A 138,378-nucleotide genomic window follows, 5' to 3' on the forward strand; every position below is an offset into this window, starting at 1 on the left:
TCACTATTAAATTCTGAAGGAATTGGGAAATTGCTCAGCTAAATCCTCATCAAATTCTATTTTGTGCCGTCATGTACAGTGGGGTAAAACTGTTGAAGATTGGCTCTGCATGCTAAATGTTGGGGCCTCGAACAAGGGATGAACACTCACTTTCTCTGATGAGAGGGGTGGGAATTGTGGGAGATGACAGTGCTTTGTGGTTTATTTAAATGGTGAATTAATTAAAAAAAAAAAATTACATGACTTGAAACCACTGTGTTCTGCACATCATTCTACAATCATCTTATCGTGTAACCCCCTTTTCCTTCCTGCCCCCCGTCTACTCACTTATTGCATCTTGTCTTTACATTTAAATTGTTCAGGGCAGTGACAGTCCAATGAGGCCCCATGCTTCATCTGCGGACTTTGGGCAGTACCATGATGATTCTGCACAAGCGCCGTTCAGAACAGCAAGGCTGGTGTGTAGACTGAACCCAGATCCTTCTGCTTCAAATCTCGAGCTGTGGGCAAACCTGTTAGCATGATGGGGTCTATGACACAAGTGCGCTGCTCTGAATCTATTCAGCAGAATATAGTGAAGCACATAGAAATTAACCAGTTAAGTGATGTGATAACTTGCAGGAATCAGAGGCCTCCTCGGGTGGTCCAACCACATCAGCCATTAACAGTCATCAAACATTTTAATCAGACTATTAGTTTGAAAATTCTCTGAGCAATTGTTTGTGTTTTGGTTTGATTTTTGTCTCCATTCGAGTCCATCAGTAGTTGGCCATTTAGCTGGGGCTGCCTTGAGTCTGCATTCATCTTCTCAGACTTATCTCCGTGTAGACCTCAGTTAAATGGTGGACACTTAAATAATTCCCTGATATTGAGTGAAAGGGGTGAGCAGTGACAACCTTCTCTACTGTGGGTTTTAATTTAAGTCCTCTGAGCTAGATCACATTTTTAAAAGACCTATCAAAATGCAAACAAATTTTGTCGTTCAATATTTAACTAAATATTTTTGGGAAACCAATTTTCCTATTTTAGACAATAACATATATTCTTAATTATCTAAAGTTTGGGTTCATTTTAAGGCTACTACTACAGCATAGTCATTATCTGATAAATGCTGACCTAGTCTTCTCATGAGTCAGACTAATCTGCCCCATCTTGTGAATATCTCTTTGCTTATTCACTTTCATCACAACCAAGAAACTGAACACTTACTTATGCATTTGGGAATCTATACATCTACTGTGCACCATGTAGTGTTGTGTCACTTCCAGACCTGCGACTCTTCTTTGCTCCAAAACACATGAGCCACTGATTCCAGTGTGGGTGTCCCCAGTCTGATGAGGGAAATTATTACAATTCAGAATACTGTTTGGGGGTTACCCAGCTGTGAAATATGCTAAATGTAGTCCAATCCTGTAGTTCTCGTGTAGACAGACCTCCAAATGGTAGTAGAGGGAAGTCCATCTGTGTAAGGACAACAAGGGTCTATGTTAGTTTCCAAACTTGGCCAACCGAGAGCTCTGTGGTAGAGTTGATCAACAGTGTTGTAAGGATTCATTAAAATCCAATTTTGCTTTCTATCACTCACACAATTCTGCTTTGCTGTTCATTGAGACCACTTGGCCATTAGCTCCCGATAGGCCATGTAGCGATAGCCCAGTGGTTTGAGCATTGGCCTATTAAAACCAGGGTTGTGAGCTCAATCCTTGAGGGGGCCATTTAGGGATCGGGGGCAAAAATTGGGGATTGGTCCTGCTTTGAGCAGGGGGTTGGACTAGATGATCTCCTGAGGTCCCTTCCAACCCTGATATTCTATGATTCTATGAATGTAGTAGTGACTGCATGATATACAAGTTGAAATCAGTATTAAAACTTCCACCCTTCACACCAAATTGTAGGGCATGAAAGACAGGTCTCAACATTTGCACAGTTAAAGCTGATTTTTTGGGATCGTAGACAAGCAAGATGGAGGTAAAATAAAACCGACTATTTCAGGTTCTTCCAATAGTGGGTTAAGTGTCTACATCTGATTGCTGTTAAAGATGGACAAACACTAGAACCCCCCCTCCCCCAACGTGGCAGAGAAGTTAATTGTGTATGGTCCTGCAGTAGAGAGATCATCCCTTATTTAGTCTTATTGCAAATTTAAAAGGTTCAAGGGAAACACTGAGGGATTCAGCAGGACACACTCAAAATTGGACGCGGCTGGCAAGACATTTGTGTTTTCTCAACACACCATTTTAAAGGCTTCACTTGGCCAGCAAAGGATGCAGTTAGAGTGGTAAGAAGTATTATAATCAGTGTCCTCAGAAAACTGCAGAGTTGTGCTCCTTTCCTGGAAACCTTGATATTTTTCTAGTTGATGGTCATGTTGTTATATTAGCAGGTCCGTACTCACAAAGCAGGGTGTGAAACGAACACTGTGGCACCACTAAAACACACAATGATGCATCCTTGGAATTAGGAGGGGTACAAGTTGTGTAGGTCCGCATATAATATTTCCCTGTATGTAAAATCGGCATACGTTGTAATACATTTTCCAATGAATGTTTTCCTTTCTCATCATTTTACCCTTAATCCACAGACTTCTGTTCAAAAACCAGCCTATTTCATTAGTATCCAAAAGTCATTAGCATCTGGGTCTGCCTCCTGTAAGAAGTTCCAGGGAAGTTAGATTCCTGGAGTACGTAAGCCCTAGCAGGCTTTGAAATGAGTTGATAGCTTGTGGTTTGCACACCTCTAGAGAGGGAACTAGATTGAGCCCCCCATCAGTTGGCACAAATTGGCTGCTATGATGAGTCTGGAGTTCGAGTGCTTGACCCCGTCCTGCCAAGTCCGCCATTTTTCCTGGCACCCTGCTGGCTTAGGGTCCTTTGGTCAGGCTGTTGCAATGCTTCCGGTCCTGAACATTGAAGTAGCATGAGTTGCCCCCCACCTCCCCAACCAGATCATGAACCTGGCTTAAAATTAACATTCTACAATGTATTTGTGGTTTTTTTTTTTATTGGCCATCTGGTGTGAGAGTTTAGGGTTCACTTTTTCAAACTTTTCTCCACACGAAATCATGAGGGGCTAGAAACTTTTTAAACAAAGGTAAGTTGAGAAAAGATGGTCCAGTGGTTGGGGGAAGGAGCCTACTACCAGGGAGACAGAAGTTCTAATCCCTGCTGTGCCTGAGGGACATTGGACATGCCACGCAGTCTCTCTGTCTCCCTTCTGTATCACTGCAATGGGGACAATAGCATGCCCCCTATTGAGGACAAATTCATTAAAGACAGAGGCACTCGGATACTACAGCAAGGGGCTCAAACAAGTAATTTATTAATCTAATCTGAGGCCAGAAGGAACCGTCAGATCACTTAGTCTGATCCCCTATGTCACAGGTCACTAAATACCACCAAACCCAACCACCAGAATTAGACCCAAGTATTACAGCCCTCAGGGGACTGTGTGACAGGCAGAGAACAGGAAGGACTAACATGCATCAATGCCTCAGGCTCTGGCAGTAGCAGGAAATTGATTTAGTTGGATACCCAGACGATTCTAACAAGTGACCCATGCCCCACGCAGCAGTGGAAGGCAAAAAAAATCCCCAAGGCCCCTGCAAATCTGAGCTGGAGAAAGATTCCTTCCTGATCCCAAATGCGGTGATCAGTTAGAGCCTGAGCATGTGAGCAAGGCCTACCAAGCCAGCAGAACAAATTATCAGTTACCACCTCACAGCACTAGCCCACCCTATACATAGTCCCACCTCCAGCTGTAGCTGTCTTTGAAGCATCAGAGGACAAACCCATGAATACATTGGATTGAGGGCAGAGGAGGAGTGTCCTTCCTGACCCTTATAGATGACTGACTGAAGCCCTGAAGGATGAGATTTTAGGAACATAAGGTGAACTAGGAGGGACACCTTGGCTGCTGAGTCCTGCCCATCACCACATGACTCCAGGAGGGGGGGCTTTGAGAAGGATACCAAATAGGAGACTCATACAACTGAATATTAATGTTAGTCACATTCCAGAGGTTACTTAACAGATTTTAGGACTAGAAGAGACCATTAGATCTAGTCTGACCTTCTGAACCCCACAGGCCATTAAGTTTCACCCATTTATCCCCGTACAGAGTCAATAACTTATGTGGCTAAAGCATTCCTTCCAGGAAGGCATCCAGTCTGAACTTGAAGACATCAGGAGGGGGAGAATCCACCACTTCCCTTGGCAGTATGTTCCAATGGTTCATCATCCTCACTGCTACTTTTTTTGCCTTATTTCTCATTTGAATGTGTTTGGCTTCAGCTCCCAGCCATTGGTGGTGCTTACATTTCTCCACGAGATTCTCAAGCTCTTTATTACCCAGTATTCTCTCCTCATGAAGGGACCTACCAAGTCACCTCTCAATTCATACAGTGTACCAGATAAACAGAGGGAGCTCTTTAAATCTCTTTGCAAGGTGTTTTCTCCCACCCTCCAATTATTTTTGTGGCTCGTTTCTGCACCCTCTGATTTTTTTTTCAACCTCTTTCTAAAACATGGCACCCAAACTGGCTGCGTCATTCCAATGTCTGTCACCAGTGCCGCGTACAGAGGTGAAATCACCTTCCCACTCACCAGTCCCCTGATTCGACATCCATGGATCACATCAGCTTTCTGCTACAGCATTACATGGGGAGCTCACGTTGAGTTGCTTGTCCACGTTGACCCCTAGGACCTTTTTGGAGTCACCATGTTCTAATGTACAGTCTCTCGTTCTTTAGGTATGCCCTGCCCTCATTGTTCCTAGATGCATAACTTTTACATTTGGCTATATTTATATGCACTTTGTTTGAATAGGCCCAAGTCACTAAGCAAGCCAGATCACTTTATATGATCACCCTCATTGTTATATATTATGCCACCAGTCTGCCATCCCCAAGTTTTATCAGCAGTATCTAGCAGAATCCTGCTAGAAACACAAGCAGTCAATGATGATTCCCCACAACCTGTGAGAGAGGCCAGTTAGCCATTTATTAATCCATTGAATGTGTGTTTCACTGATTCTACATAGTGCAAATTGTAATGTCTGAGTCTGACTATAAGCTCTTCAGGACAGGAGATGTCTGTCAGCATTTTGCTTGGTACTGTAAAATACAGAAAAGTAGACAAGCTATTTATTGTAGGGTTATAAAATACTTACGCATGTGGAGGCACTATTACATAAAACCAATACAATTATTTGGTGTAAACACAGGGGTGAAACATTACAAAGACTATCTCAATATCTTATGTAAGGGAAGTAATTTGGGTTTTCTTCCATTATGCAATGTTTTCCTCTACTGTTTAGCTGATTCTAAAATCAGCAAAATACATATTAATTCCTTCTGCTGATTTGTATCAACAATATTGCAAATTCAGCAATTTGTCTCAGGGGAATGTCTGGGTAGCAGCCCGTGAAGAGCGATGATGCCATTTCTCGGCTTTGCTTTCTAAAAATAGAATCCTGCTGATCTTGCCACAGTGTGAACCTCCCAAATAAATAGGAACCGTTTCTCCACCAAGAGCCTCAGACAAACGTTGAGATTGAACTTGCTGTTGAGAGGTCAACTCACAACTCTAGCCAGAATGAGATCCCACCCTGCTATTCTGCTGGTCTCTCTGCTGGTGATCTGTCACTCTGTTTACGCAGGTAAGTACTTTCGTTTCTTGATGGGGCAGGAGGGGTTATGCTCACTCTTCTTGAGAGAGTAAGGTAATCATTAAAAATGGTTTTCTCTCATCAGATTTGCAATGTGTGGTCGAGCGGACCGGTCACTGCTCTAGGAGTCTGGAGACCTGGGTCCTGTTCCCAGCTCTGATACCTATTGTGTGACTTTGGGCAAGTCACTTCACCTCCCTGTGCGTCTCTGCCTCAAAAAACTTACAATCCACATAAACGATAAGAGAGGGGGAAGAGACTCTTTTATGTGTAGGTACAGCGCCTAGCGCAATGGGAACCTGCTCCCTGTTGAGGCCTTTAGGCACTACTGTAACGCTAATTAAAAGATGCACCTAAAGATGCAGAAAGAGGCACCTTGTGGATTTTTCAAAAGCACCAAACTCCCATTGAAATCAATATTATCGTTAAATACCTTTAAAAATCTGGCCCTTACTCATGCTTCATAGTATCTTACTCCTCCAATTACCTCATTTGTTTTAATAAGGCTACTTGTGGAGTAAACGCAACAGACGCTGACCCTCTGTGTCTCAATTCCCCATGGGTACAATAGGGATGATACCACCTACTTTACAGGAGTACTGCAAGGACTAATGCATTAGTCAGTACAGTGCATTGAGATCCTCCGATGGAAGGGGCTTTAGAAATACAAGGTATAATAATTATTTCCGTTAGTTGTGGCTAAAACTCCATTAATAACGTACTAGAAAGCAAGGATTTCTCTGTCTCACTAGGTAAGTGTAAGATACTTACTCTATTGCTATCCCTGAATTATACCAAATTTGATGAATTTTTGCTCCACAGCTATCCTAGAAACCAACGGTTCCTATAAGAGCTGCAGATGCACAAAGCAGACTTCAGACTTTATATCGCCAAGGAGATACGAAAGTATTGAGATCATTCCTTTTGGGGGTGCCTGCCGAACCACAGAAATTATGTAAGTGGCAGAAATTGCTTTTAACTAGCCTCGCTGCACCAAGCCTCTAATTGTAAATGTAATTGGTGCTCTCTTCATAACTAAAGTAGACACACTGACGCAGTGTATACCTTTACATTTCAGCTTCCATATAACAACATAGCTAGATACTGGGTCACTTTTTGTATTTATATAAATAAAGTACAAAGAGTAGGTTTTAATGCTCAAAGTCACAGGATTGACTTAGCACTCAGAGGAAAATCAAGTATAAAATCTTGTTGGCTTAACTACAGCCTTGAACCATCTTTTTTTTTTTTTTTTTTTTTTCCAGCTGTGCGAACTGGTTCCAGCGTAGTAAGAACAGATTCAAATCAAACACGTGTTAAATGCAGAAATTTTTTAATTTTGTTGTTTTTAACTTCATGTGCTTCTGCACTTCCTGTTCTTTGGACCAGACTGGAAGTGGAAGAACCAAAATACCACAAGGAATTACTCTTGTGCTATTCTCAGCCTGTATGGATCCAGGAAGTACTGGAAATCTTCCCAAACAGCTTGAGGTCACTGGATTTCTAGCCCAGTTCTGAGACCATAGAATTAGGGATACACTTTAGAGTGGAGATGAAATGAGTGAGTAGGATTTGGTTTGGAAAAAACTTCTCAATCAGGTGTTGGTTTTGTCAGACTAATAACAGGGACCCAGGTCCCATTTTATCTGAGACAAAGTTTGAGACTGAGAACTAGAGAAAGTATTTCAGTTTGGTCTCTTCTGTTTTCTAGAGAAACACCTACAGTTTTCAGAGGGGTAGCCGTGTTAGTCTGGATCTGTAAAAAGTGACAGTCCTGTGGCACCTTATAGACTAACAGATGTATTGGAGCATAAGCTTCTGTGTGCTGCTAGTGTGTGACCAAAGCATTTAACACGTTTAAAATATGCTCCTTGCTAGTTATTTCAAAGGAGTGGGATTTATTTGATTTGTAGAAATACATGTGCTAGAACTTGCATCAATCCAGCGATCTCCCTCCTTCAATCACACACATGATCTTGATTGCCCAGTTATGTGTAACTGCAAGTTGTCTCATTGACTTTGCAGAGTGGGGGCTTTAAAAGAGGTGTCTACTGATCACATGTGGTACGAATTAAATCTGAAATTTTGTTGTGCTTTGAATAATTGAAAACTTGTACTCGTCCTCATGTCATGCAGAAATTACTTCTATTTGCCCATTCCTCTACATTCTCAGTACTGCTCCATAAGTTGCCTGTTTGAAGGATGGCTATTGCTGCTAATAAATTATTTGAAAAAGAACAGTATTTAATGAAAACTTAAACTCCGCTTGTTTTTCAGACTCAAACTAAAAACAGGGCAGAAATTGTGTGTGAATCCCAAGGCCCCCTGGATGCAGAAATTGCTGACTAAGATCCGTAACCAGTAAGTCTCATTTAAATTATTTGCCTGTAATTGGATCCAGTTCTGCAACCATTCTTCATGAGTAGTCTGACATCAATGGTACTATGTGCATGAGTAAGAATTACTCATGCAATTAAAGTTTGCAGAACTGCCCCCTGAGTTGTAGCAGTTCAGACTAAAGAGACCTAATCTTAAATGAGGCAGCTTCATACAGTTAGGCTTCAAGTTAATGCTTTGTTATACAGCAGCCTGAGTGCACAAGTTGTAGTTACGGTTATATTTGAATTTTTATTCTAACCCTCTGTTTTATCAAGTTCGCACTTCTCTAAAAAATGCCCCTTCCTGCCTGCAGTCCACTGCTTGGTCTCAGCCAGGAAAGAAATTATCCTGGGAAGGTTGAGCAAGATTCATCTGGTCATTTTTAATTAATAGAAAAGCAAAAATAATATCCCCACTTAAACTTCAAGAAACTTATTTGATCAGCTCCACAAATCAAGCTTTCTGGTTGGCTATTCTCTCTGGCTATTTCCATGTCCTTAACAGTGTGATATCTGAGTGCTCAGGAACATCAAATTAATTTAACTTTACTACATCCGTGTAAAGTAAGGAAGTACTAGTTTCACAATTGTAAAGAGATTAGAACACTGACTCATGAAAGCCTTTTATCTCCTTGTGTGACCTTTGTCAAATTGCATAAGCAAGTATACTGTAGAACCAGGATCTCAAGTCCCAAGTGAGTGCTCTAACCACAAGACCATCTCTGTGCTAAGGACTAGACTCATTCTTTTATTATTAGAAAAATTAATTAAATGGTAACTTTGGGGAAGTCAGAACAACCGCTTGTAAACTACGTACTAATACTTGATTGGCTTTGCAACCAGTTAGGTTTTAAGCTCAAAGCTAAGCACTGTAAATTTTTCCTTTTAAAAAACCGACTTATGAACTTTTTTCCAGTGGGAGCAGATTTAAGCCAATGCTGAAGGCTTTTGAAAACCCAACCCTTCATGATCTAACATTTAACAGGGATATTTCCCTTCCTGATTTTTGAACATTTACTTTTGGATCTTTAAAATTTTTGTTCGATATAAAATCTAGAAGATGTACAACATGGTTAAGATAAAGGATATTGTGAGAATAATTCTCAATTCCTGACTCTTGAGTAATAAAATACAAAGCATTACACCAATAACGTAAACTCTCATTTAATGGCGAAAATTGACAGCTAAGTCCGCTGAGACAATGTTATCTAATCAATTAGGCCATTTTAGGACAAAGTTGATCGTTAGTGATAAAGCTGAACAAAGTCCAGTCAGGAAAGTTTTACATGTGCGTGTCTATTTTCAAATGAGAGATGTTACTCTTTTTTCTTAACCCTCTGTACAATCATCTAGTTCAAACATCAGGCCTGTCCCATTTCTTGCTTATATAAAATCAATGGATGGCTATGAATGAAAAGCTCTGTGTGCATGATAATTATCACAATTGCTTGGTTTGTTTTTTCATATAATTAAGACGGGTCCTAAATAAAGTTTGAGACCATCTTTATCCCCCATCTTACAGATGGGAAAACAAGGCACAGAGATTCAGTGATTTTTTTTCACAAGGTCAAGAAGTACAGCTGTCACAGCACACCCACTTTCTCTGCATTTACTTTTCTTATTTTCCCCTTACAGAAAGGAACAAACGCCTTCCTCACAAAATGAATAGAAGCCTAAACAACTTGAGAAGGAAAAAGGATGGAGGGCACAAATCTGATTGTTTCCTAGTTTTGCTTTTGCTGCTTCTTATCTTTGTCTTGCTCAGCCCACAGAATTATTCTTTCTAAACAAGCAGCAACTTTTGTTAGCTACAGCTTCCCTCTCACGTCTTTCAGAAAATTTACATTAGTCAGATTTCTTGTTCAGTGTTTCAATGTGCTACCTCATGCATCATGAGTCATGGAAGAGTAATATCAAATCAAACCAACTAGAACAATACCACTTTGGTTTCTTGGAATAAATGGACTAATGTTTACCAAGTATTATGGCATCTGCTATAAGAAGAATTTGTAGAGTGAGCTATTACGTAATGATCCTGCATTTGATTCCTCAGTGTCCTTTTTCCGTGATGCATATTCAAAACTTCCCAAATATTAATCCCTACCTTGTTCTTTGCCAGTAAATTTTAAATCACAGTATGTCTTAAAGGGCCCTTTCCACGCTTGTTGGAATAAATGTGAAGCACTTTCAGTGCAAAGTATTCTTTGAACAGATTGTAATCTTTTAACTTTTTATAATGTACTCTTCGTGTGTGTGCTATGAAGCAAGTGCAATTCAATTAAAGCTCACAGTTTACAATAATTGCGTCCTCCTTTTAATCTAGTGCTGATGACTCTCTGGAGTTTTGGCAAAAGCCATCTGCAATTCGTACAGCGCCTAGCACAATGATGTCCTGGTCCATAACTGGGGGTGCTATTCCAGTACAAATAATAAATAACCAGTCCCTGCCCCTGACCTGCCTCTTCTCTGCCTCCTCCCCCTCCCGGAAAGTCCTAAGCGCCGCCAAACAGCTGTTATGTGGTGGGGGAGGAGCGGGGATGCGGCACACTGGGGGGGAGGGGGCAGATCCAGACCGCGGGATTGCCAGTCTCGCGCCGCTCCCGGAAGTGGCCGGCACCATGTCCCTGTGGCCCCTGGTGGGGCAGAGGGCTCCGCGTGCAACCCTTGCCCCACACTCCCATTGGCTGGGAACGGGGACCCGTGGCCAATGGGAGCTTCAGGGGAGGTACCCGGAGGTGAGGGCAGCGCGTGGAGTGCTCTGCGCCCCCCTCCCCAAGGGCCACAGGGGCGTGGTAGCGGCTGCTTCCGGGAGGGGAGCGGTGCAGGGCCAGGGCAGGGAGCCTGTCTTAGCTTCGCTGCGTACCACTGCCACCCCAGAGCCACTCCAGGTAAGCAAAGAGCCCCCTGCTGCACCCCAACCCTCTGCCCTGAGCTCCCTCCCACACCCCGCACTCCCTCCCGCACCCCAAACCCCTGCCCCAGCTCTACATTCATGGCCCTACTTGCAATTTCCCCACCCAGATGTGGCCCTCAGCCCAAAAAGTTGGCCCACCCCCGTTCTAAGCTTTTTGCTATATTTTGGATAAGACACAAGAGCCTGAAAAAGCTAATTTGCTGAAACTGATGTACAAACCTGTATTGCACTAATCCAATTCTATGAGGTTTTTCTTTCTTGACATGACTTTTCTGGGCAGCATTGCTCTGTTAAAGGCCTGAGCGTACAGTACAAAAAGCCTTGTTCATCTAATTTATGTAGGCACCAAGCCTAATAATGGAAATGTCAAATGCCGGTATTTCAGTGCCGATATTTTGGCCGAAATCGGCAATAGCTTATGAGTTAATAGTCACCTACCCTGGGACATTGATTAGCATTGGGGGAGGGACAGGGCCATATACTATTTCCACCCATGATCCTAATCTAATCCATCGCTTAACTCCCACTCCACTTTCCACTGTCTCTTCGTTAGTGAATTGATAGCATGAAGCACGTTAGCCAATGTGTGCATTATAAAAATAGGGGCATCCTTTCCATTTGAGAACTGATGGATTAAAACGGAATCGCTGTATGGCTTTTCTATCTCAGTCAGACACTGCCACCCACTGGTCAGTTTTCACCTTAGCAGGGAACCAGAATAAGGAAAAGTGCCAGCAGGTGACTCCCAGGGCTTGTGGGAACTGCCAGCTCAGCAAAACACAGGAACTGCAGACTGAAATCATAGCTGGAGTTTGGGGGGGCGGGAAGAGGAGGGCATTGCCCCCCCCCCCCAAACTGCAAACCTCAGGCAGAGGAGAACAGACACTGCTCCCAGTTTGCGCCCCTGAGGCAGGGAGACAGAATTTTGTTTATAAACAGAGTGATTAGTAGCGATTAAGAGAAGAAAGGGCTTTAGGATGTTCCTAAAAGTTAAATGATCTGTTCCAAGCTTGGTGAGCTGCAAAAAGTAAGTAGCCCAAAATAGTAGTTACTAATATCTCCCTTTGAGAAGATCACTGATTTTTTTTAGACAAAGGAAATGCAGTAGCTCTCATCGACCTGGATGTATTGTGTGCAATTCCGGTCTCCCATGTTTAAGAAAGATGAATTCAAACTGGAACAGGTGCAGAGACAAGCTACTAGGATGATCTGAGGAATGGAAAACCTATCTTCTGAGAAGAGACTCAAAGATCGTGGCTTGTTTAGTCTACTTACTAGATGGCTGAAAGGAGATACGATTGCTGTCTATAAATACACCAGAGGCATAAATACCAGGGAGGGAGAGGAGTTACTTAAGTTAAGCATCAGTGTGGGTCCCAGAAGGAATATATATAAACTGGCCATCAACAAGTTTAGGCTTGAAATTAGGTAAAGATTTCTAACCATCAGAGGAATGAAGTTCTGGAACAGCCTCCCAAGGGAAGTAGTGGGGGCAAAAAACCTAACTGGCTTCAAAACTCAGCTTGATATGTTTATGGAGGGTGCAGTATGACAGGACTGCCTGTAGCAAAAATCTTGAATGGCTGGAGATGGGATGCTAGAAGGAGTGGGCCCTGAGTTACTAAAGGGAATTCTTTCCCAAGTATCAAGTATCAGAGGGGTAGCCGTGTTAGTCTGAATCTGTAAAAAGCAACAGCGGGTCCTGTGGCACCTTTAAGACTAACAGAAGCTGTTAGTCTTCTGTTAGTCTTAAAGGTGCCACAGGACCCTCTGTTGCTTTTCCCAGGTATCTACCTGATGGGTCTAACTGATCATCATATTTTGGGTCAGGAAGGAATTTCAACCTGGGTCAGATTGGCAGAGACTATGGGGGTTTTAAACTAGTGTAAATGGTGAATTCTCTGTAACTTGAAGTCTTTAAACTATGATTTGAGGACTTCAGTAACTCAGCCAGAGGTTAGGGGTCTATTACAGGAGTGGTTGGGTGAGGTTCTGTGGCCTGCAAGGTGCAGGCAGTCAGACTAGATGATCGTGATGGTCCCTTCTGACTTCAGTAAGCGTATCTGAGTAAGAATAGACATTACAATTTTAAACCTAACCAGTATCCCATAAGTGACTTGCCACAAGATGTCAGAACATGTTAGTATTAGACCTGAGTGGGTCTAATATTTATTTAATTTTCTTTTCTTGAGATTGGAATTAGATACAATCCTCCCATCAGATATTTCTAAGTTATCTGCAAAAACACTAGAGTTTTCAGTTGCCTAAGTAGCCCCTGGAATCACGGTGAAAGTCATGCCCGCCCCCATGTGAAATGGTACCCCTGTGGGCAGGCACAGAATTGTCTCCCCCAGCCATGCACAGTCCCATAGGCCTGACTGGGGCAGCCCCACCCAAATATAGAAGTCAAACTACGCCTATGACTAAAATCCCCCTCAGACAAGCACCAGTGGGCACTTCATCGGTCCCTTCGGGGAGGCAGAAAGATAGTTACGGAAGGGCAGTGGCAAACAGAAGCAGTCCGTGGCTCTGACGGGTATGCATGAGATGCATGTTCCTGCCATAAAGAGCAGGGAAATGAATGGTTACTGAAGTGGATCAGTAAAAATGCCATATGCACACACAAGACTTTTGTGAGAATACAACAGCGGTTTTTCTCTGCACATCACTCCTAATGGTGCAGCAGAGGGATGAGGTCGATGACACACAAATTAGTTTCATACCAGGGAGCACACAGAGTGCTAACGGGCAGTGCAGTGACATGTTTAATTGGTGCCATTATTACAGTGACAGGGCTTCTGTTTTTCAGGGTATCGTTTAAGCAACTTGTGAGTTTTATGTAGCTGTCCAAAAATCAGGATTTTTCTCTTTGTATATACTGTACTGAGTAAGCTCTATTACATACGTTACAGTAGATAGCACTGTCATGAGTAATCTCCGTAGTGTTCCCTATTGAACTATGACAGCACTATGTTAAACCACCCTAGGGAATCTCTAGTGCGCACCAGCAGGGTCTATACCAATTAATTATATTAGTGCATGTTACACACCACAGACACTCCCCGTAGTCCACATTACTGCTCTGTGGAGACAAGCCCTTAGCTACAAGTCACCATTTCTGGAGTTTATTGAACAAACACTGATTTCATTTTTTTTAATTGGAGGTATTTTATCAGCTAAAACTAAAACTCCAAAGCCCAACGTACTGATACTTCTGGAAAAGGCCCATAGGCTTTAATTGGGAAGAAATCAACAGGGTTCTACAGAGCCTGTTAAATTGGGTGGTTGTATACGTTCTCGTTAGCTGACACCACTACCCCGGGGCGGGGAGAGGAGCTGCTCCAGAGGATGACCGGAGCGGATGATTTCTCAAAGCCGCCTGTGCCCTGCATGCTGTTTGGCTGCTGCTACCAAAGCTGACCCATGTCCCCACTCACACCCAGATAGTCACTGGCTTGCCCCAGGCTGCACTGAGCTCGGTGCCCGGCCCTGCTAGCAGTTGCCATAAGTCCGCTCTCTTTTCATACTCCCCCTAGGTATCACCCAAGGATGTGGACAAGTAGCCTGAACCACTATAGCCCTTTCTCTGTTGCCAACAGCAGCAGCATCCACATCCTAACGACAGTGCTCAGACAGACATTCTGAACGTCTTGCATCCCATCTGAAACCCTGCCTTGCAGAGAGGTTACAGGGCCAGTAATCAGCCTGTTATACCGCCTCTTCTTGGCCACTGGCAGGCCCTCCTCTCAGCCAGCAAGGCCTACCCCATGGCCACCTCAGCCACTCTCATTGGGCCCTTAACAGTAACAAACGCATCATCCTCAGAGAGATCTTCCCTTCCCTTCTGCATCAGCATCGCTCACATGCATCTGTCCCCTTGTATCTTTCTAGCCTGCTTCCTGTTGGGTAGCTGCAGGGCCCACAAAGCGGCGTGATACGGCAAACAGCCTGCTCCCAAAGCCTCCAGCGTAGCCCAGACAGTTGGTGAAATGGGATTTTTTAATAAACATTGATTGTTCCCCCATTATAACTGTTACATGCCCCCCCCCATTATCATCTCTCATGCATCATCAAAAGGTCAACTCCCACCTCTGGTCTATTATATCAGCTTCCATCACCCACCTATTCAATTATACAACAAGCACCATTGTGCTTTCTCTTGTGCTGCCCCTCATGGTTGGAAGAAGCTCCCTGTAAATTTCTGCGAAGCTACCTCATTACCCTCCTTCAAATCCCCTCCCTTAAAACTCTCCTTTGATGGGGTGCCTACAAAAAGCCACTGGGGTGCTGAGACCACACAGTCGGTAATGCTGGCCAATATTGTCTCATGGTTTCCCTGTTCTACCTCATCCGTCTTTATCCATTTATGGTGTCTTGTTTATACTTCTATAGTCAACTCTTTGGGGCAGGAACTGGCTTTTTGTTCTGTGTTTGTACAGTGCCTGGCACAATGAAGTCCTTGTCACTATGGTAATACAAATAATTAATAATAATAATAATAATAATCTAACATTAATAGAAAACCCCCAAAGATATTAGTATATGTGTCAAGAAGAACAGAGGAAGGATAAGCATCCAAAGACATTTTAAAAAGACACAGGATGGGTTCCCTCATCTTCAGAGTCAATTGGAGACACTAAAGAATGTTTTTTTTTTAAATAAATGAAGATATCCTATCTCCTAGAGCTGGAAGGGACCTTGAAAAGTCATCGAGTCCAGCCCCCTGCCTTCACTAGCAGGACCAAGTACTGATTTTGCCCCAGATCCCTAAGTGGCCCACTCAAGAATTGAACTCACAACCCTGGGTTTAGCAGGCCAATGCGCAAACCACTGAGCTATCCCTCCCCCCAAATGTTTCTTACAACTAGTTTGAAAACTCCTAAGCTATTGAGGAAGATCATTTCTCCTCCAACCTATGCAGAAGAGAAGCAGGGTGGGAAGTCTAGATACAACTAATTGCTCTAGAACAGACCAAGACACTGAGTTTGCTTTCCCTGTATACTCTAGGGCACAATGTATCCATTCTGCAGTGTCTATTCTGGAGTATTCACTCAAAATCCATTGTTTTCGCACTTTCATAATTGCAAGTTTTCCCATGGGAATAGCTGAACCCCAGAATTATATTAATCAAATCAGGGAACAGAAACGCAACCTGTGGCTCATCTGTCTGATAATCACTCGTGAAATCTGAGCTGTTTTGATCAACAGCTGAAGCTGTGCTCACAGTGAAATAACTAATGTCCTTGGCAAACTCGTCTCAGCTCCTCAGCCAAATATCTTCAGCAACAAGCAGTAGGGGACTTGTTCGCAGGCAATACGCAAACAGAAAACAAGGGCTACGTCAAGTGAATAAAACGTTCACGGCAAATAATTTGCCCAATTCTGAGTCTGTGCACTTAGTAGCAAACATTTGTATGGAAGTACGAGCATTCCAGTCCCACACCCATTCAACTGTTAGCAGCACTTCGGTGCGGCCTCGTCTTTAGGGAAAGCGATGGGAGTGTGAGCACTTTGGACTACCTCCAGAGAATGTAAACGCTGTTAAATAATGCAGTGCCTCAATCCAGAGTAGAGAACTGAAGCCACTTCTAAATATGATTTGGATCAGTTACATATATATCTGTCTAGATAGTGAAATACTGTGGTTAAGCAGCATCATTGCAAAGTCAGCTGAAGGCAGTTGCCTGCTGCTCCAGACCATTGTCTGGCTGGGAACTTTACGCTCACACTGAGAAGGAGCACCTCGCTGCAGTGCTGGGGTGTGTGAAAAAATTGTGAAGTCGTGTATGGATTAGAATCTTGTAAACCTTTCTCTGACCATTAAAAAATAGCAAGGCCTTAGTGCACTGAAGGACACCTTTACCATCTCACAGGCACATGATTAATGACGTTTTACCTGAAGACAGTCCACATATCTGACAAGGCCTTTGTAGTTGCCGATATCTTGTCTAGACGCCCTTTGAATGGGACTGATGTGGGAGCAATGCCAATTTTAAGGCTTGGGGAATTCTTGCATCAGCCTAAGGCTACGTCTACACTACCCGCCTGAATCGGCTGGTAGAAATCGATCTCTCGGGGATCGAATTATCACGTCTCGTCGGGATGCGACATTCGATCCCCGAATCGACACTTGTACTCCACCAGCAGAGGTAGGAGTAAGCGCCATCGACAGGGGAGCCGCGGAGGTCGATTTGCCGCCGTCCTCACAGTGGAGTAAGTCGGCTCCGATACGTCGAATTCAGCTATTCGCGTAGCTGAATTTGCGTATCTTAAATCGACATCCTCCCCCCTCCCCGTAGTGAGGACGTAGCCTAAGTGACTAATGCTGTTACAACAAATTAGGCCCCTACCAAAAACTGGAATTCCAGACAACATTCTTGGTCATTAGTGGCGTGGCAAAAGTGTTATGCAAGCGCACTTAGTAGCATCTGAGCATTTCTACCTGACCAGGACGGCGATAGTGATGATGAAATGCTAAGGGAAATTAGAGAAAAAAGAAGAGGAGTACTTGGGGCACCTTAGAGACTAACAAATTTATTAGAGCATAAGCTTTTGTGGGCTACTGCCCACTTCTTCAGATGCAGTAGCCCACGAAAGCTTATGCTCTAATAAATTTCTTAGTCTCTAAGGTGCCACAAGTACTCCTGTTCCTTTTGCGGATACAGACTAACACGGCTGCTACTCTGAAACCGGAAATTAGAGAGGCTATCAAAATTAAGAACTCAATAATAGTGGGGGATTTCAGTTATTCCCATATTGACTGGGAACATTTCACTTCAGGACGAAATGCAGAGATAAAATTTCTCGATACTTTAAATGACTGCTTCATGGAGCAGCTGGTACGGGAACCCACAAGGGAAGAGGCAACTCTAGATTTAGTCCTGAGTGGAGCGCAGGAGCTGGTCCAAGAGGTAACTATAGCAGTACCGCTTGGAAATAGTGACCATAATACAATAGCATTCAACAGCCTTGTGGTGGGAAGAACATCTCAACAGCCCAACACTGTGGCATTTAATTTCAAAAGGGGGAACTATGCAAAAATGAGGGGGTTAGTTAAACAGAAGTTAAAAGGTACAGTGACTAAAGTGAAATCCCTGCAAGCTGCATGGGCGCTTTTTAAAGACACCATAATAGAGGCCCAACTTCAATGTATACCCCAAATTAAGAAACACAGTAAAAGAACTAAAAAAGAGCCACCATGGCTTAACAACCATGTAAAAGAAGCAGTGAGAGATAAAAAGACTTCCTTTAAAAAGTGGAAGTCGAATCCTAGTGAGGCAAATAGAAAGGAGCATAAACGCTGCCAAATTAAGTGCAAGAATGTAATAAGAAAAGCCAAAGAGGAGTTTGAAGAACGGCTAGCCAAAAACTCCAAAGGTAATAACAAAATGTTTTTTAAGTACATCAGAAGCAGGAAGCCTGCTAAACAACCAGTGGGGCCCCTTGATGATCGAGATACAAAAGGAGCGCTTAAAGACGATAAAGTCATTGCGGAGAAACTAAATGGATTCTTTGCTTCAGTCTTCACGGCTGAGGATGTTAGGGAGATTCCCAAACCTGAGCTGGCTTTTGTAGGTGACAAATCTGAGGAACTGTCACGGATTGAAGTGTCACGAGAGGAGGTTTTGGAATTAATTGATAAACTTAACATTAACAAGTCACCGGGACTAGATGGCATTCACCCAAGAGTTCTGAAAGAACTCAAATGTGAAGTTGCAGAACTTTTAACTAAGGTTTGTAACCTGTCCTTTAAATCGGCTTCTGTACCCAATGACTGGAAGTTAGCTAATGTAACGCCAATATTTAAAAAGGGCTCTAGAGGTGATCCTGGCAATTACAGACCGGTAAGTCTAACGTCTGTACCGGGCAAATTAGTCGAAACAATAGTTAAGAATAAAATTGAAAAACATCAACTGTTGAGCAATAGTCAACATGGTTTCTGTAAAGGGAAATCGTGTCTTACTAATCTATTAGAATTCTTTGAAGGGGTCAACAAACATGTGGACAAGGGGGATCCAGTGGACATAGTGTACTTAGATTTCCAGAAAGCCTTTGACAAGGTCCCTCACCAAAGGCTCTTATGTAAATTAAGCTGCCATGGGATAAAAGGGAAGGTCCTTTCATGGATTGAGAACTGGTTAAAAGACAGGGAACAAAGGGTAGGAATTAATGGTAAATTCTCAGAATGGAGAGGGGTAACTAGTGGTGTTCCCCAAGGGTCAGTCCTCGGACCGATCCTATACAACTTATTCATAAATGATCTGGAGAAAGGGATAAACAGTGAGGTAGCAAAGTTTGCAGATGATACTAAACTGCTAAAGGTAGTTAAGTCCAAAGCAGACTGTGAAGAACTTCAAAAAGATCTCACAAAACTAAGTGATTGGGCAACAAAATGGCAAATGAAATTTAATGTGGATAAATGTAAAGTAATGCACATTGGAAAAAATAACCCCATCTATACATACAATATGATGGGGGCTAATTTAGCTACAACAAGTCAGGAAAAAGATCTTGGAGTCATCGTGGATAGTTCTCTGAAAATGTCCACGCAGTGTGCAGAGGCGGTCAAAAAAGCAAACAGGATGTTAGGAATCATTAAAAAGGGGATAGAGAATAAGACTGAGAATATATTATTGCCCTTATATAAATCGATGGTACGCTCTCATCTCGAATACTGCGTACAGATGTGGTCTCCTCATCTCAAAAAAGATATACTGGCACTAGAAAAGGTTCAGAAAAGGGCAACTGAAATGATTAAGGGTTTGGAACGAGTCCCATATGAGGAGAGATTAAAGAGGCTAGGACTCTTCAGCTTGGAAAAGAGGAGACTAAGGGGGGATATGATAGAGGTATATAAAATCATGAATGATGTGGTGAAAGTGGATAAGGAAAAGTTATTTACTTATTCCCATAATACAAGAACTAGGGGTCATCAAATGAAATTAATAGGCAGTAGGTTTAAAACAAATAAAAGGAAGTTCTTCTTCACGCAGCACACAGTCAACTTGTGGAACTCCTTACCTGAGGAGGTTGTGAAGGCTAGGACTATAACAGAGTTTAAAAGAGAACTGGATAAATTCATGGTGGTTAAGTCCATTAATGGCTATTAGCCAGGACGGGTAAGGAATGGTGTCCCTAGCCTCTGTCTGTCAGAGGGTGGAGATGGATGGCAGGAGAGAGATCACTTCATCATTGCCTGTTAGGTTCACTCCCTCTGGGGCACCTGGCATTGGCCACTGTCGGTAGACAGGATACTGGGCTAGATGGACCTTTGGTCTGACCCGGTATGGCCTTTCTTATGCTCTTAAGAGAACCAACAGTAGCCAGCAGAAATTTGGCGAAATACCCATCAGATTGACTAGTTGTTCTATTCTCCAGAAGTGATATGCCATTAAAATCTCATAGGGCTATTTTCTTGTTGATTAAAATATAGTAATGACTAAAGACTTCAGCACTGTCCCCTACTGCCAGCACATGCGAACTTGTTGCCATCTGTTGTTTTTGTCAAGAAAACGAGCTTACTCAGCATGAAGTTAGCTGTATGCTGAAAGAAACAGTTCACAGAAATCAAACTATTCACTCATTATATTTCCCTTTTTTGATGTGTGAGGGGTCATGCTAGAGGAAACGTATGGGAACACTACCTCAGGACGTGAGAGACTTGGGTTTGAGCCCTGATTCCAACGACTACACAAAGTGGAACACTCCAAGAGAGGAGATTGAGAATACCCCATAGCTCAATTCAGTCACCTCGGGAGGTGGGAGATCTGGAGCCACATTAGGCCGCGGGGAAGATTTGAACCCACATCCTGGGTTAAAGGTTAGACATGTGGGCAGTGGCACCCCTACTGGCTGCTTTGGGTAATGCCCAAGCTGGTGGGCCTCACAGGTGGGGGAATACGAGGGAGTTTGGTGCTGAAATACATTTAGAAATTTGGCCCTAAGGGTCAGGACTTAAGCGGCTTTGCACATGCCCATTGGAAGAAACGTAGGCACCTAGGGAATTTTACTGGGGGAAATGTAGGTACCGAGGTGGGGTGGTGGCAGCTGAGCAGGAAATTTGATGAGCTACATTTAGGGTTTGGGCACCAAATGTGGCAGGTTGAGCCAGAGCCACAAAGTGATTTAGGCGCCTGACAGGTTAGTCTGGGATGTCAGAAAATTGAACCCAGCCCTTCGATTCCCTTTCAATTGATCCCCTCACCCTCAGGCTGTCCTGCAGCCTTAGAGCTTCAGCCACCCCACTACACACAGTGAAAGAGCCTAGCAAGCAGTGCCCTGACATAACTATATTTCCACTGCAAACAGGGCCCCCCGTTTCCCATAGGCTTCCCTCTCCAAATGCCCTTCCTGTCCTCAGGGCCCTGCATTGCCTGGCTCGCTGCCATTAACCATTGCAGTTTCCTGAAGGTTTCTGTCTCCGTGTGGTCCAGCAGAGGTATTTATCTCATAGCCACCCCCTCCCTGTGTTATCCCTGCCAAATGAGGTCACTGCTTTCCCATAGTTGCCAGGCCTACATTTTGCCCTTAGTACTCCACTGACCTTTGTCTGTAACACGCATCACCGTGCACTTCTCCTGCCTTCCCAGCACAAGCCTATTTGCTAGCTGGATCATCTGCCATTACCACCAACTGCAATGAACTCCCTAGAAGTTACAGATACAATTGCTTCCTTTGTTCAGACTTTGGCTGGCAAGCGGTTGTGCTTCCTCCTGTTTCCATTCTAAAGAGAAGTTTTATGTGGGGCATCACGAAGCACAGCTGTTTTGGCTTCTCCCCTCCCCCACAGCACAGAGATTTCCGTTTTGAGAAAAACCAAGGTACATTCCACTGCTTCGCCAAAGGGGTTTGTCCAGCTCCCAGGCACAGGGGAGAGAACAAAGTCCCAGCGAGTCATAATGCCTGAAAAAGCCAGGCTGCTTTTGCTGCAACAGCAGGTCATAGAACTGACTTCACAGAGATGGCCCTGATCTGAGACCAGATGGCGCACGTTGGATGACAAAGTAAATCAGCATTCCAGCATGGGCTTTGGCACGTGGGCATCAAACGCCAAACCAGACTTAGCCAATACAATGTCAGGCATAGTACACAACACATGAATAGTTATGTGCATGGTATTTATGGAATATTGATATTCTATGGGTGTTGGGAATTTATGTTAACTGAATGTATTCGACTCTTCCCACTAGTCTGTTCATCCATGTCAGGTATCCCACAACACTTTGCAAAGCTGAAGTCAACTCTGGCATTAGAAAATAGGAAACTATGTCAAAGCAAGGCTGTATGAATACTTTGCACCAAGTATAGTCCGGGGAGTATTTTTATGGCTCATCAACACTTGGAATGTAGTATTCAAAACAAGATATGGGAAAGTATAGGGAAGTACCATCACCGCCCAGAACCGGGAATGCTAGTATCCCAAACTAAGATAAGGAAGGTTCAGAGCAACAAGTTAAGGAACTGGTATAAACTGGTGGGTTGGATTTTAGTGACGTATAAAAAGTTTCCAAACTTGTAAAATCATACTATATGTACTGCTAGTTGAAATGGGTCGCTTTGAATCACACCTTCTGTGTAAGGTGAATACACTGCGTGAATTTGCTTCCCAAAGGGAGGGTGTGTATGTGTCCTTCTCATATCGTACTGCTTTGTCTTTAGACAATCACTTTGGCTGAGTTCAGTTATTTGGTCTCTTGAACGTTGTTAAAAATGAACTGGGAACATTCAAACAATTAGCTACACCTTTGAGTCAATTTCCGGGAGTTGCCAAAAGGGATCTGTTTACTCTTTATCTTTCCAACACTCTATGAAGCATTCTCGTCAAGCTGGGTTTAATGACCTGAAGATTTGTACTATAGAGAGACCCATTGTATGGTATAACATGGGAAATTTTCCTCAGGCACATGATGGTGATAGGGCTGCTATTGTTAAGCTGAGAGAGGATGGGGGGGAAAAAACCCTTCTGGTCACTGATTTAAGAAGCAGGAAACAAAAGAGTGAAAGAATGTCACCATAAGGCCATGTAATATGCTGCAGCGAAAACTACTTCCTTGAAGCCCCATGTGGGTTTCACACAGTTTGATGGAGATGGGAGGTCTGGAAAGCTCATTCTCATACCTCCCGTGTGGAGGAGATGGCACATTTAACTTTACCACAAGGGTGAAGTATGTTATCATAGAATAGAATAATAGAAAATTAGGGTTGGAAGAGACCTCAGGAGGTCATCTAGTCCAACCCCCTGCTCAAAGCAGGACCAACACCAACTAAATCATCCCAGCCAGGGCGTTGGCAAGCCGGACCTTAAAAACCTCTAAGGTAGGAGATTCCACCACCTCCCTAGGTAACCCATTCCAGTGCTTCAGCACCGTCCTAGTAAAATAGTGTTTCCTAATATCCAACCTAAACCTCCCCCACTGCAACTTGAGACCATTACTCCTTGTTCTGTCATATCTGCCACCTCTGAGAACAGCCGAGCTCCATCCTCTTTGGAACCCCCCTTCAGGTAGTTGAAGGCTGCTATCAAATCCCCCCTCACTCTTCTCTTCTGCAGACTAAATAACTCCAGTTCTCTCAGCCTCTCCTCATAAATCACGTGCCCCATCCCCCTAATCATTTCGTTGCCCTCCACTGGATTCTCTCAATTTGTCCACATCCTTTCTGTAGTGGGGGGACCAAAACTGGACACAATACTCCAGGTGAGGCCTAACCAGTGCCAAATAGAGGGGACTAATCACTTCCCTCGATCTGCTGGCAATGCTCCTACTAATACAGCCCAATGTGCCGTTCGTCTTCTTGGCAACAAGGGCACACTGCTGACTCATATCCAGCTTCTCGTCCACTGTAATCCCCAGGTCCTTTTCTGCTAGGGTGACCAGACAGCAAGTTTGAAAAATCGGGACGGGGGTGGGGGGTAATAGGAGCCTATATAAGAAAAAGACCCAAAAATTGGGACTGTCCCTATAAAATTGGGACATCTGGTCAGAACTGCTACTTAACCAGTCGGGTCCCGAGCCTGTAATGGTGCATGGGATTCTTCCTTCCTAAGTGCAGGACTCTGCACTTGTCCTTGTTGAACCTCATCAGATTTCTTTTGGCCCAATCCTCTAATTTGTCTAGGTCTCTCTGGACCCTATCCCTACCCTCTAGCGTATCGACCTCTCCCCCCACACACACACAGTTTAGTGTCATCTGCAAACTTGCTGAGGGTGCAATCCATCCCCTCATCCAGATGATTAATAAAGATGTTGAACAAAACTGGCCCCAGGACTGACCCCTGGGGCACTCCTCTTGATACCAGCTGCTAACTAGACATCGAACCGTTGATCACTAGCTGTTGAGCCCGACAATCTAGCCAGCTTTCTATCCACCTTATAATCCATTCATCCAATCCATACTTCTTTAAGTTGCTGGCAAGAATACTGTGGGAGACCGTATCAAAAGCTTTGCTAAAGTCAAGATATATCATATCCACTGCTTTCCCCATATCCACAGAGCCAGTTCTCATCATAGAAGGCAATCAGGTTGGTCAGGCATGACTTGCCCTTGGTGAATCCACGTTGACTGTTCCTGATCACCTTCCTCTCCTCCAAGTGCTTCAGAATGGATTTCTTGAGGACCTGCTCCATGATTTTGCTGGGGACTGAGGTGAGGCTGACCAGTCTGTAGTTCCCCCAGTTCTCTTTCTTCCCTTTTTTAAAAATGGGCACTATATTTGCCTTTTTCCAATCGTCCTGGACCTCCCCTGATCACCACGAATTTTCAAAGATAATGGCCAATGGCTCTGCAATCACATCAGCCAACTCCCTCAGCACCCTTGGTTGCATTAGATCTAGACCCATGGACTTGTGCATGTCCAACTTTTCTAAATAGTCCTTAACCTGTTCTTTCACCACTGAGGGCTGCTCGCCTCCTCCCCATACTGTATTGCCCAGTGCAGCAGTCTGGGCGCTGACCTTGTCTGTGAAGACCGAGACAAAAAAACCATTGAGTACTTCAGCTTTTTCCACATCATCTGGCACTATGTTGCCTCCCCCATTCAGTAAGGGTCCCACACTTTCCCTGACCACCTTCTTGTTGCTAGCATACCTGTAGAAACCCTTCTTGTTACCCTTCACATTCCTTGATAGCTGCAATTCCAATCGTGCCTTGGCCTTCCTGATTACACCCCTACATACTCGAGCAATATTTTTATACTCCTCTCTAGTCATCTGTCCAAATTTCCACTTCTTGTAAGCTTCCTTTCTGAGTTTAAGCTCACTGAAGATTTCACTGTTAAGCCAAACTGGTTGCCTGCCATATTTGCTATTCTTTCTGCACATCGGGATGGTTTGTTCCTGTGCCCTCAATAAGGCTTCTTTAAAATACAGCCAGCTCTAAAAAAAATTTTAATTTAATTAATGGAGATATCCCATCTCCTAGAACTGGAAGGGACCTTGAAAGGTCATCGAGTCCAGCACCCTGCCTTCACTAGCAGGACCAAGTACTGATTTTGCCCCAGATCCCCAAGTGGCCCCCTCAAGGATTGAACTCACAACACTGGGTTTAGCAGGCCAATGCTCAAACCACTGAGCTATCCCTCCCATATTAGCTTCCCAGGGGATCCTGTCCATCAGTTCCCTAAGGGAGTCAGTCTGCTTTTCTGAAGTCCAGGGTCCATATTTTGCTTCTCTCCTTTCTTCCTTTTGTAAGGATCCTGAACTCAATCATCTCATGGTCACTGCTGTCGAGGTTGCCACCCACTTCTACTTCCCCTACCAATTCTTCCGTTTGTGAACAGCAGGTCAAGGGGAGTATGACCCCTAGTTGGTTCCTCCAGCACTTGTACCAGGAAGTTGTCCCCAACACTCTCCAAAAACTTCCTGGATTGTCTGTGCACTGCTGTATTGCTCTCCCAGCACATGTCAGGGTGATTGAAGTCCCCCATTAGAACCAGGGGCTGTGATCTGGAAATTTCAGTTAGTTGTCCAAAGAAAGCCTCGTCTACCTCATCCTCCTGGTCCGGTGGTCTATAGCACACGCCCACCAGGACATCACTCTTGTTGGTCTCCCCTCTAAACTTAACCCAAAGACTGTCAACAGGCTTTTCTCCAGTTTCATACTGGAACTCTGAGCAATCATACTGCTCTCTTACATACAGTGCAACTCCTCCACCTTTCCTCCCGTACCTGTCCTTCCTGAACAATTTATACCCATCCATGACTGTGCTCCTGTCATGTGAACTGCCCCACCAAGTTTCTGTTATTCCAATCATATCATAGTTCCTTGACTGTGCCAGGACTTCCAGTTCTTCCTGCTTGTTTCCCAGGCTTCTTGCGTTCGTGTACAGGTACCTAAGATAAATAGTTACGGCAGGTGACGTTGTTGCAGGTCCTCTTCAGGCTCCTTTTCTTAATGTAGGAGAAAGCTCAGACTCTTGGGAAGACCCGCTGTGTGTTGTTAGGTTTGGGAGATGCAAGGTTCTATGCAGAGCTGAGTGGAGAGCTTCCGCTCTGCCTTAGTCTCCGTTTAGGCCTCTCTTGAGGCAGGGTGGGTTTTCGACAACCAGGCATTGGTATTGGGTTGCGTTTCCTAGGGGAAGGGATTGATCTGGCTGCTGTTTGACCCTCTCATTTCAGGACTGATGTACGTGTGTAAATAAAGCAAGCTATGCCTAGAAAGCAGCCAGCCTCCACGTCCCAATTCCTCCGGACTGGGAAGCCAACCTGCAAGGCCCAGGACACCTGCCACTTCTTGGCAGAGGGACGACACTGGTGTCAAAGGAAGGGGCAACTGTATCTTCTCTGCACTTTGCTTGCAATGAGTATGACATGCTGACCGAAACGCTTTTCCCCGAAGAGAGCTAGACAGACATTTCCCACCTTCGGGGGCTTGCTGCGCTTCACTTTTTTGCATGTCTCTGTGTTTCCTGGCTTCCGCTGAACTCAGAAGCAGAAGTAACAGAATACCCTGACACAATCTGTTCTGGGTGGAAGTGTGGGGGTGTGTATGTGTCAGCAGCAATCAGCCATTGCTGGAAATCTCAGAAAGAAATCTTGATCCCTGGCCGAATGACGGGAATAAGCCTCCAGATTTGTAGATGTTAATCCCAACCTGGACTCCAAAGCTCTTGAGACTCACTGGCTGTGGCTAGCAAGCTGCCAGCAACTATCAAGATTGCCAAGTCAGGTGCCACAGTACAGTTGTTACAGGTATGGGAAGGAAGAGGCAAGGGAAGTGGGGAAAATGACATCCCTGAATGAAGACACCCGACTCCTGCCAGAACCAGCCCTGATCATGACATTTGTAAAGAGGGAGATGGAAATTACTAATTAGATGGTTGGGGCAGCCACATACGGGGAACCCCAAAACATCACAAACCCAACTTTTTTTTAAGGGACACTTGAGGCCTTCAGCCTATAAAATTCAAAGGCAAAAGTCCAGCAAACATTGGTGTCAGATGTATCCCTTCCTGGCTGTTTACTGTAGCCCACAGAATCCTGAGCTGTGCAAAGTCCTTGTTCTGTAGCTAAATGGAGGAATATTCCAACTCAAGAGAAAGAATTGCATGTGAATTGACTGCTTGAGGCAACATCAAGACAGAACCTCGCCCACCTCTCACTTCTCTAGGACTGGTAGGTATAATTTGGTGGGTACAAATTAGAGGCCTCATATGACCGTCTTAAAAAACGTTGAGATCTGTTGTTGCCGCATTAACATCTGCAAATGCATCTCGCAGAAGAAAGGATGGGGTGAATGTCCAAGAAAGGAGCAGGGAAGATATGCTGCAGATATTCCCCTCTCCAAAGAGTTTTGAAGACTTGGGAAAGCTGCCTTTACGTAGCCTGAGAGGCTACGTAAAGGCAGCACTCACAGAACAGCTTTGCATAGTCCAAGGGTAATGGGACATATGACCAGGTCATGTTTTCACCTGGCTGATTAGCACCAGTGCAGACAGAGGTTCTCTTGCCTTAGGCTATTTTGGGAAAACTGAGGGAACTTTTCCCAGCATTAGCATAGGATGAATGGAAGTACTTAATTTTTTAAAAATTAGCGCTTTTCCTCGTAACAGAAAAATGATCATAAACTTTAGGGTTTCTTCCAAACATTTTGCTCCCCCCCCCCTTCCCAACTAACACCCCTTTTGAAAACTTCTTTTTAAAGCAATGGTGCCTTTCAAAAAATACTATTTCTGATTTCAGCACCCAGCAACTTGCTCCCTTCTGCTCACCCCGACTCTCAACCTATTCCCCTGTCAAAGGCAGATGTGCTCCAAGGTAGAGCCACGAGAGCCTCCGGATTCTGATTGCTGTTTGCGTCAAACACGTAGGACAGCCGCACAGAGCCAGTCCATGGACAGTGGCACCCCTTTGCCCAGTCGTGTGAAGTTCAGAAGGCTGCAGCACCGGGAAGCAGCTAGCAGGGCTTGGCAGTTCAACTTCTGTGTGAACTCGAGGGAGTTGCCAGCCCAAATGTCTTGCCTGGAAGAGGGGCTGGCAACAATGGTGAGATTCATGTAGGGTGGAGAGCCACACATTCCCCTCTGGCTTTTCTGATCACAAGGAAACCTTAAAGGAAGGGAGTAGAGATGATTGACAGCTGGTACACCTCTAGCGGCTTACCACGTTGCTCGCACTGGTACTGCTGCAACAGGCAAGTGTGGACTCACACAACTTGGTTACACCTGTCATAGGTCATGGTTATCCTTCCACCAGGCATCTTTCTCAGCAATGCTAACACTTGACAGCTATTAGGGGACACTAAGTAGTAAACAAAGACATGTGCCTTGAGCCCCCACTGAAATAAACTTAAGTAAAACAGCCCTGAGCTCCCATTAGCTTCTTTAGTTATTGATCTGTACCCACAGCAGTTCCATGCTATCTTTCCAAGTGGTGTTTCAGGGTGTGGTATAACTAAACACGATACAGGGATCAGGAATTACATTTATAATACTTAAAGAACGAGGAGTACTTGTGGCACCTTGACTAACAAATGTATTTGAGCATAAGCTTTCATGGGCTAAAACCTACTTCATAGGATGAATACAGTAGGAAGATATATATATACACAGAGAACATGAAACAATAGATGTTACCATACGCACTATAAGGATAGTGATCAGTTAAGGTGGGCTATAATCAGCAGGAGGGAAAAAAACTTTTGTAGTGATAATCAGGATAGCCCATTTCCAACAGTTGACAGGAAGGTGTGAGTAACGGGGGGGAATTAGCATGGGGAAATAGGTTTTACTTTGTGTAATGACCCATCCACTCCCAGTCTTTATTCAAGCCTAATTTAATGGTGTCCAGTTTGCAAATTAATTCCAGTTCTGCAGTTTCTCGTTGGGGTCTGTTTCTGAAGTTATTTGTTTGAGTATTGTGACTTTGAGCTCTGTAATCAAGTGACCAGAGAGGTTGAAGTGTTCTCTGACTGGTTTTTGAATGTTATAATTCTTGACGTCTGATTTGTGTCCATTTAGTCTTTTGCATAGAGACTGTCCGGTTTGGCCAATGTACACGGCAGAGGGACACTGATGGCACATATCACATTGGTAGATGTGCAGGTGAATGAGCCTCTGATAGTGTGGCTGATGTGATTAGACTGGGAGTGGATGGGTCATTACACAAAGTAAAACCTATTTCCCCATGCTAATTCCCTCCCCCGTTACTCACACCTTCTTGTCAACTGTTGGAAATGGGCCATCCTGATTATCACTATAAAAGTTTTTTTTTCTCCTGCTGATTATAGCCCACCTTAATTGATTAGTCTCGTTAGAGTTAGTATGGCAACACCCATTTTTTCATGTCCTCTGTGTATATATATCTTCCCACTGTATTTTCCACTACATGCATCCGATGAAGTGGGTTCTAGCCCACGAAAGCTTATGCTCAAATAAATTTGTTAGTCTCTAAGGTGCCACAAGTACTCCTCGTTCTTTTTGCTGATACAGACTAACACGGCTACCACTCTGAAACCATTTACAATACTTGTAGTTGTTCCAATTCCTTCAGCCTCGCCTTAAATGAGAAGGTAAACTAGCCCCCCTCAAATTGTACTCACTAGGTCTTTTCATATGATTTTAAAATCTCTATTTCCCAATGGCACAAGATTATAACTAGTAATAAGCCAAAGACCTTTGGATTCTGATTATAAAGAGCAGCTGGGAACATAAATAATGATAGTAACATCAATGAGATAGAGTGGAGCCATTTAACTCCTTAAGGGACAGACTTTCAAAGCAAAGCACATGTAATTGTATACATCAATTAGGAATGCAGTACTTATAAGTATTTCATGTGTATTTGGCCAAATTGAGTATATAACGAGCTGTGTAAATACCTTGATCAAAATTGGCACTCATGCTTAACCATGTATTTGCAACTGTTGGGTCAGCTTCACTTTGAAAATCTGGTGCTAAAACGTAAGTAGACCGAACAAGTAAGCAGACAGGGTTCAAAAAAGAACTAGATAAATTCCTGGAGGATAGCTCCATCAATGGCTATTAGCCAGGATGGGCAGGGATGGTGTCTCTAGCCTCTGTTTGCCAGACGCTGGAAATGGGCAACAGGGGATGGATCACTTGATGCTTGCCTGTTCTGTTCATTCCCTCTTGGGCACCTGGCATTGGTCACTGTTGGAAGACAGGATACTGGGCTAGATGGACCTTTGGTCTGACCCAGTTTGACTGTTCTTATGTTCTTGTTTTCTCTTACCGTTTAAATTCCTCTTTCCCCACTGATTTTATTATATATACTTAAAATAGACATTGCTCATTTGCGTAATTGTGCTACTTTCCCCCTTCATCTGCTCTTTAGTGCAACCTTTAAAAAGATGGGAAAGTAAAAGGGATTTGTAAATAGGTTATTGTATTATAGAATTTAAAAAATTCCCATTACTTCTCCTGTGTATCATTAAGCAAGCAAGCATGTGTTTAGCATCCAGAAGGTGGAACTCCCCTCGTGTTGCAATACAAACAGGTCACTTTCTGTAGTACAGTATTTAGCCTGGAATGAAAGGGGCAGCTTGTTGCCAAAAAAGAAAAGGATCAGTTCTAACAAATCCCAACATATTCTTTACATGGAGTCATAAGGCTGTCTCTCCCACTCAAAGTGCATGAAGTACCTTAAAAATATCGACTGGTTGAGCTTCACAGCCCAGCTGTAAGTAAAAATTGTCCCTATTTTACAGTATAAGTGACTAGGGATTAGGAAATCCCATAGGTTCTAACTCCCATAGGGCTGCGTGTTAACTGTTAGACAATATTTTTTCTCTCCTCCTACGGCTAAGGAGATTCCATGAGTAGTCAATACATTGGTCATTCACCTCTGGGGTCCTGGATTCAAATCCTGCCTTTGGTCAAAAATGAAGATGAGTTTGCTGCACACATTCTCGTCCTTATGGATTTGTCTACATCATCTAACCATGGAGAGTCTCGTGGCAACCAAGGACCCCAATTCTATTCCCATTGAATTTAATACAAGCTTTGCCACTGAACTCAAAAGGGGGCGGAGTTGGACAGTGCTGCAGCCAGGATCAGGTGTGGGTAGCTCACAGAGCACCTGACTCTAGCCCATTTGTTCCATCAAAATTAATACAAACAGCACTGCCTGGAAAATCTGAAGCAGCTTCACATAAGATTAAATAATAAAAATCAGTAAAATAGGGGCTACTGCACTGGTGGTATGGTTTATATTGAATGCAATGAACCGCTCTCCATTTTTAGCTGCCTCTTCATTTTCAATCTGCCAATAAATTTTGCACTGACAGCACAGAACTGCACCATAAAAATGTTCATGGAGGAAAGCTGGAGATGTAACAGCCGTGTAGGACACAACTGGGACTTTTACAACCGGAGAAGTTGTTGGAGGCAGTTTGAGATAAGCACATTAACTAGACGTTTCTGCCCAAATCCGGCCAAGAGTCAGTAGAAAAACCAAAACTTCTGCCTCAGAAGTAAGTTTCCACTGAGAAACCACACAAGCAAATAATGATAGAGAAATATGGAGTATAAAATAAAGTATTGAATTTGAGTTTACGTAATAAGTCGGGCTTCCTGCTGAGCCACGGCCTGGCTTGCTAGTGATCAGCAGAAGATCATCTGCCCTTGTTCGGGGTTTGCTGATTAAAATGGAGTCTAGTTTCCAAAAAAAGGAAGGGATGGGTCAAAGGAAGCCACAGCTTTCTGAGATTTATTCAGAATGAAGCTCTGATGAAATCCAGGACATACAAACACATGCTAAGTGAGTAAGTACAATAACAGACGTACAGACATCATACATAACAATTGCCAAGGCCCTGGTAACCGCTGCTGAGTAGTCGTATCCCCATTTTACAACTTGGGCTGCCTGCTCGAAGGATAGTCGCTGTTACTGGTTATTTCTGAATCTGTCCATCAGAATTTTAAGCAGCAAAGCCTCTTTTTCCAGATCCAATCTCTGTGGCTGGCTATTCGCAGCCTATCCTTATGCTCTTGCATCTGTAGCCATTTTGCAAGCTGCAGGCCGTCCCTCCTCAGTCTCCCCTGTAACCCACTAGTGAGTTCTTCTCGCGCCTTCTTCCTCCACAGCTTGTCAGCGGGCTCCAGCGCTGACCCCTCTTGTTCCGCTTCCATGGAGTACAATGGTGGAAGCACCGAGACGGAACTTCCCCAGTACAGGACTTTTCTGCATCTGTAGGAGGCCAGCAGATGGCAAAGAGGAAGGGAATTAGAGTGCAGCTGGAATGCACAGAGTTCCCTTCTATCATATCATATCTGCGCAGCCACCATGTGCCCAGACACTCGACACAGAACTTCTGTGGTTCAACTACCTTTAAGCACTTTTAGCACCTTTCCGCATGTGAACAGTCCCAGGATTGAGGCCTAATTCTCTTCCGTCTTATCTGGTTCACTGCACCATGCTAGCTCCCTCACAGTAAAAATTACACCTAATTCCTGTGACAAAGTCAGGCCGGGCAGCTGCAGGAGGGTCTGGGAAAACAGGTATGTTAGCCCTAGAATGCTAAAGGCCCTTTTTCCGACGAGCTGGGAAGGGGTTACTTCAGGTCAATTAGGGACACCTGAGTCCAATTAAGGGCTGCCTGACACCTATTAAAACCTCTCGGTGAGGGGTGGGAAGTTGGAGGTAGCAGGGAGATAGGTTTCTCCAGTGTGAGAGACTGCGCTCCTCCCCATAGGGGAGACACCTAAACCCAGTGCCTGTTTAGGGGAAGGACTGACACCGTGGGGCCAGTGACAGGACAACATCTGCCCCAGTGAGGGGGGCCAGGGAAAGGTAATAGACTTGTTTCCCTTTGTTTGGCAGAGAAGCACTCCTCAGGCCTGCCCCGAGGCCTACCGGGCAGGCTCTGAGAAACAAACCCCGAAGCGGGAAGACAGACACGCTCCGGAGTGGGGCTGATTTACCCCAGGCCATGTCCCTGCCAGAAGAGGGAGCGCTAGGTCCAGCAAGGCAGAAGGGGTGCCATGCCACATTCCCAATTGCAAATTTGCATATGTTCTTGTGGTACTCTAACCCCTAACACCCACCACATTTGGCTCTTAAGAGGAAGGAATGAGAGAAGTCCAGGCAAGACACTTTAAAAAAAACAAACCATGAGAAGAAATTGTTTCCGTATATTACAGGACTCTGAATAGAAAATTCCATTGTGAAGGCTAATCTGCAAGTTCCCCTTTTTGGAGGGAAATAAAAAGAAGAGTCATTCAAGCTGCGTTCAGTCTAACAGAGGCCAAGATGAAGAACCTGGCTGTAGTCCTGGCAATAGCCCTGATTGTAACTGACCTCACTACCCTGACTGGTGAGTAACTTTTCCTACTAGAACTTCACGCTCTTGTATAATTGGCTTTTAAAAGGATGTAATTTTCACCATGAACCGGTCAATAAGCCCTATAAGCTATGCCTCTCCTTTTGGCTTAGGTGCTATTCCTACCCCTCGATTAGTAAGGCCCTGATTCTGAAAGTTGAACTGTGCAGGCAGATTCTCATACCCATGCACAGATCCGGAGAGTGCCACCTTGCCCCACCATGGACAGCTCCATTTCGGTGCCTGGGGGTATGCAAGACTGGAGCCTATACTTGTATTGCTTTTTACATTACATTGTGTTATAATGGAATACCCAAACCAGTAAATAGGACCATCTACACACACATACTATTTATAGTACTTTATAGTCCAAACCCATGTACAGTACTCCCTATTTTGCTTTTCTCCTTATAACATCCAAAATAAGACATATTTGAAAATATTAATGCAACACTGCAAATGAGACAGAACAGGCTGTATTTTTTAATTAACCCATTTTAAATGTTAGTTACAATGAAACTATATTTTGACATAAATGATGTAACTGGGAAAAGGGCTTGTGATTTCTCATATGGGGAGTAAATTAATATTTCTCTCTCATGCCTCTTACAGTAATTCTCCCTCTCTACAACTCTAGGCAGGGAGAGATTATTGGTTCATTTTGGTTCACCAGTACTACCACACCTTTTTTACCCTCTTAATTGGGTAAAATGAGATTAAGTATGTTCCACCCAGTCCCTGTAAAATTCCACAATTCTATTTCTGATCAAATTTTTTGTTAGTGACTTTGAATAAGAAACTTAATATGACAATTTATTAATTACATGCAGCAGTCTTGGAGTCAGCTGCAAACTCCTATCATTTTACTGGTGAAACAGACGTCAAAGCATTCAGTTTTAATATCTACAGTATAGCATCACCACAGAAACTGTGGTCTTCGATGTTTGGTTTTCTTACCTGGAACTCTAAGAGTTAGGACTTGATACCTGCTACTACTGAAGCCAATTGGAGTTTTGCCATTGAGTCCTATGTGAGCAGGATTGGGCCTGTAATGATATTGGAAAAATTAACCTACTGCATGCTAAGCAGGGGTAATATCAAGAAAATATCAAGGCATCAGTAATATTGACCCTGATCCTGCAAAAACTTACACATGCCTATCTTTATGCACTGCAAGTAGTAGACTTCATTGAAGTCAATGGCACTGCTAACAATATTTTAAGTTAAGCATGTGTATGTACCTTTGCGGGACTGGCACTGTCAATACTTTAAATCCCCAAATGCTGACTCCCCCGGACCCCACTTCTCCTTTCTTGCAGTTGTCTTTTACATTCGGTCACTTCACTGCAATAACATTGCAAAAGGAATTATTACTGTCACAATTATTCTTTTATTATACTTTTTAAAGTACCAATCACTTGTTTTGTACATAATGGTAGAACTAATGGGCTGTGTAAAACATTGGGTAAAGTTTCCGAAGTGCCTATATTCAAAAGTGACTTAAGTACTTGAGAGACTAGTTCCCACTGAGTTTCATCTCCTAATTGCCTGCTTCGTTAAAAATGGGCCTTAGCTTCTAAAATAAAAACCCTTATTACTGAAACTAAAATAAATATTTAAAGTAATATTACATGGACGGTTATTATGTCTTGGTTAAACTTAACACAATTTAACTCAAACATGGAAAAGACTATTATAGCAAAACCAATGATTTTTTTGGCTGAACCAAAAGGCAAACATTTTCATTATAAAAAACATCCAACTCACTAGAACAGAAGGAAAAAGTTGGAGCTTGTTTATTTTGGGGAGAGCAGGATAATGGGTAAAACTTTCAGAAGCGGCTTCAGCACTTAGAAAACTAGTTTCCACTTAAATAGGTCTGGTCTATACTTAAAATTTAGATCAACCTAGCTACATCACACGGGGTGTGAAAAGCTCACACTCCTGAATGCCATGATTATGGCAATCTAACGCCCAATGAGATGGTGCCAGGACAATGGAAATGTGTCTGTTGACCTTTCTACTGCCGTTCACAGAGATGACATTGACAGAAAACCCCTTCTGTCAACGGAGGAAGCATCTACGCTACGGCACGACACCACATAATGGTGCACTGCAGCTGCAGTGTAGACATGCCTTTAGGCTCCACATTTCAGCGTCTATCTCCAATTTTAACCTTCTTCCAAACTAGTTACCTCCAAAGATATCTCAGTTCTGTAATTACAGTACAGTGTAATATACAGGCTTGCAGAAAACCTTCACTGCTTCCTCCACCTTTTAAGGTCTTTGTCCCCAGTCCTGTAAGTTACTCCCTGCAGGTGGACTCCTGTACCCACATGGAGTAACTCACAGGATGAGGGCATTTGTTTATCTACATCTGAACTTAACAGGTCTGATCCTGAAACTGATTGCACGTGGGTCAGCTAATGTTCCTCTGTGGAACCCCACTGATGTCCATGGAGTGCCATGCGACCCAGCATCCCTCCACAAAGCCCTGTAATGGGCATAGAATAAATGTATTATTCCATGGGCACAAAATAAATGTATTATTAATTACTTGTCCTATGGTAGAGTCTAGAAGTCAGGGCACCAAAGTGCTAGGCACTGTACAAGCAAAGATCTAGATTATGAACTCTTCAGGGCAGGGACTAAGTTTAAGACTGTAGACAACAGATAAATACAAACCAACCGGCGGCATAAGGAAATGATACTATTGAGCATGATAAACGGCGCTCATAGCATACGAGTTGCCTAAACATTGTCAAGTGTTCTGCGGGTATCACAAAAGAGAGGGAGAGAGTTTGAAGGAGGACAACAAAATACCCTTAACTCCCATCCCGCTTTCCCTCACACGGCTATGGCTCATAATCAAAAAGACAGTGCTGTAAATTCAACGGTTATTTTCATTAGTGTTTATTCGTTTTGAGGCTAGGTTATTTTTGATGTGCTCTCCGTAGTAGCTTAGAATGGGTTTGGGCCTTTGCAATTTTTGGCTAACAGAGACAAAAAGATGATTTTGTTCATCACTTCCTGTTGCAGGCCTACCTCTGGAAAGCCTTCTAACCAACCAGAGATGCAGATGCCGCAAGCAAACCTCAGATGTCATCAGTGCTTGGAAGATTAGTTTTATTGAGGTGATTCCTCGGGGGATTCAGTGTAGAAGGAAGGAGATTATGTAAGTGGGAACGCCAATGACCCTCAATTTATGCAATTTCTTTTGGCATTCATTCACTGAGTAGTTTGTGTGATCAGTTTTCTATCCAGGGGTTGTTTATACATGTCCTGCCTCAGCTCTTGAGATCCTGCCAGACCTCTTGTAGATTAATTGTAACAGATTCCACTGAATCAGAGACCTCCATGCAAAAAGAGGCAAGAATTGCCCCTAGCCAGGATGTGAAATGCCTCTATTCACTTTAATGGGGTGTGACCTCTGAATCCTCACTGGCCTCCTCTAAACTAAGGAAAGGTGCATTTTAAAACGTGTTGGGTTTTGTTTCTGTGACAGCTGCCATCTTGGCCAACATACCAGATACTGAACTGGGAAGCTCCAGAACTAAACACATGAGTCTGTACAGCATGAGTTAAAATGCCAGATTATGTAGCTAGGGGCCATAATGAACTCGCACTGAGCACGGGGTTACATCTACACACACAAATTGCACTGGTTTCACTAAGATAGTGATTGATTCAACTGATTTAGCTGAATCCTGTGCAAGTCCATGTGTACATTTACAAGACACACTTATAAGCGATTTAAAACTGGTTATATCAGTATGACTTACCTGTCAATTGACTGAGGTAAGTTAAACTGACAAGAGCCATGTTTACATCAAGTTCACACCTTATCCACAGAGGGGTTTGCATCAGTTTAAAGTCACCTTTGAAATGCAAAACCCCCAGCACCTATCCACCCCCAAAAGGCAAGCCCACCGCAACCCCAACCCCAAACCACAAGGCAACTCCACAACCACTCCCCCTCCCCCCCACCTATACTCACTCTTGTGACTCAAATCCTCTCTCACACACATGCGCCGTGCACTTGCGCGTTGGTGGGCAAACAGCTGTTGTATTTCAGCAGGTTTGATCTGTTATCTCAAAGTGCGGAAGTGGGGACACTGCAGCATTTTTAGCTGGCCACAGAAACTTTTCTCATTCGATAGCCCAGTGCATTGTGGTGATGATGCAGATCTTTAGACCCATATTAAAAAAAACAAACAAAAAACCCAGCAGATTAATTTATTTTTCTGGCAACTGTCAAATCCATTTAAAAAACAGCCAGGCGGGTCAAATAACCAACCTCCGCCCTGTGCTCAGGGGACCTAGGGCCCAGCTCCGTAGCTCAGGGGGTGAGGTAACCCTAAATCGCATATTTAGTTAAACTGGGACAGTGTGGGCCTGGTACACCCTTGAAAATTGTAACAGATATAGCGATTTCAGTTAAGGGGTGTGATTTTGTTTTTTTTAAACTGAAATAGTTTTACCAGTACAAGCCCTAGTATGCGTCAGCCATACCAGTATAAAGGTGCCTCAGACCAGTATGGGCTATTCCCCTTCCTTGTACAGGAATAGCTATACCAGTATTAAGCACCTCTACACCAGTATAACCCACCTGGGCAGGTTGTACTTTAACTCTGACTACACAAGTAAAGCTGCACAATTTCGTAGACAAGGCCTCAGTGTGTAAGGGCAGGCTTTAGCTACCAAGCTTCAATGAAGTGCTATTTCAAAACATTTTAGCAGTGAGAGCAGACCCTTAAGAAGAGAGGAGAGCCCAGAGTTGAAGATAACCAGCTAACTTTTTTTTTTTTTTAATTAAGAGCACTTAATTAAAACGTGTTAGCTGCCACACAAGGAACCCACAGATGCTTTTTCCTAGTCTAGAAAAGGTCTGTGTCTCAGGGCTTGCCTACACAAGAAATGTTTCCAGTTAGATCAGAGTAGTTAAACCTCTATAGCCATACTGGTATAACGCCCTGCACAGACACTTTTAATCCAGAATAAGAGTAGCTTTCTCCAATTTAGTTTGAACTCCTTCCAAAGTGACATAAAGTAAACCAAAAAAAGCCGCTCCTATTCCAATTAGAATGTCCATGCGGGGAGTTATACCAGTAAAACGTTTAATGTTTTAAATTCACATTTTAGCTTAGAGTGGTATACATGTCCAGTGTAGACAAGCCCTGGCGCAAACCTCTCTGTGGACACTCTGTTCACTTGATGTAAACATGGCTCTTGTCAGTTTAATTTAGGCCGTATCTGCACTCAGGAATAGCCCTGTCTGAGCATGCAGGATACCTGCACCTGTGCTCACCCCTTAATGTTTGTGGCCCCATTGGAACTCAACTTAATTAGTTGCCAGTTAATTCAAGTTAGCTCGCACCTTTGTAAATGCTAATTTAGACACTGTCACCCCCACACCACCTGGGTGTGGTGTTCTGTCCTATTTAGTGGTCCGAGACCACTTAAATGGAGAGATAAAATGAGTCTGTTCTATGCCTCAGCTACCAGCCAGTAACTTTTAGCTCATGCTGTAGAGGCTCATGCACTAAGCTCCAGAGGTCCCCGGTTCGATCCTGACCACTGACAACAGCGGGGTCTGTCAGCATTACAACTGCACAGATTTTTGAGGCTTACTGTAGGGCTCTGCCTGGGGTACATCACAACTGTGTGTGTCCTGGAACAAACATTTGCAAAGAGTATCTAAACTGGCATTTACAGAGGAGTTGGCTCAATTGGTTCATTGCCAATTGTTACTTGAGTTACAACACAGCCATAAACTCCTCTCTATACCTACCCTAAGTGTAAACTTAGAGACTAACAAATTTATTAGAGCATAAGCTTTCGTGGACTACAGCCCACTTCTTCGGATGCGAAGTGGGCTGTAGTCCACGAAAGCTTATGCTCTAATAAATTTGTTAGTCTCTAAGGTGCCACAAGTACTCCTGTTCTTTTTGTGGATACAGACTAACACGGCTGCTACTCTGAAATCTACATCTGCAAGTGTAGCCATGCCCTTAGGCTATATCTTCACTGCAGAGTGAGCTGGGATGTAAGCAACCACAGTGCAAAGTCACACCAAAATGTACTATGTCCTCACCATGGGTTTTGTGCTACAGTAAGAACAACGTTGTTTGAGCTGCTCTAGGAATCTTTCCCAATGAATTGTGGGAGAACTTGTCTGTCCTTCTGAGCACCCAGGGATAATTGAGAGAAGGCATTTAGGACTATCAACACTTGAGTGGTTTAGCCTGCACCTTGGCTGCAAAGTGGGTGTGTTACCGGCCTGAGTGAAAGCAACACCTGAGATTTAACCCACACCCCCAGCCGTGCCAGCTAGCCTGGGTTTAGAGCACCACTATCAAACCAGGGTCAGAGCTTTGTGTGTGGACAGCAGGAGGGTTGGGGCAGCACCCATGTCAGAACCCAAGTTAGCTCTGAGTGAAGACATGCCCTTGGGGTCAGCACCGGTGCACTATACTGAATGCTGAAATTGCCAGTTCCACACAGCCAAACCCAGCTCCCACTTGAACACTGCAGAATTACTCTTCTGCAATGGCGGATTAGCCACTGGGCCAATGGGACCCGTGCTCAGGGGCCCCAGCCAATTGGGTGGTCCTGGAAAAATGCGTGCCCCCGCACCCTGACCTGCTTCGCTGGCGTTCCTGTGCTGGGGAGTGGGGGAAGCCCCCATGCTCTGACCCCGCTCCCCAGCAGGAGTGCCAGGCGGAGTGGAGGATGAGGTGGCTGCAGGCTAAAAGGGTGGGGAGGGGCCCCCACTTGATCTGGCCACGGCCCCACAGAACTGTAATCTGCCTCGGCTCTTCTCGCTAGGTGACCTCCTGGAAGATTTCCCAAGGGTTGATATTATGAGAAGCTAAAATGACCCCATTATATTTCACAGACTTACCCTGAAGAGTAAACAGAGAGCCTGCGTGCATCCCAATGCACCGTGGATCCAGATATTGCTTCATAAGCTGACGCAGAGGTACTGTATATGTGTTAGCTAATCGCCACCTGTGGGTGGGCACCTCAGGGGTGAAAGTAACTTAAAGGACTTACCGGTACGCCGGAGTCCTGAGCGGGGCATGGCCTCAACCGGAAGAGGCGGGGCCTTTCAAGATTTAAAGGCCCTGGGGCTCTGGCTGTGGCTGGGAGCCCCAGGGCCTTTAAATCATCCTGGAGCTACCAGCTGCAGAGGCGGCTGGGAGCCCCGGGACTCAGGGGCGAATTAAAGGGCCCAGGGCTCCAGCCACCGTGGTGCTCCAGGCCTTTTAAATCACCGCGAGAGCCCTGCCGCCGCTATACTGGGGCGGCAGGGCTCCGGAGGCGATTTAAAGGGCCTGGTGCTCCTGCCACTGCGGGGAGCCTTGGGCCCTATAAATCGCTTCTGGAGCTCTGGCAGCGCTTTAAAGGGCCTGGGGCTCCCCGCAGGGGCTGGAGCCCTGGGCCCTTTAAATCACTGCCGGAGAAGTTGGTCCAGTCCGGCACGGTGTACCAGCTCTTGCCGGTACCCCGTACCGTACCGTACCAGCTTACTTTCACCTCTGGGGCACCTTGAGAAAGAGATGCAAGTATACACAGCAAAATAGTTTTTTTTCTGGCTCACCAGTTCAAACTGAAAAACAGCCAGGGGTCTAAAGAAGAGAAAGAGGAGTCTAATCATACGCAAGTCTTTTTTGCTGCCACTCAACAGTCAGAAGAATCTAGCAATGTGTTATATTCTGCAACTTCAAATTCCTTCCCCCTACAGAGACCAGCCCCTAATGCTATTGTGAACCATTAAACAGCTGCTACATTCTACACTTGAGGGAGCAGTATTTCAGTGAGGGATTTACTGTGTGTAAAGCACTTTGCGGGGGGGATGAGAAATATCATTATGTAAATACTAGGCATCGACCAACAGAAAAGATTCATTTCAGAAAAGCTTGGAAATGATGGTGCAAGACGTTTCTTTCCCTAACGTCTATGCATCAGAAACAGTCACCTGGATAATTAATTTAAATTAGACCATCTCATAACTAGCGTTCAAACATCACAAGCACCACAGTGATAGGAACAGAGCATGAACAGCCCTCAGTTCACACACACTATAAATTGCCATTTGTAGTTTGCAGTAATTGACTTCTGGTTTGGATCATTTTAAGTAACTAAAAATATTTGCTACCTTCTTTAAAAAAACAACTTTTTTCTCTCTCGATACAGTAACAGCGTCAGTGCAGTGCAATTCTTTGACTGATTTTTCCCAGCAAAGGAAACCGACGAGATGCAGGCTTACTAATGGACTGAAATTCCTTTCCTGGAAAGCAACGATTCACCGATTTCCCAACTACTATTATTACTTTGTTATACTATTTTTTACTCTACTAAGCATGTTTAAGGGCTGCAGTTTGAAAAATCTATAGTTACTTGTGGTTGCCCTCATCAACCTCAGGGGAAAGAGTATGGATTTGTGCCTATTTTGATTGGAACAGTAAGCATGAACTCTGCCTTGTGAATGCTTAATATTTCTACTGAGACAAATACTGTGAAGAGCTTAGCTCCAAATATGTTGTGGAGAGGATTCAAGTGGACCCTCCCTATTCCTGCAGAAGTTAACTATGAAATAATTAGTAAGTGTACCACTGTACCCTATATCACAGGGTAAAACTCATCTTCTTCAGCTGTCAGTAAAAGTGCATCGCTTCCCTCCTGCTAGCTCTCACCCTGGTACTTGGCACCTCCTTTCAAGCGCTCTATAACTCTGTCCCCCCGACCGCCTCTAATTATAGACCCTCAACTCCACCAGTGCTTCCACCCATTTGTCAATGTCTTGAACAACTGCCTCCGTGTCATCTTCCACATGGCCCCCTAAGCATGGTATGACCTCTGAGAGTCCATCTGCAAGGCTGTAAGGATAAGGCCTTTGTAGCCATATTGCAAGGCCCAAGGCCTTCATCTGCAGTCAGGTTAAAAGAACAGCAGCCGTTAGCGGAGAAGCAGGAAGTCACATCCTTACAGTCCATCTAAATTACATTAAAACAATGTAATATCGGCTGTTAAGAAGGAGACCCCGTCCTAATGGCCCCCACTATCACCAGATAAAGAAACCGATCTTAAGATGGTTAAAGAAAACTTAGTTCGACAGCCTTATCAATAGCGGTGGTTGTGAAATCCTCATTTCTTTATTGTTTTGTCATTATGGTCCCCGTTTCCCTATTGTCTGTCTGTCTGATCTCTGTCCGGTTCTTTAATTGTTTGTCTGTTACATCATTAATTTTGCTAGGTGTAAATTAATTAAGGTGGTGGGGTAGGATTGGTTAGAGAATTTCGGTAGGATTGGGTAGTTAAATTTTAGTTAAATAATTGGCTAAGGTCTAGCTCAGCAGGGCTCAAGTTTCACTATATAAACTGGCTCCAAAAGAAAGTTCTTTGGGAACAAACTCCAGGACACAGCGCCAAGAACAGAGCTGCCAAACTTCAACACTCTGCCAATGACACCGTGCAGAAACTGGAATTCCCCCAGATGGACCTGATCCTGACTGGCCATCAAGTTCATCTGCCTGATTGGGAGTGATGAGCACTGTACGTGTAGTGTGGGCAGTCTGGTTTTGGTGCTTGTTCATAAATAGAGGATAAGGATATTACCATATAAGGCTTTTTCACTGGTAAAAGGTCCTGCAAACCCGCAGAAAATTACACCCTGAGCCCAAGGAATTGGGTGAGGGTGGGTACTTAAAATGACAGGGTTATGCCTGAGCCCTAGGAACGGGGTAAGGGTGGGTACCCTAGAGTGTGTGAGTAACAGAGAATTTTGTGCAGGTAACGGGCCCTAGCCTCTCTGCTTTTCAGTCCACAAAATGAAAAGGACAGGGGCTATGCCTTCTTGTAGGTCTAGAAAGAGCCTAATGTATTGAAGCCACTACCACAAACAATGGAGTATTGAGAGTCTTATTAAAGCTGTCACCCTGACCCACTTGCGTGTTAGTAAATTTCCACAACAGAGCCCATTTTTCCAGACAACATAATTTGACTGTGTAAAACTTCTTCGTGTAGCAAACCCCTCTTCCACATCCCTCATGTATGTTTCTGGTCTTTTCTGGCTTACATGTAAATTAGTTACCTAAGTACAGGACACAGCAGGGTAGAAGAGAAACCTAGGAGGCACCTCCTCTGATTGATCGTTGATCCTTGTCTGTGGACCAGGAACTTTAGTTTCACCTGTGGGTTTAGTGGGGCAGGACTACTACCCTAGGCCAAGGATTCTCCCACTTTTCATTTTGTGGACCACCTCATGTGGACCAATGGCCCCTTTTCCCCCACAAGTTGGTTCTGAGAAGGTCCTTTGGTGCCCAGCCAAGGAGGACTCCATGAATCACGTCTGTGAGGCCCTGTTCTTAAGGAATAAATATCTGGTCGAGTGTTACTCCCTCGCTTGCTCATACATGCCAGATGGCAGCAAGAGGCTTTATTAAAAGGTAACATGCTTCATGGAGTAACTCTCTGCTTTGCCCCATTGCAAGTTTGATCTCTCATTATTAGTTCTCTGATTTACAGCAGGTTCCAACCTAGATCCCCATTGTGCTAAGTGTGGTACAAAACACATAGTGAGACACAGTCCCTGTGTGCCCCAAACAGTTTACCAGACAGAGGCACAGAGAGGGGAAGTCACACTGCTGGTCAGTGGCAGCATAGAGAACAGAACCAGGTGTCCTGACTCTAGGGTGACCAGACAGCAAGTGTGAAAAATCGGGACAGGGAGTGGGGGGTAATAGGAACCTATATGTGAAAAATCGGGACAGGGAGTGGGGGGTAATAGGAACCTATATAAGAAAAAGACCCAAAAATCGGGACTGTCCCTATAAAATCGGGACATCTGGTCACCCTACCTGACTCCCAGTCCCCGCAGCCAATCCACGTTCTCGCTCCTGTGAATATTTATGTTCCATTCACTGCTATGCTATCTGAGCCACCTATCTGGGTAAGCAGAAACATATTTAAGACTCTGATCTGGATCAGTGCATTTCGCCTCACAAAATTCATTTGTGGTGTACAGACTGCTATGCGATTCCAGCTCTGCTGTTACCAGATACAAAACTAGACTGGCTTCTCTTTTCTCGGGGTTGCCATTTCTGTTCTGACTGCACTTTAATTGTCCTGTACATCATGCAATAAAATCATTTATGCAGTTGGTGGTTTCAGATTTGAGAATTGGTTCCACTCGGATTTCAAATGAAAACTTTGTTTTCTTCAAACATGCCGGTGAAGTTTCATTAGGTAAAATTGTCTAAGGCAGCCACCTCATTCCAATGCAATTATTACTCCATAAGATATAGTTCTACATAAAAGCTCCCTATTTTATGAAAACAGCTGGGTACATGTTCCTGCAAACTGCATATTCCTTCCTTCCTCCCTCCCATTCAGAGAAAGTTTGTATTAAATCCTTTAGCCATTACCCTGCACAGCTGTATGCAGTAAATAAACCTAGTCCTACAGTTTTCTGAGGCCTAATCAAGCAGCTCTACATTTAATTAAGTCCTCTTTTCAAATGTTTTTTCCATTCATAGCTCAAAAGTGACCTACCACAAAAACTTTAATGTATGTTTTAAACACTCAGTCTTCACGGAGAACAACCATTAGGCTTCTATGTTAATTATTTCTCTTTTCTCCCCTTAAAAAGAGGACAACACCACAGGTTATTCTGTGGTTTTAAAGGAAATAGGTACAGAACTTGGCCAAGATTTAAAAAAATATATTTTGGGTATGTAACCTGAGACTCTTTAAAGGGGTCTGATTTTCAACAAGTGCTGCGCTCTGTGAAGAAAATCAGACCCTTTTAATATGTCTCAACTTGAGCACCTAAAATCACCCATCACTTTTGAAAACCTTGACCAAGAGCTGGACTTGCCGCTATCCCAAGCCTTTGGCTGTTCAAGCTGTTGTCCCTTGTAGCTGGTATCTTAGACTTTCCCATCCTTTGGTCTAAGGTGGCAGGAAATGCCACAGTCTTCACTTTCTAGTTACTCCCCTCTGATCCCTGCTTTTTATAAGAGCTCACCCAGTAGCCCTGCTGCCAGGAAAGTACAATTAGGCAGGCCAAAAAAAAAAAAAAAACAACCTTGAAGAGCAACTAACAAAAGACTCAAAAACCAACAGCCCCCCCCCCCCCCCCCCAAAAAAAATTAAGTACATCAGAAGTAGGAAGTCTGAAAAACAACCAGTGGGACAACTGAGGTGCTAAAGGAGCACTCAAGGAAGACAAGGCTATTGTGATGAATTCTTTTCATTGGTCTTCACTGCAAGGGACATTCACACCTGAGCCATTCTTTTTAGGTGACAAATCTAAGGAACTGTCCCGGATTGAGGTGTTTCTAGAGGTGGTTTTGGAACAGATTGATAAATTAAACAGTAATAAGTCACCAGAAACAGATGGTATTCACCCAAGAGTTCCGAAGGAACTCAAATGTGAAATTGCAGAACTACTAACTGTGGTATGTAACCTATCACTTAAATCGGCCTCTATCAGATGACTGGAGGATAGCTAATGTGACTCCAGTTTTTAACAAGTGTTCCAGAGGTGATCCTCGCAAATACAGGCCGGTAAGCATAACTTCAGTAGCAGGCAAATTGGTTGAAACTATAGTAAAGAACAGAATTATCAAACACATAGATGAACACGGTATGTTAGGGAAGAGTCAACACAGCTTTTGTAAAGGGAAATCATGCCTCACCAATCTATTATAATTCTCTGAAGGGAGGTCAAAAAGCATTTGGAGAAGGATGATCTGGGGATCTAGTGTACTTGGACTTTCAGAAAGCCTTTGACAAGGGCCTTCACCAATGCTCTTAAGTAAACTAAGAAGTCATGGGATAAGAGGGAAGGTCCTCTCATGGATCAGTAACTGGTTAAATGACAGGAAACAAAAGGTAGGAATAAATGGTCAGTTTTCAGAATGGAGAGACAAACCAGAGCATCCTCAAGGATCTGTAGTGGGACCAGTGCTGTTCAATCTATTCATGAATGATCTGGAAAAAGGGGTAAACAGTGAGCTGGCAAAGTTTGCAGATGAAACAAAATTACTGTCAGCTTTGGTCTTAACTAAGTTACAAGGCTCACGAAACTGGCTGACTGGGAAACAAAATGGCAGATGAAAATCAATGTTGATAAATGCGAAGTGATGCATATTGGAAAACATAATCCCAACTACACACAGAAAAGGATGGGGTCTAAATTAGCTGTTATCACCCAAACATCTTGGAGTCATCATGGATAGTTCTCTGAAAATATCTGCTCAGTGTACAGCAGCAGTCAAAAACTCTAACAATGTTAGGAACCATTAGGAAAGGGGAAAATAATAAGACAGTAAATAGCAGAATGGCACCATACAATAATCCATGGTACACCCACACCTTGAATACTGCATGCAGTTCTGGTCGCCCCATCTGAAAAAAGATATATTAGAAATAGAAAAGGAACAGAGAAGGGCAACCAAAATGATAAACATATGGAACAACTTCTGCATGAGGAAAGATTAAACAGACTGGGACTGTTTAGCTTGGAAAAGAGTTGATGGGTGGGTGGGGGGAGAGATATGATAGAGATCTATAAAATCATGAATGATGTGGAGAAAGTGAAAAAGGAAGTGTTATTTACCCTTTCACAGAACACAAGAACCAGGGATCACCCAATGAAATTAGTAGGCAGCAGGTTTAAAACAAACATAAGGAAGTACGTCACACAATACACAGTGAACCTGTGGAACTCATTGACAGGGGATGTTGTGAAGGCCTGAAGTATAGCTGGGTTCAAAGTTCATGGAGGATAGGCCCATCAATGGCCAAGATGATCAGGGCCACAACTCCATGCTCTGGGTGTCCCAATGCCTCTGACTGCCAGATGCCAGGACTGGACAACAGGGGATGTATCACTTGATAATGGCCCTGTTCTGTTTATTCCCTTTGAAGTATCTGGCATCGGCCACTGTCAGAAGACAGGGAACTGGTCTAGTTGGACCATTGGTCTGACACAATAGGGCCATTCTTATGTTCTCATGTAGAATTATCCATGTCACCATTGGCCCAAACGCCACGAGCTAGCAGGGCTTCTACCTCAAGTCAGATAGATGGAGCCTGAGTGAGGTGGGGCTCTGCCTTGCAGGTACCTCTATACTTGCTCACTGAGGAGGCTGCAGGAAGATAGGCGTGTGTGGGTGGGGTGGAGAGCCCACCACACACCTTTATTTCCCATCTCTCTCTACGATAGATCTGCCTCCTGAACTCCACCAACCAGCCATGTGCTGGAGCAAGCCTGGCTTTCACCCTGTCCCAAGTGTGCCTGCCATTAATTTCATACAGTCTGCCCCAGTTCTAATACTGTGGAACACATTCAAAGGACAGACTGATCATTTTTCACCAAACCCTACATCATCTTATCCTTCAGTCCAGGCTCCTCTAACGAACCCCCTCCCATGCCACACTGTCTCTGGGCATTGGTCAACCCTATTGTACCCTGAAGCATCCTCACTGTTTTTCCCCAGCCTTTGCAAACCAAATCATTCCACGACGATGAGTTGACCCAGACTCAACCCCACCTGTGCAGTTAGCATTGCTCGCTGTGTAATTTCCTCCATGGTTCTCCAGTTTCCTGTGTTGAATACAGAATAGACTCCAAGCAGAGAGCAGCGCTGTGCCTGGCTCCTTATTGCACATGGGCCCACTCAATCCCAAAGGCAGTGGCAGGAGCACCAGCGTGCCGATTTCTCACAGCCTACCTGGCTTAGTCACAACGGCCCAGGTTTTGTGGTGCAGACTCTGTGTGCCGTGCCACCAGCGCAAAGTAGCCCTCACGCCAGCATAGGGGGATCCTGTTGTGGCACAGCAGTGCCCAATGTCACCCTCGTCCTCCTTGCAGCAGGCGCAGGGTACTGGCCTGGGGAAAAAGGGAGGGATCCCCTATGGGCATATCAACCCCTTGGGACTATTGCCACAAGTTAAAACAGCCTTGAATTTGCTTTAGCTTGTGTGGAGGAGCATCCTGGATCAGGGAAGTGCAACAAGGGAGTGTTTAAGGTCACCTTTGCTCATCCTCTCCTGGCTCCTTAGCTGCAGCCGAGCATTTGGGTCAGTGACTTTATTGTGAAAAACAAACCAGACACTTATAAGGCTTAGATGGAAAGTAGAAGCAGCTATAAACGTTTTATACATCTCTCCCTCTAGCATGCTGACTGGCGGGGTTCTAGCTCATTTGTGTGACCAGAGGAAAGAGGAGTTGACAAAGCCGATCTTGGTTCTGGGATGACTTTTCACTCACCTGTCAATTTCCTATTTTAAAGCACAGCTGCAGCGACCTTAACAGGTGGATCGCTCTATCCTGTGGCAGCCCTGGAACAACGGCAGCGTGACATTGAGGGGAAGCCACTCTGTAGAAAACTCCAAAAGAAACATTAAGTCCAAAGGCAGGTAGGCACAGAGTCAGATTCCCTACCCAAATGTAAGTAAGGAGCAGGAGCTAACACGGGGAGGGGAAGGGAAAGAGGTTGGACAAAGAAAAGGATAAGATGATGTTGTGATCAGATGGGAAGTCAGGACACACACGGAGGTGTTTAAAATCATGACTGATTACCTATTGGTTTGCAGGGTGGTTCTCTGCTGGAGGTTATGCCCTGTACCTTGTTCTTTATCATTCACAACTGACACTTCCACTCAGTCCTGCCTCGGGGGGCTAAGGGGACAATTGCCCAGGGGCCCAGGTGATTTAAAAGGGGCCAGGAGCCCTGGGCCCTTTTAAAGCACCGGGGTGGGCCGCAGGGCTCCTAGGCGTGCGCGTGGGCCGTGGGGGATATTGGCGGCGGCGGCGAAGGCAGCCGGGCGGGCACGTGAAAGCCCTGGCTGTGCCGGAAGAGTGTGTCCAACGGTGCAGCCAGCAGCAGCTCACTGGGTACCAGCCAGTGCAGGCGCAGCACCGCCCCGATGTCAGGCGTGTGTGCACCAGCCGCCGCACGTGGTCCAGCCCCGCGCCCTGCACAAATCAAACCTCAGCCATCCCTTTTTAGGCGGCCCATTGACCGTTCTGCCCTGGGGCCTGGAATTGCTGTCGGCGGGCCTGCTTCCATTGTCCCAGAACTATTTTCACAAAGGATGTATTTTAAAATAAACCGGGATTATGGTGCACCATGAACTGTGAACTCTTCCATCTTTAGAGCTAAGCACACCAGCTGTCTCACATAACTTCCATAGTCAGTCTATTAACCTTGCTGCAGGCTAGCTCTGGAATTCCTTTAACCCTCAATAGCATCCTTCGCAGAGCTAGCTGTCAGATGTAACCCGTGAGGATCAGTCATTCCCCTCTCTGATATGCTGGGTATTTAGCCTACTGCAGGAAGCACCTGTTATCTGTGTGCACTTTCTGGATGTTTCTCCCTTCTGTCCAAAATATGCTAACCAATTCTAAGTACTATTATAAGCATCAACTAAAGAGCACTTTATAACTCATTTAACTCATGTAACACTTTATAACTCCCAAGCCTGACGCAAAAGACGATACAAGGAAATTCAATTTATTTCTAGCCTTACCAATCTAAATTTAGTCTAGTTTTATGTTCTCATTCTTCACACAGAATTTGTGGCCCCTGGTATGTTGAAACAATAAATCCTCACACCCATCAGATGCAGGTACAGCAAGTATTATTCCCCCTTTTACAGCGGGGAGCCGCTAATATTCCCCAGAATTTTTCTTATTAGATTTACCAAGTTTGTTCTAAGACTTGAGTTGTGCTCTAATGAAGATGCAACCAACGAACGATCAATAGGGCCAGGATTTCACTCATACCTATGGGGGTATTGGAGCACATGAAATGAAAACAAAGCCCATGTACAAGAACATTTGCTTTGCCTTTATCTAGGTGACACTACACATTGGGATCCCAGGAGCAACTGAACAAAGAGGGAAGGCAGCACTAGCTTGAGGACTAACAAAGCTCCCTCCAGTGTGGTCTGCATTGGGACAATCGGACAGAGCACCCTTCATACTGCTGTTTCATTTGCTGTGGTTTAAAATTCCAAACAAGAGGCCGTGAGAGATTGAATGAGCCCCAAAAGGCCCGTCCCATTTCAATCCTACTGATAAACAATCATGAGAAATGCAGGTCTGTTGAGAGAGTTCTTTCGAGAACAACTTTCTACAGGGCTTTTCTAAAGCATATCAAAAAGTGTTAGACGTAGCTTCCTCAGCAAAGCTTTATCTGGATACATATGGGGGGAAGAACAGAGAGAAATATCTGCTGACCAAATACCACCATGCCCACATTCACTTAATATAAAGGCATGGGGCTCACTGGTTCTACAATCTCTCTAGGAGGTAGTGTGGCACCTGAGTTCCTAACTCACTTAGGTTAAATTTTTCAAAAAAAAAAAAAAAAAAAAAAGGCTAAGATCCATTTTTAGAAGTGATTTAGAAAGCTTTCACATAAGTCACGGATACATTTTCCTATACACAATGGACTCTTAATCCTAGAAATGTATCATGGGTAAAGTTTTCCAGACATGACTTATTACCAAAAGTCTCTCTGAAAGTCGTCTTCCTCTTTCTCTTCCTCCTCCTCCTGACCTGGGTCAGAATCTGAAAACTGACCCTCCTCAAAGAGGAGTATTGGGATTTATCCTGCTGGTGGGAAACACTTTGCACCTCTCACGATGAAGGGGATCGGGGGGCTCTTTTCCTTCACCCCCAGGGTTCTGCTCTTTGTCAACCAGGGCCTTGCTCTTCTCTTTTCATCCATTTCAAAGTATGATGATAGGTAGGAAGGGGGCAGGTCCAGAGCCTGTTTGTATTTTTTTGCTGAGGCAACTAGAGAGGTGTCTGAACATCTGGTACATCAGCTCATGGGAGCAAGCTTCTCCTCCGCAGACTCAGACCAGCAGGGCTCACCACACCAGTGCTCTAAAAATAGCTGTGTAGAAAGCCCAGACACTTCAGAGCCCCAGCTCCAGCCTGAGCTGCAACTTCAAAGCGCTGCCTACACAGCTATTTTCAGAGCGCTAGCGTGAGCCCTGCTAGCCCGAGTCTGTCAGGCCGGGCTGGGAGACTTGCTGCTGCCGGCTCTGTACACATATCTTGAGAAAGGCCTTTTTCCTAAGCAGCCCTTGATCCTCCTCAGGTGGAGAGAGGGAAATTTCAGACAGAGTCCACCGGAGAAGAGAAGGCCCTCGTGATTACCGCTTACAAGCGGCTTTCTAGCCCTGAGAAAGAAGGAGCTCATACTGGAGCTTTGCAATGGACTGAGTCCAGAAGGGAGCTTCTCAGAGACGCATGATTTGTTCGAGGGGGATTTTGGATGTGGTCTGGACATAGGCTGACCCCACCTGGGGGCACCAGCCTCCAACTCTGGAGGTTTAAAAAGGAGTTCTTGGCCCGCTTGCTGCGCTGGGAGACAGCTGGGCTGACATGGCTGGTAGGGAGTAGCCCTGAGCCAGCACTAGGAAGTGCTGTGGAATAGAGGGCAGGGTTAGGCCAGGGGCCCCTTACCAAGCTGTCCTTGGTCTGTAGCTCCCTGACACCACAATACCTGTCCTACAGGAGCTGGGCAGCTACTCCATGGTCAATAACGGTGGCTGAGGCATGGACTCCGGTGGCTGGGTAGGAAACTTCTCTGGGCCGGTGATGTGGTCCTTCAACATACACTCTCCCTGCACTGGGGTAGGAAGGGGAGGGAGCCATCATCTGTGCCAGGCCTGAGAGATTTTGCTGCTGAGGTGCGGCCAGTGTTTCCTGGGAGCTTTCCCACTTTGGTGAGGAAGGTTGCAGGAAACCCAGGCCCAGTCTGAGCACTTGAGAAGGCCCTGGGTCTCTGCAGCATAGGCGCAGAATACGATCTCCGTGCAGGCACTCAATCAGTAGGGCAGGTGTGGGAAACACGGTGTCTGGCTTTCCCTCTTGTTGTAGCTTTCACCACCACGCTGTAATCTGTGTGGGTGAGTAGGGAACATGGAGAGTCCGACTGACCACGGGAAATAGGGAATTCCTTCTGCCAACAGCGGCAGACCCCGGGAATTTGGAGACTTGAAGCCAATTGAAGTTAGCTTTTTAAAACAAAACAAACTCTGCTCTGAAGCAGGGAGGAGCTGGGCTGCAACCTACAGCAGAGGAGGCAGATGAAAAAATTCACAGGTTTCTCAGAGGTGGAGCCACTTCTCCACTGATTGACAAGTCTGCTCTGCCTCCACGGCTGCATAGAGCAGAGACCTGATGTTGCAGATCTGTGGCCCTCACTACCAATAAAAATACCTCAGTTAACAAATGCCTTTGGAAATGAGATTTGAGCGGAAATCGCAGTTCCATTTGGTCACGAGAGAGGAATTCCCCCACCCTTTGATACACAGAATGAAGCCACAAAGCTGATTGTGCAGCCCTGAAACCAATACAAATATTTCAATATTTTTGAGTGTGTTTCATAACGAGGGGAACCATATTACTGAGACCTATAATTACCAAGGCTTTTGCCAATACATGCTTGCTTTTGTTTTACTTCCCCCATCAAAGGAACATTCCTCCCAATCTCCAAGAGAAGTTTTCACCATAGCTTTGTCTAATAGGGGTAATCATGATGTATTCCATCTGTTGACACCACATCAAAGGGGACTTCCTAATTAATCCTTTCTTGCTCTCCATCCCTTAAGGCCAGCAAAACTTTCCTTCCCTAGGGAGAGTGCAGGATTTGCTGTATTCAGTCCCGGAAAAATGCCAAAGAGGAATACGAGGCAGAACAATCTGACTACTCCAAGTGTAGTAGTAGGATTTTATGTTTGTATTTTATATAATCTAGAATAAAAGGATAAAGAATAATAATGTAGCATGTATTAGTGTATGATTTGATCATATCCTGCCAGCCACCCTTTCTGAAAGCAGAAAGGAATGGCCTAATGGGCATTTGTAAAGATGCATCAGCCAGAATCTGTGTCTGGGCTGATTTCAAGGCAGTAACAAACCTTTTAGGGTCATCACTTTGTTGTAGGTTTAGCACTTTAAAATAAGCAAAAGAATGCCATGATTGTTTTTCTTTTGCATTGCAACTTGATGTTCCTGTTCAAATTGTTCTGTGTAAATCAATTCTGTTTTGTGTGTGAATGATGGATGTGTTAAGAAATAAGTGTGAAGGCCATCATCGAACCAGATGTTCTAGGGAGGAACCGAAGACAGACGCAAGGGCGCCAGAAGATTACAACACGCCCCTATTGAAATGTCAGAAGAGGGCAGATTTGACGACTCTAAAAAATGAGACAGGCACCTATCAATGGGGATAAGATAGCTGTGATCAAAACCAGCCTGGGGTAACTCTCTGAGAGACTTGATGAAAGAACAAGATAAAGGATGAGAAGGACAATTTAAAAAAACAAGCACTCGTCAAATAACAATTGATTACAGCATGACGGTGCAAAACTCATTGGTCCCAGTGAAGGAAAATCAGTATATTAACAGGGTGCCTTGCCATGAAACTTTGGGTTCGTCCTGCCAAGACTTCCCCAGAGCATCGTATTGCAACCGACAGAACCCGGCTCCTACCTACCCGTGATCAACCTAGCTGGCCACTAGATTGATCCAGACTCTAGCCTGGTAACTATAACATCGACTGGCAGGACAGTGTGTGTGGGTCTGATTGAGTGCAGATGCTAATTGTTGTATTTCCAATAAATGCGGCGTATTGTCTGTCCCCTAAAAAAGATCCTGTGTGCTTCTTATAAGCATAACACAAGGTCTGATACCACATGAGCCATCCAGTTGAGAAACAAATGCTTGATATCACTGGAAAGTTGGGACTCTGGTCCCAGCAGGTTGTGAGACGTCAGACCTTAAAAAAAAAAGTCACCATGTTAAAAGTTGCATTGACATTGGACTTTAAATAGTACCGTTTGCTCTCCTGGGACTCCTTAGCCACCACATTAATAGCTAATCTCTCGAAAAAGGCAGGATATCACAAGGTGACTGCTGGGTCAAAAATGAAGCAGGAAAAGCCCAGCAGCAATCAGAAGAATGCATTTATAAAAAGTCTGCTATCTAGTTACAGGCCAAGGCCAGAAAGTTCAAGCACTGGACTGGGACTCCAGGCTCCCTGTGACATCTGGGAAAAGTCACTTATTCCCTGCGCTTCCATTCATCCAGTAGTTTAAATGAGGACCATACTGCCCTCCACAGCTTGCAGTCTAAGCAGAAGAAACAGTCCATCTCCATGTGCAGGTGCCACAATGCATGTACCGCTGATCTCAGTACGGGCCCCGAGGGTATACTGTAATACAAATAGTCAAAACCCTTGTGCTGGTGGGTGCTACTGCTTCTAGACCCTGTAAACTTCCACAAGCACTGAACCTGTATCAGTGAGATTAAAAAACGTTGCCACTGCTCGCACAATGGCATCACTGTTGACGACAATAAGCCACCCTTCCTTCTAGCACTGTGAACGGGCGCTACAGAACAGTAACAAGAGATACTTCCGACTCCTAGCTTCTGATGTACACATGCTGGACAGAAGCAGTGTAGTGAATTGGTACTCTTCACAGTGGAAAGGGGAGGGACACACTTCACCTTTTAGCACTAAGAAACAGGATTTCTTGACCGAAGGAAGATAAACTGAAGACTTGCACTTGGTTGTGAGCCGCTGTAGCCTAGCAAGTGTCGTGGCGCACTTTAAAAAATGGCACCTTTGCAGATCTACTGCACATGTGCATCACGGTGATATCTGCTTGTGTCACTCTGTAACACTTGTGTGTGTTAGTTCAGTATTTTACCCTGTCAGCACCACACAGTCAAACCAGCTACAAAGGGACTGAGCCGGATGCTCATCCTCTGTGTTTCAATAGAAATATCTAGTAAATCCCAATTCCAGGGCTAATCATTCACTCGCACACATACTCAAGAACTTGCAGAACCTTTAATGGTTAACCTTTACACATGCAAGAACTGGATGTGGCTTTTGTATTAAAACCTGATTATTAGATACTAGACAGTCACATCATTACACCTCTTATCTCTCAAAGCATAGAACAGTCCAAAACCCACAGAATTAAATGGAGAAACTCTCACGGACTTCAACAGGTTTTGGATCGGACTCCGTTATCCAGGCAGTCTCTCCTCCCCACCCACAGCGTGTCCAGAAGCAGCCACTTAATTGTAAACACCGAGATGTACAATTTGATGCAGAGCAGAAAGTAGCAACAGTAAGGGCCATGTGCCAACATCCAGCTCCTCGCCCTCCCAACTACTTTTGTGATATATACAACAATGCTCAAGGGTAGAAACAAAAACAGGACAGAAAATGCAGTTGCAAAATGGCCGTTTATTGCCTACAGAGGGAAATAAAAGTACACAGGTGCAAAGAAACAAACAAACAAGCAGATATTTAGCCCTATACACATCATGTGTGATCAGTACCCAATTTCTGTAATAGAAGGAAAAAAAAAGCGTATTTTGTCATCTGATTTGACAACAATAGTTCAAGGTTTTCAGCACCTCCCTTCTGAGCTGCCATAAGATTAAAAAGGCAAGACTGCTTAGTACAGTTACTGTCTTCATTTTGTATTCATTTTTTTTGTAAAAGTAAAACCTCTATCTCTTGCACATACATGTTGTACAGTATATATTGCACAAAATACCTCAACTGAGCTGTGTAATTAAGAGTTCCCACCTCATTGGATGGTAAACTAATAAACAAAACAAAGAGCTGGTGATTTCTGTCTGACAGTCTCACGATAAAAAGTAGAATTATGAATGACATGGAATTCAATGGACTGGTTCAGTGAAGTCAGTTGAAGCATGGCACTTTGTTTCTTTTAAAGAAAAACTTTTTTTTAAATAAAAAAATCATTTGCATTTTTAAAAATTACTTAAATATGGAGAGAACCAACTGATTGTTTTGGAGGAAGGTCAATAGTTTTGCAATTATTTTGTGCGAAAAGTTGAATAAGCTTTTTGGCTCAGGTCTAAAAATCAACTGCTTTGCTTTTCAACCATTAGATGAAGATATGTATACACCCCCATGTAGTTTCAATGAGACACCTGAACTGTGTATGAAACAATGTTTGCAAAATTTAAAGATTAGAGGAGAATATTTTTCTTATGAAAATGTAATTGGCAGGATTCACAGTAAAGCAAATCCCCCTACAGATTCCCTCAGTTGGCACTTATTTAAGATTATATGGTTAAGCAGGTTATATTTGAGGCCAGAGGCCCATTTAACCTATGACTCGGTGTATTACCAGAAAGGAGAAAAACCAGAATCCAGTGGTGCATTTATGAAAACTTTTCCAAAATCCAAGAATTTGTTGCATTAGGACAACTGTACAGAATCTCAAAAGTGCACCCCCTCCTCCCCCCCCCCCCGCACTCCTAGAAGCTGGTGTTTAAGAAATGTGCATTCAATGCAGACTGTGAGCCTGAGCTGGTTCCCATTGCAGTCAAGGCAAAACTCAAATAAGACCTCATCAGGAGCAGGATTGGCACTTAATTCATGTTTCCTATGTGCAATAATGTAGCTGTTCAAACGCAGAGCTGAGTCAGGATTCGGGAAAAGTTTGCTTAGTTCGAATTTTCATCAAATGGGAAAACTGTATTTTAACAGATTTGTACAGAAAAATGACAGCGCAGTTTCAGATTACCCAGACAGAGTTCATGTACCTAGGGGCATTATACTCCCATTGTCTAATTTTCAAAACAAAAAACAAAAACAAAACAAACAATAAAACCAAAGCCTGCGCTTATATCACCACTGATCCAGTCAAACTTATGAGTTGAGTGAATTACAGGCAAATTTTGATAACATGGTGCACACAACACTTTAATTGCTTGGAAAAACCATACTACACAATAATTAAAAATGGAAAACAAAGCCAAAATAAGATTAACAATGTCACTTGTAAAGAGAGCCACCATGATTCTTTGCTTTAAAACAAAAAGAAATATGGAGACAAAGAAGAACTTAGTAAATGTCTTACTCTTGGAAACAGTTTAACAAAAGGATGAGGCCAAGTAATATCAGAATCGCTCCACCTCTCATTACTAAAACAGTGAAGGACTTTGCAAGCTAAACACACTGTACTATGCTGAAAAGAGTCATATCACTTGGCATGTTTTGCCATCAAAATTGTTCAAATACATTGTATTAAAATACAATTGTATTTCCCCAACTTCACACTTATTTTAGAATCTACATCAAGAACAGCTGTCCCTGAAGTATTTTATCTTCCAGCCAAACCAATCCAGCCAAGCTTACTTTGTATATCATGTTTTAAGATTAGCTAAGATGTTAGTCACTTTTCTAATCACTTTCAAAGACAACGTCCTCAACTTTTATCATTTTTTCTCCCAGTGATTTTGAATGTAAATAAAGTCTGGTAAATATCAGTACAAAATGTCCTCACTACTACACAGGATGAAGATGCACCAGTTTAGAGTTCAGCATTTTAATATCCCCACCAATCAGTTATAACAGTGGTTGGGGTACATATGTAAAACTCATTGTAAAGTGTTTATAAACTTATGAAAGTCATTTCTATGCTGACACTTGGCATAAAGACTCCAGAAACGTTTTGGGTTTTTTAAAGCTGTTAATATAGAAAACTTTTTACTGATTTTTTTTTTTACTGTATTCTTGCAAAATATTTACAGATCTAACATGGAATGACTTTCACATTATGAATTTAGCAGACCCAGACCGTAACAGTGCACTTTCCACTGTTGCCAGTGTTCAGCTAACTTATTCAGCTATTTTTAATAATCCCTTTAACGTCCCCTCTCTCCGGTACCAACAAATTGAGTCATCTGTACAAGTAGTGGCGATTAACGCTTCCCTATGTTGCTCTGCCAAGACGTCTCAATGATGTTCTGGACAGACCACCTCTACAGGAAAGAGGAAATAATCCAATTGTTGCATGTATTCAGCCATTAATATTTCAGACGATCAATCCAGATGTTAAATTTTTAGCAAGGGTGGTGGTTTTATAACCTGGACAATTGCTGTGAAATCCTTCCCCTACTGAAGTCAATGTCAAAACTCCCATTGACCAGCATGTCTCCCTTGGTGTCACTTCTCCTCCTAGCAGGCAACTCAATTTATGAATATTGTGTAAAAGCAATCACAGCTGAAATGGTAATCCAGGTAAACAGCTCGCTATCCCATTACCAGTCTCGCAAACTATGCTGTCTGGCTCCATGTTTTTAAAAGGATTGATTTTAGCTTAATGGCTTCCTACTGCAGACTGATCAAACAGATCAAGTACTTGATGGACCACTCAGGTTCCTAAATGTATACTTACACAAATACTGTATAGTCTATTGAGTCATTCACACACTTCTAGGAGAGTTTTCTAGTGTATTAAAAACTTCAGAGGATCAAATCACAAAAATAATAGAGAGAGCACTGAAACTCAAAAGAGTAAGGCAATTTAAACTTCAACACAAGCAGGACACATCACTTTCCTCACTTAGTCATGCTTAGACATCTCCTAACAGTGAGAATGCTCCAAGTACATATGTGTCAACCTGTCATCTCCCAATATAGAAGATGAAGTGTCATTCCAGAATGTAATCTTAAAATGTAACATTCCCTTGTTTTTGTGAAGTTAGATTTTTGTAAATAAAGAATATCTACATGGCAGTACAGAATAACTGATACTAGATTAACCATGTAAATCTGTACAATACTCAAGCCATTAAAAAAACATTTATTTGAAGATTAATGACTATTACAACTTCCTTTTTAAATTTATATGAATTCGAGGCTATATCAAACTAATCCTTTGTGATATTTAAATAGCAATCTAATCAATATTGTTTGATAATTAGTATTTAAAAAACCCCTTCCACTACTAAATCTTGTATGCCAAGTATCTTGCCAAACCAAGTTTTGATGCCAAAAGCCAAGAATTATAACAGAAATGTAGTCACTTCAGTTGCTGGGTTTAAATCTGATCTTTGATATTAACTGCCCACACCTTCCTCGTCTCAGTTTAATAGATTATGGAAAGAGTATTACTAATGCACTAGTGATTTAAGAAATCTTTGAACGGATGTAAATGCCCAAAGTTACCCAGCATATTTCCCTCATACATTACGTGCGACCAAAACAGAGTAACCTTGAATTTAAACCAACTTTTATAGCTTGTCTCCTCTCTATACTCCATACCTGTGATCCCCTCACCAAACTTAGTCCCCGTGGAATCAAGTGATATGAGCCTTTAAGATTTAGGTCAAAGACTTCAGAACGAGGTGCTGAAAGTTAAGCTCCTAAAATCATGTTCAGACACCAAAATGTAACTGGCCTGAATTTTCAGAAAGTGTGAAGTAAATGGGAGCTGCAGTTGCTTAGCACCTTGGAAAAACAGGCCACTGTAATTCCGGCATCTGGCCATGACCCTGCAGAGAGGAGCCTCACTCAAAACGACCCAGGATGGGAGATTTTCCAGACTTTCTCAGCATTGGCCTGACTCCGTCCCCATTGAAGTCAATGGTGAAATCCTGGGAACAGAGTTAGGCCAACCCGGGGGTAGGTGCTTTTGAAGATTTTAAGGGACTGAAGATTTTGGCTACGGTTTATAAACATAGAATAACAAGGAGTAGTCGGAACCAACAAGAAAAAGGGTTTTATATTTCTGCCGACTAGAAATAAGAGTGGCTTCAAACACATAGTACGCTTATTGGTAAAATGAAGTATTTTCTTGATGAATGCTAGAAACAGAAAGAAAGAAAAAAAGCTTTGAACAAGGCAAATGGGAAGAAAAGCTGGTCTCAGAACCCATTGTGCCATACCTGACTTCAACGTGTGGTACACAAAATGTTCACACTCCTTACATCAAAATAATGAAACAAAAATATTCAGCTACATTGTACAAAATTTTTTTATATACACACAAAACCTCATATCTAACAGATTTACCATATCGAATTTTAAAAAGTTGCCTGTAGAACGGTGTTCGATTTTTTTCTCTGCTTCCTTTAGGCAGTGCTGTTGCTTAAAAGTTGACACCAGGCACAATATTTTTAAAACAAAACCAACTAAGCAAGGAGCAGTATGTGAATTTGAACTTTTTTTCCTGTGACCAGTCCTGAGGCTGCTGCAGTGTTCCCAATGTTTAAAGCTATGAGACAAGCATCAGTGATGGAGAGAATAATTGTGTGTATTGTTGTACATTTATCTATTGTGAAATTAGTGATATCACTTGCCCAGATTCCTCTTCCCTGCCTGCTCCCCCTCCCAAAACAAACACACACACACATACCCCTCTACCGTATAGAGTACTGAGTTTTCAGTTTTCGCAATCAGAAGAATCACAACTGCGGAAAAGCTAGACTTCGAACGTGTAGGTTTTCTACTTAAAGCCATGAGTTTCCACTCTAGACACATATGGTAATGTATATCGACATTTGGATAATGCGCATGCATGTTTTTTATCTAAAGGTGTCATTCATCTTAAGTTTATTATTGACAGAGTTCCAGATTTTCTGTATTTTAAACAAAAACACTAAGGACAGCAGCATTTCTGATCACCGGAAATGGAAGCTCAATACAGATACTGCCCCTTCTGTTAAAAAAAGGCAACACAGCGGGAGAGTGGGGGGGGGAAGGAGAGAACCACACACATGAAATTAGGATGAACATCCTCAGGTATGTGGGCCAACTAACACAAACAATACCCATTTCAACATAAAAGTTTTTGTGCAATGTCAATTACATTTTTTTTTTTTAAGTAACAGGATAATGGACATTCTGAAGAATGCATTTTGAAGCAGAGAAAACCCAATTAAACACCTTCCTGCAACAGAGTGCCTCAAATTAATTATGAATCAGAAGAAAATAAAACTTAAGCTGTTTCTGTTGCCCAATTTTTTTATTTTCCCCCAACACTACAAAAGATTGTGTTTTTTTTTTTAAATTTATTTATAAACAGGCTCCTCTGCAGTTCATATACAATCATAGGTGAACTTTAAATTCCATTTTATACAAACATCTCAAAAATATTGGGAGTGAAGTATGGTAGGAAATATTGCTCACATTGCTAGTTAACATGCGTGTATGAAAGGAGGAAAATGGTTTGTTAGTGCATATCTCCAGAGCAGAGAACCCACCCCTCCAAAAGAAAAACAAACAAAAAAAGAATACAGTAGCTGATTACAAAAAGGTAATGTCCACAAAATTAAGTTTTTCATGCTATTCTACTTTCCAGTACTATATGCTACTTATTTTTTCAATTTATATGCATGCCTAGGCCTTGAACACTTGAGGTATATAAAAAGAGATACCTGCACCTAGAGGAAAATCTTTAAAAGGGTTTTTGTTTTTTGTTTATTGGTTGGTTGGGTTTTCTTGTGCTGCACAACATTTTTTATTTATATTAAATTTCACTCAACTACAATAACTTCCAATTTTATATTGGATGACGGGTGATGCCTCCATTCCAAGGCACTTTGGAAAGGGAGTTGTGGTTTCATTGAACCAACTGCTGCATCCCATCCCACCCCCAAACAAATACAGGGAACATTTTCTACTAGAGCCTGATTTTCTATGAAAACAATGAGGAAGGAAATGTATAATTAAAGAATGGTGGAACAGGCAAAAGTATTAGTTTTGCAAGGCAGAAGATTGCTCCTTAGTATTTAAAACTAATTTAACAATTTAAAGGTGACCCTTTTTAAATCTATGAATGAGACATAAATATAGGCTATTTATCTGTTTAAAAATTTCATTCACATAAATGGAAAAATTCTTTTTTATTAAAAATATCACATTTTGAGACTAGAAACAGTAAAGTGCATGAAAAGTTTAAAATATAAATTCAAGAAAATCTTATAGCAGCAAAAAAGCAGAATAAAGAAAAACTTAAAAACACAGACACAACCTTTTCCTATTACGGTGCCATATATATATTTTTTTAAACATTAAGCAGCCAACCAATTTCTTTCAGAAAATTGCATTATGTTTACTGCCTCTTGAGGCACAACGTTTTGAACTGGCCCCTTAGAGCGTAAAAAGGAAGATTTCCAACACAGCTAAAGAGCGTTAACAGTTGGGAATGAACCAGCAGCTTTTTAATTCAACCTGGACTGAAAACAAAAACAAAGTATTAAAAGCATACGATGGCTATTTGGCAACTAGGGTCAGGAAAAAATAATCCAAGGAATGATTATGGCTACCACTCCCCCCCCCCCCCACACACACACACAAAAAAGCACCTAGACAGCTATTTAACCTTCACTTTGGAGATAGAAGTAAGATCATTTCCAGTGGGTTTTTTTTCCTGTACCTTAGCTTAACCAGTACCTCCAATCCAAAGTTGATCATTTTTGCAACTGAACATTAGAAACGGGAACCTATAGATTGAGTTGGAACGTATTTGCTCTTCCAGAACTCACCAATAAGAAAACTTGCAGCTGATATTTTGAGTGCAATTTCTTAATTTTATGCTTCTAAATCCTGTTCCCAACCTTCATTGCAGAAGTTTCCCATCATGGTTTGTCAAAGTAGGGAGATTTCCCTGTTAGACCTCTCAAAACAGACCATCCGTTCGAATTCCTGAATTTCTTAACCAAAAAAAGAGCTCCAAGAAAGTTACCACCATGTCTGCCAACCAAGAGTTCTCTGTGGCATTAAATGCTCAGGTCCAAATCCTCTGATGGCATAATTCCATTGTAGTCAATGGAGTTGCACCAGGAGATGATTTAGCCCTTCAATATGTGTATGCAACCATTTTTGGTTTTCCAGTATTAGCTAGATGTGGGGGGAGGGTTATACTGTTAATAATTTACAGTTACATATTAAGTGCTTTGCTAATGTGCAAAATTAATTTTGGATGCAGAACCCAGATCTCCATTTTGAGTTCAGTAAAATAGTATTTCTAATTATTCTCCCTTACAACTGAAACAGATTGAAGTGTTGTATTTATCAGTTTATTTTTCTTTTAAAAAAAGGAGGGTTTGTTGTGCTGTGATTTGGAAGAAAGCATTAATTTTGAATAGATTACGATGCAAGTTGTGAATCTGATTTGCCCATTTTATAAACACAGCTTCCTAATGAAACAATAAGCTTACCAGTTTAAAAATTAAATTAAAATCCTGGAAAGGGAATAATACTTTGGTTCCAGCCCTAGTGCCAAATGATACCAACATGCACCAAAATGTGCAAAATCTCATATCAAAACACACAATGAAAGGAGCTTGAAGAAGCAGCTTAAGGTTGGCCATACTTCACTCCTACATACTTTGATTTACAACTGTACAGGTCCATAACAACAGGTCCCAGCCCTCAAAGGGGCAGGGCTCCACTACCTCCTGTTAGGTAAGTGTACACCGTTGACAAGAGGCAGGAGCGGAGGATGGAGTTCGAGCTGTGTTAACAGTGAGAAGTGGTCTGAAGGGATGTGAGGGTGTGGACACCCAGTGATGTTGTTCTCAACCAGCCACTGAGGATCTAAAGGCCCCAGGACACCAAGCACGTTCATATGAGTGTTGGAATAGAAAATGTAGTCAATCACACCCTAAAAGGAGAGAGAAACATTCTGTTAAAACGAGGACAAGTCACAAGTTATAGTTTAACATTTTCCTAAAATGTATTTGGCACAGCTGTACACACTTGCTAGCTCCCACTCCTTGATGTTAAAAGCATGTTTTTACAATTCATGTGGCTGTCTTTACTTTTTTATTTTAACTGTGCATTACCAGTCAATGAACGTATTTTACATTTAATTTACTTTAAAATATATTATCTGTGCATAATTTTAGTATTTAAATAGTTCCTCACTGGACGTGAACGGACACATTTCCCTTTTTGTGGTTGCTACTGTTTGGCTGGAGACAGTTTTCTGAAGGCTGCATTAACAGGGTGGAAGCACACTTGGCTACATTTTGATGACTAACTTTGCAAAGTTATTGATAAGATGAAGTAACTCAATTTGAAGTTTTTTACATGAGCTTAGAATTTCCAGACTATTGCAAAATGGAGCAAACACTGACTAGACATCCTGAAGAAGTTTTTCCTGTCCTTAATAAGGCAGTTTTTTGGGGAAAGCCCTTTGCCATTCATAGCGGACATAGTCAAACCATCAGCTAATACAACCGCCTTAATCCCTGCACCCATGAGGCTGGGTAGAGGAACTATTCCATCTTCCTCATCACAAAGACATGGAGTTTAAGTTATTGTCAAAATCTTAGGTCTGGTCTACACTGTGGAGGGTGAGGAGGGGGGAAAGATCTAAGTTACGCAACTTCAGCTATGTTATTCAGGTAGCTGAAGTCGACGTACTTAGATCTGCTCACCACAGTGTCTTCACTGCGATAAGTCAACGGCTGACGCTCTCCCGTTGACTCCGCCTGTGCCTCTCGCCCTGGTGGGGGTACCAGAGTTGATGGGAAAGCGCTAGTCTTGACGTGATAAATTGATCCCTGCTGGATCGATCGCTACCCGTCGATCCAGCGGGTAATGTAGACAAGCCCTTAGATGCCAACTATGCACGTTCAGAAGCAATTTTTTCAATCCTCTAAAAATGTACTCTCCTCCATCCTCGTTGTACTGTTTCTTAATCGAGTTACCTGAACATCTCACAAAATAAGTCAATTCAAGTAGTAATAGCTGAGCCTCCAAATAATAGTGACCATAATATAATTAAATTCAACAATCTAAGGGGAAGGATGGTACCAAAAAGCAAACAAACACAGTGACACTAAACTTTAGAAAAGAGAGAAGGCAATAAAATGAAGGGACCAGTCAAAAAGGCTGCAAAATCAAAAGTAAAGAAAACAAAATCCTTAGATTTGTCCTGGATGTTACATAAGGACAGAACAGTCTCAAAAGGCACACACACGGTGCTGAACAAGAAGAGAAGCAGAAAGGTGAGTGGTAAGCCAGTATGACTCGATAGCAAGGTCCAAGAGATTATTCAAGACAAATTGATGTCCTTGAAAATTTGGAAACCTACACCTAGTAAAGGATTACAAGAAGCATAACTACAGTAGGCAACAGGCAAGAAGGAAATTCAGAGGGATTAGATGGAATTCAAAGAGCAAATAGATAAAAGGTAATAACAACAAGAAATTCTGTAAAAATATCAGAAGCAGGAAGCCTGTGAAACAAATTGAACACTAGATGTTGCTGGAACACTAGATTAGAGAGTGCAATTAAGATATGGAAATCAGTGAGAAGCTAAAATGATTTATTTGTATCAGTGTTCACCACCAAAGATGTTGGTGAGATACCTGTTCCAAACCCACTCTTTGTTGGTCATAAAAATGAAGTGCTAGCAGAGATTGAGCTGTCAGAATAAGAGATGCTGGAGCAAACTGTGTCTCATAACACAAGAACAAGCAAACTTTCAATTAAATTAAAAGGTAGCAAATTCAAAGCCTGTAAAATAAAGTACTTTTTCACACAACATGTAATTAGACTCTGAAACTAACTGCCCACAGAATGTCATTGAAGTCAGTAACTTGGCTTGATTCAGGAAGAGATTGGACATTTATATGGATAACAAGAACATCCAGAATTCTGGAAGGAGTATTTAGACTCAAGCTTCACGGATTAAGCCCACCTTTAAGTATTTGAGATTAGGATAACACCTAATGCTGGAGGGGCAGATTATCCCACATCTGCCTACTACAAGATTCTTACACCTTCCTCTGAAGCATCTAATGCTGGCCACTCTCACAGACAGGACAGAGGACTAGATGGACCTTGGATCTGATCCAGCCTGGTAATTCTCACGGTAAATTTCAGTCCAAGAGAAATTAAATTCAGTAGATCACCCCTTACTTTGAAATCAAAGGTGTAATTGGTGTAAGGCATCAAGTTGTTTTCATAAGCGCTCTTGAGCTGGAAGCCATGCGTGATTCTTCCTTCAGAAGCCCCATTTTTTCCACTGCCGCTGAAGTTCATGAGACACTCATTGTAACGCAGCTCTTTGAAGTCCTTATGGTTGTCAGCTACTATGCCATTGCTTAAGTACTCCACAACACCTGTTTGCAAAACAAAGATGCAATTAGTTGTTTTAATTAATTATTGAAACACAACATGCACAGTATTTAAATACCTTAGGTCAGGGGTTGGCAACATTTCAGAAGTGGTGTGCCGAGTCTTCTTTTATTCTAATGAAGGTTTAAGGTTTCGCGTGCCAGTCATACATTTTAACATTTTTAGAAGGTCTTTCTACACGTCTATAATATATAAGTAAACTATTGTTGTATGTAAAGTAAATAAGGTTTTTAAAATGTTTAAGAAGCTTCATTTAAAATAAAATTAAAATGCAGAGCCCCCTGGACCGGTGGCCAGGACCCAGACAATGTGAGTGCCACTGAATATCAGCTTGCGTGCCGCCTTTGGCACGCATGCCATAGGTTGCCTACCCTGCCTTCGGTTAAGAACCACATTGAAAGATCATGGTCTCCAAATGAGAGAGAGAGAGAGAGAGTGAGAGTGTGTGTGTGTTTTCTTTTTAAGTCTCCTTTACTGAGGTCTGACTTTCTGAGTGCATCTATATAATGAAAGGGCTCACCGCCAGCTTTTGACAGCATCACCATTTCAAAACCCTGAGCACAGTAAGAATATTAACCGTACAGTGGCAGCCAGCACTAAGTAAGTTTTCTTGTATATTTCTCCTTGATTACAGAGTTAAATGTCAGAAGTACTATAGTATATTCATCTCAAGTTTCTGCCCTCATTTTACTTTGTCAGCTTTTCACCCAGAGTGCAATAAACCATGAACTCCGAATTCCTAAATATTAACACTCCTCAAGCTCTTAGTCTAAAACAGGCATACCACACTTCTGATACATAATAATTACTACTACTATATCAAACTTGAGTTGAAATATATCAACCCTAGATCTTTTTAGATTATACTCAATATTTACCAAATCTTGCACATGACCAGTACTTAAAGTGCTAACAACATACTGAAAAGTATTTGATATCTGCTCAAATAGAGGAGTTATATTAACTGGTTTGGGAATTTTGAACCACAAATGGATTTTATTAAGAAAGCTTTCCACAATAATAATAATAATGGATATACTGGCATACCATACAAATGTCAGGTGGAAGGCTGACTCAAACATTCTAATAAAAATCAAAAGTGAACAAAGACAATAGTGAAAATGATGAACGATTTCTAAATACCTGAATCGGGCAGTGAGTTAAGATCCGCGCACAGCACCAGAGGGATAGAATTAGGATCTGCTGTTGGACTGCCAGGCCTGATGGAGGCTTTCTCAAGGACATTTTTCAGTTCTGAGACAAACATCATAGTCTGAATGAGTTTTACATCTGAGTATTCAGGGTCCCAATGCATGTGGGCATTTGCCACAATAAGCAGCTGTTTGTCCACAGCATGAAGCGGCTTCATACCTGGATTAAAAGAAGTTTTTATTAAGAAGTCAATTAGGTGAATGTATTCAATTCCACCTCGTTACAAATAACACAAAATTTCTGCCACTCCTGTATCAGCTAGAAATGTAGGTAAATAGAAAAGAAATACTCCTACTTTCACAACTGGAAAAAAAGGTAAGTCTAGCAACAAATCAAATAAAGCTCTATCCCACACTAGCAATACATTTTGTTTCACATTAACTTTATTTGGTTACTGGTCTCATAATACGAATTTTTGAATATATGAGGCAAATGGTGACTGGAAAGACTATTGACTGTCTAATCTGAGAGAATTAAAACAACTCCTTCTAAGGGTACTAAAAAAAGGATACTAAATTAAGTGTCACCTATAATTCATGCTGTGTCTTCCAAACACTGGTACAATTATGTGAATTACTCACAGCAGCAGATAAAAGCTCAAACCACAGCAGTGACAAAATTACTTACCTATTTAGCAGTGCAATAAACACTGCTGTGTTGTATACCACCACTTCTGTGAGAGCACAGACTGTCTATGGAATACACTGCTTGGGAATTGTGTATCCTTGGCAACTCACCCCTACTGCTAACATCATCACTTGCACCTTCCCCCTCAACGGGATAAATTGTCAGACCTACTGCTACCCTGAAAAATTATCAATCCCCAACTACTAGAGGGGAACCACCTGAATTTTGGGTTTTCTTAATAGAATAAAATTGAAGCACAGAAAGCCACCTAAAATTCCTCACCATTCAGTGTTTTAACATAGGAACGCAGAAGTTTTTCAGACTGGTTCTTGCCTATTGGTATAGTAATTTGTTCGCTAAGAAAAGGCCAAGCTCCTGGTTAGGGTCATGCAGTAAGAGTTCTATTGCTGAAACAGTACAGCTCGGGCTTTTACTTCCCTAAGAACGGAGACTACAGACTAGATAGGAGATGAAGTTAAAAGACACTTCCTGTATTGCACTTAGAGACTGCCTACTAATTTCAGGGCTACATAAAAAAGGCCACAAAATTGGAAGGTGACAAAAAAGAGTCATGTGATTCTTTGAATTACATTTGTGAGACTTCACTAATTAATCATCCTTTATTAATAAACTGTTTGATAACCAGTTAGGAACATCAGCACTGCCACAGAGACGCCGTGAAGGATTAAATGAAGAGGAAAGAGACACATCAGGATGAAAAGTTGAACAGCACTAACAGCTATTGGGAGAGAGGTCTGTACTCCTGCCTGGGGAAAAGTAAAGTAAAATCAAAGTAGGGAAGAATGAGAGTCTTGAGTAGAATACCAAATGCCTGACGCTCCTGTTAAAACGTCTTGATGTGAAACAGTAAAAATATATTTTTCAAAACAACTTGTGTCATATCTAATCTCAGAGTGACCATGAAATTTCCCACTTTACAAGAGCTTTCATCAAAGTAGTCTACTGCACAGTGCTCCGTTGCAAATATTTGGCCAAGAATCTTATACGCAGTAATATCTTACACGACTGGTCTACAGAGGAGCAATTCACTTATAAAAAAAAGACATCTGAACAAATACTGCCCATTATCAATACATAGGATAGCAGTGGTGGTTATACTGACCTGCTCCAAATAATTCTTTGTGCACCTCTAACACCACAGCAACTCCAATGTTGTCCTTTGTCATCACTCTGTTTAACATAGCTTCTGATCCTTCAGAGTTAGCCATTGCCACCTGGTTAAACTCCACTGTGTGCTTCTGCACCAATGTAAATCTGTAAAAAAAAAAAACCCCAAAAAAACAAAAAAACCCACCAATGTAAAAAGTAAAGACAAAACACATAGCAAATGTGGACAGCATTATCCATAAGTAGGCAGTTGCATTAGAAACATTTTAAAGTTTACCATAAACATCCAATTTATTATTCTCTGTATAGTTCCCAAAGGCGCCAAATGAGATCAGGGGCCTATTGTCTCACTCACACTCAGATACTCTAAAAGACGGTACTTGCCCCCAAAAGCATACAACCTAAAAAAGGCCAGGGAAAAAAGAAGAATGGATGAGGTAAAATATGTGCAATTTATTTTCAGAGATTTGTTTTGTTTAAACTATAGCTAGGAAAGTTGACTACATGTAGGGTCAGAGAGACAATTCTATGATGGCTCTGATTTCTTATAGGTGTTATGGTAGAGATGTGTTGAGATTTGTTCTTAGTATCTCTGTGCATCCATCCCTCACAGACAACCCTTATCCAAAACTACCTGAACCATTCCAAACGAGGAACATTTCAACCCAAAAAGGCATGAATTGGAGTTACAATGGAAGCATCACATAACCTTAAATTACAGCAGGTTATAACCACCAGCACACTATAAATCAGAGAGAATAAAGTTTCATTGATGTAAGATTGGCAAATGATCATGAGATTTTGTACAAGGAGGAAAAGGATTGCGTACAGCGCTGCTTTCCCCACCCAACCTACAGTTTCTGGTATTTAAAGCACAAAACTATTGCTCTCTTCACAAAACAGAGATTACAAAAGTGTACCCACTTTATAGTCAGAATACAGACGGTGGGCCTATGCCTGCAACAAACCTCTAGATGTAAAAATCTCTGTCTTTGCCTGTATAGTATGTAGATTTTAGAAACTTAGTATCAATATAGTGAAGCTATTCCATTAATTCAGTTCATATCCCTTTCTTGGAGGGGAATATTTTGTGTATAATCTGCAAAGTGAATGGAAAGGTACCATTGTAAGTACACCACTAACAGAAGCACAACGCTGTTGTTTGACAATGAAAAAAAAATGTCCTTCACATTAATTTCAATTTTTAGCTTTCCAGCATACTAATTTGGTTGCCACCCATTGCAGCAAACTGATAGTTTCATTAATTTTTTTCAAACTTAAGGAAAAATGTTTCCAGGGCTGCAGTTTGATTCTTTACATTTATAAAAAAAAGAAGATATCTGTGAAGCTGTCCCTTACTTTTCAGTTTTGAAGAATATTGCACAGCCATCCACATGCTTTCTCTCCTGCTCAGACATGATTTTGGCACGTGACTTTGGAGAAAAAAATCCATCATACCCACGCTCTTTTAATGCTGGCAGAAAGAGGGTGAAGTATTGCTCTGTTTCCACTTCCTGGAATTGAATACAGTTAACATTACAATGAAGAAAATCAGTGACAGGTTAATAAAATAAGTAAATACTCCCACCACTCTATGTACAAAACCAATACAAGCATATGATGCCAAAACCACACATTTATGTTGCTTACACAGAACATTATATCACATTTTAGACTAGTTGTCTGATGTATGATAAACAGATTGGGATTCCTGGAAATCAAAATTAAAAGGACGTTTTAAGAAGGAAAAGTGGCAGGCGTATTTTGAGAAGTTGTCCTGAACATCAACAGGAAACCACACCAGTTGTTTTTTGACAGCTAAAAAGTGGATAGTCTCCTAGGTTACAAATTCTTAGTATGCAGCAGCCATTAATGTTTGAGCTCTCTTTTACTGAAGGGTTCTCCCCATTCTAGAACAATGTATTTTCTTGGACACCAAACACCACTGCTACTCAGCTCGTGTCAGCTTTTGAATTCAAGCAGCTATTCTCTTCCTCCTGGGTGATGGTTTTTATTCTTATAATACACTATATCTTGTTTAAAAACAAACAGTAGATCATCTTTAAAGCCAGCACCACTTAACTGTACTCAACGCTTAGGATAAACCCCTACCAACATGATAACAACATATGTGCCAATTCAGCGGATCATGGCTTAACTTTTAAGCGTGTGTGTAGTCCCCTTTGATTTCAACTGGACTGCTCACATGCTTGAAGTTAAGCATATACACAAGTGCTACACTGGATAGGAGTCACAACAGGAGATTGGAGAAAACAGCTTTTTGGTTAAAACACAATTTCTTCCTTTACTCAGTAAAGCCTGTTGATGTTCAGCAACCCAAGTAGTAAAATATTTAGGAGGCTTATAGATAATAAGTAGAAATTCTAATGCAAGTTATGTATTAGTTTAGCTAGTTTTCTATCATTTTAAAATTACAACAAGGCAATTATGCACACATTCTGTAACGAACACTTTGAGGTTCACCACTAACAGTTAGAATAAAATGCTTTGCACAGAATATTGGCTCAAAAGGTGGTATTCTGTTTTCAGATAAAAGCCAAAAGATTGTTGTTTTGTTACTGTTACCTGAAGACTAATGATATCTGCATCCCAGTTCACGATTTCTTCCATGATTCCCTTTTTTCTATACTCCCAATTTAATGCCCAGGACGGGCAGTAGCCATATAGCTGCCGGGTGGCATATTTATCACATAACACATTGTAACACATAACTGTGAATGAAGCTAGGAGGAAACATAAGAGGGGATTACTGATGAATATAGATAAAACATAGTATTTTTTCTTAAGATACCTATTATTGTATCTTACTTCCCCTGTGTTGGAGAGTAAGTCAATATCTCAATAAGAGCACTGGGTTTTTTCCCTAAGAGTTTAATTAACTGGAGTCCTTTGAGCCAACAACTGGCATACAAGGCTAAACTCTGGGAAAAAGCACCTCTCACTTGCATGTGCAAATTATGCATCTGTTTGTGGAAAAGGTAACTGTTCGCAGAGTTCTTAGTTGCTTAGCCACATTTGCACTATTACCCATTTTGGGCATACTGAAACCTGGAAACAACTATTGTTAAAATAAAGTACAGTGGTTGGTGCACACATGCATCTCCCACTGACATCAATGGGAGTTGTAAATGCAACCGATACGTCAATCAGGTCCCTATTTTAGGGTTTGTTTTGCACTTTAGTGACTCAGCAAGAATCCGGAGGAGCCAAGGGTCTCTACAGGATTTTTGTTTGGGAAAAGCAAGGAATATAGCGGAAACGATTGCTAATTGAGCCGAGAGCTAATATCTATTGCTTTAGCTACTTTAAGGAGGCAGGAGATTAGTTAATTAAAAAAAAATTAAACAGCACAGGAAGTTGATGTATGCATGCCCAGCAGAAGGCTAAATATAGCAGAAATGTCATGAATAACCTTTTTGGAGAAAACACTGACAATGTTCCATCCATATTACAGAGAGTTACAACTATACCTCTGTTATTAAAAAAAGAAACCTTAACAGAATCACTGGCAGCCTTAATTATTCGCTACACTAATGGCATTGGTGCAATACTGTGATTCTGAAGCCACATCATTCTCTGAAACCCTATTGTGTTATCACTAAAGTAATGCATTTCGGTTTGAACAGAAAAAAGTATTCTTGTTCTAAAACAAGCAATTTTATTAAGAAAAAAAAAGGAGGAGAGAGAGGAACTTGTACTGGGCCAAGGAAAGCTGTTCCATTTTTAATTTTTTTTTTCTTAAAGTGGATATTTGCAGTTCAGTACAAGCAGCAGCAGAGGGCACCAAACTAACTTCAGTACCAGGCATTCCTGTACTTGTCCTATTGCAGCTGAAGGACCAGGGGAGCAGAGAGAAGGAAAGGAAAACAAAAACAGAGCCAAGAGCTTCTGGAACTACATTCAGTAGCAGTCTAGAGGTGTTGCCTGTGGTATTTGTGTGCAGTTATTTTATGATTTTCACTATTTCTGTGAATCGGTCATGAAAGTTTCCTTGGTTTAAGTCAAACTGAATTTGGTATCTGCCTTATCAGGGCAGTCATTGGCTGTACACCTAGGAGACACTGAACTCTGACCTTGGGAAGGTAACTGCTTTTGCACCAAGTGAAAAGTACAGGCGAGCCTGTGGTATTCTTCTCATCCGGTGGCACAAAACACCTAGAGGGGGGGCACTGTTGGCACAGGGAAGCACCCAAAACAGTTTACGGCTTTTTTTTTTAAACTTTAATTCTCTGTATGATTTAGAGATTATTGCAGTCAGTTAGCAATAATCTAAATAGATCTTTGCCATCGAATAAATTGTAGAAAGTTTAAAAATATGCTGTTATTTTTAGACTGACCCAAATTTTAAAGACATAAAACTTATGCTTAATACTGTTAAGGACAAACATTTGACGTGTTTTTCAAATGTCAGCAAAGCATTGACGGAAAAGGAGGGAGAAAGGCCACAAAAGTTACCTGAGGGCAGAATTTGGTCTCGTTCTTTTAAAGTAATCCACGGCCTTGAAGGCAGCTGTTCTGGATGAACTGAAATGACAAGAGTGATTCATTTAATTTAGTGTTTCTAAGTATCCCTGTAAGTCACTATCTTAATTTACAATCAAGCGGATGACTCAGCAGCACTGCTCCATAGTGTGCGAGACAAACCCAGAGAGGAGCGAGCTATGCCCCAATCACATGAAATTCCAAAGCCTGTTTAGGCTCAAGGAAAGAAAGAGGGGTATGAAACATCATATAAAGGCCTAAAAATTGCAAGCGCAATAAAATAGCAAATTCAGCAATCATATAGCTTCTCCGTGGTTTCTCAGCACCTGGGAATCCTCTGTTGCTCTTAATATATCACAAGGCAGTCACTGAAACACTTCTGCCCCACTGTGAAGTTGACCAAATTTTCTCATCTGGCATTGTTACTGAAATCCCTCTCCCTGGGGACCTTATTTACGCCATAGTCAGTTTGCATGTACTGCATGAGTGGCAATAAAACTACAAAGGACTTTGTCCAAGAAAAAAGCGTTTTTTAAAAATGGTATTGAGGAAATTGTGTGTAATAAATCCAGGTGTGATGGACTGACTTTTCTTTATTCAATTTGCATATAAACTGAAGTTTCTAACAAACTGCACTAAAGAAAAGTTATGGGAAGTCATTAATGTTTAAAGAATGTCTTACCAAAAGGACCCTGTAAATCTTATTAAGGTTTGTATTTAATGCTTCTTCCAAAAGACAAAGTCTGTTTGTAGACAGGACTACAAAGTAAATCTCTCAAATACACCTAATACTTTAAAAAAATAAAACAAACCTACAACCAACCTCTATTTCAGTTTGTGTCCAAATATTTGGAGGAGGGAGAAGGGGGGAAACTGGACACAAGCTAAAATATTCATCAGTGAATTAAGAGTGGCTAAGTTATAACCCCATAAGGACAGGATTTAAAACAAATGTGTGAGATCCTTAATCACAGTGGTATTTCTGGACTGAAGTTTATGAGCATTTGAAATCATGCTGCTTGCAATCTGAATATAATAAGAGTGAAAAGTACCAAAATAGGAAATTGAAGTCCTCCGTTTACTAATAAGGTCTAAAGCAGGGGTGGGCAAACTACAGTCTGCAGGCCACATCCGGCCCATCAGACCATTTAATCCGGCCCTCAGCTCCAGTAGGGGAGCGGGTCAGAGTCAGGGGCCGCGGTTCCCAGCCAATGGAAGCTGCAGCGGTGGTGCCTGCAGACGGGGCAGCGCGAAGAGCCGCTTGACTTAACCTCAGAGCCAGAGGAGGGACATGCTTCCGGGAGCTGCTTGCGGTAAGTGCCGCCGGAGTCTGCAGCCCTAAGCCCCCACCGTGCCCCAACAGCCTGCCCAATCTCGGATCCTCCTCCCGCCCTCCGAACCCCTTGGTCCCAGCCCGGAGCACACTCCTGTACCCCAAACCCCTCATCCCCAGCCCCACCCCAGAGCCTGCACCCCCAACTGGAGCCCTCACACCCCTCCTCCACCCCAAATACACCTAAATTCTTAAAGTATAGGCCTTTGCAAACAGGCCTCAATATCTATATCCTAACACCTGCCACAGCCCTGAGCCCCCTCCCGCCCTCCAAACCCCTTGGTCCCAGCCTGGAGCCCTGTCCTGCACCCCTCATCCCCAGCCTCACCCCAGAATCCTCACCCCAACCCGGAGCTCCCTCCTGCACCCTGAACTTCCCATTTCTGGCCCCACCCCAGAGCCCTCACCCCCTCCTGCACCCCTACCCCCAATTTCGTGAAAATTCATGGAAGCGCCATAGAATTTCCATACCCCGATGTGGCCCTCAGGCCAAAAAGTTTGCCCACCCCTGGTCTAAAACAAGGACAGCGACCGTGCAAGCCTTTCCCACGTCACCCAGCAAATGTACCTCAACCTCTCCGGACGAAAGGATAGTTTGGTTCCTTGTCAAATTAATCCTTGTCTCTACAGAGACTGCCAACAATTATGCCAGTTTTTATAGATTTAGGGGACACTGATGCTCACCAACTTCTTTTGGATGTGCAGATCCCTTCAAGGAAGAGCTTTAGGAAAGCCAAAACCTTTTGTCATTACTGATCCGTTCTGGACTCATACCAGTGATCTAGCGGTAAGGGCACCATATTCCATATACTAAACCCTGAGCCATCCAGTTACCTAGGAAGCTAGATTTCTTCATGCTCTACCACAAGTTATATCTGTTACAATACTACTATATCAATTTCATTATTTTAGTGGCGGGAGTCCCTGGACTCGATAGTCACATAAAAGCAGCTAGAAGTGATTCAGAAACTCAGACCCTCAATTCAATGCTATCAAATACAAGTGAAAGTGTTTGGGAGTTAGTTATGCATATAAAACTAAAATTTTGGCTGTGTTACCTGCTAGATTGTCAAGCATGTAGTTCAGTAGCTTTCGTGTTCCATCTGGGTCCTGGTACAGGCTGAGAATATCCTGTGATAAAGGATTGCCTGAAAGAGATTCCGAACAAAACTGTGATCATTAGCTACCCGAATCAAAACTTGCACTGCAACTGGACTTTTCTGAAAGGGAGGAATAGCTCCCCCAGGAGGGGATGGACAAGATGATCCACTCGGTCTTTTCCATTTCCAATTTCTATAATTCTAGAATATAATAATGATAGATGATATAGAAATAGCTAGCATAGATAATAGTAGACTTTCATTTCATTTCAACTGAGCAGTAACTTAAGTGGTTTATAGTTTTTACTTCAAACTCGCTAAAAACATTTGTTTTTATATTTGGAAATTATGCACTTAATTATTGCATAAAAACATTGTTTTCTGATATTTATTTTTTTAAAAAGTAGTGAGGGAAGGACAAAATGGGCAGTTCGAGGACACAGATAAGCTACTTGTAGCAAAATGTGCAGTGCCACTATGACGGGGTTCTCAAACTGGGGATCATGACCCCTCAGGGGGTTGCGAGCTGTCAGCCTCCACCCCAAACCCCGCTTTGCCTCCAGCATTTATTATAATGTTCAATATAAAAAAAGGGGTTTTAATTTATAAGGGGGGGGTCACACTCAGAGGCTTGCTATGTGAAAGGGGTCACCAGTAAGAAAGTTTGAGAACCAATGCACTATGACATGTACACTCAAACTGCACCATTAAACACATGCATAGGTGGATGGGCACTGCTCCGGGGCAAATGTTAAGTCTCGCTGAGGCAAATGCTTGATACCATTCTCAAGCTTTCCCAGGCTGCATGCATTTCATATTACAAAGCCCAAAAGCTTCAAAAATCTGAACTGAATGCAAGAGCCAGCAATTATACTTTCCAACAATTTCTGGGTAAAATAGAGAGGTTTCAGGAGAAACAGCCTCACGATGCACTTCCTAACTGTGCATGCATGCAGAATGCATCTCTCCCCAAGAGCACCCAGACTCAAGGATTTTGAAACTTTGTATAGAGTATGCACAGTGCATAGTTTGACAGTTATGCCAAACTGAAAAACTGATTTTTCTTCAAACCCAGAGAATGCTCTTCTGCCCAGTGTGGAGTATTTTACTTGCAGAGTTTCAGCTTTCAACGATCAGTCTTCTACTACTGTCCTATAGGAGACTTCATTCATCCTTGCTTATCTCAAATGTGGCCGAACGCATTTTGCTTAATTTTCCAAATTAGCAAACTTTGGACACAGACCAAGTTTTAAACAAAGTTTTTGTTTTTGTTTTAAACACCAAAAAATAAATAAATTTATGAATAGGGTTGCTAGAAATCTGCAGGACATTTTGCAAATTCAGAAAGTTTTGGGAATTTTCCCCCTAAAAACCCAAGTCCTCAAAATACAAACTCTAATGTAATACTCTCTTTATCAGGGAAGTATATGCATTTTTACTTAATTAGTCAGCCAGTTTTTGCTCTTCTAAAACAACCTCCACAGCCCTGAAATCTCATCTACTCTCCCCTTCTAAAATCATTCATAATTCTTTAGAGTATCTTTCTTGCCATCTCAGCCTCCCGTAAATTGAAGACCAAGTATATTGGATTTTTTAAGAATGCAGAATTATTTTCATATGGAGAACCTGCAATAACCTCCAGTGGAACATGTGCAGGAGAATATTTTTTTAAAGTAAAAATGTAATCATATTATTGGACAAAGACAGGGTGCAAACAGAACACCGTGCAATACTATTTTGCTAGAAGAGGGAAATGTCCACAACTTGGTGCTTGTCCAGATCTGTTCCCTGCAACGCCTGCTTTTTGTTTTATATATCCTCCCAAAAAGTTATACATCTTCTGAGTAAATATTGATGTTTATTAGGAGACTAGAATTCAGACTAAATTGTTATTAACTTACAATCAGAACATTTTTAATAATTCCTCTACAGTCCTCACAGGTAGTCAGTCTGTCATACCTATTATTGTGAATTCCTCCTTCTTGCTCATTGCACAGGATGGGAACAAGAGTATCCAGATTCATAAAGACTGATTTGGTAGCCTTTCTATAATTTAATTGTTCTGTTTCAAGTTAAGTGTTAAAATTATTCTCTCCAAGAACAATAGAGTCATCTAAATAAAGCTGTTAGTAGATCTGATATAGATAAGAATTTTTATTATAAAATAATGTTTTAGTATGATTTATACAGTTCTATTTATTAGGTATAATTTTGTTCTAGGAATGGGAGAAAGACGGTCTCTGGAGCAAATACAGCAGAAGCAGCCACGCATGCCACAAATTTAGACTATGACTTACTTTGGAAGGAAGTTTTAAAATACCAAGGAAAGCTACAGAACCCAAAACTATCAATCAGGAAAATTATTAGAAGTGCACTTACCTTTCAAACCTAGGGTTTGTAGCTGGAAGAGCCGTCCAAGTTCATAAGGCAAAACCCGTAACAGATTGTTATTTAAAAGCAATTCCCTGCAATAGATGAAAAAGTAGTTGATTAGCATCATTTTAGAAGGATCATTCTCATGACGTTATATGCTGTGATACTCTTGAGGGATGCCTACTTTGGTTTTAAAATGGTTATGCTTTCTATAAATAAGATTACAGCCTTTTACATCTCTAAGTTCAAAGATAAGGAACTAAATACCAAAATACATCAGAGAAAGGAGACAGCATACATGCACAAGGTCTCAAGTTTAGGCAGCATGAAACTACATTAATTTTTGTACTGACCTTTGAAGGTCACTTAAATGGGATAAGAAAAAAAATCTTTTTTTAAACTGAGTAAGCATTTTATTTGGAAGGGAAGAAGTGCTACTTGTGGGCTCAATGGCTAGTTGAAAGGGTTTTTTTATTTGCAAGCTGGCTGAAAGCCAGCATTGAACATTTGTAGCAATGGACATTAGCTCAATGTAATTAGTGAATTATCCATGTAAAACATTAGCCAGACATATGGGGATACTTTAAAAAACAAAATAAAACATTCAGGGATTTGGAGGTTTAATGCTACAGAGGATTCTGTAAAAATAAAACTAATTTGCCTTGCACATCTATATTACTGTAAGTCTGTTAAGAGTTTTTCAGAAAAATCTATTCAGAAAGTTCAACGACAAAGTTCATGTTCACTTGTTCAAATATGCATCATTGACAGACTCTTGGGAAGTTAACCAGGGCAATGCTTCTCACCTGAGAGATACCATGTTTCCTAGTTCTGCTGGTAAACTTCTGAGTTTGTTGGATGATAGATCCAGGTAAACCAGATTATGGAGCTTGGCAATATCAGGTGGAATGCGAACAAGATTATTGTCATTGAGGTGTAGAGCAGTCAAGTGAGTCAGTGACCAAAGTGATGTACTTAAGTACCGCACTCTACCTAAAAGAGAAAATGTAAAGTGGGTCTTCAAACATCTTTTTATTATGTCAAGACAACAGGCACAAATCATAGGGAATGGAGGGGTACACTTTTAAAGTGCTGCATGGAAAGATCAGATGTGGAAATCCCACTCCTGGTAATAGAATGGAATTTTGATTTCTTACCCTAAATAAGTGCTGAAATATACACCAGGAGGAAGAAATGAACTCACTCAGCAGAATTTATCTGCAACATTTCATCACTAACAGGTTTTAAATGACTATCCGATACTTATTTTGAGTAGGAAAGAAAAATGGAAAGGGGAAAAAAAAAACCAGAAGCAAACCTGCTTTTTGCAAGTTAGTTTTTACCAAATCTATTCAAACTCAAAACTTGACAGTGTTTTGAGGCTAAACTGGAAATTCTCTTGAGTGATCCTAGAACTCAGGTGTTTTTCTTTAATTATGTTCTCTCCCTTCTCTGAAACAGAGCACCTTTATAAGAGAAGAGTTCATATCAGTGTTACTATACATCAAGAATGTGACAGACCCAGACCAGTGGGGTCTGGTAGAGGGCAAATATACTGGTACTGGATGAGTAGTTTTCTGTTCCCTGAGTGACCAGAGCAGGGGCTGCACTAGAGTAATCAGGAACCTGCTAGAACCAGTTAAGGCAGGCAGGCTAATTAGGACACCTGGAGCCAATTAAGAAGCTGCTAGAATCAATTAAGGCAGGCTAATCAGGGCACCTGGGTTTTAAAAAGGAGCTCACTTCAGTTTGTGGTGCGAGTGTGAGGAGCTGGGAGCAAGAGGCGCAAGGAGCTGAGAGGGTGTGCTGCTGGAGGACTGAGGAGCACAAGCATTATCAGACACCAGGAGGAAGGTCCTGTGGTGAGAATAAGGAAGGTGTTTGGAGGAGGCCATGGGGAAGTAGCCCAGGGAGTTGTAGTTGTCATGCAGCTATTACAGGAGGCACTATAGACAGCTGCAGTCCACAGGGCCCTGGGCTGGAACCCGGAGTAGAGGGTGGGTCCGGGTTCCCCCCAAACCTCCCAATTGACCTGGACTGTGGGTTCTTCCAGAGGGGAAGGTCTCTGGGCTGTTCCCCAACCCACATGGTGAATCTCTGAGGCAAGAAAATCCGCCACTAAGCGCAGGACCCACCAAGATAGAAGAGGAACTTTGTCACAAGAGCTATTCCTAATCAGCAATTTAGCCATGCCAAGATTTGAAAAAACTCACCCGAGATTTCTAATTCTGCCCAGTGAGACTTCTTCCCATTGGCTACCTCCTCTGCTGACATGATGGTGTAAATTCTGCGAGGATCTGGAGGATCATATTTTTCCTTTGGCATCCCTGTTAGTCTGAAAGATTGCCATGATTATTACAGTACATAGCTGAAAGAACAGATTTTCATTTTAAAACCGAGCCACCTGACAGATTATACTCCATTAACTTGCTTCTGCAAAAATGTGTGTACTTCAATGGTACTTCTCACAATGCATAAGTAAAGTTAAGCATGTGCTCATGTCTTTGCAGAATCAGGGCCAATGTTGGAAAGGGGAGTTTCTTCCATGGAAGTCTGGTTTCTAATGTTAGAATAATTGCATTATTTTATACTGATCGACTAGCAGAATTTCAAGAGTTTTCCAGAAATATCCATCTACTTGCTATTGAATATCCACCTCATTGCTATTGGATACAAACAAGGAAAAGTCTTCAGATCAGTGTACTGTATGTAATTCACAGCCATTTAATTTCCAGGTATAAAAGTCCCTTTTTTCAAGCTTCAGATTCAAAGTTCTTTGTAATTTGGATCTGTGTAGGTGCATTAACCACATTTTTGCTTTCTATAAATGCTTAAGCTTTTCTTCTGCATTGTGCCTGCCAATGTTTAAATCAAGAATCTCATACACTACCTATGATTAGTGAAATTGAAAAATAAGGTGGAAGGTAAATTTCCATTAGCATTATTATTTAATTGTAGGGTTAGAGCCAATCCAGCAATTAGATTTTCTGATTATCTCACATGCTTTATAGTCTTTTCAAACTGAGCTTGCGTTTACCTTGAATGGTGCCTTAGAATGTGTGCTAACTACTTATGCTAAACTACCTGTTGAACCTTGTATTTAGCTGTGACTCTCTGAATACATTTCCCAGATCTGAGGAAGAGCTCTGTGCAGTTCAAAAGCTTGTTGCTCTTACCAACAGAAGTTGGTCCAATAAAAGATATTACCTCACCCACTTTGTCTCTCTAAGTTCAAATGATGTAAGTTTTCAGCAGAGTGGAGAGCTCTGAAATTCCATTCCAGTAAAAAAAGATTAATATATTTTACGTAACATGTGGTGAGCAGTGGTTCTCCCTATACACTCTTTCAGACTGTGCTGAACAACAAAATAAAGGCTTTTGATTCGTAACTATTATAATCTGTGGAATTGCTTTTACACACAACACATGTATACCTCGATTTCTTGAAATTTTGAGCAAAGTGGTTTACAGAATGCACGTTTTCCTTAGTAATTATGCTTCTAGTATATTTGAAAATGTTAAAATAATTGTAACTTCTTTGGTTTGCTGAAATGACAACTCAAAAAACCTATGAAGAATTTGAGGAAACTAGTTCAAATTATTTTAGCCAGTCCAATCAATAAGTGTTGTGCATCTCTGCTTCATCAGCTGATTGATCATTCACTATTTAGAAGATACTCTTCCAAATTCAGGGTTTCCATTGGTACAAAATGGAACTTTAGAGAGAGAAGGTGGGCGAGTTACAAAGCTTGTCTCTCTCACCAATAGGAAGAAGTTGGTCCAATAAAAGATATTACCTCACCCACCTTGTGTCTCTAATATCATGAGACCAACATGGCTACAACAGTGCATACAAAATATAACTTTGGCATTTTAAAGGGAAAGGCCTGAGTTATCAAAGCTTTCCTTTGAGCAACCGTCTCAGTTATTATACAGAAAACAAACCTCCTTATGATGAACTCACAGTAAAATTTCATTTATAACAAATCTGAACAAAGGTTTCAAATATCTTCAAGCTACGTAGCAGTATGCAAACCAAAGTGCTAATGAGAGTGAACTTCCACTGACAGACCAAGTGGTATTGCAATAGAAGGGCTACATTGTTAAGAGGATTCTATACTCATGCTGCCCATGGGCAGCAATTTCATTCATCCAGGAACTGAACAGATGAAGCAAGGCTACAGCATTTGTCATGAGTAAATCAGAACCTGGTTTCAGAGTCTGAATATTAGGATTTTGCTAGTGACTGATTTCAGGTTACAGATTTCACTGATGGACTGCTAAGTCTCCAAAGCCATTCATGTAATACAACAGCGCACTGCCCCAGCTCCAATTAAGAGATTCCTCCAGTCCCATCTGGGACTCCAAAAAGAAGCTCTTATTTCCACAGTATTTACAAGGTTCCTTGTTTTCAGACATGCACCAGGAACATACATTACAGTGAGTCTGTATCTCCTTCTGTATTTTACTAGCACAACTCAAGCAAACCAAAGAGATTCTACAAAGTAATGAGGTGCTCTCAGCACCAGGGTGCAAGTCCCCTGTATGTGGAGGGCTCTCAAACTCACAGGCTCCGCCAGCCTTGGCATGCAAGACCCAGATTCTAATCCTTGCTGGAAAGGGCACGGCAATACCACCAACCCCAATATACAATAATTCAAGATCAAGGCCCCACTGTGTTAGATGCTGTACAAACACACAGTAAGACAGTCCATGCCTTGAAGAGCTGTAGTTTAGTATAGTAGTGAGTAATGTTGTAATGTGTTAGCATTATTTGAAGTTGATCCCTTAATAGGAAATAAAACTTTATAACCTATACTTACATTATACATTTCCAAGGTTACCGCGGGAAAGCTGCAAGTTACCAAAACAGTCACATTACAGTAAAAAGAGATCAAAAAAAAAAAAAACTTGTACTAATTGCATTCTCAAACAATATTTATGACCATATTCTATACATTGAAAACTCTATTTGTATTAAAGTACAGAAAATCCTCAAATGCTCAGAAAAACTATTTAACCTCTGAAGAGCTCTTTTAACAAGAAGCCCATCGGTCCATAGAACCAAAAATCTTTGCAGGCACAGAACTATAAGTATATACTATTGCTTGCCCATTACGAGAGGCCCATACAAAGAATACTAACAGTTCAACTGAAATCAAGATAATAAAGTAACCGCGCTCAGCCCAGGAGCCCCACACATAGCTGCAGTTATTCTCAAACAGCTCTTGCTTAGGTGTATACAAAGGCTAGCCCAGCAATATTCTTTTGGCTGGCAATGCTGGAATTAGTGCAACCGTGGACCAGCCTTTCTGTACTCCCTCTTGACATGAAACTGCATCTGTTGGATTGGCTGTAAAATGTGGTCATCAACTAAACCAAAAAGGAAGTCTGAAGACGCAATTTAAACTGAAGATGTGGAACATGCAGCCTGTCAAGCAAGGAAGAGCTGAGCCATTAGACCATACTGGTGGATTGGAATCTGCAAAGGTTTAATTTAGGGACTGTCAGTAGCCTGAGACACTCAGAAATACAGACTTTCAGAAAGCTAACCAAAAAAGGGAACAAGCTTCTGTTTTCCACTTACTTATCCTACATCTTTATAAGTGACGTTGGTGAGGATAATAAGGGATAAATCTCGCAGCAGTACTATAAACTCACTGAAATTTTGCCAGGGGGAAATTAGAGGCAGTCATATAGATCATATCAGTGTATTCCACGGAAGTGATAAAATCGACTGGTTTACCAACCGCAGCCTACCTTCTTGAGGAAAACATTTCCTATGTTTCTACAAGAAGTCTTGATTTTCTTCACACTGTTTTAAAAAGAAATGCAACTGGTTGTAATCACTCTGCATGGCAGCGGTGAGACCTCAGCTGGAATGCTGTGTCCAATTCTGGAGAAATTCTTAAGAAAGATGTGGACAAATTAGAGAGAATCCAGAAGAGAGCAACAAAACTGACCTATGAGGAAAGGCTAGAAAAACTGGGCAAGTTTAGTCATGAGAAAAGAATACTGGGGGCGGGGAAGAGGAGAAAGACTTGATAGCCCTTAACATATTTGAAGACTGTTGTTATAAAGAGGATGGTGATCAATTGTACTCCATATCACTGAAGACAGGACAAGAAGTAATGGGCTTAATCTGCAACAAGGATGATTTAGGTTAGATATTAGGACAAACTTTGTACCTCCAATGGTAGTTAAGCTCTGGAATTGGCTTCCAGAGGAGACTGTGGAATCCCCATCACTGGAGTTTAAGAACCAGTTGGACAAACACTTGTCAGTGATGGTCTAGATTTACTTGGTCCTGCCTCAGCGCAGGGGGGTGGATTTGACTCTCAAGGTCCCTTCCAGCCCTACATTTCTATGAAAAGTGTTTTAAGTCGCCAATATGGAGTTAACCCAGAACCCCAAATTCTCCTGAGCCACTGTTTCAAATTTATTTATGATCATGGGACTAAAAGTTTATCTTAAACTACCAACATTTTTTAAAAATCAGATGTCTTTTTCAGAAGAGCTTAGAAGGAAACCAGCAAAGCCTCCCTCACCAACTAGGAAGAAGATACATTTACCAATTTGTATTTGAGGAAGAGGGAAGAGAGAATAGTCAGCTTGCTTCTGCCTAAAGTTGTTATTTAATGTCTCTATTGCACTAGCATCTAGAGACCTAGGTGTGTACTGTATAAACATAAGTGCCAGTCCCTTCCCCCAAAATGCTTACGATCTAATAGAAATCCATCTTATTGAGTCATTATGGCATATATTGTTCAGTCTTAGTTCTTTCATGCCTGAATAGAGGCTTGAACACACAAATGCATTTTCTCTTTTTTAATGAGGAAGGAAGCAGGAAGCTATGTAGGACTGCAATGAGATGTAAAAGTTATTCATAAACATGCTGGCACAATTCAAAATCTCCTTCTAGGCCTTAAGCACACAGACATTTTCATGATTTTTTCAGTCTTGGTAAAACTCCCACTGCTTATTGAAGGTTCTCCAGCAGATAGCCTGAATAATTTCTCCCTCCCTTGTAAAGTAAAACAGTCTAATGCCCATCAACCCCATGTAATGCTCGCCAAATGGGATTAAAACCACACTTCCTTAAGAAGATAGGAGTGTTTATCAATACATTTGTTTTCACCTCTGGAGACCTGAATCACAAAATATGAAAAAAGAGATCCATTAAAATATACCATAAGCAAGAGTAAGTAATTCCCAGGAGTACTAAAATTATTCTACTTAACACTTACTGCACTGACCTATGGCAGAGATGTCAGTGTTTCTTAGCGCTCTGGTTTTCCTTGAAGTGAAGGGCAGTTTTCCCCACATCAAACACATCCAATTCCCAACACGAATGTAGAGAATGAAGTCAGAAGTAATAACTTCAGAAATACTTTGTAAGACAAAACTTCAAACATAAAACTGGGGTGTGCTACATTATTTACATATTGTATGGCGTTTTTAAAAGAAAAACAAAGATTAACAAATGTCTGATGATGCTTAATTTTAATAGTAATACAATTATGTTAACATAAAGGTATGAAGTAGAACCATGCTCCTAACATGACATAGGGAGTGATCAAGCCAAAAATAAAAGTTTCTGAATTGATTATTAATTAGCTTCGGTTTAATCATCAAGTACTAGCAAACAAGCATGCAGTCCCTTCTCTCTCAACCTGCGAGAAACTTAGAGAGGGGAAAAAAAACCCTGAGATGAAGATTAGTTTTTCAAAATTATATTTACGTGGATTTATACAATGAAAACAGTCACTTATCCAAGGCTTTTGGTACCCCTTGCACAAGTTACAAGTAGTTTACCCTGGACAGCCAGCAGAACTCAATCCCCAATAAAAAACACAAAATTGTTTGTTCCATCTACTGTAGTACTCCTTATTACAACCAGAAATTTTCACAGGCGAAAACCTCATGTGACAGATATTGGAATCCCATGCAGTATCTTTGGGGATCATAATCTATTAAGTTAATGCATCACTGTGGGCCAGGAACTGTGTGTAATTCCAGGGGATAAAGTTACTACAACTGCTCCAAGAACAAAATTGGTGGGGGCATGATTAAGCTGAATCTTCTAGGTGGTAAACACCTCCAGAGAGGTACCACCTCCTGGGGAGGCTTGCATATATTGATTCAAACTGGGTTTTCCACAGGCCAACAGACAAAGAATGGGCTTTTGGCACAAAAATGCTGCCTTTAAATTGACTCAGGGCCTTCTTTCTGACCCAGCAAATGGACAGGACCTCCTGTCTGAAGGGGACCCCCTCCCCAAGTATGCGGAAGGGTTGTGAAGACTTTGGCGTAGTAGGGCCCCATAGGACTGATGGGTGACCTCTGGTGAGCTTTTAGCATGCATATAGGAATTTTTATCGTTTTTATAATGCTTTTGGCCTTAACAATAAAGATGCTTGCTTAGAAAGAGCTGTGTGGTAACTTGTAAGTGATGGCATCCACTGTTCATAGCCCTGGAAAGAAAGTAACACACAGCCATGCTGGCCTTTAGGCAGTCTGGCTTGCTAGGGATATCACAGTGTGAGGAAGGGAGCTGTGCAGCCTTAAACCCATGGTCAGAAGGGAGTGGGACAAGGGTTCCTGCCCAGAGTCCGGGAACACCTAGAGTGGATCACAAAGGAAGGAATACACCTGCAGTTACCTGGAAATTGACACTCACCACAATCAAGCTAATTAAATTTCACCTATTTGTACCAATCCCTCGCATATTGGCCGTTTTCAACGGCAGGAAGTTCTTGCTGGTCTGGTTACGGATAGGAGTAATGCTGTAATGTGTAGAGGCTCTAGAAGGCACACAATCTAAATCTGCAGGATAGCCGCAGGGTGGGAGAGAAGAGGAACCGCATCCTGCTTTTACATATAGGGAGTTGAGGCCCAGGCACACTAAGTACCTTGCCCAAGCTCACAAAATCCTGGGGTCCCGGGGGCAGTCAGGGGACAGGGAGCGGAGGGAGGGGGTGGATGGGGCAAGAGTCCCGGGGGGGCCGTCAGGGGGCGAGAAGTGGGGGGGGTCGGATAGGGGGCGGGGCTCCCCTAACTGGCCCTCCGTACAATTTTGGAAACCCGATGTGGCCCTCAGGCCAAAAAGTTTGCCCGCACCTGGCTAAAACCAAGAGAATCTAAAGTCTGAGCTAGAGAGAGCCAGACTCTAAAGCGGAGAGCTTCAACAGACCCGTATAGAATCAGAGGATATCAGGTATCTTCGGTAGTTTGGGCGCAGAAGGGCAAATGTAATGCACAATGACTAGTGCGTTACAACTGCATCCTAGTAGAACAATGGGGAAAATGCAGAATGAAAACAAAACAGTGAAACACTCCAGTATTTTAGGGGTGCGTTTATTAATTAAAAAAAATTCTAGGAATAATTCCTCCCCCCAGCTGAACTTTTTCAGTGCAGGCGGTCATTGCACTGAAGTAATTAGCTATACCTTTGGACACTTGTTTTCACAATATGACATTTGTGCCATCTCATTAATTAGCCAAACATTTTAAGACTTGAGCAAAAAACCCAGCCACAGTAAATATAATTTTGCTTCTATTTATTATGGAGCAGCATAGTTTCCATTGAAAGCTACTAATTTTTATCTAACGTCCGTACCTGCTTCAAATACTGGTAGGCTAGCTCTGGTGAGAAGTAGGATTTTTCTTCTAAATGCAAGCTTAACATACTTACTCTAAAACGGTGTTTAAATCTCTTTCTGCCCCCTTTTTTTTTGGGGGGGGGGGGGAGAATAGGACAACAGGAAAAAGTAAAAAAAGAACCTACTTGAATGGAGGCCCAAATTGGCTTGTTGGAGGCCAGATGAGCCCGTATTACTTAAATGTCACTTTTTTGGCTAGCATCAGATCTTTCACTTTGTAACTAACCTTCTGAGCAGCTAATTCCTAACCTGTACCTGGTCCTCCATGCTGCACGTTATCACTATCACAGTGCAAGAGAACAGGGTAACCCATCATGTTTGGCAAGCAAATTAAAATAACTGATTTGTAGGACATGCTTGTGGGAATTTAAAATGAATTTCAACTACATGGAAAGAGCTAATAAAACAGGTAACTAGTTAAGTGGCAAGTTTAATTGTTCTTTCGCATTTATTTGACAAACATTTTAAATTTACTAGAAAAAACAAAACCGACAAGTCTATTCTGCAGGTTTCTCTCTTCGTGGGGAAAACAGGATTAGCCGTTTAAGCAAAACAACTCAAAACAAAACCTATTTCCAGCAACAAGATAATTTATCAGTAGCAAGAGTAGGATGCATGCCCTAAGGCTACACAGCTAGATGTTGATACAAACAAAATAAAAACAGCAAATAAGCCAGCAAGAGGGTATGTGTCCCTTTAAATTTCAGTGTATTAAATGGCCAAAAAAAATATCATTTTAGTATGGAAACATTAGGACAAAATTACATACTGAAAAAAGTCTTCCAATTATTTCTGAACAAAAGTACAATAAAACGGAGCTTTAACAAGTTCAAATCACAAGGACAAGATCCACAGATGTTGGCTATCTCTGAGTGCAAGTGCCAGTCAGTCACAAGCTAGCTGCATTACTGGCAAGCAAGACAAGACTAAGCCTTGCCCTTTTCTCTCCCCTACTGCTGAAATGAAAGGCAAAATATAGATGCACATTATTAGCAGCACTAAGACAGGAGCAGGGAAAAGATTGTGTACATTTAAAAAACTTGTAAATATATTCTCTCTGAAGCAACATCCACTCAGACTCATGCACAGACTATCTTTATATATAGAAGCAGATCAGTTATTTTTGGAGTAGCGTTTGCTAGCTCCAAGTGTAAATGCTTGTTTTTGTCAGGTCTTCATTTCTGCCATAGCAAAACTGCCTACTAAATTAATCAAGCACGCCAAAACATAGATAAATGAAGCCCCAGAATCTTCAAGTACCCTTGGATGCAGCTGACAAACCAAACAGAAGGGTGTAGTACTGCTAGCATATGGCTTGATATGAAATTCCTGTGTCCTGATCTCACTGGGATGCTTAGGCATTCTTCAGAGGTTCTATAGATATCACAAATCCCTTTGTGAAAGTCATTAGCGTGGATGCCAGAAATTCAAGATTCGGAATTAGGGAGCCTCTTCAATGAGAACTGCTTCAGTCTCTCTCCACTTCTTCAGAAAGTTAGAATAAATATACTATTCTTGTTCAAGTGGATTTTCTATGGATCTTATTAATAAAAAATGCAAATACTACAGTTTGCATTGCTGTTTCTCTGGCTTTCATAAGATGGATGCTAGATACAGAACATTCAGGGACATCTTTTGGCTCTACTGTATCCAAATTCTATCATTGCCAGAATCTGTTTGAGGATTTTTTCCTCTTCTAGTTCACCAAGAGTAACTTTAGCTATTCCCCTAGCTGATGTTCATGTTGCGCAAAAAAAAAAAAAAAAGGCACATTGTGGTTTTGTCAACAACAGAAGTATTGCATCCTTTTTGGCCTCATCGTCACATACTTTTTTATTCTAGTAATTCTGTTGAAACTAGATTATTAATGAAGTAAATAAAGGAAACACTTATTTTTGCAGCTTTTGCTGAGAGCAGGGAATGCTTATTCTTTTGTGCAGCCACTGTTATTGCTATTATGAAATATTTAAAATTTAGATACCTCTTTAAGTTAAATCACGGGCACAAACACAAAAAAAGACTGTTTACCATACCTTAACTCAAACAGATATTCACCAGCTAATAGAAGGAGAATAAAATAATTAATAGTATGCTTCAAATGATATTCGCAGAGACCAGTTCTTAAATGAATATTCACCTCCCAGGAATAGCAACTGAATTTGAACATGTCTGATATCATGGATCTAGCGACAAATTTCAGAGTCTGTGGATACATCTGTAACAAAGGATTAGTGAAAAAAGCCTGGCTAGTTTTTCTTTATACTATCCATCTATTGTCCCATTCTCAGAGAATGCTGCCAGAGAGATTCTGACCATGCAGCAATGTTTCTCCTAAGTGAGCAGAATGTAAGGGTAGGTCTAAATTACCTCAGTATCTCCTTTTCTCTAGCATGAAGAGACTATTAAACAGAGAGAATCAATCATAAGTTAAACATTAAAGAGAACTTCAGAAGTGTAGTGCATTAAAGGTCACTTCCTTCTATCTCCTTTCAAGTCTGTTGAGACGTTACACCACCTAAGCCCCTAAAGGAACCTGTTGGCAGACTCTATTCTTATTTTGCTCTTTTGAAGTGGTACTCAAGTTGTACAGAAGCATGGGGCCCAACAATGTAGAGCTGTAGCTATACTGTATCGCCTTGCAACCCTCCTGTGACTTAAAGTAAACCAGAAGTTTATCTACCATTTTAGAAGCTTAATATACTCGAATATAGTCTGACTTAAGCAACAGCTAGAAATACTGTCAATATACATTCAATTTTTAAAAGCGTCTTAGAAATGGACTGGATTTATCTACAGGGACAAGCTACCAGAGAAACAGATGCCTTAATGATCATGACAGAGTTCAGAGCAGCTCCACATTTTAGGGAAGAAGTCAGTCTGTGTGAAAATGGGTTGATATGTACACGACAGAAAAGAAAAAAAAACCCTTCATGTAACATTTATCCTGATGTACAATTCATTTATAGAATGTCTGGTAGTGAACAATGTAGTTAAGGTTACAGTAAGGCAATTTTTAAAAAAAATTACAGAGTAAAATCAGTTCACTTACTTTCAAGTTACACAGGGATGAAAACAATAGACTTTATAATCAGGGGTGGGCAAACTATGGCCCCCAGGCCGCATCCGGCCTGTCAGACCTTTGAATCTGGCCCTCAAGCTCTCACCAGGGAGTGGGGTCGGAGGCTTGCCCCGCTCCATGCATACTGTGGCTCCACGCGGCTTCCGGAAGCAGCGGCACGTCCCCCTCTGACTTCTATATGTAGGGGCAGCCACAGGGCTCTGCGCGCTGCCTCCACCTCAAGCGCCGGCTCTGCAGCTCCCATTGGCCAGGAACCGTGGCCAATGGGAGCTGCAGGGGCAGCGCCTGTGGACTGGGACAGTGCACAAAGGCGCCTGGCTCGCGCCACACCTCGGCATAGGAGCCAGAGGGGAGACATGCTGCTGCTTCCGGGAGCTGCTTGAGGTAAGTTTCGCCCGGAGGCTGCACTCCTGACCTCCTCCCATGCCCCAACCTCCTGCCCCAGCCCTGATCCCCCTCCTGCCCTCCAAACCACTCAGTCCCAGCCTGGAGCACCCCAAACCCTTCCTCCCCAGCCCAGAGCCCGCACCCCCAGCCGGAGCCCTCACCCCCTCCCGCACCCCAACCCCCAAGTTTGTGAGCATTCATGGCCTGCCATACAATTTCTATTCCCATATGTGGCCTTCAGGCAAAAAAGTTTGCACACTCCTACTTTATATAGTAAAAAAAAAAAAATATTACAACACCTTTGTTCACGCATAGCTCAAGTGCCCAGAATTCTAAACTTGAAACTTTTCAGGTATAATCCTCAGTTTTGCACACACCCAGCACAAACTTTTGCTAACATTCCCCGCTATGCTATTATCTGCCCGACTAAAATAATATTGCAGCTAATATCTATACAGAAAAATCTTTCAACATAGAAACAGTTTAAGTCAGGGGTCAGCAACCTTTCAGAAGTGGTGTGCCGAGTCTTCATTTATTCACTCTAATTTAAGGTTTCGCGTGCCAGTAATACATTTTAACGTTTTTAGAACGTCTCTTTCTATAAGACTATAATTTATAACTAAACTATTGTTGTATGTAAAGTAAATACGGTTTTTAAAATGTTTAAGAAGCTTCATTTAAAATTAAATTAAAATGAAGAGCCCCCCGGACCGGTGGCCAGGACCCAGGCAGTCTGAGTGCCACTGAAAAATCAGCTCGCATGCCCCCCTGGTTTAAGTACTCAAAAACGGTGTTCAAATGCTTTGGAAACAGTTTAGGCAGCTCTTGTAAGCTGTATGTATTACAAGGCCTACTCTTGCACAATGATAATAACGAGTTCTCAGTGCTGAGGGAGAGTGGGGGGATGCTCCACTACCTGGGACCTGTGGATGGGCCTGTTTACTCTCAGCAATCTAGGCAGAGGTCCCTAGCACTAGTGTATGAACGGAACATTCAACCTGCAAGAAAGCGATGCAGGGGGACTGCAGAACGCCTTTCATGGGGAAATCAAGCCCAGGAAACAAACATAATCTAGTCATAGGAGGGGAGATGCCTTTATCTTCCCTCCCTCCCCCTTTTAGAAATAGGTGCTCTGCCAGAGAATGATCTGCAAAACCTGTCTTGTAGTTAACAAGGCAGAATATAACCAGTGAAGTCTCCAGGTTTGGTATCTCCTCCCCGCTGGGTCTTCATGAACAGACTGAAGACCTTCCTGTAACAATCAGAGGACGTTCCAGAACAGAAGAATGTTAAAGTACCTATATTTTGCACCCAAGACAGGAAGTTAGCAAGTTCAGTTCAGTTTCTCATGGTAACCTTAAATAGCCATGCTGCAATACATTTGTTATCCTTTCTAGTGGACCAATACCGAAAAGTCAGAAGCTTCTTTTACATGCATCTACAATTTACCAGCGATCTGATAAACCTTAAGGTTGTTGACAACACAGTATGAACTGCACTACATGTTACTACAGAGCTATCAAACAACCACCTAGGAGTATGCCACGTGCTCTTAGAGGTATAGCATCCCTGTTTCTTTTTAAATATGTACCTTAGCAATTGTCCTTACATGTATGCAGCAAAATAGCACACACACCATGACAGAGATCTTGAGCTTTCTTCCAATTGCTAAGCATTTAACATAACCTTAGTTTCTTGGTCCTTTTTTTCTTTTGTGTATTTTTATATATACAAAGAAGTCAGATCATAGTCATTTAGTAACTTTTTGGCCACCACTATCATCACAAAATGAAATGAGAATGTTAATCTCTCTCTTGTGGTTTGCTGTAATATCATATTCCCTTCAGCACAGGAACTCAAGCAACTGTTTCTCCTATTTCAAGAAGCTCCTAAATATTTAAACAGTTTTACAGGCAGTGTAATATTTTCATAAACTGTATTCCCTATCAATGTCTCCCTTACTTCCAGGCCCATCTATAGCATTTCTGATTTTACCAGACACTCAGTAAGGAGACTAGACACACTAGCTATAGACAAATATGAAAGGGTTTTCCTTGGAGGGGAAAGGAGGGAGAGGGGGGAAGAAATACCCAGGTAAGAAATCACCAACAACCATCTCCCCACTGCTCAGAAAGAGGAAGGGATTCTTACAAAGCTGCTGTCACAGTGCTTCCATGGTTTGCAACAGCCTCCAGTTCAGAGGGGTCTGATAAATTTGAAACCCAACTTGCAATCCCTCTCCTTTTCTGACAGAAAGGAAGCCCACCATTCTGTGTTCTCCTACTTCCACCTCAGAGCCTTCTGGTTACTGTGAGGAAGGGGTTTCTGCCCCTCTAACCTTCCCTCCGCCTCCATTTTTGGTTCCTCTCCAGTGAATAGCTCCAGGTCTTGGCTCTGCGACCACTCAATTTCCCAGAAGAAACAGCAGAATGAAACTGACTCAATTCTCACCACTTCCACAGCTGCCCACTAGGCTCTGAACAATAGCAGTAAAAGCTGACAAGACTCTGGTCAGTTTTCATTCTACTGAAACTTAGCAAAGCTATAAGCAGTAGTGGAGAGACACTGGAGCGAGCTGTCTGCATACATGGGAAGACAGTCCTCATCATATTAAGACCTGTTCATGTTTGGAAGATTTTGCACCTCCTACTAGGATGGTAGTTTTCCTGACTACAACCAGCTGAACAGGAGTCCAGGGTAGTCCAAGACACGTCTAGCCCACAAATGCCACATCACTCCCCCAAAGAGATTAGGAGAGAATTTCCGATCAAAATCATCTCACTTGGAAGAACATCAACTTCATGTAAGTTTAGAGGAGATCCTCACCCTGGAGGATTCTGGGATTTAGAATCTCCTAGATTTAGGAGGAAATTTAGCATCACTATATTCTTCTCTGGGAAATGCTTCCAGATGACAATTTAGTGTCTTCAGAAGAAAAAATTCACTTTCTTCATACATATCCCAATTGAGACCCAGCTGGGAAAACACTAAGACTACACACCACAGCTCTAAGCTGCCCCAAAAAATCCGTTCCTCTTTAACTCAAGTTTCAGCCTTTGCTTTCAACAACTAGTAAACAGAACTGTGAAAAAGTGAGGAATTTTGGTAATTTTGTATGATTCCTATGCCTGTCACAGTTTCTCTCTGTGCTTTACATTGCATTGCCATGCACTGAGTGTAAAGGGAAAGACAGGAGGTGGCTGTGTCACATAACTCTCTGGCGTGACATGAATGGGTTGTTCTAGCCAGTCCACATCAATGAAGGATCCAGAAAGACAATAGGAACCCCATTGTTCAGGTCATTTACAAATAGCAACCAACAGCCAAGAAGGAGACGACTTTCCCCGCCTCTCTGCAAGGAAGCAGAGCAAAGGCCCCATGCTGGAGAACAAGGTGAGAGGCGTCAGATGTCTGTGTTAGGAGCTGGCCTTTGGAGAGACCCAGAAATCTCACCTGGGACTGACAGACCGAGAGAGACCAAGCCAAATATGGACTCTACAGCAGCTTGGCTGGGTAGAGCCCTGATGGTGGCCAGCCTGAACTCTGCCGTCACCTTTGTTTTTCTGTGCTAACCTAAGGACTTCCTGATGCTGTGTCCCACTTGACTAATAAATCCTTCTCTGTTTTGAAAAGACTACCTGGCACCACTGCAAATGCTTGCTAAGATTCACTGATCCCTGAGGAAGGCAAAAAGTCTCTGAACAGAAGGTCTTTCTCTATTGGCGCTCGCTCACGGTATTCAACAGGAGTGCTGGAGCCCGGAGGCTCGGCCCTGGAGGCACCGAGGCCCCATGGCTTACTCGTAAGGCAGAGTGGAGCTTCTTAGAGGCTATTTAAAAGCTGGGGTGTAGCAGCGACCTGTGGATCCGTGAGAAAAATTAGCATACCTCAGCCAGGATCTATATTGGCAAGGGAAAACCAAAGAGCAGGCTGCTGAGAGCTGATTTGCCACCATGGAGGAAGGGGAGAACATCAGCTACAGAGGCCTGGCTGTCTCTCCCAGCTCCTTCGTCGGAAGAGCACAGGCTGGACTAGATAGATCTCTGCTCCTCCCACACATCTCAGCCACCAGAATTCCCTCTAGAGGGAATGGGGAGGGAAAGAAGGTAAGCTGTGTAAAGAGAAGGAAAATGGCACTTGAATTTAAGATGATGCTTGGTCCTCTCCATGCTCCAGAGGAGGCGGTGTGCCACCATGTACAAGGAAGCTGCTGCGTACCTCATCAAGTGGGGGTCACTGGGGAGAAAATCCACATGCAGGACATAAAGTCTGTGCCATCAGGTGCAGCTTTTCCACTGCCTAAAGTAAAGACAGGGACACCCAAGGATCAGCAATGGACAAGCATATACAGGACTTGTGTCCACAACACTGAGTTTTTTCCTGTCTCCATCTGCTGGAACGGAGGTATAAACTCAATGACTGGGCTATCTTAGGAAGGTCCGCATGTTCTCTCTCTTTCACGCACACACACCCTCCCCGCATATTCAAACACTAAGACTGAATTTAAAAACTATCTGCCTTGATATAATTTCCATTGATACTCTGCAATGCAGGCATTACGCCCTTTATTTTTTATCATGGAGAAAATAAGACACCTCCAAGAGTCTTAAAAAAATTCTATCGGGCCAATATACAGTCACCATTACCATAATAGTAAACAAACAAAAGTAGACGGGAGAAAGTCACCTCTGCGTAGCTAAATCCAGAATTTTAGAGTGGGTTTGCGTTCACCTGCTCAAGGTGACTATCATGAATGTCTTTGGTCACTACTGATGTGGAAAGGGCAAGTTAGTTTTCAACATAAACAGCAATAAAATGCATATCCTGTTCATGTTTCATGGCAGAGAGCACTTAAAGTGAACACATAGGACACAGATGAACCTTTTCTCACTAATCTAAATGAAAATTCTGTTTGTTTGTGTGTTAAAGTAACATGCTTCACATCCTGCCAAACTTTGTGGAGCTATTCATTAGAAATCTGCAACACCATCTTAGTTTCCGATCTGGTAAAGTGACTAGTTAGGAAACAAACAGCAAGACTGCTTGAAAATTACACAGCTAGCTTCCTTTCTAATAACAAGCTAAACAAATCTAGTATTCTAGGTTTATAATGGTGCCTCTGGTGTGGAGCCAAGAGCATACGGTCAAACCCCTATAATGTAAAAAGAAGAAAATGTACAGCTGGGTGCAACAATATTCAGCAACCACATCCTCTGGGGCTCCCCAACCCTCCCCCTTACTCTAGGGGTGTTTTTCTTGACATATGATGCAAACCTAAGTGTAGTGAAATTCTATCACCAGGAAATCATGAACACCAGGGTATCTGGGAATCTGCAGCTGACAGTAACTTTTATGGTGGTGGAATTCCAAAGGGCTTCATGTTATCACTCCAACAAAGCTCACAAAAAGTATACTATAGAAACCAATCCTGAAGAAAAGTTGCAAAAACCCCAGGGGATCTATTCTCTTAGCTTTTGGGCCGGCCTGCAATTACATTTAGTGGAAATGCATAATTTTTCCACTGTAACCCACCATGTTTTTTCCCCTGCCTTTAAATGAATGGCAATAACAATCAATTATTTTGTAAACCATCCCTGGTACTACAATAAAGCCAGCTTGCTTTTTATTTCTCCCCTTCCATTTTCTTGTTTCCTCCATCACTTCCTCCAATCAGCATTTTTACAAGAAAGATTACAATGTTTACTACATGGAAATGCCAGATACCATTTGAAATACTTACGTTTTTCAGTTTTTATACTTAGTTTTACTAAGTCCTTACATGCAGATTTTTATTTTTTATTTGTATAGTAAGTAAAGCAGAAGTGAGTTTCTTCCATTATCCTGATAGTCTGCATGATCTCTCTTAAATGAGAGATATAAGAGTTTGCCATGTTTATTCTCTTCCACAGCTACAACAATGAAGAATGTAGTACATGCAAGGTTTTTTTTTCTTAATTGAAAATTAGTATTAGTAAGTAAGTTCCTAGGAAGTTATAAATATAGAGAGAGGTATAAGCCTTGTCAAATGAGAAATTCTAGTTTCAGCATCTAAATGCATAGGAGCCTGAATGTTTGTGACTTCTTGAGCAGGAAGAAATGGTGTTCCACCAATCAGACTGTAAATTAACTAACCCCATGAGGAAGAGTCAGGGTAAATAAGACTCCTGTTTACATAAGGATTCAAAATTATGCTGGATTGTCCAATGAAATAGCTAGTGATGAGACCCCACCCTTCCCAAAAAGAGGGCATTCCTAGTAGCCTTAGATGAGATATAACAAGGACATCAGAGTGGCCTAAAAGAATTAGACCTGCAGTCACAAAGCACTTACAGAAAGACATCAGGAGCAACTATGGGGCAGCTGGAGTAATCATGTGACCAATGGCAACCACCACCAGGAAAAAATATTCTCTTGGGCCATGGGGGCAGAGTAAGAGTGACATAGTCCTAATGTAAGACAGCACATTTGTGGCTCCCAATTGATGATGGCAATATCTGAATAGAAAGCTTTTCTCTTTGGGAAGATCCTGAGTGAAGAAGGAAGCCCTGTCTCCAAGTAAACCACAGGCCTACAGTAGAGGGAAGGTTTTTACTGACAGACCTGCCAGTATATCAGAGTTCAGTAGGGTAAAGTATTCTAACCTAAAATAGAGAGAATCGCTGACCAAGCTGTCTTGAGTGACTGCCTCTGACGAGGCCACTAACGGGCTGAGTCCCCAGGGGTTGAAATAGAAATCCATATTCTGTGAGCAAGAATTTTTCAGAATTCGCACACACCGTGATAGCAATTCTAAAAGAAAAAAAAAAGTTCTATACCTTACAGAAAGAGAGAAATGTTTAAAGTCCATCTAATGATCAAGTCAAATAATCAGTGACATTTCATCCCCGCAAGAAAATTTGCACTTGAGGGAAAGGGGAGAAAGGAGATTATTCCCCAGGCTGTACCGCTGTCTTTACTCTTGATGTTGTACAGCGCCAAAACTAATAAAAAAAGTGAAGCCCAGCAGCACTACAGCTCTCACTCATTCTATTACAGAAAGATAATGGCCAGCTTCCTCTCTCTCCGATCTGTTCTTTGCAGCAATGATTAACTACATGGAATGAAGCCACCAAAAAAAAAAAAAAAAAAAACACACCTTATTTCACACAGCTTAAAAGTTCCAAAGCTTACCCAAAGAGATCCAGCTGTCGGTAAATAAATTTACATTAGTCAAAGCTTGATACTAAAATGAATTGTATTTTGCTATCACTGGCATAATAACCAGGCTTTTTTAATTAGACAAAGTGACATTACAGAACAGTCTTAACAGGTCACACTATCCCACAGCAATGTTTAAACCACCGAGAGCCTGGGGTGTTTGCAGGGAGGGGACGAGCAGAAACGGGAGGTAGAAGATGAGAAATAGAAAGAACAGTGGTAACAAGTGACAAATCCCTGCCAAGGGATATATTTAAAAGGAGGAAATCTTTGCTATTTTATCAGGGAAGTCAACAATGCTCACTTGGTCTAGCTTGAAATCTTACTTTATATCCAGAAACTTAGATACATGCAACTCAGTCTCTCTCATGTATTCATCGCCCTGCATATCTGTATTAATTCAAGGCTATAACTCTATAGAACACCAGGCTTCCAAACCTATTTAATTGTCTTTTCACAAAACTGATTTGACAGCTATCAGCATGCATTCTTATAGTCCTAACTAACGTGCAATATGACACTGAGAAAACTGAAATACATTATACCCAAGGCAGTTAAAGTAACAATCTTTGCCAGATGTGGGAACCATGAGTCTGAAATATGCAAAAGAGCTTTTTAAAAAATATCCCATTTACATCATCATCATAAGTGCCCATAAAATAATTTAAATTTAACCATGAAGACCAGTAGGCAACTCACCTCAAGAGTACACAACAGTGCTGAACCAGTAAATACAACATCAGAAAGCTACTACGTAATTATAACAAGTATTCTGGTCTCCAAATCAAATGAAATTCAGTACCAGGCTAATACTGGTAATACTACTCTTAGCCTAACAGAACAAAGTAGATCAACAAACATGAGTAAGCCTTGAACTATACAACAGCTGGAGAGGGGCATAGGCAGAAACTTATTTCTATATTTTTTGTCAAACTAAGTTTGGTTTAATAGACTGCCTCCTCTAATTGTCATTTGGATGACTTGGTTTTTAAAAAATGTTTAATTTGCTAGTCAGAAGATACATTTAGCTTGATATTCCTTTAACAGGTCAGTTTTCTTTTTTTTTTTATTTTACATTGTGAGGCACTGGATGTTAGTTAAATAGTTTACTTCATGTCTTCATTTTGAAAAGCTTCGTTGTACATTTTTTCGGTATGGGCCACTGTCATTTGCTGTTGATGTAAAGTTACATAAACCAACAACCACTGAGAGCAGTGGCACTGACTCAAAGTTATTTCTATTGTGGTAGCACTCCAAGTATGCAAACAGTTCCCCACTGCGCTAGATGCTGTATAAACACACACAAAGAATTTGTAATCCAAGGCCCCAATCTTGCAACGCATCACAAACACGTGGGCATGCACAGACACTGGGATCGAAGCATTGCAGAATCAGAGCCTAAAACAGCAAACACCACACAAAGGGTGAAGGAGAGGGAGAAAAGTCAATGTACACTTTTGGTCATTTTGGGGTTTTGTTTTTAAACACACCTAGTTTTGTTTTCTAGCTAGATAAACAAATGCTAGCGAGCTATACCCAGTTACCCCTCAGCCTATCCATAATTAGTTGGCTTATAACTTGTATGTGTCATGGAAAAAGTAGATCTCAGTTTGGGAAGAGAGCAGTTCCATTTTTATAACTACAAAAGGACTAAACTTGACAGTGAGTATGAATTACTTCCCTGACTATCCCAAGCTGAGAAACTTTGTACACTGACCTATTCACCGCACAATGCTAAAAATATAGTCAGCTGCTCTTAATCCAAAACACATCTATGGAACAATATGGATTCCTTTGGTGGCCACAATACCACCTCTCAGTTCTTTACATACTTCTGTAAAGGCTGTGTAGCCTAGCAGATAAATGCTTTGGTATATGAAGCCTTCTCTTAGTCTAAGACATTTCAGGGCGGTCTTTGTGCTAAAGTTCCCTTACTCTAGCAACAGCTGTTAAATACTCAATGCTATCCTGAAGAGGTGCACTTATCTCAACTGAAAGTTGATCAATTTATCTGATAATCCTAGCTTCTTCGGACTCTTCCACTCAAGAGCCGGGCAGACACAATGAGTAGTAAGATGGTCAAAGTACAGGCATGTAACTTTGTCCAGATACATAGTGAAGAAAGGGCAGGGCCCGGTCACTTTGGAGAAAATATGCAAGCCAAGGGCCAGATCCACCGAGGCTGAAAGTCCAGCAGGACTCCATTGATGTCAGCTGACAATCTGAAACCAGGTCTTCCTGGCACTTCTGACTATATTCCAGTACTTGAGACATTGTCTTGCCTTGTTTCCCCTTTGCCTTCCTTAAAGCTTTCCAAAACAAAAAGGGATTACAGGAAAGGCGTTCACAAGTGGAAATTTCTATTGGGTGGAGAATTCATCCTGTGCTAGCTCTCCCATTTCCAGAGCAGATTACAATAAACATTAGGACAAATACAAATGAAAACCAACATTTAGGCATATGAAATAACTAGATAACATTTATTCCACAATCTCCTTTAACTGCCACACGTCCAGGTGGATTTCCCCACCCACCTTGCCAGGTTCCATTACCCCAGAATGTGATGAGCTGTGATTTGGGAGGAGCGGGGGAGGGGAGTGTTTTTGACAATCTGAAGACAATAGTTTATCAGAGGAGGATGACTTTGTTTTCCCGGTCTATTGCCAGTTAACAGATCACAGTTGGCACTTGCACATTTACTGTCTGTTCTCAGAAGGATGGAGTTTTGATAAGCCTCTTTTCACTTGTGTAAGAAGAGCTTGAGTTCAGTTCACACGGAGAAGTGGTCAACTAAAAAAGTGAACAAGCCTTTCTCTGAGACTCCAGGAACAGCTTGACTCTCAGGGCTTGTCTACATTACCCGCTGGATTGACGGGCAGCGATCGATCCAGCAGGGGTCAATTTATCGCGTCTAGTCTAGACGCGATAAATCGACCGCCGAGCGCTCTCCTGTCAACTCCAGTACTCCACCAGAGCAAAAGGCACAGGTGGAGTCGACAGGAGAGCGTCAGCTGTCGACTCACCGCATTGAAGACACCGCGGTGAGTAAATCTAAGTACGTCGACTTCAGCTATGTTATTCACGTAGCTGAAGTTGCGTAACTTAGAACGATCCCCCCCCAGTGTAGACCAGACCTCAGACTAGCCACAGTTCCTATCTTCAGTTCTCCTGAATAACTGCCCAGTGAGGACTGTGGAGGACAACTTCACATTCTCATATGAAGGTTTCAGTTCCACTCCAACTCAGAGACACAATAAAGCTGAAGAAGTGGGAACGGCAAAGGATCTTCCCCCAGCTTGGAATCCCCTAGCACAGAAGGAGGACTTAAAAGGCTAGATGAATAACTAATTTGAGGAGACCGCATGAGATAACCCACTTATTAATTTCAGGTGGGTGTGGTGCTGCATTTGGTTATCTAATAAGCTAAATAGACTGGTGCGACACAGAAGCCCCTTGGCAAAGGGTCCCCTATTCTTTGCAAACAACTCCTCTCAGACCTGACAAACTCACTGTACCAAACACATGTCTTAAACAGTATTTAGCCATAAAGGGTAACAGATAAGGTATCCACAGAAAGCTCATAATTATCAAGACTCAATCACTGTGAGATGTCTGTACAGGTAATATTTAAGAAATAATGTTGCTATGTTGAAAGTATGCTTTCTGGCTTTGGAGTAAAAGTCAGTCACTAAGGGAGAATATGTCTTGGCGATGGCCTGTTCAAGCAGGAGGGCGTTGTCACTCTTCCTGGTTAGCCAGTGACATAACACAAGGCTCAATTGTCTAGCCTTGCTCCATCCCAAGACTATCAATGGAAAACCACGAGAGACAACGGCAAACAATCAAAACCACTTGGAAACATTTTGTGGAGTGGGGGTGTTTTCATGCAAATTTGAATCCTGATTCCAGGAAAGCCAGCCAGCTCTGCAACAGACTGAACTTTGGGGAGAAACCTAGTTTATTAGATAGGAAAAGTAACTCTTAGTAATTGTAGATCCTAGTTCATGTTTTATGATTTTGTTTTGTATGTAATCATGTTTCCATCACTCTGTTTCTAGTTGAATCTCTACTCCTTCTTAAATAAATCTTTTGTTTTATTACAAGCACTGTGCTTTATACAGAAGCAGTGATTTACGGTAAAAACTAGTGAAGTGTGGTACACTGCTTCTTTGGGAGCAGAGGATCTGGGATTTCTGTGAGTAGCCAGTGTCATGGGCTGGACATCACAGGAGAATGCTTCAAAGGATCTCAAGGACTGGGGTGCAAATATTGTTAACCTGCAAGGTGAAGGCAGGGTTGGCAAAGCCCACAGGAGAGCACTTGAGTGGCTACAAGGCTGGTGGTGTTAGGAGGCAAAAACCCAGCCATCACTGGCAAGGCTCCTCTCGCTAGAGGCAGGGGATAACATAGCGACTCTCAGTTCTGGGTACCCTGAGAACCATCCCAGCGGATACAATATCTAGTCTACCCGGGAAAAGCAGCCTATTGTCTCAATATAGCCATGCTGAAGTCCTTCCATCAGAAGATATCGGATTTCCTTCTGGGCCTTGGATTCCGGGCATTGAGCACCAGAAGCTGGAACAGAGTTGTAATCAACCCAGATGAAAACTGGAGAAGTTGAAGGTTTTCTCAGCTTAGCTGCATAAAGAACACAAGAACCCACTAACACGGCATATGAAGTGGTTCCAAATTATAAGATTTTCTTCCCCTTCAGCCTAGTAGATTATTTCACCTACAACATGAAAAGCAAGCAAGAACAAAAGCTGCCCAAGAAAGATTAAGTCTCCAAAATATCGTTTTCACACAGAGATTTTTGGTGGACTTCGCAGAGAGGCAGAAAGTGAAATTAGCCTGTGATAAGAAAAGCAGTTACACTGATTAGAAGGCACAGGAATGCTTTGCTTCGGTTGGTTGCCATCTTCTTGAGATACAAAGGGGGAGACTACACATTGGTCAGTCTGCAGCCACATCACAAAGAGAGTTCCATTTCAGTGGTCATGTTTAGGGCCCTACCAAATTCCCGGCCATGAAAAACGTGTCACGATCTGTGAAATCTGATCTCCCCCATGAAATCTGGCATGCAGCCAGGGGTTACTACCCTGCACAGGGGCTCCAGCTGCTGGGATGGGGATGGACGAGACTTCCTCTTCCCCTGCAGTGGCTGCTCCCTGAGCTGGTCAGACCCACCTCGGCAATCTCCCCCGGCTGCAGGAAGCTTGGTGGCTTCAGCTGTCACCTCTCCACACAGGGAGGCTGTGGCTCCAGCTGTCAGCCCCCCACTCGGGTGGGAGACTACCAGGAAAATTGGACATATGGTAACCCATCCCTGTATGCCCTGCGACCCTCACTTCTGTGCTGTTGCTGGCAGTGGCGCTGGCTTTAGAGCTGGGTGCCCGGCCAGCAGCTTCCTCTCTGGCTGCCCAAGTCTGAAGGCAGCGCCCTTGCCAGCAGGAGGGCAGAAGAAAGGGTGGCAAGCCCATGAACCCCCCACCCTGACTGCCTTTTGGGTTGGGACCCCCACAATTCCAACGTCACGAAACTTCAGACGTAAACCTCTGAAAACAAATTTTAAAACCCCTGGCCGTGAAATGGACCAAAATGGACTGTGAATCTGGTAGGGCCCTAGTCATGTTTAACAAGAGAAAGCTTAGTTTGTCTGGCCTTCCCACACATCCCCAAAGTCAGAGTGTGTGCACACAGTTTACAAACCTTTGAAGGAGAAAAGTTAAACACGATACAATCAGGACATGTACACACACACACACACTGTAATTTTTACATTAAGGTAGCTTTACTTACATAACTTTAGTAACTGGCTTTTCTACTTGTGAAATTCACTAGACTAAACCAGATACATTAGACAGACCTTAAAACTGAAAATTCCACTCTACACTCCTCCCATGTTCCCTAGCTCTCCTGCCCCCCTGATAAAAATTGTCTTTTAAAAAAATAAAAATAGCAACAGCAGCAGAACTAAGACTAAAGCAGCAGTAGGCAGGAGTGGCAGAGAAAAGAACAGGAAAGGCTGAGCACTTCTGGTTTCATATCTGCCCAAACATCCCTTCTTATCATCATCAACAGGGGAGCAAAACAAAACGTCATTGTTTTCTTAAAGGTATTTTTTTTTATTTTAGTCAATTTTAAAAAGATTCTAGTTGACAGCATCCATTTAAGTGCTGAGAAAACTCCCACTCCGCCACTACAGTTCTCTGACTTCCTATTGCTTATTTCTAAGGGTACAACGCAGCAGACTTAATTTTCAGGCCTTCATTATTGCTACAATAGCAAATAAAAGGCTCAAATGCATTTTCCTCTTTTGGCAGGTCTCTTTAAAAAGTGATCCCTCACCCGCCCACCAGCATAGTTTAGTCAACTCAACCAATGAAACTTGTTCCCTCTGAATATCATTTAAAAATACTGTGCCTTGATTTTCTTTTTGAAAAGTAAGAACTATCCACTCAGTTTCACGTACCTTCAATAGTATTTGCGAAAGGATTAATGGTCTTGTGGTTAGTGCAAAAGACTAGTAGTAAGTAAGGAGGTGAGGTTTTTTATTCATCTCTCTGCCACAGATTTCCTGTGTGACCCTGAATATTAGAAAGTCAAGGTGGATGAGGTAGTATCTTTTATTGGTTCAGTAAAACCAATAAAAGATATTATCTCACCCACCATGTCCCTCTAATATCCTGGGACCAATATGGCTACAACACCACTGCATGTGACCTGAAATACATCACTTATGGCTAGACTGTGGCAAAGAATGTGTGGTGAAGACTCCCTCTGCAGGGGGAAATATGGCTGCTGTATAGTTCTCAAAATGGTAATAATCACAGGGATGGCATGAAGGATTAATCCATAAGTCACTTTGGAGATTCTCACATCTGATGGAAGATGACCAAACTGTTGCTCCTGTATACAAACCAGAAACTATTTTAACACCTCTAGGGGTCCAGAAGGAATATTCTCCTACTTAAAACACTACTCAAGCACCACGTACACCATTATTCCCACATCACCACCACCACCACCCCATACTTTCTATTGGAGAGACTTGCACTGGCCATTGTAGGCAGGATAGCAAAAAAGATGGGATTGACAGTGTAATATAGCCATTCCATGACCCTACTTAAAGTGAAGCCAGATATGGAATTTCTATAGAGGTGTTGTTCTCAACTTAGTTAAAAATTGGCAGAGTCAGAAATAGCCATCAGGTCATAAACATGCCTGATCTTGCTTTAGACTGTGCCAGCATTCAAGGCACTTATACAACACTCTACTCGTCTCTCTCTACATACATTGCTACGCCAATTTTCTCAGAGGGGGAGGAATCAGTATTTTCCCTATTTTGATTTTGGGGGGGAGAGGGGGAAGAGAGAGGAGAGATTAAGAAATGAAATATACAATTCCTAGGTTTTCCCCTTCCCTCGTCCTTCCTGATTTTCTGTGTCCTCATTAATCCATTGACATGACACTGCATGATGTACCAATGTTCTAAATTGGTGCCACTTGTGCATATAATACACCAAAAAAACAAAAACCCACAGACCAAATGTACATATAATTGATTTGAGCCTAATTTAAGCACTCCCACCATATATCCTTTCTTAATTCCCTTAGGGATCCAAAGACTAAGGCCTTGGCTACACTGGCAATTCACAGCGCTGCACTTGCTGCGCTCAGGGGTGTGAAAAAACACTCCCCCCTCCCGAGTGCAGCGCTGTAAAGCACCAGTGTAATCAGCGCCTGCAGCGCTGCACGCTCCCTCACAGCGCTGCAAGCTATTCCCCTCGGAGAGGTGGAGTACTTGCAGCGCTGCGAGAGAGCTCTCGCAGCGCTGGCGGCGCGACTACACTCGCGCTTCACAGGTGAATCCGCGAGTGTAGCCAAGGCCTTAGTCCCATAGAGTTTTACAGCCATGTTCTGCAGATTCCTCAGTACAGAGGGAAAAATATAATTAGGAAACCTCTTAGACAAGAAAACAGTGAAATATCCAGCAGTGAACCATTAGCCAAACACTAAGTTTATATTTAACTGCTACATTAAATTAAAAAAAACTTTAAAATTCAAAATGACTTTGACAAATTGGAAGAGTTGGGGGGAGCTCACCATTTGGCCAGCAACTCAGTCCCATGAGCGGCTGTGGCAGAGTCCGCATCAAGGGGATGTTGAACGCCTCTATTACATCCTCTTTGGCTTGGACTGTCTTAGAATTCCAGTCCCTGGGAATGTTTAAAGGAGAGCAACTGCCATTTTCTTTTATGCTTTTTCTCCTCACTGGGTGACTAACTGAGGAAGGATGGCGATCCTGTGGCTTTCCAAAGGCAACCCTGTGCCAACGTGAGGCTTTCCCTTGGTTGTAAAAGCAGCAAACGTCCCTTTCAATGGAATTTGGCAGAGCAGAGGAACAGGAAAGGCATTTCTCACCCCTGGTCTTTTTACTGAGGGGTCTACCATTTTTGAGTCTGCCTGCCCCCTTAGGGAAGCTGCAGCAGCACCTCAGTGAAAACAACTACCCCATAATCAGAATTTGAAGCCAAATTAACCAGACACTGCTCAAAATTGGGCTGTAGGCAAAGAAAAGAAATTTTGAAGGGAGGAGGTAAGATTCCCCTGTCCTAAGGGAAGGTCTGCTACCTCCTTTGCTAGTCTGGAGGGAGAGAGAACCATCTGGCTTTTCACTGGAAGGAAATCAGCCTTTTCCTAGTGCTAACAAGTCTCCTCCTGCAAAGCTGCCAGAGTGACGGAAGGCCTACTGTTAGAATCTGTGGGACTACATCATAAAAATATTGAAGACAACAAACCAAAACACTCAGGACAAATTTGTGGAAGAGCATTGTACAGCTGGTCCATAAATCAATAACAAGTGAAGTCAACAATTCAGATTGCATCATACTCTATTAACTAAACACTTCCTTAAGGTCAACTCTAAACAAGTCTATTACCGTGCTACTCATTACAAAAATTCGACATGACTGCAGTAGTGCTGGGGCAGGGTTAAGTTTATGGTTATTGTTTCACTACAAATGGTTTGCTTGGGAGTGCAATCTTAACATTACATTTGTTATTTTAAAAAAAAAAAAAACACTACCTTATAAAGTTAACTAATAGCACAGATTTACTTGCAACCTAGATTTCATTAAGGTAAAGTTTTATATAAAGGATAGTGTGATAAATAAACATCTACATGTTTCAACAACTAGCACCTTCAGGAACACCCTTAGGATAGAGAGAAGAAAAATAAAGAAAGGGCCAGGACTACAATTTACCGGAGAGTTAGACGACGCCTGTGGAAGACAACAACTGGCCTTCTTCAAAACCCTGAATAAAAAGACCACCCCTTGTTTTACTGCTCCAGTGACAAACTCCAATTATGTGCTGCTTTTTAGTGTGTAAGATGACAAACTTGGATGAATGAGCAGTTCTTGGATTTGCCTTCAGTTTACACAGAATTATTTGGAATAAAGGAAAGTCTGAAAACCAAATAAGTTGTCATGAAGTAAAATAAATGGAAGTTAGGCAAGCAGCACCTCAATCTGGCAGACTGGCTGGTCTAGTCTGAGTAAAGAGATAGGTCAGTGAGGCTCCACAGTACATATTAGATCCGCAGAAACAGAAATTTTAATATACATCTTTATGGCTATGGCAAAGATAGCAGGAGTTTTCTGTTAAGCTGAAAAGCAGGTTACAAGAACACTTGAAGTATTGTCATATGCAATTATCTAAGATAGAGGTGGGCAAACTACGGCCCACGGGACTGTCCTGATCGGCCTCTGAGCTCTTGGCTCGGCAGGCTAGACCCCGGCCCCTCCCCTGCGGTTCCCCCTTCCCCACAGCCTCAGCTCACTGCATCGCCAGTGTAATGCTCTTGGCGGCGGGGCTGTGAGCTCCTGGGGCAGTGCAGCTGCAGAGCCCGGCCTGACCCAGTGCTCTGAGCTGCGCGGTGGCGTGGCTGGCTCCAGCCGGGCAGCGCGGCTGCCTGTCCTGGTGCTCTGGGTGGCGCGGCTGTAACGCCGCCAGCCACCGGTGCTCCAGGCAGTGCGGTAAGGGGGCAGGGAGCAGGGGGGGTTGGATAGAGAGCAGGGGAGTTGGGGGGGGGGTGTTCAGGGGCGGGGGTGTGCATAGGGGTTGGGGCGGTCAGAGGGCAGGGAACAGGAGGGTTGAATGGGGGCAGGGATCCGGGGGGGGCAGTCAGGAAGGAGATGGGGGGTTGGATGGGGCGGCAGGGGGCAGTCGGGGCAGTGGTTCCGGGGGCGGTCAGGGAGAAGTGGTGGTTGGATGGAGCAGGGGTCCCGGCGGGGCCGTAAGAGGGCGAAAAGCAGGGGGGTTGGATGGGGGTGTAGGCCAGCCCATGCCTGGCTTTTTGGGGAGGCACAGCCTCCCCTAATCAGCCCTCCACACATTTTCGGAAACCTCAATGTGTCCCTCAGGCCAAAAGTTTGCCCGCCTGGATCTAAGGACTCATAGAATTTTAAGAGGAAAGCAAAACATAGGAGTAAGAATTCATGCTCCCATAGGAGTAAATCCACTAGCAAACCTGGACTAGATCCAACAGGCCTCCACATATATACAGGTTTAAACTTATTTTACAATGTTTTCGACAGCACCTTCCTTTCCCGCACACCCAAACTGGTCAACTTCATTGATACAATTGCCTCTCCAGTGTTTTGCTAAACAGACTGTATGCAATACACCCAACAAGCCTTTTGTGTTTTTAAAAGCCTATTCAAACAAACTTACAAAAGCCATTGATACACAATCTAAGAATCCTGCATTTAAAAAAATATATAATTAAAATAAAAAGTCATGGCCAACAAACTCAAGTCATCAAAGTAGCAGAGTTTTCTGTTAAAAGAAATCTGAGTTTACGGTGGTATAATTTAAAGTTCGACTGCAAGTTTTCCTAGCCGTCATGAAGAAGTACAATACTGCAATAATTTAAATTGCTCTATACTTTCACATGTAATAAAAGCAGATAAAAATGTATCCTTGGAGGTCAAATAAGCACGTCCATTTTCAAACCACCTCTCTCAGTGAGTGAAAGGGTCTATGCAAGCACACTTGGGCATCATATAAAAATCCAGGAGCATCATCCATAAAATGGTTCCTCCCACAGGAAAAATTAGCAAACACAAATATGACATGGGAAGATTTCAGCCATATGGAGAACAATGCACGTCAGAAGTGGTCAGGTTTTTGTTCAGGTTTTAAAAATGAGCATTTCCACTTGTTCCCTAGACTACAGTTAGAGTCCAATATTTTTAGTAACACATGAGATTGCTTTGCTGAACTGCAGAGATACACAATTAGAAAAATAAATCTTGCTAGATAGTTATCTTCATAAGAGCTCTGACAGTTCAAACAAATTCTATCCACAGTTGGGATGTCAAGGTGCCTACATTCTAAGAGAAATAAACAAAACAAAACAAAATAGCAAAGTTTAAGGTTGCAAAGTCAAGCTCTCAAGTCAGGAAATGCAAGAAGTAAGGTTGCCCATGCAATCTTAATTCTGTCCCCTTATGCATATGCATGATGACAGTCCAGCTACATGCACACACAGTACTCCTCCCAACCTTGTCAGACCCCTGTCTCATTTTAATGCTTATCAAGGATGCCAAACGGACAACCCTGAATAAAAGTAGTTCTGTGGGTAAGCAGACAAGTTCTGGCTAAGCAAGCTTCCCCACGCTTACGTGTCAGTGCATCTCAACCCTTACTGGGAGGGGTGACCCGCTCTATCAGTAAAAGGGTAGGTCAGTGTCCTTGTCATTTCAACCTTTAATTTCCTCTGATAAGAACACCAAAGTTGCCAATTGTGATGGAGCCTGTCTACCACGAACTGAACCCAAACATTTCACATAGCCCATCAGATGACAAGTTTAGAGTGACTACTAAGCAAAGATGGATTTGTGCAGGTGACATACCTGCAAAAGATTATGAACACCACAGCCAATCAGGGGTTTGGTGGCACTGCATAGGATAGATCTCCAATACTGAAAACTCCTTTTATTTTTTTTGGTAACTATCTCTGACCTTTTGTGCCTATCACTTATATTCACTTAAAAATCTATCTTTCTGTAATTAATCAATCTGTTTTACATTTTACCTAAAACAGTGTGTTCTGGTTGAAGTGGTTGGGAAATCTCAGTTCAGTTTACAAAGGCTAGAGCAGGGGTGGCCGATCCGAGCCTGAGAAGGAGCCAGAATTTATCAATGTACATTGCCAAAGAGCCACAGTAATACATCAACAGCCCCGCATCAGTTCCCCGTCTCTCATGCCTCCCGCCCACCGGCAGCCCCGCCGATCAGCCCCTTCCCCTCCCTCCCCGCACCTCCCGAACTGCTGTTGCGTGGTGTACAGGAGGCTCTGGGGGGAGCGGGGGAGTAGCGAGAGCATGGCACGCTCAGGGGAGGGGGCAGGAAGGGATGGAGTGGGGGCAGGGCCTGTGGCAGAGCCAAGGGTTGAGCAGTGAGCACCCCCCACACATTGGAAAGTTGGCGCCTGTAGCTCCAGCCCCTGAGTCAAAGCCTATACAAGGAGCCGCATATTAACTTCTGAAGAGCCGCATGTGACTCTGGAGCCACAGGTTGGCCACCCCTGGGCTAGTGTGTGTCCACTCCACATCGAGGAAGGGGCGACTGAGTAATGAACTTATACCGGTCAGGCTTCTGGGCAAGGCAATATATTCCGGGGGTGCAAAGGTGGGGGGTTGGAAGATTTGCTGGTGCCTTTCTCTGTGTAATTCGTGAGTAGCTCAGGGAGCATTCACGCAATTTATCTAGGTGTGGGGCTCCACGTGCTGTTGTGCTAAGTGATAACAGCACCTGGAGGGGTTTGCTGCTTGTCACTAGCAAAGCAGTGAGATAGACATCCCACGCTGGCGAGTTAAGGGGGCACAGCGGTACCCCAGTTTCAGGTTGTACTCCGGGGATCCCATCACAGTCTGTTTTGGAGTAAAACAAATTACTAACACCAGAGTGCAAATGAAACATTTTCTCTAATGTTTCTCCTTCAAAAGAAATGTTTCTTACTACAAAAAACTCCATCTCCAGCTTAGTTTTAGGATTAAAATTCAAAATGATCTGGACAAACTGGAGAAATGGTCTGAAGTATATAGAATGAAATTCAATAAGAACAAACGTAAAGTGCTCCACTTAGGAAGGAATAATCAGTTGCACACATACAAAATGGGAAATGACTGCCCAGGCAGGAGTACTGCGGAAAGAGATCTGGGGGTCATAGTGGATCACACGCTAAATACGAGTCAACAGTGTAACACTGTTGCAAAAAAAGCAAACATCATTCTGGAATGTATTAGCAGGAGCATTGTAAGCAAGACAGGAGAAGTCATTCTTCCGCTCTACTCCGCTCTGATTAGGCCTCAACTGGAATATTGTGTCCAGTTCTGGGCGTTACACTTCAGGAAAGATGTGGACAAATTGGAGAAAGTCCAGGGAAGAGCAACAAAAATGATTAAAGGTCTAGAAAACATGACCTATGAGGAAAGATTACTAGGTTTGTTTAGTCTGGAGAAGAGAAGACTGAAAGGGGACACGATAACAGTTTTCAAGTACATAAAAGACTGTTACAAGGAGGAGGGAGAAAAATTGTTCTTCTTAACCTCTGAGGACAGGACAAGAAGCAATGGGCTTAAATTGCAGCAAGGGCGGTTTAGGTTGGACATTAGGAAAAACTTCCTAACTGTCAGAGTGGTTAAACACAGGAATAAATTGCCTAGGGAGGTTGTGGAATCTCCATCATTGGTGATTTTAAAGAGCAGGTTAGACAAACACCTGTCAGGAATGGTCTAGATAATACTTAGTCCTGACTTGAGTGCAGGGGACTGGACTAAATGACCTCTCGAGATCCCTTCCAGTTCTATGAGTCTAGTTCCTGGTACTGCTCAGAGAAAAGTGCTTTATTTTTTAAAAAACATGTGTGAATTTAATGTTAATGTTGACGTTACTACAGTGCTGGGCTAGGCAAACTTAAGCAAATTTATCTTTGTAAAGATTATGATAGAAAAATTAATAGTTAATGAAAAACTATATGACACAAAGGAAATAAAAACACTGCCAACACCCAAAATAAACAAAAGTTTTATACCATCTCCCACTTTAGCTGTTAGCACACAACAAAATTCTGCAAACCTAAAATTTACAAGTTTCCATTTACAGTGGAAGAGGTTGAGGATGCAAACGACAAACTAACCTATCACTTCCTTCAAGTAAAATTTTAGTCTACGCTAAAACTCGAACTTTCAAACAGAAGCTGTAAAACTACACACTCCCACAACTGCAGAAAAGCTATGCCATCACCAAATGCATCTCTTGTCTAATAACTAGATGAATAATATTTACACTCATAGCTTACCATGGTAGAGCCTCAAGGACAGAGGCACGGTAAACATAGTTGAAGATTCTCAAGATACCTATTATCTATTCACATTGTCCTTCAGAGTTTCAGATTAAATTCTGCAAAACTAAACTAAAAGGAAACATTCCCGATAGATGAAAAACAAAAAGAAAACTGCAAAATGGAGATGCAACTATATTGGGGCTTCCCGAAGCAAAGAGGACCATTACAAGCCTCACCTGCTACTAGTTGTGAAGAGGACAAAATTATCTCCGTGTAACAGAATTACAAACCACAAGTATCATAGGAGTAGCCGTGTTAGTCTGGATCTGTAAAAGCAACAAAGAGTCCTGTGGCACCTTATAGACTAACAGACGTATTGGAGCATGAGCTTTCGTGGGTGAATACTCACTTCGTCGGATGCATGTAGTGGAAATTTCCCTAAGCAAAGGTTAGTCTATAAGGTGCCACAGGACTCTTTACAAACCACAGTACACCCTCACTATAATGCCCTTCATAATAATGAACCTTCCGCTATAATGAACCCTCATCCCCGGATCCCACCTCGACCCCACAGCTGAGGCTGGAGGAGTTGTCAGCAACCCTACCTCCCCACCACCACCACCACCACCAGGGCTCTTTCACTATAACAAACTCCTGGCTATAATGAACAAATGGCTTGGATCCTGACACGTTTGTTATAGCAAGGGTGTACTGTACACTAGATAGCTCAATACAGCTTTGCAAAATTGCCTTGAACACCCAAGCAAAATGTCATTACTTTATTATTGTCTTCAATCATCTTGAAAGATAATGGGCAAGTAGATCTTATGCCTGAGCTGAGCTGAGTTTTGTTAGAATGAATCAGACTCAACATGAAAGTCCAGGTCATGCATATGGTGGAGTCATCTCTATGAGAGCAGTGAAGGGCAATAAGTCATAGAAGTTTCTCCATTTTGATCTATTCTGGATCAATACTACCAAAACCACAGAAGGAAGTAAATAAATTTCTGCTGCACTACACAGAGAAGATTTAAGGGTGACCATTCACAATACCAGGGTTCTTAATGAGTTGTTTGCACTGAATAATTATTAAATTAAATGTATGAAGCATAATATACCATGCAAGGGGAAATGCTAAGCACAGGAAATCAGATCAGGTTGCTGCACTTGTTTTCACCACAAAGTAAGCCACAAATATAAATGAACCCTTGTGTTTCAGCGTTTAAATTACACAAGGTAAAGTACTGCCGTCATAATAATTTATAACTGTAAAATAATTAAACCAAGACAAACGTTAGCTGAATTTTTATCAGATTCACATTTTACTGTGAACTTAAGAATTTCACCATCAATGCATATTTTAAGGAACAGATCAGAAAAGTGAAACACACTGTCATAGTATCATCATATGTCCATAGTATGTGGACATATTTCATGCTTACTGAGACTGTCCATTTCCTGACCCTCCAAATTAAAAACGAACTTAAGGAAAAAAAAAAAAAAAAAAACTGTCACTAGTAGCAACTTCATTATTAAAAACAGTAAAAAATAGCTTTACTTTTTTTGCCACTGAACCTATCTGGTTTTGCATTTATTTCTCTAAAGTGGTGGCAGAGGCTGAAATTAGACTGTTTGCTATCACTTTTATTAAGGCCTTGTCTACACAGGAAAGTTTTCAGTTATGCAGGCATAACCCCCTGCGTGGACACACTTGTTCTGGTAAAAGAGTGGCTTTTTTCAATTTAGCTTTATGACGCTTGGGAATAGGTTTAAGATCAACCAAAAATACAATATTATACAGAAATAAGATTGTCTGTACAGGGCAGAGTTATACCAAAATTATTTTTTGCATGTAGACAAGGCCTTTGTCAATTTAACTTTCAAGCTCTCATGCACAAGAACACTGGAATCATAGCACCCTGCAGCAAATGCTTAGACAGTCAACTCAAATTTTTAAAAACTTTGTGATAGTAGATAAAATATTCTCAGACAAGTAACATTTAAGATAACTGTAACTAAAAGGTTAGATAAAAAGTGGCTCATTTTAATTTATGTTTTACATTGTTATTGTCTTCCTGTTCATGTGGGCCTTATAACCAGCTATGTGGAAAATGTGGTTATAAAGCACAAAAACCGTCAGAGGAACTCAGAAGCAGTGTAGTATCCAAGCTATTTTTAACTTAAAAAAAACAAACAAAAAAAAACACTAACTAAAGTTATATCCCTTTACATAGAAGAGTCTTCACTGAATTAAAAATTTGTGAAAATATTTCTATTCATATTAGGTTTTGCAACATTTTATTTACAAAATCTAAGTTTCTGAAGTCTAGGTCAGTGGTTCTCAACCTTTTTTCATTCGCAGATCCCTAAAAGAATTTGATTGGAGGTACAGACCCCTTTGGCAATCTACTATCTGTATATATAGCTGAATTCTGTTCAGTTTTCAGTCAAAGCCTTTTGCGGACCCCTTCGACATAGTCCGCAGGCGCCCAAAGGTCCATGGACCACAGGTTGAGAAAACACTAGTCTAGCTGACAGTGTTCCTCTAGTCATTTAAAGGTGATGCTAATTCCTTCTAGTGGGCTGCTCTGGAGAATCGGATAAATGAGAGAATCTACCTCTCTAATATTAAAGATGTCTGGGATATGTAAAGCCATCTATACATGTTAACTAGCAAAGGCCCATATCCTGCTTATATTTATGTACATGATTAAAACTTCATGCAGACTTCAATGAGAGTACTCACACACGCTAAGTTAAGCACATGCTTAAGCATTTGCAGGATCAGGACTCAAGTATGTATGCCACTATGTTCTAGAAAAACTTGTTTCAACACAACTGTATGTATTTGCTCTCTTCTGACTACATCTTATCTAGGACCTCTATATCACATCTTCATACTACAGGTCTCTTCTTCTGTAGACTCTAGCCTACTGCAATTTTGCCATCCTCAAGTCAATTCAAAATGCTGCTGCCAAAGTCTTCACACTTCATCACTTCACTCATATCATACACTCATTTGTCGGTCCACTAGCTTCCCCCCTCCCTATAGCATCAAATGTGCTCATTATCCTGACCTTAAGGGCCATTCATAGTTGAAACCAGCCCTACTTACCAGAGCCACTAACAACTACGTACAGTAACTCCTCACTTAGTCGTCCCAGTTAACGTTGTTTTATTGTTCCATTGCTGATCAATTAGGGAACATGCTTGCAGGAAGAGCAGCCCACTGCAGCTAGCTGGGGGGGGCTTGGAACCAGGGTGGACCGGCAGCCCCCCCCCCACCCCATCAGTTCCCCGCTCCCCTAAGTTCCCTGTGCTGCAGCTGCCCAGCAGGCTATCAATTGCTGGGCAGTTCAGCTGTCCCTCCCCCCACTGCCATGTGCTGCTCCTGCCTTCTGCCTTGGAGTTGCTCCCAGAGACTCCTGCTTGCTGTGCTGGGGGGGGAAGGCGGGGGCTAATGTCAGGGTGTCCCCCCGCTCCTGCACCCCGCTTACCCCTTCTCCATATAGAGCAGGGAGGGGACACTGATGGAGAGACAGAGAGAGCTTGGGGCAGCAGCTGCTGTCTCAACTTCCTGATCCACTTAAAAAGACAATGCACTTAAGAGTGGGTCAGCTTACTTAAAGGGGCAGTGTGCCTCTCTCTCTCTCCCACACACAAGGTGTGTGTCCATCTCTGTTTGCTATGCTGTCTCCCCTCCCTCATGTACATGCTGCCTTGTGTGAGAGGCTACATTAACAACAATGTGTTAAGCCTTGAGGGCTCAGCCGAGTGCTAGTTCACCATTCAGCAGCAAGGCATCCCCTGGGAAATATCCCTCCCTCTTCCACCCTCTAATTTCACCACCTCAACCAAACTTCACAATCATCGTAGCTGTGAACAGTATTAAATTGTTTGTTTAAAACGTATACTTTGTGTGTGTGTGTGTGTGTGTGTGTGTGTGTGTGTGTGTGTGTGTATATATTCGTTTTTTGTCTGGTGAAAATTTTTTCCCTGGAACCTAACCCCCCCCCCTCCATTTACATTAATTCTTATGGGGAAATTGGATTCGCTTAACATCGTTTCGCTTAAAGTCGCGTTTTTCAGGAACATAACTACAACATTAAGCGAGGAATTATTGTACTTCCGTGACACTCCCATTCCTGGCACGAATTCCCCCTACAAATTTGAAAAGTGCCTAATTTCGCCTCCACCAAATCTCTCCTTAAGACTCAATTTTAACCAAGACGTCTGCAGAACAGTGCCTGCAGAAACACTACAAGCTGATGACAGGTAGGCAAGTGGCAAGTTAATCTAAGGCCACGTCTATACATACAGCACTGCAGCTGTACCAATACAGTCGCGCCACTGCGGTGCGTCTGGTGAAGACATTCTATGCCAACAAGAGCTCTCCCTCCCATCGCCATAATAAATCCACTTCCACAAGCAACAGAAGCTATGTCAGCGGGAGGAGTTCTCCCATCAACATAGTGCTGTACACACAAGTGCTTAGGTCAGTGTAACTCAGGGGGGTGGTTTTTTCACACACCTGAGTGACATAAGTTATGCAGACATAGGCTATATCTACACTCCAGCTTAAGTGAAAACATTCCTCCTTTGCCACCTTGTCCTCGCACCTGTTTGTTTCCACTACCATATTGAGTTGTCATTGCCTCAATGGTAAGCTCTATAGAGCAGGACCTGTGTTTTTACCATATTTCTACAGTGCCTAACCTCTGGCTGCTATTGCAACGTAAGACCATAAGAACGGCAATAGGGGGTCAGACCAAAGGTCCATCTAGCCCAGTATCCTGTCTTCTGACAGCAGCCAATGCCAGGTGCCCAGAAGGAATGAACAGAACAGGTGATCCAGCCTGTCACACATTCCCAGCTTCTGGCAAAACAGAGGCTAGGGACACCATCCCTATCCATCCTGGCTAATAGCCACTGATGGACCTATCCTCCAGGAATTTATCTAGTTCTTTTTTGAACCCTTGTATACTCTTGGCTTTCACAACATCCTCTGGAAAGGAGTTCCAGAGGCTGACTGTGCATTATGTGAAAAAATACGTTTGTTTTAAACCTGCTGCCTATTAATTTCACTTGGTGACCCCGAGTTCTTGTGTTATGAGAAGGAGTAAACAACACTTCCTTATTTACTTTCTCCACACCAGTCATGATTTTATAGACTTCTATCATATCCCCCGTTAGTCGTCTCTCTTCCAAGCTGAAAAGTTCCAATCTTATTAATCTCTCCTTGCATGGCAGCCGTTACATACCCTTAATAATTTTGTTGCCCTTTTCTGAACCTTCTCCAATTCCAATATACCTTTTATGAGATGGGGTGACCACACCTGCACTCAGTATTCAAGATGTGGGTGTACCAAGGATTTACATAGAGGCAATATGATATTTTCTGTCTTATTATCTATTCCTTTCTTAATGATTCCCAACTTTCTGTTCACTTTTTTGACTGCCGCCGCACATTGAGTGGATGTTTTCAGAGAACTATCCACAATCACTGCAAGATCTCTTTCTTGAGTGGTAACAGCCAATTTAGACCCCATCATTTTATATGTATACGCCTCTACCCTGATATAAAGCTACCCGATATAACACGGTAAAGTAGTGCTCAGGGGTGCGGTGGGGCTGCGCACTCCAGTGGATCATAGAATATCAGGGTTGGAAGGGACCTCAGGGTGTCATCTAGTCCAACCCCCTGCTCAAAGCAGGATCAATTCCCAACTAAATCATCCCACCTGGATCAAAGCAAGTTCTATATAACGTGGTTTCACCTATAACATGGGAAGATTTTTTTGGCTCCTGAGGACAGCGTTATATCGGGGTAGGGGTGTACTTGGGATTATGTTTTCCAGTGTTCATTACTTTGCATTTATCACCACAAATACCCAATTTAAAAACAAGATTTTAAAAACTTTCTACACTAAGGAACTAAGAAAACCCATCTTACCGGTTATGATGAAGTCCCCTATGAGGTTTAGTGTCACAAAACAAGCTTGAAGATTAAAATAAGTGTCAGAAGTCTCACTGGAAACAGTTTTACGGAGAACAACTGGCAGGATCGGCTACTAAAAGTGATATTTCTGACTGGACGGACACATGGGACAAAGAGCCCCCAACTAAAGGAAACGCTTTCAGTAGCAAGACCTAGGGTTACACGACAACCTTTCCAGCCCTGGGACGTGATCCCGAAAGTTGCTGAGCACCTGACCCTCCGCCCCCAGGGGAGGGCCCTCAGCAGCTTTCAGGACCAAGCCTTGGATGGGGCACGGGGGGGGGGGGGGGGGGAGCCAACGTCCACCACCCCATGTCCAGAAACCACACGCCCCCCAGCAGGAGCGAGCGCTGACTCCCCCTCACGTCCCCCCCCCGGAGAGCCGCACGGCGCGCGGGAGGAAACCCCACAACTCCGGCGCCTTCCCGGGGCTCTGGCCACGTGTTACACAACCCGCGCAGCGCCGTGCGGGCGGGCAGCCGGGCCCCGGCAGCCGCGGGCTGGGTGGCCGCGATGGCCGCGCGGGACCGAGGCCTGGCGCCCGGCTCGCGCGCACACGCCAATGGCCGCGCTGCCCCGCCCCCATGGCGGGAGACCCTTCATTACCGCGGGGGGCGGCGAGCCACCCCCCCCCTCGCTGGGGCAGGCCCGGCCCCGCGCGGCCGCCTCAGCGCGCGCCCCGGGCCGGTTAGGCCGCGCTCGCCGCCCCCTCCCCCAGCAGGCCCCGCCGCCCCCGGCCCAGCTCACCTGCATCCAGCGCGCCGGGCTGGCGAGGGCGGCGGCGGGGCTGGGCGGCGGCGCGGAGGGCAGCAAAGACATGCAGGCAGCGGCCCGCCGGGGCGCGGGGATCGGCGGGCGGGGGGCCGCAGGCGCCTGCTGCCGGATAAATATTGGGATTATTCCGGGGGGAGGCGGGCGGGAGCGACGGGGCGGGGCTCGGGGCCCTGTCTCCGCCTCCTCCTCGCCGGCCGGGCGGGCCTGGCCTCCCTCCCCGCTCCGCACAGCGCCGCCGGGCCGCGGCCCGGCCCACGGGAGCCCGCTGTGCGCCCCGGGCAGGTTGGGCCTGTGGGGGGCGGGGATGAGAGAGAGGGTGGGGGTGGGGTACCACAGCCTCTGTGTGTGTGTGCGCGCGGGGGGAGGGGTACCACAGCCTGTGTGTGTGTGTGTGCGCGCGGGGGGAGGGGTACCACAGCCTGTGTGTGTGTGTGTGTGCGCGCGGGGGGAGGGGTACCACAGCCTGTGTGTGTGTGTGCGCGCGGGGGGAGGGGTACCACAGCCTGTGTGTGTGTGCGGGGGGAGGGGTACCACAACCTCTGTGTGTGTGTGCGCGCGGGGGGAGGGGTACCACAGCCTGTGTGTGTGTGTGTGCGCGCGGGGGGAGGGGTACCACAGCCTGTGTGTGTGTGTGCGCGCGGGGGGAGGGGTACCACAGCCTGTGTGTGTGTGCGGGGGGAGGGGTACCACAACCTCTGTGTGTGTGTGCGCGGGGGGAGGGGTACCACAGCCTGTGTGTGTGTGTGTGTGTGTGTGCGCGCGGGGGGAGGGGTACCACAGCCTCTGTGTGTGTGTGTGTGCGTGCAGGGGGAGGGGTACCACAGCCTCTGTGTGGGGGGGGGGTACCACAGCCTCTGTGTGTGTGTGTGGGGGGGAGGGGTACCACATCCTCTGTGTGTGTGTGTGCGCGCGCGGGGGGAGGGGTACCACAGCCTCTGTGTGTGTGCGGGGGGAGGGGTACCACAGCCTCTGTGTGGGGGGGGGTACCACAGCCTCTGTGTGTGTGTGGGGGGGGGAGGGGTACCACATCCTCTGTGTGTGTGGGGGGGAGGGGTACCACAGCCTCTGTGTGTGTGTGTGTGCGGGGGGAGGGGTACCACAGCCTCTGTGTGTGTGTGTGTGCGGGGGGAGGGGTACCACAGCCTCTGTGTGTGTGCGGGGGGAGGGGTACCACAGCCTCTGTGTGTGTGTGTGCGGGGGGAGGGGTACCACACCCTCTGTGTGTGTGTGGGGTACCACACCCTCTGTGTGTGGGGGGGGGAGGGGTACCACAGCCTCTCTGTGTGTGTGTGCGGGGGGAGGGGTACCACACCCTCTGTGTGTGTGTGTGTGTGTGTGCGCGCGTGGGGGGAGGGGTACCACACCCTCTGTGTGTGTGTGTGCGCGCGTGGGGGGAGGGGTACCACACCCTCTCTGTGTGTGTGTGTGCGCGCGTGGGGGGAGGGGTACCACACCCTGTGTGTGTGTGTGTGCGCGCGCGCGGGGGGGGAGGGGTACCACACCCTGTGTGTGTGTGCGCGTGGGGGGGAGGGGTACCACACCCTCTGTGTGTGTGTGTGTGCGTGGGGGGAGGGGTACCACACCCTGTGTGTGTGTGTGTGCGTGGGGGGAGGGGTACCACACCCTGTGTGTGTGTGTGCGCGTGGGGGGAGGGGTACCACACCCTGTGTGTGTGTGTGTGCGCGCGTGGGGGGAGGGGTACCACACCCTGTGTGTGTGTGTGCGCATGGGGGGATGGGTACCACACCCTCTGTGTGTGTGTGTGCAGGGGGAGGGGTACCACACCCTCTGTGTGTGTGTGTGTGTGTGTGTGCAGGGGGAGGGGGTACCACACCCTCTGTGTGTGTGTGTGTGCGCAGGGTACCACACCCTCTGTGTGTGTGTGTGTGTGCGCGGGGTACCACACCCTCTGTGTGTGTGTGTGTGTGCGCGGGGTACCACACCCTCTGTGTGTGTGTGTGTGTGCGCGGGGTACCACACCCTCTGTGTGTGTGTGTGTGCGCGCCCACGGGGTACCGCGCCCACGGGGTACCACACCCTCTGTGTGTGTGTGTGCGCGCGAGGGGAGGGGTAGCACACCCTCTGTGTGTGTGTGTGCGCGCGAGGGGAGGGGTAGCACACCCTCTGTATGTGCGCGCGAGAGAGAGGGGAGGGGTACCACACCCTCTGTGTATGTGTGCGCGCATGCGTGCGGGGAGGGGTACCACATCCCCTGTGTGTGTGTGTGTGCGCGCGCTTGGGGGAGGGTTTACTATACCATACCGTGAGTGTGTGATGCGGGGAGGGCATACCATACCCTCCCTTGTGCATGTGTGCACTGGGGATGGGGTATCGCACAGTGTGCACGTGTTGGGGACAGGGGATACCACACCCTCTGTGTGTGTGTGTGCGCGCGTACGCATTCTGGGGATGGGGTACTACCCCCAGTGTGTGTATACTGTGGACAGGGTATTGAACCCTGTGTCTGTGATGGGGAGTGGAGATATCAGCCTCTGTGTGTGTGCTGGGGGGAAGAGGTAGCCCACCCTTTTTGTGTGTGTGCACACGTGCTGGGGGAGTGGGTGTCACACCCTGTGTGTGTGTATATGCGGAGAAGGTGTATCCTACTATGCATATGCATGTGCGCATGTACTGGGGGGGGCTCTTGGGTTCTGTTCTAATCCCTCCCACAGACATGGGAGCAGTGCGTCCTTGCTCTTGCAGTTAGTGTGGTCAGTTACCTCTGTGCAAAGCCCTTACTGAGGAAAACAAAACACACTGCAAGTCAGCATGCAGTATTTTACACCCAGTTTACACCAGTCACAATGGCAACACACGGCTCATAGCAGTGGCGAATCAGGCCTTGTGTGGCAGCAATCTTAAACAAGTCACTTATGATTCTGGACCTCCATTTTTCAATCTGTAAAATGGGGATAATGAGAGACAACTGTGGACTTGAAATTTAGTCAATTACATATGTATTTTATAAAATGTCAGAATCTGCCCCTGCCCTGGAGTTGCAGGGTCAGTTGTGGACTTAGCAATCATGTTCTCCTTTTTTTTTTTTTTGAAGTGCTATTTTTCTCACCTGGCACTATCTGAAAGGCCTGCACAAATAATTGTGATAGTACAGGCCAAAGCATGGAACAGAGGGAAGTATTGTCCAAATGTACAAACTCAACAGAAATAGGGGAAATTGCTATCCTTTATAATGATCTTAGATGGTTTTTGTAACTATAGCAGGTCAAAATTTTCAGACAGAAGTGTGATATTTAAATTGTGCCCTTTTAATGCTGTAAAGCACTTTGAATAATTACAGCCTCTAAAAGTAGAACTATTGTTATTTAGAAGATTTAAGGCGAGTTATTGATGGAGAGGAGAATTCTCCCCCCCCCCCCACTTGTGGTATATACAGTGCATTGTTATGATGGGACCAAGAGAAGACCAAATAATTAATGTTATAAAAACACAACTTTGATGTTCTCCACCCTACCCCTTGTTAGGACAGACCACAAGTCTGTTGACCTTCAAAGCACATCTTTTTTCCCCAGGCTTTTGACCTAAGGGACGGCAAAAAGCATCTGGGCCTGGGTGTAAAGAGACACCTATTTAATCCTGCTCTTTTGAAAAACTGTACACACAAGGCCAATTTGTTTAGTTGGAACATGGCCAACCTGTTCTTCATGTGCTGACAGGTTCCCAAGTTTCCAAAAACTGGTGAGGTGTGGACAGCAGCACAGGGAAGGCAGGAGAAAGTCTGTCGCAGAAGAGTTATTAGGGAATGGAGGTGATTGAGGGAGATTTTAAAAGTGTCAAGGGAGGAGGGAGGTAGGGTGTTGAAAGACAATGAGGGGGCAGATGTGTTGGCAGAGAGCTCTGGTATACAGAATTATTACTCATCAATATCCACTGAGATTATTTCAATTTATTGGGGACAAGACTGAATGAATAGAGTCAAGTAGCAGATGGGTATATAAGGGAGTGGAGAGGACAGTTTTGAGGGGGAATAGAAGGAGACAACCCACCTTATTTAAAGAGAATATTAACTAGAATGTATTTCTTTCCATGCTGGATAACACCGCTTTTTCCCCCAAGTACACATCTTCGAAGGTGGTGAAATCCTATCTACATTTTTACTCGCTGGCTTCATTGTCAGGGATTCATTTAATATACACAGTTGTTATTTTTCTCTATAAAAAGGGGCCAAAAGTTCTGTTAAGTGCTCAAATCTTCAGACCCAAGTATTCATGTGCTAATTTGGGGATTTAGAAGTGTGAATATGCTAATAGAAATAAAGACTGCAAAAATCATGAGATCACATCAGAATTTTAAAAGTACTATATTTTATTAACTAGTATGTGAAAACTACAAATCCCAAGGTTATCAAGTATTCTGAAAAGTGTGTTCTACTGACCTACATTAAACATTTTCAAGAAAATTTCTTGTTCAGAGCAATGCTTATTCAAAGCAATTTTGGGGGTAATCACTAGAGTATGTCAAAATAAAGTTTGCCATGGAGCTCTCAGTGCATACTTAACTATGTAGTCACTAGCATGCTTTTGCTATTACAGGCAGGATGCAAAGGAATATTATAAGTATTGCCCAATACTTTCTATTACAAGCAGCTGAAAATGGGTTATAGCTACGGCAAACTAACTATTCCTGCTGACATTTTCCTTGCTTGATCTCTTCCTCAAGTTAATTTAAAAAAACAAAATCTGAGCCAAAACAGTTCAGCCTCTTCTCAGATTGAGGTTAGTGAAAAATACATCGTTTTGACAATATTAAAATTGTTTCCAGCCATTTGTTTTTGAAGAACTCTAGCCCATCAGGGATTTGGAGCAGGGGGATAGTCTTGGGGGAAGATAGGTGTCATTGGCTGTCTCCATGACTACCTGTGCAGATTTGGCAGTGTTAATGTCCTTTTAAACAAAAAAATCACAATTGGCATACATTCAATAGAACTTTTTTTACCTTTGTTCTTCAATTGTCTGAATATTCCATCTGCACTGAGCATGCTCCTAAATCCTACTGAGCTTCCTCATCAAAGTACCCTACAGCCTAAGGGAAGTGCACTAAACTGGAAGCCAGGAGACCATGTGCTATAATCTCTTTTCTTCCACTGACTTGTGTTCAGGGCTTAAATTCTCATAGAGTATTTCCTGGAACCCCACTTATACCTCCCCCCAACATGCTATAAAAACTCCACAGGGGTTGAAAATATTTACTGGAGCTCTGCTCCAGACAGCTCTGGCTGAATTTAAGCCCTGCTTATGTTAATAATTCTATACGTTTCTCAGGCCTTCTTAGAAACCATGGCCTCATGACAACCTCATAAGGTAGAGGGAAGTGATATTTAACCCACTTTTTAAAGAAAAGGTAAATGAGAATCAAAGTTCAGAGCAGTTGCACAAAGACACTTCTGGCAGAGCTGTCTCCAAGAGATCCCAAGTCTTTTATAAGGCAGTCTGTAGTCTTATTTGCTTAGCCATACTGCCTCATAGAATACAGGTGGCAAATCTATGTTCTTGGCTATGCTGTGTACCAGAAGAGGTTACTCCTGCCTATCCTCCTTCAAAAAGCCGTTTGACATACAGATGAGTGCGCATGTAAATTAGCAAATGAGCCACTAGAAAATACTCCCTTCAGGAATAGAATCCAGGATTCCTGATTGCCAGCATTTCATTGCGGTCTGGAAAACAGTCACATAGGCATAGATCCAAAGGTATTTGGGCTCCCTTACTTCCATTGAAATCAGTGGAAGTTAAGATCCTAAATACCGTTGAGGATCTGGATTGTAACCCATTTACACAGTGTGGGTCGTGTTCCCTTCTAGTGACTGGTCCACAGAGGTTAACAGACTACTACTGTTACTACCAGTTACTACTTTAGCTCAAATAGTGAAGGTCTCTACAACAGATATGAAGATTTCAGGGTCAAACTCATTTGACACCCCATCCAAGGCGGATATTACAGTTGCATGTGCTGGCTTTTTTTTCTTTCTTTCTTTTCAGTTCTCTTTTTAAAATATTGTCACCCTCATACTGGAAATTCTATTTTAAATTTTTTTTTAAATAATTAAGATTACAACGTTTAGTACTAGAAAGACAAAAAATGTCAGCATTAAAGTTACCATTGCAATCTAAATCGGATGTGTCTTATGGTACAGTCTTTCATTACATAAACAGATATTTGTAATTTAAATTAAAATAGGTTTTCTATACCAAAAAAAATTCATACTTTTAGGGTCCAATATCTCAGGACTAGAAACAGATTGCTGTATCCTGGCTGAAAGCAGGGATTCTCACCCTTTTCAGTAATAAAAGTTTCTGTTTCTAGCCCTGTCAAGATGCATGTTATTACACCATGCACCAATCACTGGTCCAGGACTGAATGTTACCTGGCCTGGGCCTCAGCCCAGTGTAATTCTTGAGGGAGGAAAGGGTTTGTTTGTTTGTTTGTGGCTTCTTTTTTTAAGGCGTTGTTTGAGACTGCTTTTAGATTTGGAAGGTTAGTAGTAGTTCCAGGGGAGATGGTTTAATGGGCACAGAGGGCAGGTCAAAATTTTATCACTTGGTTCTGCAGTTTATCACACTATCTCTCACCACCACCTACTGTGATGTGTGTGACTGGAGTAGACACTAGTGTTTAAAAAAAATCCATATGCTCTGTAGCTGTATTTGACATCTGTGAATTTTTTTCTTGTCATCAATTCCTGTGTTTTCTTCATGAGCAAGCTATTATTTTCCCACACATCTTATTCCTTGCTTAGGATAAGGAACCAATAATTGGATTGGATGGATTCATTCCAATTTTCTTACTGCCTCTTTTCATACATGAATCAATGTGTTAAATTAGTCTCATTTAAGATGAAGTTCGGTTCCAGTTCAGAGGTTTGTTATTACAGCTCCTCTTCTTTAATTCCAAAGTACAGCAGCAAGCAATAGACAAGAAAATAAACAAACCTTTAGGACAAACAAGCTCCACCACCTATCATATCATATCTTCACAGGTCACATAGTTCCTGTAATGGCAGGATTCCAACTTACCCTTTGGCTCTTGCATCATATCACAGAACGTAGATGGCACTCATCAGGACTTAAAATGTTTTGGTCTCTGCTGGAGGTCACAGAATGTAAAGCCACTGAAGAAACAAAGGGATTGCTGTGCTGACCCTGTGAGACCAGGCAGCATCAAGTGTGGTGGGGGAAAAAAATTAAATTGGTGACAATATCAGTCAGCAAGAAATGCAGACGCCACCATTAATTTACCTTCATAATCTTGCTGCGCACGTGAAAACCTGTGAGACCTTACTTACCCTAATCCTGCAATTTATAGCAAATGCATGGACTGCTGCACCAGCATGGAGCCCTTGTTCTCAACAGAAATCCATTCAGGTGCAGAAGCCTGCTTGTGCTCTATCAGTTGCAGGGTTCGATTCCTAACATGAGGAACCCAGTGGTAAACACACCCAGCACCACTTGAAATAAATCTGGGTGCAGCTGCCACAGGGTGCTTCCACCCATCCCCTAAGGAGTGCAAAGTTAGGATTAGTAACTTGCTCCTGTAAGCAGGGAGGACCCAAGAGTAAAACCGGTTAATAATGAAGGGCCAGAGGTGAGCCATTGGAAGGCTACCTGTAATAGATATAAGCTCTTTGGGGGAGGGACTGTCATTATGTTCTGTGTTTGTACAGCACCTAGCACAATGGGGTCCTGGTCCATGACCAGGGCTCCTAGGCACTATGGTAACACAAATAATAAATAATATCACACTAATAGAAAGCCCCCCCACATATATTAGTATTTGTGACAAGAACATGGCAAGGGCAAATATCCAAGAAGAACAAAGACATTTCAAAAAGACAAGATGGGATCCCTTTTCTTCAGTGTCAACTAGAGCCACTAAGAAGTGTTTAAAAAATAGTTTGAAAAATCCTTTGCTGTGGAGGAAGATTATTTCCCCGCCACTCTATGCAGAAGTGGGGTGGGAAATCAGAGCATTTTAATAGAAGGCTACAGAGAGCTGATAGACTGGGTACAGGGCCGGCTCCAGGCACCAGGCAACCAAGCACATGCTTGGGGCGGCTCCTGGTAAGGGGCAGCGTGGGGAGCGCGGCGCAGCATTCCGCGGGGAGCGCTCCGGCGGCGCGGGCGCTGGGGGGGAGGGGTCCAGCGGCGCTCGGCGGGGGTTGGGGGCGGGCTCTGGCGGCGCGGCGCTCGGCGGGGGGGGCGGCGGTGGGGGACTCGGCACTTGGGGGGGGTTCCGGCGATGCTCGGCGGGCGGGTGGCACAGGGTGCGGCACGGGGGGTGGGGGCGCAGCTCTCGGCGGGGGGCGGCGCTTTTTTTCGCTGCTTGGGGCAGCAAAAAAGTTAGAGCCGGCCCTGACTGGATAACCCTCCGCTTCAGAAACAGAAAGGACCCAGAGTCTCCAACAGAATATTCTCAATCCAGAGAATATTCTACACCCCACTTTCTCAGAATGAACCCTCAAAAGATAGCAATAACATCCTCCAGACACAAGCAGATGCGGGTTCATGGCACATCCTATCAACAATAGTGGATTTATCAATAGACTCCTGAAGGCTTACTCAAGAGGACAGTCAGGCACTCCAATTAAATGATAGAGTGGGTCTTTAAATCCTGCCATGATTAATTTCTAGACACCACTGATCCTCTGTCAATATGTTTGAAATGGAATCAGACTCACTTGAGCCAGGAAACACCAATCTTCTGTAGCTCCAGGAACAGGTTGAAAGGACTATTTGGTTGCTTAAACTGGTTAAACCAATAAGGACTTGGTTTTAAAGAGAAAAAAATAGCATTTACAAAAACTGTCTTAAAATTGGGGATATTGGTTGTAATAGATTGTACAACTGAAGTACTTAGAGCTTCTAAATGAAGACACCAAGGGCCAGAGGTTGTTGATGTAACAACAGATAGAACTTTTGTCATCTTTTAGGATTAGGTTCTAGGAGTCTGACTAGGTGAAAAGCAACAGAGGGTCCTGTGGCACCTTTGAGACTAACAGAAGTATTGGGAGCATAAGCTTTCGTGGGTAAGAACCTCACTTCTTCAGATGCAAGGTGAAAGATATCGTCTTGAGGTAATCAAGTTCCAGACTCATCAGTGGAGGGAGTTTGCATTTAAATGCAGCTAAAGTATGAAGCAGTTAGATTGTATTTGATGCTTGCTGCTTTGAGTTAATGAAACATAAGGATGGTCATACTGGGTCAAACCAATAGTCCGTTTAGCCCAGTATCCTGTCTTCCGGCAATGGCCAGTGCCAGATATTCCTGAGGGAATGAACAGAACAGGTAATAATCGAGTGATCCATCCCCTGTTGCCCATTCCTAGCTTTTGGCAATCAGAGGTTTAGAGATGCCCAGAGCATGGGGTTGCCTCCCTGACCGGCTTGGCTCAGACCCATTGATGGACCTATCGTCCATGAACTTATCTAGTTCTTTTTTGAACCCAGCTATACTTTTGGCTTTCACAACATCCCTTAGCAATGAGTTCCTCAGGTTGACTGTGCATTATGTGAAGAAGTACTTCCTTATATTCATTTTGAACCTGCTGCTTATTAATTTCATTGGGTGATTCCAGGTTCTTGTGTTATGTAAAGGGGTAAATAACACATCGCTGTTAATTTTCTCTACAACATTCATGATTTTATAGACCTCTATCCTATCCCTCCATAGTCATTTCTTTTCCAAGATGAACAGTCCCAGTCTTGTTAATCTCTCTTCACATGAAAGTTGTTCCATTCCCCTGATCATTTTTGTTGCCCTTCTCCACACCTTTCCCAATCCTAGTATACCTTTTTTGAGATGAGGCTATTAGAACTGCACTAAATGAAGTGTTCACAGAATCAGACCCCTGGGTATTAGAGACTGAAGTGTTAGTTATCTAAGGGAGTTACAATTATGGGAGAGCTGACAAGTGGTAGGACCTCTACTCCCCCTATTCAAAGTTTCTGGTTGGGGGAAAACAAATCCCCACTCTTTTTATTACCAAGATAGCCTTTCAAATGTAAAAAGATCACCATGCTGGAGTTTTTCCTTTAAAATAAAAACACCACAAGCTATAAATGATTATTTTGAGGGGGCAGGGAGAAAGAGTCAGGGCCTTTCACACTGTGGCTCTTACCACCACCATTGTAGTTGCTAGACACTAAGAACTCCTACACTGAGTTCTTCATAGTCAGAGCCAGCATCAACAGCAGCTCAACGGGGGGATGGGTAGGGAACAGCAAAATCTCCATTCCATTCTCATCGTTTTGCTGGACTCTCTCCTTCAGCAATTCTCCCAGTAGTATCACATAGAGAAATTGACAGTAGCCCTTAGTCCCCAAAGCACTGTTATTTCTCTCTATTGCTTCATGAGAAGATGGAATCCCTTTGTGTCTGAGGGATTAGGGAAAGGGAGAATGACTTCAGTAAACGCCCGTGGGTGTTGAATGCTCCACGGAAACATACTCCCCTTGTGTAACTAGGAGTATACGGATGGGAAGCCCCAAACTATGAACAACTGAAATCAAAGGCAGATGTGGTTGCACAGATGTAACTAAAGGTATAATTTGGCCTGCAGATCTTTAATTACTGGTGCTGCTGCTGCATGAGAAGGAAAGAACCTATTTTAACTTTCAGAAGGTAGGTCATCTGCAGAGCTAGCAGTGACTTATCTTTTTATTTATAAACTGAGCAAATTTGCTATGGGAATTAGTGAGACAATAAATGTAAAACCTCACAATATCATTTTTACAGAGTCATTTCTCAGAGCAGAGTTGCTTTTTAAAGTTGCTGGACAATATGAAAAGGAAAGTTACAAACTGTTCGCTGTGATCAGAGCCAATCCTTGTCAGGGAAGGCTGATTAAAGTTTCCAGGCCATGTTAAATGAAAGGAGAATGGAGAGGGAATACTTGGATAGTTAGTTTACTTCAGTAGCAACATGTGGTGAAGTTCTGTGATTGTTTGGGTAGATGCCAATATTGTAAAGAGTATTTAGATTCCTAACTTTCATTGAAGCCTTCCTCTTCTTAATCCCATTTCTCTCCTATTCTCTTCCTATTTCCTTCCTCTTTACAATTTTCATTTGTTCTGGGTTTTCAAGTGGGTCCTTCCTTAATCTTAACTTTTGAATGGTGCTTTGTTTGCACATCATTAATTTGAGTTTGGGGCCACAGCTCCATTCCCAAGATGTTCTGTAGAAGTGAGATTCCTCTTGTAGCAAGCAACTTCTGGAATGCAGCTATCAGCATTTTTAAAAGTGCCAACGATACCAGACTGTTTTGTACCTATCCCATTTTAAGCACAGAGAGCAGATGGTTTGCTAAGACTAAGGCTGCTGAAATTAAAGCTTTAGTTAATATATAGCATGTGAAACTTCTCCTGTTCCAATTGGGCACCCGGAAACTGAGGGTTTGAGGTGCAATTATCCATAGTTCCTTAATTTTCACATGCTTTCTTATTCATTGTAGCGTAACACCATCACAAAATACTTTTTTTGTGTTGTGTTTGCTCCCTGGGTTTCCTTTTGGTTGTAATGAAAACTAGATTACTTCTGTAATTATAAAATCTCTTATGCTATTCAAAATTACCTAAAATGTCAACTATATCTTTTTGTCAATTCTTGCAATGGTTTATGGAGCTTAATCCTCAGTATGAGGTTTCGGAGGGGAAGTAGGGAGAGGTTGCATTCTAAACAGAATTTGATTTGTGAGGAACATCGCTTATTAAACCCCTAGTTCTACATGTGCTTAACTTTACTAATGTAATACCATTGAAATCAATGGGACTACTTGTGGTAGTAAAGCTAAGCATGTAAATGTCTGCCGTATCCAGGCCTAGGTCTAGTGGTTAAAATGCAGGACTGTGATTCAAGCAATCCGGTTTCCATACCGAGCTCTGCCACAGACTGAGGAGCTTTGGGTAAGTCGAATGTAGCCAACTGTCTGTGATGTTCACTAATTGTGCACCCCTCAGTTTCTGGGTGCCCAACTGGAGACACTTAGGGCCTAACTTTTAGAAGTACAGTGCATTCATAACTCCAGCTGACATCAGTGGGGTCCTCTGAAAAGTCAGGCACAAGATATCTCAAGTTGGTTACCCCAAAACTGAAGAACACACAATTCATGAACACACCTTGAAAGTTTAGCCTTGACTGTTCTCCCGCTCAGTGTCCCCATATGTAAAACGTGTCTAATTATACATCCTTTTGTCCCAGGGGACTTGTGAGGCTAAATTAAAGTTTGTAATGTTCTTTGACTCCTTGGATAGGATATTTTTCAAGCTGTGAGTGTGTGGCAAATATTCAAATTGAGGGACAAACGAAAGTTATTAGTGCTGGAAAGTTAAAATCCCTTCCTGTGGTGTAGATAACCTTTTCTGTAATCTCAGTTTCATGGTTCTTTATTTTCAACAATTCAAGTCAGGGGATGCCATATTGGTGTTGAACTTGTATGTCTCTCACAATGAGATACAGTTGAGAGTTATGGCAAGAAGCTACTATATAAGTGCTGTTATTGAAATGTTTTAAATAGTGAATGTAGTCCTTCTCAACAACTGACATGACACAGAAAGAAATGAAAAGAGTATGTTTTAAAACAAGTTACACATTGTATGGAAAAATAGATAACATCTTTTGTGAGACTCAAAAATAACTTGTTCCTCATGGACTGTATCAACCTTCACAGTAAAGAATTAAAGCAAACATGTTTTTTCAAAATATTTTTGTCAGTTTGACACAATGTATAAAAAAAACCCCCATACATTTTTAACTCATTTTTAAAAACATGGATGGATGTTCCTATCAGTTGTTGTTGGTTTTTTTTATTTAAAAAGAGCTATACAAAACTGTAATATAACTTTCTTAAAACATCCATTTATTTACTCAGTGATATGTAACTAAATTCTACATAAACCCAAATAAACACAAGGAACGGATACCAAACAAAGAAACCGTTTCTTCTTAATTTTCTGATCTTTTTTCTATCCCATAGGGCAGCTAACATTATTGTACTTAAATGAGGAGCTAACTGTGTTCCTACAAATGATAGACTACTAATCTCTACCTCAATACTGGGAAAATAATGAGGGAAATCATTAGAAACAGAGTTATTCATGCTGAGATCAGTAAAGCATCAGAGGAACCAACCAGGAAAGTGCTTATAAGAGTAAATCACACAGCTAACTTTTTAGAATTCTTTGGAAGTACCATGATTTATACATAGGATTTTTTAAAGCTTTTAAGAAGCTACTCCGGAACATTGATAACCATAGTGTGAGTGTAAGAACTGTCACGGAGTAAGAACTATTGTCGATCAAAGAATTGAAGAAATGTTATAGAAATAGCATCTTTCAATTTTTTGTCAAATTTTTGAAAAATTTCAACCTGCTCTAATAATATCGGAGGACTTGAGATGAATGAGGTAAGCGTTGTGGCGGCTCTGGTCAGCACCGCTCACCGGGCCGTTAAAAGTCCCATTGGTGATGCTGCCCGGCTAAGGCAGGCTAGTCCCTACCTGTTCTCATACTGCGGTGCGCCCCGGAAGCAGCCAGCAGCAGGTCCGGCTCCTAGGCGGGGAAGCCATAGGGCTCCGCGTACTGCCCCTGCCTCCCTGCCAATGGGAGTTAGGGGAGGTGGTGCCTGCGGGCAAAAGCCACTCAGAGCTGCTTGCGTGCCTCCGCCTAGGAGCCGTACCTGCTGCTGGCTGCTTCCGGGACTCAGCACGGTCCGCAGTGCCAGGACAGGCAGGAAGCCTGCCTTAGCAGCCCTGCTGTGCCACTGACCGGGAGTCACCTGAGGTAACCCTGTGCCCCAATCCCCTGCCCCAGCCCTGAGCCTCCCCCCAAACCCAGAGTCCCTTCCTGCACTCCAAGCCCCTCATCCCTGGCCCCACCCCAGAGCCTGCACCCCCAGCACAGAGCCTTGACCCCCTCCCATACCCCAACCCTCTTCCCCAGCCCTGAGCCCCGAGCCCCCCCAAATCCAGAGCCCCCTCCTCCTTCCCAAACCCCTCATCCCTGGTCCCACACCGCAGCCCTCACCCCTGCACTGCAACCCTCTGCCCCAGCCCTGAGCTCCTCCCACACTGCAAACCCCTCATCCCCAGCTCTGTTGGGTCATGAACATCAACAATTTTCTTCAACTGGGTCACCAGAACAAATTTTGAAAACCACTGGGGTAGGGGATTCAGCACATATACACATGGCTGATTCTCAGTATTGAAAGAATAGTGGGATGCCTCAGTATTAGATGTTGTGTAATATATTTATGCTGCTCAAGTCCATCCAACATGCTGTTGCTAAAACTATCTTCCTTACCTGTTGCTCTGATTGTATCACTCTCCATCTGATTATTTAAATCTCATGGTCTTGATAGTAAATTCCTCATGGTGTTTAAAAAAGAAACACTTATGCACATTAGGACCAGTACTAATCAATCACATCTTATTTTTACGGACAACTCAGGAAGGATCATCTGCAAAACAGTAGGACGTTAGCAAATTATAGCTTGAAGACTTCCGTTAGATAGCCTGTCACACAGCATGGAACATTAGTTACAAAAGCAAATTGGGGCTATAGACTTTATTTAAAAAACCCTTTTAGGTGATGAAAAAATTCCTAAATTATAATCAATGGGGTTCTTCCTGAGTGACTTTGCAATGTTAATGTTGTCTTTTCCTCATGTCTTTCTATTAGACATAAATTTTGTGTGGCACCCATCACAGTCAGATTAAACACTTGTGTTGTCTTTTGTTGTGTATTTTGTTGGGTTTTCTTTGCTTTGTGTGTGTGGGAGGGTTTTTTTGTTTTGTTTTGTTTTTTTAATAGAACATCTCCAGAAATTTAAAGCGTTCTAACAGAAAAAGTGATTACGTATACTAAGATGGGACTCTACATTTTTCTTTCACTGTCTGCAATATCAAACATGCGGAGTTTATACACAAAAAGATTACTTTCTAACCTCTGGTCCTGCAAACTCAACCTGGGCCAGTGGTGCTGGAACATTTTTAATAGTGGGGGTGCTGAAAGCCAGCCCCCTTATCCGTGTCCCCTGCCCCGAGGCTGGGAGCAGAGCTGTCTCTCCAGGAGGGGGGGACCGGGACAGAGGTAAGGGGGCTGAGGCCACAGCTGGGGGCGGGCATGGGGCCATGAGCGGAGCCCCAGGCAGGGGCCGCCATCCAGGCCCCAGGAGTAGAGTCCCAGATGTGGGGCCAGTGGGCCCTGGGAGCAGAGGCCTGGGAGCAGGGGTGGGGCCGCCACAGGGCCGGCAGCTGGGACCCGAACCCCAGCTGAGGTGAGGGGATGGGGAGCGGAGTGTGAGTGGAGGGCTGGGAGCAGGGCATAGGTGTGGGAAGAATCCCCAGGTTTTATGCTCGGAGCCAGTGGCCCCGCATAAAACCTGAGGGTGCTGCAGCAGCCCCCGCATCCCTACTTCCCGCACCTATGACCTGGGCTCTAAAAGTCAGGCTGGGTTCTTTACTTTGCAAGCATTATCATTTGTAATAAAAGTTTTGCAGGCCAAACTATGCCATTAGTGACACCTGTTCAGTCCCACTTCCTTTAATGATTGGAACCCAGTAAAAAGTTCTATTGATGATGTGCAAGAAAAAACAGAAATCAAGTCATTCTCTTTTAGCTGTGTTGGCTCGACAGAGCTAAGGAGCAAAAGGTAATAACCACTGAGGCCCTGTTTCTGCAAACGTGTCAGAACAAGAGTAACTTTACACAGAGCAGCAGGCTTTGCAGGATCATTATAAACTATTTTTATCACGGAAGTCAGCAGATGTGACTGAATGCACACAAGGAATGCACACAGTGAGTAAGAGGAAGCCACTTGTACAAGTTTTTTTTTTTTCCAAGGCAGACCTGTACTTTAAGATGAGAAACTGTTGACAGTTTAATAGACAACCAGTTATTTTAATGTAATGAAAATATCCCCTCTTAAAAGTAAATAGAAATGAGCCCGGCTCCATTTCGAGCATCCTCATCTAATTTTGTCATATTCCTCATTTTGCATTCAGTCATTTATTTGTGATTTAACTGGTAAGGAGCCACATGAAGGGCCCATAGTTGAAGACCACGCTCAAGAACAGGCCATCATAATATATTTAAAGAATCATGCAAATCACAGCAAAAATAAGGATCGATAAAAACATATTCCCAAGGAATTTATTGAATGTTTAAGGCTAGTGACTCTGCTTCACATACTGTAAATTGCTGGGTTGCACAGTATAAATACACATCTCACTGGGAAGTCTGAGAGGTACTCTTATGTTATGAGTGACTAATGATATTTACGCCTGAGTTTCCATTAGTATAAAAGAAATCATTTAAAAAGTGCAAACTGAGACCCTAACTCTGACCTCCACGCACACAGAGCTAATTGAAGGATTGGGGCCTAGTATGCTCATCATTTGTGTAGTTTTCATTTTAAAAACAAACTACTACTATTAGCCAGAGCAGGGGACAAGGGATTCTACTCTACTATGAAGAATTAGGCTGTATCTGTAATACAAAATAGTCCACTAGAAAAGCAATTTTAAACGTAACCTTTAAAATGGTTTCAGCCAACACAGCTATACCAAGGGGGTACATAGAACATAATTGCCCCATTTGTGTTATACCTTTTATTGTGTTTAAGCAGCAAGGTACAGCTCAGGACCAGAGCACATCTCCTTAATGTGGCTATTATTTATATTAAAATAGTATCAAGATGTCCCAAGCAGGGACATAGCATGGTTCTGTCCTTACAAGCAAGAACAGTGTCAGATCAGCTATGATGGAAAAGCGGTGAAGCCTGAGATTCTCCTTGGGGTCATCCCCACTGCTCATGGCTGGGTTTCTCTATCTAGATAATTACCTGATCCTATGGGGGTGGTAGCTGAGCAGTACACAAACATCAATGAACTTGTCCTCACGCCAGCCCTGTGAGCCCAGGAAGTATTAGCTCCAGTTTACAGCTGGGAAACCAAGGCACAGAGAGATTAAATAACTGGTGCAGGGTCTTGTCCACTAGGGTTACCATATTTCCACAATCAAAAAAGAGGACGGGGGGGAGGAGCCCCGCTCTAGCCGAGCCCCGCTCTAGCCCTGCCCCTGCCCCACCCCACCCACTCCCTCCCACTTCCCCCCCGATTGCCCCCCTCAAAATCCCCAACCCCTCCTGCTCCTTGTCCCCTGACTGCCCCCTCCTGGGACCCCTGCCACTAACTGCCCCATAGGACTCCATCCCCTATCTAAGCCTCCCTGCTTCTTGTCCCCTGACTGCCCCCTCCTGAGAACCCCCCACCCTAACTGCCCCCCTAGGATCCTACCTGTCCCCTGACTGCCCCAACCCTTATCCACACCCCCACCCCATATTCACCGCCCCCAGACAGACCCCCGGGACTCCCATGCCCTATCCAATTGCTCCCCGCCCCCTGACAGGACCCCCAGAATTCCCGACCCATCCAACCCTGACCAGGGCTGGCTATAATAAATGCCCAGGAATTGGGCTGCGCTATGGCCGGAGCTCCGGCCAGGGTTGCGGGGCTTGGGGCCGTGCCGGAGGTGCTTGGCCGGGGCCAGTCCGGAGCCGCTGGGGCTGGGGCCGGAGCTGCTGGGGCTGGGCCGGGGCTGCCCCGGGGCCTGTGCCGAGCCGGGCTGGAGCCACTGGGGCCGGCCAGGACCGGAGGGAGCTGCGCCGCGCCGCGCCTCCCCGGAGCCCTCCTCCTCAGGTCCTCCCCGTCCCAGCTTACCTGCTGCTGCCCGCCTGCCCCTGCTTCTTTTCAGGCTTCCTGCGAACATCTGATTCGCGGGAAGTGGGGCGGGGGAGGAGCAGGGGGGCAGAGTGTTCAGGGGAGGGGAGGAGGGGGAAGACAGCTGCAGGGCTGGGCGGCGTGCTAAGGCTGCAGGGGATAGGGGAGCTGGGAAGGGGCTTTGGCTGCCGAGCGGCGCTTGGCCGCTGCTTTTCGATCTA

The 138,378-nt window shown here is 43.2% G+C and overlaps 3 protein-coding genes across 4 annotated transcripts; 2 read left to right on the plus strand and 1 right to left on the minus strand.

Moving 5' to 3' along the window:
* Positions 1-5,461: 5,461 nt before the first annotated feature.
* On the plus strand, positions 5,462-10,340 carry LOC101941700 (interleukin-8). Its single transcript, XM_005304092.5, has 4 exons — positions 5,462-5,655; positions 6,487-6,619; positions 7,942-8,025; positions 9,678-10,340. The coding sequence occupies exons 1-4, from the start codon at positions 5,592-5,594 to the stop codon at positions 9,709-9,711; spliced, it is 315 nt and encodes a 104-aa protein (XP_005304149.1). The 5' UTR covers positions 5,462-5,591; the 3' UTR covers positions 9,712-10,340.
* Positions 10,341-33,565: 23,225 nt separating this feature from the next.
* Positions 33,566-44,896, plus strand: LOC112060027 (C-X-C motif chemokine 13). The gene is made up of 5 exons (XM_065595998.1): positions 33,566-33,726; positions 36,772-36,907; positions 40,631-40,714; positions 41,932-44,429; positions 44,606-44,896. Exons 1-4 carry the CDS (start codon positions 33,663-33,665, stop codon positions 41,963-41,965), a joined length of 318 nt encoding a protein of 105 aa, XP_065452070.1. The 5' UTR covers positions 33,566-33,662; the 3' UTR covers positions 41,966-44,429; positions 44,606-44,896.
* Positions 44,897-56,010: 11,114 nt separating this feature from the next.
* CNOT6L (CCR4-NOT transcription complex subunit 6 like) lies at positions 56,011-120,707 on the minus strand. Of its 2 annotated transcripts, none has more exons than XM_065597479.1 (12): positions 120,407-120,707; positions 81,194-81,315; positions 79,787-79,973; positions 78,987-79,072; positions 76,566-76,655; positions 74,148-74,216; positions 72,258-72,415; positions 71,031-71,185; positions 69,667-69,818; positions 67,848-68,075; positions 66,486-66,688; positions 56,011-64,218 (listed from the first exon to the last, which is right to left on the minus strand). In XM_065597479.1, exons 2-12 carry the CDS (start codon positions 81,303-81,305, stop codon positions 64,006-64,008), a joined length of 1,653 nt encoding a protein of 550 aa, XP_065453551.1. In that variant the 5' UTR covers positions 81,306-81,315; positions 120,407-120,707; the 3' UTR covers positions 56,011-64,005. The 2 variants fall into 2 exon arrangements, with proteins under 2 accessions (XP_065453551.1, XP_065453552.1); XM_065597480.1 differs by lacking the exon at positions 120,407-120,707 and adding an exon at positions 119,615-119,899.
* Between the last annotated feature and the right edge of the window lie 17,671 nt (positions 120,708-138,378).

Source organism: Chrysemys picta, chromosome 5 (genome assembly GCF_011386835.1).
Source record: "Chrysemys picta bellii isolate R12L10 chromosome 5, ASM1138683v2, whole genome shotgun sequence".
In the NCBI taxonomy this organism is placed as follows: domain Eukaryota; kingdom Metazoa; phylum Chordata; order Testudines; family Emydidae; genus Chrysemys; species Chrysemys picta.

Bases quoted from the DNA above. Each gene is read 5' to 3' on its own strand.
- CNOT6L (XM_065597479.1), bottom strand. From the start codon at position 81,305: ATGCCAAAGGAAAAATATGATCCTCCAGATCCTCGCAGAATTTACACC. The intron at 71,186-72,257 runs GTAACAGTAACA...ATTCAATTCCAG, and splicing joins CAGATATCATTAGTCTTCAG to GAAGTGGAAACAGAGCAATA. The intron at 66,689-67,847 runs GTATTTAGAAAT...TTTTGCAAACAG, and splicing joins TAACTCACTGCCCGATTCAG to GTGTTGTGGAGTACTTAAGC.
- LOC112060027 (XM_065595998.1), top strand. From the start codon at position 33,663: ATGAAGAACCTGGCTGTAGTCCTGGCAATAGCCCTGATTGTAACTGAC. The intron at 36,908-40,630 runs GTAAGTGGGAAC...TATATTTCACAG, and splicing joins TGTAGAAGGAAGGAGATTAT to ACTTACCCTGAAGAGTAAAC. The intron at 40,715-41,931 runs GTACTGTATATG...CTCTCGATACAG, and splicing joins CTTCATAAGCTGACGCAGAG to TAACAGCGTCAGTGCAGTGC.
- LOC101941700 (XM_005304092.5), top strand. From the start codon at position 5,592: ATGAGATCCCACCCTGCTATTCTGCTGGTCTCTCTGCTGGTGATCTGT. The intron at 5,656-6,486 runs GTAAGTACTTTC...TTTGCTCCACAG, and splicing joins CTGTCACTCTGTTTACGCAG to CTATCCTAGAAACCAACGGT. The intron at 8,026-9,677 runs GTAAGTCTCATT...TTCCCCTTACAG, and splicing joins CTGACTAAGATCCGTAACCA to AAAGGAACAAACGCCTTCCT.